The sequence below is a fragment of the Lethenteron reissneri genome, chromosome 20 (assembly GCF_015708825.2).
Source record: "Lethenteron reissneri isolate LAM-NWPU_2019-01 chromosome 20, ASM1570882v1, whole genome shotgun sequence".
NCBI classification, from domain to species: Eukaryota; Metazoa; Chordata; class Hyperoartia; order Petromyzontiformes; family Petromyzontidae; genus Lethenteron; species Lethenteron reissneri.
The window spans coordinates 15,682,822-15,811,675 of NC_083798.1; the positions used below are offsets into that span (position 1 = coordinate 15,682,822).

The 128,854-nt window shown below is 45.0% G+C and overlaps 7 protein-coding genes, 1 long non-coding RNA gene and 1 other non-coding gene across 20 annotated transcripts; 4 read left to right on the plus strand and 5 right to left on the minus strand.

The window, feature by feature from the left end:
- Nucleotides 1-12,811: 12,811 nt before the first annotated feature.
- LOC133344852 (zinc finger protein 652-B-like) lies at nt 12,812-19,161 on the minus strand. The gene is made up of 6 exons (XM_061555103.1): nt 18,992-19,161; nt 16,346-17,602; nt 16,068-16,215; nt 15,613-15,728; nt 15,315-15,465; nt 12,812-14,359 (listed from the first exon to the last, which is right to left on the minus strand). Exons 1-6 carry the CDS (start codon nt 18,992-18,994, stop codon nt 14,142-14,144), a joined length of 1,893 nt encoding a protein of 630 aa, XP_061411087.1. The 5' UTR covers nt 18,995-19,161; the 3' UTR covers nt 12,812-14,141.
- A 3,391-nt stretch (nt 19,162-22,552) lies between these two features.
- PHB1 (prohibitin 1) lies at nt 22,553-27,990 on the minus strand. The gene is made up of 6 exons (XM_061555104.1): nt 27,822-27,990; nt 25,401-25,562; nt 24,613-24,755; nt 24,368-24,484; nt 24,157-24,252; nt 22,553-23,371 (listed from the first exon to the last, which is right to left on the minus strand). Exons 1-6 carry the CDS (start codon nt 27,913-27,915, stop codon nt 23,156-23,158), a joined length of 828 nt encoding a protein of 275 aa, XP_061411088.1. The 5' UTR covers nt 27,916-27,990; the 3' UTR covers nt 22,553-23,155.
- Nucleotides 27,991-33,520: 5,530 nt separating this feature from the next.
- On the minus strand, nt 33,521-46,390 carry LOC133344855 (carboxymethylenebutenolidase homolog). Of its 6 annotated transcripts, none has more exons than XM_061555110.1 (7): nt 46,215-46,390; nt 44,854-44,946; nt 38,361-38,622; nt 35,978-36,085; nt 35,100-35,239; nt 34,708-34,799; nt 33,521-34,536 (listed from the first exon to the last, which is right to left on the minus strand). In XM_061555110.1, exons 2-7 carry the CDS (start codon nt 44,909-44,911, stop codon nt 34,357-34,359), a joined length of 840 nt encoding a protein of 279 aa, XP_061411094.1. In that variant the 5' UTR covers nt 44,912-44,946; nt 46,215-46,390; the 3' UTR covers nt 33,521-34,356. The 6 variants fall into 6 exon arrangements, 5 of the variants coding, with proteins under 5 accessions (XP_061411094.1, XP_061411096.1, XP_061411092.1 ...); XM_061555108.1 differs by lacking the exon at nt 44,854-44,946 and adding an exon at nt 39,820-40,279 and having other exon boundaries at nt 33,522-34,536; XM_061555109.1 differs by lacking the exon at nt 46,215-46,390 and adding an exon at nt 39,820-40,279 and having other exon boundaries at nt 33,522-34,536; nt 44,854-44,924.
- A 127-nt stretch (nt 46,391-46,517) lies between these two features.
- LOC133344857 (tRNA N(3)-methylcytidine methyltransferase METTL2-like) lies at nt 46,518-56,398 on the plus strand. 2 transcript variants are annotated; one of them, XM_061555113.1, is made up of 10 exons: nt 46,526-46,634; nt 49,644-49,823; nt 50,882-50,973; nt 51,156-51,466; nt 51,595-51,644; nt 51,837-51,897; nt 52,284-52,423; nt 52,558-52,664; nt 53,602-53,667; nt 53,828-56,398. In XM_061555113.1, exons 2-10 carry the CDS (start codon nt 49,657-49,659, stop codon nt 53,968-53,970), a joined length of 1,137 nt encoding a protein of 378 aa, XP_061411097.1. In that variant the 5' UTR covers nt 46,526-46,634; nt 49,644-49,656; the 3' UTR covers nt 53,971-56,398. The 2 variants fall into 2 exon arrangements, with proteins under 2 accessions (XP_061411099.1, XP_061411097.1); XM_061555115.1 differs by lacking the exon at nt 49,644-49,823 and having other exon boundaries at nt 46,518-46,634.
- Nucleotides 56,399-58,188: 1,790 nt separating this feature from the next.
- Nucleotides 58,189-84,341, plus strand: LOC133344854 (serine/threonine-protein kinase tousled-like 2). Of its 3 annotated transcripts, none has more exons than XM_061555105.1 (21): nt 58,189-58,466; nt 65,275-65,354; nt 66,278-66,352; nt 66,676-66,763; nt 66,894-66,937; nt 67,057-67,152; nt 67,756-67,857; nt 67,980-68,072; nt 68,209-68,319; nt 68,445-68,581; nt 68,868-69,053; nt 69,951-70,017; nt 70,243-70,340; nt 74,908-74,989; nt 75,079-75,170; nt 77,787-77,876; nt 77,984-78,153; nt 78,541-78,679; nt 79,833-79,944; nt 80,367-80,474; nt 80,810-84,341. In XM_061555105.1, exons 1-21 carry the CDS (start codon nt 58,412-58,414, stop codon nt 80,981-80,983), a joined length of 2,199 nt encoding a protein of 732 aa, XP_061411089.1. In that variant the 5' UTR covers nt 58,189-58,411; the 3' UTR covers nt 80,984-84,341. The 3 variants fall into 3 exon arrangements, with proteins under 3 accessions (XP_061411089.1, XP_061411091.1, XP_061411090.1); XM_061555107.1 differs by having other exon boundaries at nt 58,191-58,466; nt 66,676-66,751; XM_061555106.1 differs by lacking the exon at nt 58,189-58,466 and adding an exon at nt 62,389-63,125.
- Nucleotides 75,748-88,738, minus strand: LOC133344858 (uncharacterized). 3 transcript variants are annotated; one of them, XR_009755385.1, is made up of 5 exons: nt 88,604-88,738; nt 87,254-87,403; nt 86,031-86,133; nt 76,579-76,628; nt 75,748-76,258 (listed from the first exon to the last, which is right to left on the minus strand). It is a non-coding gene; the product is annotated as an uncharacterized LOC133344858 (long non-coding RNA). The 3 variants fall into 3 exon arrangements; XR_009755384.1 differs by having other exon boundaries at nt 75,748-76,628; XR_009755386.1 differs by having other exon boundaries at nt 75,748-76,628; nt 86,031-86,280.
- Nucleotides 88,739-89,023: 285 nt separating this feature from the next.
- On the plus strand, nt 89,024-99,308 carry PGAP3 (post-GPI attachment to proteins phospholipase 3). The gene is given in 9 exon segments (XM_061555116.1): nt 89,024-91,430; nt 92,334-92,408; nt 92,411-92,430; nt 92,758-92,910; nt 93,851-93,913; nt 94,324-94,385; nt 94,972-95,108; nt 97,444-97,648; nt 98,671-99,308. Coding segments are annotated over 9 exon segments (948 nt in total). The 5' UTR covers nt 89,024-91,258; the 3' UTR covers nt 98,732-99,308.
- A 5,588-nt stretch (nt 99,309-104,896) lies between these two features.
- On the minus strand, nt 104,897-119,853 carry LOC133344860 (melanoregulin-like). 2 transcript variants are annotated; one of them, XM_061555118.1, is made up of 5 exons: nt 118,730-119,853; nt 116,193-116,355; nt 115,256-115,346; nt 109,491-109,654; nt 104,897-107,639 (listed from the first exon to the last, which is right to left on the minus strand). In XM_061555118.1, the coding sequence occupies exons 1-5, from the start codon at nt 118,804-118,806 to the stop codon at nt 107,337-107,339; spliced, it is 798 nt and encodes a 265-aa protein (XP_061411102.1). In that variant the 5' UTR covers nt 118,807-119,853; the 3' UTR covers nt 104,897-107,336. The 2 variants fall into 2 exon arrangements, with proteins under 2 accessions (XP_061411102.1, XP_061411101.1); XM_061555117.1 differs by lacking the exon at nt 118,730-119,853 and having other exon boundaries at nt 116,193-117,049.
- Nucleotides 115,842-115,948, plus strand: LOC133344918 (U6 spliceosomal RNA). The gene has a single exon (XR_009755394.1). It is a non-coding gene; the product is annotated as a U6 spliceosomal RNA (small nuclear RNA).
- Nucleotides 119,854-128,854: the final 9,001 nt, after the last annotated feature.

Sequence of the window (128,854 nt, forward strand, 5' to 3'; positions counted from 1 at the left end):
AGCTATTTGGTTACGTATGGTGCGAAATAAGTTTAACATACATTCAACAGTTGATTTTGCCTCCAATAACGTAGCCCCGCGGCGCGATGACATCATGTTTGCGCATAGTACTTTCACTTATCCAAGCACTATCCAGACGTACATGTACCTAGATTACGGGATATGAAGGGATGGGGCACATTCCTGTTGAATTGGCCATAGACAATAATAATGCCGATTATTTACGCAGAAAAGCCTCGTTCAATCTGTAGACTAAGTTGCAGGCCAGATCCTGCTTTGGCATGTTTGTCGAATTCCGTTAATGGATGTTTAGCCTCACGTGCCCGGAGCAAAGTCGCCGCAACACGCACGGGGTGGCTGACACTCGGGCTGACACCCCCTGGCGACACCTCGCAGCTCCCCCACGTTTACAGCACCTGGCAAGCCCTGGTGGTCACTCATATAAATACTAATCGAGTTTAAAACATGCTCATCATCCAATATGCGATAAGATTAGTTGCGTTTAAGATGAGGCCTGTTGTAATCAAAATTGCGTCTATTCATCGGGCGAACGTGTCGGTAAATAACCGTTTAGCAAAGACCTGGCTGCCACCACATTGCTACAGTGGGAGCGGGGGGGGGGCAGTGGAATGTGTCTTTTAGGACCAAGAGGTTAAGCAATAGCAAACACTCGCGGTGGAAATATTGCGCCGGGCACTTCACTTCACTCAGGGGGTATAGAAAAAGAGGGCAAATAAAAGTCAACAGCGATCCATCATGTCCCGCTGAGGCGCAAAATACACGCCAGCGGTTTCATGACATCACGTGAAATAAATGGTGAACTGTCAGATCATAGCGCGGCCAGACCAGGCAGTGTCCAGGCAGGCGCGGCGCGAACTACCTGCGCGAATAGCTGCGCACATGATTTATAAATAGCGTGCAGAAGTGCAACAAATAATTTAGGCGTAATGTATTTCCGAAATTGCTCGCATTTCCTCTGGCGCAAACATTTCCCTATAGCCCACTGCATAGTGTGTGTTGGTTGTTTAATGCGGAGAATTCAACATTTATTGTGTGGCCCATTTTAGCCGCAGAGGCCTGAGTGTATAGAAAAATATATCGTTATTTATTTATTTCCTGATTTATAAATCAATTTCGTTTCCCCGAGGGTTCCAGCATCCACCACCACCATCACCCGCGCCATACGGGAGACATTGTAATACATTAGAACCGCTGACATAGTCCGAGCGTTCTCAGACTTCTTGTAATGTTTTCATTTGGTTATTTATTTCTTTACATGCTCAATTGCTCGCTCACACATTTCCAAGTCATAAGCTTGCCGGGAAACCAGGCATAAAATGCAGCGGTATCACCTGGTGAATCGTGAATCTTTTTGCCAGCGGGGAGAGGAGCAGTACCAACGCGGGCACTGATTTATGGCCGTCATTTTCTTGAAATGTTGCTGCTGGGGTCTCAGTTATAGGCAATGTTGCAATCTGTTCCTTTCATGTCCCCTTTATTTGTCTACACTTATATCCTATTGTTTACCCTTCCTTAGAGAGAAAAGCATAACTCTTCATTGCATTCTAGTTATGGTCATTATTGCAATGGCCATTCATACATTTACAACTGCAGTAGAGATAGTGGCAAAATTTTAGTTGATATATGTATCACGAATTCCTGCATGGAGGTGTATAACTTGGTTAGTCTTAACGCAACACTCGGGAGCGCGAACCACTGCACCACCGCTCTCCCTCCAACACCTTACCTACCTGATAGATCATCTATCGCTCACAAAGTTTTCCACATTAGCTGACACATCTTAGTCGCAACTTATTACTGTTATCATCGATTTGCCACGGTGTTGAAATGCAGGTTTTGTAATTTATGTCTGAGTTGGTGGATCACGTGGCTTGACATCATGTAGGTTTCTGGCATGTGTGTGCGGATCTCGTAATGTTAGCCTCTAGGCATACCGTGGGGCTTCTTAGGGGATTCTAGATTTGAAGCTTTCGTGACTGCAAGGATTCAAATTCTTAGGTTTTCGGTAAAGTTACGTAGGTAAATTTTTTTTTAATAAAAGTAAAATAAAAATAAAATAAAAATCATTTACTTGATACAGCAAGCGTGCTGTGACGGTTCCACCTGAAGACGGAAGCTTGTGTTGCCTCCGAAACGTCGTGATTTAATTTTATTTTTATTTTACTTTTATTAATTTTAATTTTAAAAATTTTTACCTACGTGACTTTACCGAAAACCTAAGAATATTTCTTAGGGGACTCCTCTTGCGTCCTAAGAAGTCAAATAATTAAACAAACGTGTCCCCAAGCAGGGGCCCTCTTGACACAGACTACTGACGAGTCTCTCCTTGGCATATATTGCAAAGGATAATAATTATCACTGCATGAAGTGAGCAGCCACTGCCTCCCCCCATTCTTGCCAGGTAATAATTGCTGCCAGCAGCAATTGCGAACACAATCGTCCCGCATGACTTCAATCCTCACCATATTAACAGTCATCGCGCGGCGGCTGCCAAGAAGGACCTCTCCAACCCTTTGGCGGCATTGCAACAAAAAAAATAGATGAGTCCAAGACGTGAACATGTTCCTGTATATAGAGTCAGGGGCGTTGTAAATAGGATATTTAAATCACCGCCAGGCGTGGATGTGGTTGTGTGAAAACGCCTTTGCGCTGCCTGCGACTGTTGTTATCGTGCAAATTGCCAAGTCGTGCATTGTCCTTTAAAACTGATCGCCTCGCTATGCGCTGCCCGCAGCCTACTACATCGCGATAAACAATACGCATGCAGGGCATATCTGTGGGTGCAATGTCACGCTCTTTAGTGTGTGTGTGTGTATATTTGCTGTGTGTGGAGCAAAGTAAATGTTACGCGTCCGTGTAACCTTATCATCATCGTCGTCTTCATCAGCCATAATAATATCATCATCAATCCATGGACACCCTAGCAAACAGGACGTTCCATTTCAAGGGAATTTCCAGGTGAAAATATTCCACTCCAAATGTCACTTCTACCCGAAGACCTGAGTACATGTGACCATCCAGTGTTGGTATCGAAATGCTAAAGATTCTAAAATATTGGCCATAATTGTTATTATCAGGCATGATCAATCCACTGCTGAATTAAGACCCCTTCTCAAGCCGAAGCAATCTCTTACGTTCCTACGATGTAAATAGTGGCCAGGAAACGGAAAATTCAAAACTATTCGTCCATTCACAAGTATGTATTTACCATGAAGTTGAAATTACAATTGTTGTGACCTTCACATGAGTAGGCATTGTGTGCCGATGTCACAGACCACCACCTAGGACCTCCACACGAGCTGAGTTCATCGCTACATCTTCCATCGGTGGATGTCTCTCTTGGGTGCATTCCCCCCTTGGTTGTCAATCTATCATTATTCTTGGCCATCAGCCATCTATCATCTCTTCTAGCGATGCTGTCCTTCCTCCACGCATGCTTATTATCCTTAACAGCTACAATGATGTATTTAACTTTCACATGTTTTTTTAAACCACGTTTCCTTCTTTCGGTCTCTCAATGTAATTCCAAGCATGCATCTTCTTATATCCATACACCGGCCAACATTTTTCTTTGTTACCATTCTGTGGGGAACTAGAAGAGGATGGAGCATAAATTGCAGTCTCAATCCTGCTACGAAGCTTATTTTTTTTAACACACGTATACGTCCAACGCTGCCAAGTCAGAAGGAGGATGTTGAATTGAAATCCATAAATTAGGCCATTCTAATTTCTAAACGTCATCCCGAATGTATATGTAGTTGCGAAAAGCGCTTCTAATCGATAAAGCGCCAAATTAGAATACGTGTTTTGGCAGTAGTTCGGTTTAATCTCACATTTGGACATCGCCCAATGTATTTAAACCTGAACTTTCACAGGGACTGCAAATTTTAAAAAAAGATCGCATTATTGGCATCGTTTTGTCAATTCACTGCTGAATGAAGACCTCACACCGTTGTGGTCATGAGGTTTGTTTGATCATACTTCACCATGCTGGTGACGAGAATGTTTGGTGGGGCGTTAGTGGTGGTGGAGGCCCCGTTAGATACCCGCCAATGATGTTAGCCGTAGTTGGGAATGGAATTCAAGCCGTCATGTTCATAGTACGTGACCTTCGCTTGGTTGCCTCTGCCTTAATGAGTACCTGGTGCGATGTGTAAATATCAGTTCGGGGGAGACAGGAGGAAGCGGGTGTGGCGCTGGCCATGTTACCACCTCGTGCGCCATTCCGGCCTTCATATGTACCCACTATCTATTCTATCGATATATTTTTATTTTACCAGGTAAGGCCCACTGAGCTATATCGCTCTTTTTAGAAGCGACTTGGCAACAAATACTCTCAACGCATGTGACTAAATGTGGACCCGGAGAAAATCCACGCGACCAGGGGGAGAACATGCAAACTACAAATATACAGGCGTCAACGTCAGAATCGAACCCACGATCTCTTGCATACCAGGCGAGAGAGTTAACATCTCTCCACCATGGCACCACTCACAGCACTTGTTCTAACAGTCAGTAGCGGCTCAAAGGGGTGGGGGGGGGGGGTCTTTGTAATTGTGTGTGCTTGTGAAAGCGTCTTAGCGTGCAATTGCATATGGGGGTGTCGCGGTTAGTGCACTGCGATACTAACCTGGCGCACCAAGTTCGATTCCCGCTCGCGCCCCACAATTATCTGAACCAGTCCTGGGCCTCCACTAGGTCGACTCAGCCTCAAATAAGTACCTGGTTGCGGCGTGTAAAACATCGCCACGAGGGAGACAAAGGCGGCTGGGCGTGGTGCTGACCACCCACCCGTTCGTGAGCCGTTCCGGCCTTCATAGGTGCTCGCTAATAGCACTTTCCCCAACAGTCTGTTACAGGCTATACGGGGGAACTTTGTCTTTGTTTTCCAGGATATCATGTTGGGCCCGTTGACTCGTATGTACGCGTCTGTCAAGTTGAGGCTGTTGGGGGCAAGGTGGGGGGGGCAAGTGCTGTTAGCGAGCATCTATTAAAGCACAGTCATGGTACACAATGTGCTCAACGGAGCATCCTTCTTTGTCTTTGTGTATGATTTGCAGAGAGCTGTGCAGAGCGTACGTTTGTGTAGGAATTTTGCAGACTTGATAGATCACAGATTTTACCCCCCGAGATTTTCGATTTGCGTTCACGGGAGCCACTGTGTGTTGTTTATGCACGAGGCTATAGTTCACGTTTACCAACGGAATGACCCCCCAGACGGGCCAGACTGCACGCGATCACGGCATGCTGTATCCTAAATTAATACACATAAATTAATACCTCTCGCCGCCTCCCCGCGGTGAGACGCTGGCAAAACTCAGCCGTAAATGGAGGGATCTGCGAGAGCCCACGCCGAGAGGGGGGATTTTCCTGTCTGGAAGAGGCGCGGGTGATCACAGGCGCGATACTGTGTTAGAGATAGCCCCGATATGCAGTGAGCAGCCAAAATGAAACATGCACGCTGATGCATACACGGAAAATACAGAGATCTCCCATGTAGCCTGCAACAGATTGTCTGGTCAAGTGCTGTTAGCTTGCACCGATTAAGCCCGAAACGGCACATAAGGGAGTGGGTGGTCGGCACCACGCCCGGCTGCCTTTGTCTTCTCAAAGCTAATATTTACTCACCCTCACAAGATATGTAATACGGTTGAGTCGATCGTGGGGGAGACCCGGGAACAGGTAAGATACTCGCCACTGATGTTGGCCGTGAGCGGGAATCGAACTCGGAACGCCAGCCAATGCGACATTACCAAGGCGCTTGTGCCAGGCTTGGTGCACTTTGAGCACACGTGAAGTGTCGAATGCTCGCTGGCACGAGATCACGGGACAGGCCCAGGTGGATGAGTTGAGTCAGAGCACCCTCCGTGCTCCCCACTTTGACACAGACAAAGATCCCCCGTATAGCCTTAACAGACTGTAGGGGCAAGTGCTGTTAGCGAGCACCTACGAAGGCCGGAACGGTACACGAGGGGGTGGGTGGCCAGCACCACGCCCGACCGCCTTTGTCTCCCTAGCGGCGATGTTTACACACCGCACCAGGTACTCATTTGAGGCTGAGTCGACCTAGGGGAGGCCCAGGACCGGTTCAGATAATCGTTACTGGTGTTTGCCGTGAGCGGGAATCGAACCCGGGTCGCCAAGTTCGTAGTGCAGCGCGCTAACCGCTACACTACCGCTCCCCACAGACGCACACAGAAACACACACATGCACACATGCACATATCGAATTATATTAATAGATAGCGTCACTAAAACTGATCTGGTTCATTTCTCACATGATGTCTCATCATTAAATAGATTTATCTACGACGCGTGAACGCTAATTCATAGTCGACTCAACACTTCATCCCTTCGGGGTCGATAAAATTAGCACTAACTTGTGGTTGTTTTATTACGTGACGGCTGTCTCCCGCCGCATGTATGTAGAATCTTCACTCACATTGACTTGGGACCGTTAACGGAGACGAGCAGTCTCTCACAAGAGCAGGGATAGCCTAATGGCCATGACTGTGAGGATGGTGGCAAAAGGCTCTGTCTGGTGGGGCTCAGGCCATTATGAACCATCAGAACGTCAATCTGTGCATCACTGATGTTACATCAGTCTGACACCATTGACAGTGACTTAGCTATCGAGTGTGCAGGCGGTGAAATTGCACCGCGGTCTATGAGCCAGAGGGCACATGCGCTGGGCTACAAGAATGTTGGACTGGGGTGGGGGCATGTCATTCATTATCATTCATTGCACCAGGGCCCATGCCAACTAGGCACGATACGCCACTGATCAGTGACCCGTCATCTATTGTGCCATTCACTGGGCTGTTTTTCACGGAGTTGATGGACCAATTCCCGCTGTCGTCGTCGTCCTATACTAATTTATAGGCGGGTAAGGGGGCAGGTGGTGGGGTGTACAGAAAGGGCTGCATTTGCTGTAAAGTCGACGCTACGGACAAAAGGGACATCAACTCGGTACCTAAAGCGTGGTTTGTTTTCCACGAGGCGTCATCAACGCGTTACGCATCAGTTAGGCCACGTTAGAGAGTTTACAGCAGTAACGCCGTGGGTGATGTGCCGCCAGCGATTACCAAAGGGCACATCTGCAGCAGATGACACGAAAGCCGTGGCTTGTAGCGCCAGGCGGATTAATCTATCGCCCAGGGCGAGACAACGCGAGGTTGAACAGCTCCGGCATTCGCGATGCTGCTGGAGGCTGGGGAGACACACGCGTGGACACGCGCACACACACGTGTCGACCCACCCTGGAGCGTCGCCTTGCTTGCAAGGGGCGAAGGGGAAATACGAGAACTAAAGGGAGGCACGACTGCCGATTTAATTTGTTTTTACTTTAAACAAATGTTAAATGCGAAACGAAATTAGTAACGATATTAGCTGCATGTGTCTCGAATGCATTCTGCTTTCAGCAGCAGGGGAGGGCTCAATCTCCCTTCAGCAGTAAAGGGGTTGGTGGGGGTGCTCAGCCCCCCTTCGTCACCTGCGACGTTACGAGGATGAGTATCACACGCGTGGATACACACGAAGCGGAGCCTGTAACACGTGTGCTGTCAAGCAGGAGTTGAGACAAAACGAGGTTAAAAAGCACGTGTGGGATCAGTCGAAAGGCAGCGGAGACGCTCTTGAACACGTACACACGCCTATGGCCAAGGCTTAAACTCTCAATGGATATTTTCAGGAACGCAGCTGCTATGGGGTCGTCCATAAATGACGTCATGCGATTTTGGACGATTTTTGACCCCCCTCCCCTCGTCATACGGCGTCACAAAAAGTCAGACCCCCCCCCCCCCAAAACATTAAAACATGCTTCAAATCGCTTTAAACTATTGTCATTGTCGTGCGTATTTAATGTGGCGCTGCACTATAATGTTGTAGGAGAAAACATTCATTAAAAAGTAGATTTAATTAAGTAGAACGTGTTGTTTATATTTATTTAAAGTTGCGCATTTTGATGTGACGTCACATTTCTCAGCCCCCCCCCCCTCATAACACATCGTCCCAAATGTCTGACCCCCCCCCCCCTAGGTGCGTGACGTCATTTATGGACAGCCCCAGCAGCCTGGTTTGAAGTATGAATAACCGGCGTAAGACACCACCACTAAAAGGACTGTGAAATGTACGCCTATCCATAATTAATTAGATACTGTTGTACCCAATATTCCGAAACTCAAAAGGATTAATTCTGTATACATATAATCTAATGAACAGGTTGAATGGACAAGATAAGGCGATATGGGTGTGCATGTCAAAATCAATTCCGGAACAGCGTTTCGGACTGTCCGGGCTTTAATTAAACACTGCCGCTCGCAACGGAGGTAACACGTGTTTTTGAAAATCGTGCATTTAGCCCGCAGGCGCTCTTTGAAGACCCCACTGCAAACACGAGCACGTGGAGAGCACGTGGCGACGGGGGACGGGGGAGGGAGACGCAAGGTCCCGGTCCGGACCCTTTAATGATTGCATGCAGTGGGGGCCCCCGCTCATTGATTGGTGGCAGCGGTGTTGACGCTCCGTTGGTTTTGATGAGGATTAACAAAGCGGAGCTGCCTGCTCATTGAATGCGCATCCATTTTCAAGAACATTGGCATGCGCCTCGAACCATGCCCGCGAACCGTGGCCCCGAGGGCAATCAATAGTTATTAGAAGGCTCATCAAAGCGACGGTTATGGGGCCATAAGTCCGCTGGGATAATGCCTGGCAAGTGGTTATGCAAGTACATGCTCGGTAGTGATCATTGCTGGAGAAATAACGCGTCTGTGTTTATGGGGGGGGGGGGCGGGGGGGTACTCGACACATTCGTCAAAAGCCCTGCCTCCGATAGGAATACAGTGTAAATGTGTACAAGCGACGTTTCGGGAAATGGTCATTTATAGCAGAAGGTTGATTGCCCGAAACGTCCAATGTGTTGAGTTTTTTGTTGGTGGGTATTTGTTCTGTTACATTGTCCAACGCAGTATTACACAGGAAATATATATTACGGGAGTGTGTGGGTGGGGCGGTTTTCCAGAGGTGTGGACTCGAGTCATGTGACTTGGACTCGAGTCAGACTCGAGTCATGAATTTGATGACTTCAGACTCGACTTGGACTTGCATAACAATGACTTTGTCCCACCTCTGAGGTGTGGACTCGAGTCATGTGACTTGGACTCGAGTCAGACTCGAGTCATGAATTTGATGACTTCAGACTCGACTTGGACTTGCATAACAATGACTTTGTCCCACCTCTACGGTTTTCTGAATCTATACATTTCATATGCAGGTTAAACAAATACATCCGACTGTTAAGATGAGTATAAGTGTGGCTTGGGCAGGGCAGGTTCAGACGAGAAGGTATGATGGTCAGGAATAATGAGGACCGCCCGTCAGAGAGATGGAGCGATTGAATCAGCTCGTGTGCAGGTCATAGGTGGATTGTTGCATCACAGGATCGTAACATATGGCGATGGTCTGGAGAGGCCTTCATCCAGTAGTGGATCGAACACGGCTATTGCTCATGATTTATTTATGACCCGAGATTGTTTTTACGTGGTAGCTGCATAATCGGATGTTGTATCCACTCTCGTGGTGCCCTTACAATCATCAAAACCCCTCTCAAATATATCACTTTTAAAATCTCAAACCTTATTGGTCACCCCGTGCCCTTATAAATCTCAACGTTCATCCTATGAAGTCCGATCACAAGGGAGAAACACAAACAAATAGACAAAACGTGTTTCCCCTTATTGAAACGGCTGTACAGCCGTATGAACCTGAAAACTAAATTTCCCTGTACAAGAATACGGGTAAACCGTATGGTATATAATCATCATCAACATCATCATCATCGCCGTCAATCACCATCATCACCACACGATTGCACGAACCGGCAATGGGACGATATGAAAGACGACTCAGACACTGCAAGGTCTCCACCTGGTGTACAAAACCAGAACTACATTTACTCTGGAGCTCTCGTCACAGGAATACATCATTGTTGGACATGCATGTGAACCAATCAGTTTCAAAGACAATGCATAAATTATCAGAGTATTGTTTTTTTGTTTGCACTTGACTGCAAGTATTGTGGTTAATGTAAGCATGATTCCTTGCAAAAGGTGTCAGATTTGTTGCCAGAAAAAGGGGAAAAACCCTATTAGTATATTTTGGTACTGGCAAAGGAGGTCCCATGATGTAGCTGCTCACCCCGAGCTCTCATTACTCTGGTAGTGCGTGGTCTTTGAATTGTGCGCCTACATCATTGTTGGACACTGCAGGAACAATCAGTTTCAAAGACAATGCATAAATTATCAGAGTATTGTTTTTTTGTTTGCACTTGACTGCAAGTATTGTGGTTAATGTAAGCATGATTCCTTGCAAAAGGTGTCAGATTTGTTGCCAGAAAAAGGGGAAAAACCCTATTAGTATATTTTGGTACTGGCAAAGGAGGTCCCATGATGTAGCTGCTCACCCCGAGCTCTCATTACTCTGGTAGTGCGTGGTCTTTGAATTGTGCGCCTTTTGGCGTCATCTGGTCGAACACCATATGAGACCAGGCTCTAAAGAAAGCTGTCTCTGGTGTGGACCAATCAGTTTCAAAGACAATGCATAAATTATCAGAGTATTGTTTTTTGTTTGCATTTGACTGCAAGTATTGTGGTTAATGTAAGCATGATTCCTTGCAAAAGGTGTCAGTTTTGTTGCCATAAAAAGGGGGAAACCCCTATTAGTATGAATGCATTTCCATTACAGGAGTTGCCATGCAGAGTAAAGTGAGAGTGAGTGCTATCAGATCTGGTCGTGACCCCCCCCCCCCCCCTTCACCAACTCGCATTGACCAGCATGGTGAATTATGGTCAAACAATGGACAAGTTTAATGTCTTGCTTCAAATGCTCATTATCACCACCCAAAATAATATTTTTGCGTGATTGTGGAGAATATAAATAATATAAACAGATTATCCTTCATATACCTGTCTCTCCACATAAAAAATACATTTTGACACAATCCATCGGCCCCACGACCTTCTGGGGATACATCATTCCAGCAGCATTGATTCAGTAACAAGCAAGCTCTGGATCAATGAACAGCGTTTCACCATCAGGCAGGCTTGCTGAACCAATGCTGTTGAGTGTTGTTTTATAGGCAAGGACCGGTTTCCGCAGTATCTCATTAACAGTCAGGCTTGTTTGAACCAATACTGGTTTAACCGCCAAATGTTAAAGGTCAGAAATCAGCTGGGCAATTCACCAGCATTTATTCAGGCAAGCCTGGCTCTGCTGATGAGACAGTCAAAACCGGTCAGGTGTTTGCTTGTGTTGAATCAATGCTGCTGAAATTACGCAACCTCAGAAAGTCGTGGTGGCCCGATGGGTTTGCGTAAAGAAAATGTGAAGGATACATTGCTTGTCGATGTAGTAATCACCGCTCATTGAGGCCGATGCTATGGACATCTAAATTATGTTTTTGGTATTTTAAATCGCTGCGGCTGACGTTATCACGACCAAGAACTCTCAATGGATAAGACTTCTACACCAAAGTTGCTCAGTCAGTATTGAAAGGAGGGCCTTTTTTATAATATAGAACTCGCTAGTTGCCCGGGCATTGCACATTTTCTGCAGTAAAGTACGTCAATGTTAGACGCGCACATACATACCCGCTCGATGCTGCAACAGTATGCATAACCCGCTGTCAACCCGTCGTTGGTGGCGGCTCTACCTGCACCGTGTGGGTTATGGGATTTATTCGAGCACACTTCACTACGTTGGAGAGTGCTGCGGGTTGAAGGCGAAGAACGTATGTGTGGGAGCGTCGAAGTACAGTACTGCAATGCATTTGCTGCACTCCACTCTTGCTTCCCACCAAGCAGTCCTGTTGCCCAATGCCAGCCAATCCGTGCATGGCGACCCTCCATCCAAGCACTTATTTATCGTCACATCTGCTGAGCTCACAAGACCGGCTGCGTTCCGGGTAATGACGTTATAGGTGCGCCACAAAAAAATTAACCCGTAAAAACCAAGTTTTTCACTATAAATCCTTTATATGCGTGGCGGCTCGAGTCCTCTCGTCCTCTGGCTTGAGATGGCTGCCACCTATGGGTCAGATGATTGTCTGCCAGCATTAAGCAATTAGTAATTAAATATTTTAAAACATTTCCCTAAACAGTGTAAAATTTAGAAAAAAAATTTTTCACGAAAATTGTCACGCACGACGAGTCTGTGTGGAAAATGTCAGCTCGATTGGATAACGGGAAGTGGGTTAAAAAACGACCGAAAGATTTGCACGGTCGTAAGCAAGCAAGCAAGCACGCAAGCAAGCAAGCAAACTTAATATAAAGGATTTAAAAAATCAAGTGTAGGTGGTTAATAACACATCAACTTACAAATGTTAATGGTCGCCTAGCGTCTTTGTACCCGCTGTGTGTAGACTTGCGTGGCATTGATTTCATCCCTGTGGGATATTCTAATTCTTTCTTCCGATTTAAAAAAATCGGCGTTTCGTAGAAATCGATTGCAGCGACGTTCGCGACACATGGGAGATACCGCACGATCTGAAACGCTTTCTGTGGCCCAGGAGCAATTAAAAAGGTGCCAATAAACAACGTGAAACATAACAAAACAGAAGCGAGACATTTCCTGTGAAAATACTCAGGACGAATCAATTCCCCTTAAAGCTTTGGATAAAAAAAACGCAGATACAATTGAAATTTACAAACTGTTAAATGTTAGGAAACGTTGTACAAACGATACACGAAGCAACTTAACGGTAAATGATTTCAAAAGGCCACAATGTTTAACCGATTTTATTTTATTGTATTTTGTGCATGAATCAATATGCTGTTTACAAAGATGATTGACATACAAAAAGTTCACAGTATCTTTATACTGTTCGATAACAAAATAAAATTAACACATTCATTACATGATTACAATAAGAAATAAAAACGGTTCTATTCCAATTACATTACATCACAGTCACATTCTCTAATGGTATAATCAGCATCTGTTGAACATCATTAAGTCATGTTTCGTGTTGTTTAAAATACCGTTTCCAATGACATTGCTTAACACGTCATTCCTGTGAGCCGGCAGTATTAAAACCGTGGCAGCATACACTAATTACAGGGTGCAATGGCAAGTAGTGCTTTACGTGGGTTAAAAATGCTCAAAGTACTTTGCAAACACCCCTGCACTGATAACCTTTAGGTACAGATTAACAGGGTGTGTTTACTTAGCAATAATAAGACATCAGTATGATACACTGATCAACCTGTTTAAAGATTTTTGTAACACTAATTTCTGTGTGGGGAAACTACAGAAATGCATGAAATGCAAATAGATGAATACATTACTGCACGAGTCGATCTGCAGCAATAATACGTCAAAGCATTAAACGGCTGTTTGAATACTGTACTGCAAATACGTAAAAAAATGAAAAAGCCATTTTGGCATATATTATGTACCTATTCTGGTACAATGCTATTAGTATATATTATTCAAGGTGTCTCAATAATAATAATCACGTTGCGTTTGAGGCACAACCAGTTGTTTTCACTCCTCAAATGGTCAAACCATTTTTTTGGAAATCCTATGACAAGGGGCTAAGTTGTATGCGCTAACAGTACAGCAAAGTACAAAGTGCCTGCAAAATCGTCTAATTAAGTTTACGTAACCTAAAAAAATATTTTTCTTAAATACGATGAAATATGATATAAATGTAACATAACAACATGTGTCCAGGTCATGAACACAAATAATAACATATGGTAAGTGCTACTGAATAAAGAACAGCAAATATGTCCTATGCAAAGTAGAAGAAAATTAAATTCATTTTAAGTAGCAGCAGTATACGAACACGTGATCTTTTATTTTTAAAAAAAGCCTGTAACTCTTATCGCTGCCAGATGGCAAAACACCATGGACCATGAATAAATTACAGATTTATTTGGAGATTCAGGCTCAATGGACTGGGGATAATAAAAGTTGGGTTTATAATATTGCATAAAAAGGAATGTCTATGAATCCTCTTTAACAAACGTGGCAATTTGTGTGTCTCTAAACAAACCTTCCTTAAAAAGAACGCAACCGCACGACCCGAGGCCACTCTGACACACTGGTGGAGTGACGGCGCGTCACAGATTTGCCGCAATGTGCACGTCCATGTTGATCTTCTCGACGGCAAGCTGGCACCTCTCGCGGTGTGCTTTCAGCATGTTGGAGAAGCGAAAGCGCTGCCCGCAGGCGTCGCACGAGTACGGCTTCTCCCCGGTGTGCGTGCGCCGATGCCGCTTCATGTTGGGCCGGCTCGTGAAACTCTTGCCGCATACCTCACAGATGTAGGGCTTCTCTCCTGTGGAGGGCAAGAGAAAGGTTTGCATTTGGAATTAGCCACTAAAGCGTAGGATTATGCCATTGAGCTGTCTAGCTCTCTTTGTGTTTAGCTGCTGCAGAATATCCCAGGGCGTGGAGTGGAACATTGGAAGCCACCCAGAACACGCAGTACAAGCTGAAAACACATTGTTGATCCACAAAATAATTAGGTCCTCCCAAGATCTAGACCCGATTAGCTAGTCCGCCTTTTCAAATTCGACTGTGATGGCTTGGTTGATGTCCTCGGGCTATGTCTTCCCCCACCCCGACTAAGCTCCCCTCCCTCTCATTTTTTCCTCCATGTTTGACACTTTTCACCTGTTAAACCGAGTGAGTGGTGATGCACTGCAATACTGGTTTAGTCATTGAGGATGGAACTCAGTGTATTTGATCCTTGATGTATATTTTAATTTAAAAGTTTAAAAAAGAAATTGTTTATGAAGGACAAAAATAAAGCAGCTGCAGATATTGAAACCACAATGTTGCACATCAATGGCGTGTTTCGTTAACGGAGTACTGACCATCTATTTGTGTGCAATTAAAACATTTTTCCATTACATGTTTACAGAAAATGCAACATGCTATTACCAAATCACTTGGAATGCACATGATTTCGTCAGATCTCATCTGAGCTCGTAAGCCAATCAGTGTAGAGCCTGAATATTGCTTGGATTGGCAAACATCTTACATAAACAGGTGCCACAGCCTGCGGAGTTATGTTTAGAGCAGCCGAGGCTAGTGCAGCAATAGCCCTTGTTTTACCGTACATGTCTGTACCTCTCCACTTTCACAAACCCATACTGACCAGTGTAGTGAAGTATGCCAAAAGAACACACCACGACTTTCACGGCATGGGGGAGGCTTTCATCCAGCACGTACATTGACAAAAGAACTGTGTACACGTCCATGTGGCAAATGCACACTCCAAAACCTACCAGTGTGTACTTTTAAGTGCTCGTCAAAATACTGCTTCATGCTGAAATCCTTTCCACACCATTGGCACATAAACTCCTTGTGGCCAAGGTGCACGCTCATGTGGTTTCTCAGCTGATATCGGTACATGAAGCACTCCGTACAGCTCTCAAACTGCATGGGTGGAAATGCACGAGGGAAAGAGAGGCACAGAAAACATTCACAAAAACACAAGCAAAGCAGAAACCATTCACACCAACTGTACGTGCTATTATAAAACACATTGTAGAATGTTATTCCACTCGAGGTACACAAACATACCTTACACTTGTACGGTCTGAGCCCAGTATGCTTCATGCTGTGAACTTTAAGAGACATGCTGCGCTTGAAAGATTTTCCGCATGTCTCACATGTGTACGGCATATCCTCACGGTGCGCTAGACAATACATTGAAAACAACTTTAACAACGGCTGCACACCCACAGACAAAGGCATTACAGAAGAACCTCATTACAACAAAGCTGGCACATTGAAGTTTCTACATTCAGCCAAACCAAAAGTCTAATTTAACTCTTTCCAATAGCGTCTTAATTTAAATTATAAAAAATGTCAAGCTTACTTCGAGTTTTTTGTTATAAGAAGGTTCTACTGTAATTAAGATTGTACATTTTCATACGCAAAATCAACACAATACACCATTGCACAACAAAAGTTAAACATTCGTTCCGACTCCAATGCGGGATTCATTCACAATTTCTAAGTGAATCCATACTCACCAACCAAGTGTTTTTTAACTTGAGCCACAGTGTAAAACTTTTTACCACAGATATCACAGGCCACACTCCTCTCTGTGAGACTGTGCACTGTCTTAATGTGTTGCTGAAGGTACCAGAGTTTCTTAAATTGCTTCTCACATGTGACACACTGAAACAAACCACAGGCAAAGGTAAATTACGCATAATATGTTTACATTGTTCAAGCCCAATTCTGATCAAGTATAATTTATAGAGTACATTATTTTTAAATGTGGGCAATATATTTTCATAATTCTCACCTGAATGCTCTTCTCACAGTCTGTTTGCTGATGGAGCCGCAACTCCTCTTCCTTCACGAACCTCTTTTCGCACCTCTCACACACGTGGCTTCTCTTGTGGCTCACAGTCAGGTGCTTCTGTAAGTAGATCTTGTTATTGAAGACCCGCTTGCACTTGCTGCAAGGGAAGCGTTCCTTTTCTTCAATCTTCTTCACCTTCCGAGGTGTCACAGGGGGCCTCTTCCTCTTGCCTCTCCTCCGCACGTCCTTGGAGGTGAGAGGAGGGCGACCGCGGCGGGGTCGGTGTTTCTTTTCATCTTCACTGCCCGGTTCCTCCTGCTTGATTTCCTCATTTAACTCTTCCTTCACCTCTTTCTTTACTTTCTTCCGCTTGCCTTTAGATCTGCTTGTGATTATATCTCCGGAGCCCTGTGAGACATGTAGAGTCTGGTTATTCAAATTCAACTCCACAATGATCTGCTTGTCGTCTGGATGCAGATAGGACCTGGTGCTGCGACGCAATCCATAGTCAAAGTTCTGCTCATCATCGTCCTCCTCCTCCTCGTCATCATCTTCATCATCCCCGCCGCTCTCCCAGTCTCTGTCGCTGTCAGAGTTTTTTGCTTTGGTCGACGCGTCCGAATCGGAGTCTTCTGCATCGCCATGATAAATGATGTCGTTGTCTTCATGGGGCTGCGCATGCTGCCCCTCCGCGGACTGCCCCGGGTTGGTCAGGCCCTCCGCGCTGGCCATGTTGGAGTCTGCCACATCAAAGGCCCGCGTGTTTAACAGCTTCTGGCAGGACTCTGCGAGCTGGTCGAGGTGCAGGGCGCGTGCTGTGCTCATCACATCCTGCACGTTGCCTTTGGTGACGTGCACTTTGGCCGTGTAGATGAAGCCCAGCACGTGCTGGAAGCCACGCGCCGACAATTCCTGCAGGCGCAGTTCCAGGCGCTGGCGGCCACGACCGACGGACGGCTTGAGGCCCTCGGTCGCAAAGAGGCCGCCGAAGAAACGGCTCCCTGCAGCCAGCACGCCCCGGTGAGCGGGGAACTTGTGCTGCCGCTGCTTCTGTTTGTTCTTGTGCTTGTGTCCAGCGCCGGTGCCCTCCACCACAACCACGTCCACGTCGCACAGGTGTGGCTGCTGCAGGCGCTGCTCGTTCAGCTGCTGCGTGAGCCGCGCCGCGTGCTGCTCCACATCCTCTCGCAGCGTGTACTCTGGCACCGGCAGATCTTCCACCCTCTCTGCCCTCAGGGTCTGATTCTCCAGTTTAATCTGAACAACAATAGCATCAGCTTTTCGATCGTACCAACATAATGGAAACTAAAATGGGTACATGTCTACAGATGTAAAATAAGAAGATTTTTTGTTTTATGAAAGAATGAAAAAATTGGTGATATGTAGTGAAAGACTTGCTTAGGAAAAAATAAGGTCCAAGTTTATGGAAGGTTGAAATGATTAGTTTGCAATATGTAAACTTGGCACTGACAGAGCCAGTGTTTTACCTATATTAAATGTTACAATTCGCTCCCCATGTCCTGGGCAGCCTCTACAGCAGTTGTGCTTCATGCCATAGTTGTGGTTCTTCTCACGCAATGGAAATAAAACAAACAAAAAACAGTAAATGAAAATAAAACAACACAACAGAATAAATGCACGATGATCAAAAAAACAATGGTTAAAAAAAGTCACGAAAAATGCTTCAAATGAAGATGTCATTTATGAATCTAAAACACAATATCCATGTAGGGTCTATGTCAATCCACTGCTGGATGAGCGCCTCGCCACTACAGGCGGGTCTTGGGGGGGGGGAGTTACGTGACCACGATGATCAGTGCACATTGGTGAAGGCGGGTTAGCATCGGCGATGGAGCTCAAGTACAATACAATGGGATTTGTCTGCACTGCCCTCTGCTGCTCACAACGCAAGGCCGCCAGATGCTTACAGCACTTAATTTATGCATTGGTGGTCGCCCATCCATCCAGGCACTATCCAGGTTCATTCTGAGATCTGATGCATTCCGGGCGATTTGGCCATATGCACACGCACAAACTACTAAGAAAATTCAACGGGTTCGTCGAGAAATCCATATAACACCTTCACCTGTACGAGTTTAAAAAAATCTGAATTTGTCACAGGTATAAGGACTTCCCGCCCACCGTGCACGCGCATACTTTTTACATATATATCTACCCATCAAGCAAATGTGACATTTCATTGCCATGTTGAGTGAACACATTTTAAACGAGGGCACACATCGGAGGCGACGCAGAAAAGCAGCGAGAATAACGCGGCCGCAGCGGATCAGCATGGGGTCCTGCTCGCAGTGCCGTCACACAAAAACGTATCTCCAATGCCAGCTTAGCTCCTCCTGTACGGGGGGGGGGAGGCAAGCGCACACAGCCCAAACAGAATGCGAGACCCGAGCGAATGAAACCCCGGTGTGTCGTCGTGGCCACGCTGCTGCTAATTAAGCGAGCAAGCCAAATAAAGACGAGGCCGCCTCGCTCCTACCGCACCGGGGTGGGTGAGTGGGGCGGGGGGGGGGGAGCGCAGGTACACGGCCAAGAAATCAGGCAAGAGTCGGGGGGCCCGAGCGCGACCAGGCCTTACGCCCAACAACAGCGCGCGGATTAAAGCCATCAGTTGCAACGGCGTGTTACCATCTTCACGGTGCCCCCGCAGTCCCCGCTAAGCGTGCAAAGTAGCGGGCGGCGAGGGTTCGTTGTTGCGCTTGAATGTGGCCCCGACGAGCCGAGTAGTAATCTGTGAGAAAGGTGAGAAGAGAGAGAAATCTCCCGGTGCGGGGAGCCCAGCTCAGAGCGAGCGCGGGGGGGGGGGGCCCGGCACATGGATGCGGGACTCGGGGCGTCTGCGTGCGGCACAAGACGGCTCACTTTGGTGCGCTGAGCAATCGGCATCAACGTGTTTTGACAGCTGTCAGCCTTGGTCACTCCACTGCTAGTTGTGGGGCAAGATGAGTCACTTGACACCAGCAGCAGCAGCGTTATTGCCATTGCCATCGTCGGTTCAAGGTCAATTCAGGTCGTGTGAGTTATTAGATCGTACTTTTGACCACGATGGTCAGTGCAGGCAACCCCTTCTGAAAAGGTCTCGAGACACTGGAGCTTTCCTGGGTCATAATAAAAAGAGCATTAAACAGTTAAAACAACGTCCTGCTCAAATGTGGTCCCAGTAAACAAAAGCCAACTTTGGCCCAACGTCTTGTGTTGACTCGGGTCCTCATCACCTGCTCACAGTCCTGGGACAGTCTTGGGTGCGAGTCTCTCCATAGGCCAGCCACTGTTGACTACCCCATGAAGTGGTACTAGATTTATCGACTCCCGAGGGATGATGCGCTGACTCGCACAATCATTTTGGCTACCTCGCCGGTTGTATTAGTATGAAACTATCCAGTCACTCTCACTAGTGTATTTGATTGAAAGTAGGCTATCTAATTCCACTCGGAGGATTCAAATAGCTTTCTATTTTAAAATTGTCATTAATACATTTTCTAATGGACTTATCAACATGGCCTGGTCTTAATGGATTTTTTTTTTACATTTGATCAGCGGTTATTTTTGGGGTTCCAAAAATATGCCCAGTCAAGACTAGGTCACGTATTTTTACATCCCAAATGTGTAAAAAAAAGATCACTCGGTAATTGAGAAATATGTATCAATTCTCTTCCTGTTAACCCATAAGGTTTCCCCGTATTCTTCTAAAGGGGCATTGAGTTTTCAGGTCCAAACGGCGCACAGCCGTTTCAATACGGGCAAAAAAATGTGTATTTGTGTTTCTCTCTTATGATGGGACTTTGTAGGATGAACGTTAAGATTTATAAGGATACGGGGTGACCAATAATGTCTAAATTGGTCTGTAATAAGGTAGCCACTGATAAGGGCTTGACAGGTGTGCAATTCTTCTTCCGACTAGAATAATGAGTTTCAGAGTGCACAATAAGCCACTGGTGTTTGCCTTAAAATTAGTGTACTGCATGCACCCAAAATTGTTGTTTTACACAGACTATGGGCAATCAGGTCAGATTTACATCCTAACATGGATGAATTCGTGTGCATCTATACCAGTTAATGCCTATAAAATTTGTCACGGTGGGTTGACTTTCAGAATTCCAAGATCGTGTCCTTTGTTGTCTTAGCAGTGGGTTAACTACATTATCATCTCAAGGGGTTCAGCAATCGGTCCAGTAGGACCCACAATATTTGATTTGCCTGGCACGGTCTCGAACATTTATCGTTGTAGGGGCGACTCCGTTTTCACAACATACAGCCATTACAGCTCCGTTCGTACCTCTTTGCAATATTACGTTACTGCTCTAATTAAATAAAAATGTGGAACACAACTAAGAGCAGTTTCATACAAGTAAATATAAACCGCATTTTCAGTAACATTTTGGTCTTTTACGCTGTTGAAAACATATCTTATGGTGGTTGTGAAGGGCCCCCCCCCCCCAACTCGTAGCTTTGGCCACCAGGGGTGCCAAGGCACCCAATGCCCCCAACGCTTGTCACGCCACGTCCTGGCTTCCATGCACACTCCGACATCCTGTTAACTTGACAAAGCCACGCAGTTGGCGTGGACTCTTCCCCCACCGCCTCTTCATAGCTCAGGACATGACCCCACCACCCACACCCTCTTGTGTTTGCAGCCGCACAGGCTGCACTCTAAAGCTCTGCGCCTCTGCCACTGCCATTGCATCACAGATTGTTGTAGTACGGAGTAAGACTGATGGCCTTAATCTAAGTTGTCTTGTGGTTGTTGTTGTTTGACTTGCATCCCACTGGGAATTTTGCACACAGCGTTGGTGTACGGTGTTTTTTCTGCAATATTTAGCTGTCGTTTCTTGGATTTTCTGTTTGCACTTAGTCACATATTCACTTTAAGATGTTTTCTTGTTCATGTTTTTGTTTTGTTTGTTGCGGTTGCACCCGATTCAAGAGCCGAATGGCTCACAGGGCTTCACCGAATAAATGAACTTGAACTTGGCTATTTGAAACTTCCTTTGCCTGCGGCCGCAGTATATCCGTGCGTCCCGGCGCATCTTGCCGCTTGCACGGTGCTGTATTCAGGTTGCGGGGTTGGTGGGGATGGCCGTGGCCGGGTTTCGTGCGCGTTTTCTTCAGTGATGCAGGAGAGTGCAGCAGACGAGGTGCCAGCACCGCCATCTTGTGAGCTGCACATGTCCAGGAAGACGGCTCTCGATGCACGACACACGTGGGGGGCCCCCACCCCCCCATGGACAAAGCCGTCTCCCCACCCCCCTTTCATGAAGTCCACCCATACCCCCCACCGCTGATGGTGCAGTCCATGCGGTGGGGTGGGGGGGGCTCCTGCCAGAGTGTTTTTACGTCACTGCGGGGCATGACGATTAATTACAGAATTCCCGGCGACGTTATCGTCAATTGTTCTGCATGCAATGTGCCCCCCCCCTCCCAACGCAGTGGGAGTGTGGTTCATTTTTTTTCGATGTTCAAGATGAACTGGTGGCACACGGTGGATTGATCTCCCTGCAAATGTATATCCACTTAAAAGTGCTACAAAATATAGTACATTGACCAAACGTAAGTTATCATAAAACAGTATCAAGGATGACCTTTTTACCCCCGGAATTAAAGGCGATTTTTTATAGAATATATTAAAAAGAAAAAAACCCGGCTTCAATGTCATTTACCGTAAAGCCTCCTCGATAAAGTGTGAATAAGGCTAGATCAAAGTAGCCCTTGAAAAAAAATCCCTTCATTCCTCAGCACAAGATCACGTATAGTATTACTCGTCCAACTACCATGGTCATAGATTCACATGTAAATAAACATCTGTGTGATACAAGGAATGAATCCAAACCAAGATAGGAATCAGTGATTTAAGTAATTATTTTTGTTCCTGTAATCAAATACATATATGCAGGTTACACCTAAATTATTGTACAAGTGGCATGTTGGGAGGTAGGAGAGATTATAGAAAATATTCCATATTGGCTGGAATTGCTTCGTCACCGTCCGTATAAAACAATGTTAATTGCCACCATACTTGTGTCTTCAATATAAGGTTATGCTTTCAAAAGATGTCAGTTTAGATTGTTTTTATTACATATCTATATTGATTATATATGCACTGTGTAGATGTGTTTACAGACCCTTAAATCTTTTTTCAAAGTTATTTGCCAATTTCCATACACGTCACAAAACAACACAAGCACATCCCACTGCACTGTACCAATCTTTAATGGGAAACAATTTAGAGTAATAAAAAAAGAATGTGCAGTTATTTAACAATGCCAACAAGACCATTAACCATTCTCATAAGACTCTTACCACCCCTATCGTGCTCCGGCCCAATGCTTGCAACTACTCACGAGATGCACGGTTCATACATGGCAACAAAATCTCATTTGTTGCCCATTACATTTGCAAAATGTAAATAACTATACCAAGGCAGTGAATAATCACACTGAATATTTCGTGCAAGCCAAGGGGCTGTTTAAACAAAATCTTCATGTTTACTGGACCTCAAGGTGGTAAAGCTATGGAAGGGTCAGCCATAAATCTCAGTATTAGCAAATGGTGACTGCAGATACTCCCTGATGCATCACAGGATCTCGAGGCATTTTGTCCGATGTCAGAGTAAAGATCTAAAATAGCTCTGCAAGATGTAATTTTTAGATTTTGGTTCAACAAAACAAGTTTCTGGTCATGGAAATAACACCAGCAAGACTCAATGCAATCATCAGATTTCAAAATGGAACAGGTTGTGACCAGATAATATTAAGCGCTCTTTCAAAAAAAAAAAACTGGATTGTCACAGTCGCTTTACTGTGCTGGGAGCTGGAGCAGCGTGTGCTGCCCCGAGGGCAGGTAGGCTACACCTCGGGACTTCGACAGCTGCATGGCGATGTCTTCTGCCGCCTCCAGCTTGCGCAGCTCAACCAGGCCTTCTCCAGCCTCGGATATCGCCGTTGCGATCAGCTGTGCAGCCTTGGCATCACCCTCGGCTGCAATGATGGCAGCCTTCTTTTGCTGCTCCGCCTGAGAGGGGTCATAATGCACCAGTTAACAGCTGTACGAATGAGGGAGTCAACTTCAATATCTGGGAAGTTACGCTGAAGATGGCAGACCCTGGGAAGGAGATTCGAGTCAGGATTGCCTTGGGGAAAAGTGAGATTAGGCAACAGAGGATACTGCCGATTAGAATGAGGAAAGTTAAAGAAACTCGGGGAGAGCCTGTTATGGAATAGAGTTGAATGTAGCAGAAACTTGGACTAGAAAGGAAGACATAGAAAACTTGGAAAGGATTGATGTATCAAATGGAGGCAATAAATCGTCATAAAAAAGGTAATTAAGCAGATTCAGGAGGACTTGTCTAATTATACCAGAAAAGGTTAAATATGTGGATTGGGTACATTCTCAAAGATAGAACCTTGATGAACAAAGTTCCGGAAGGGTTAGCTGCTTGATGAATTGAAGGCAGGGGGGGGATTTCCAATGAATTAAATAAGCCTCAGAGCAGACAAATAAAGAATCAGAGCTCAAGAGTATAATACAACGGTAAAGTCACGTATAAAGATAAAATAATAAATTAAATAATTGCATACTATTACTTAATTTATTATTTTATCTTTATACGTGACTTTACCGAAAGAACCAAAGAGTAATTCCTGCAGTCAGGAAAGCTCCAAATTAAGATATAATACAACGGTTATACATTATTTCAGTGTTCAGACATTTAGCCAACATCAGTTGTTTGGCTGATTAAACCATTGAGGATTTTAAATACCACAATTGTAAACGTGTCAATGAAGCTAAAAACTCACCCTTTCCACGACGAAGCGTGCTCTCTCCGCCTCCTGCTGTGCTACTTGCTTGGCCTCAACAGCCTGTGTGAACTCTCTACCAAAGGTCAGATGAGTCTGTAGACAGAAGCACAAGTTAGTGAGATCTCCAAAACCATAATCAAAGGATACATGTCAAATAAAAAAAAAGTGAGTGCGGGTGCTTTTTTTTGAATTCCAGTGAATGACATACCAAGGAGACATCATCCAAGATGAGCCCAAATGTGGCTGCTCTCTCCATCAAGTCATTGCTGACCTGCCTGGACACCAGCTCTCGTTGGGTGATCAGCTCTCCAGCATCAAACCGAGCCTATAATATAACGTGTGAACATATGCAAAGTCGTTGAAATATTCAACAAAAATAATTCAAGCTACTTTAAAACAGCAGCAGCTAATGGATACCACATGGTCTAGAAGTGGTTAGGGTAAGAAACTTACCACAACAGCCTTGAGGACCTCAGTGGTGATCGAAGGCAGCACACGTTCATCATAGTCCTCACCAATGCTCATGTAGATTTTGGGCAGCTGGCTAGCGATGGGCCTGAACAAGATCCTCAACGTGATGTTGACATTCTGCATATCTGAAAAGGCCAAACAAAGTTGTGTGAAATTACTGAAAATACACTCCATTCATATATATTTTTTAAGTGTTCCATATCACATGGATGTCATCCCTAACCAAGAATAAGAGCAAAGCACCATGGCACATCATGAAACGTGTGTTGATGGGTACAATCTACTCGGGATCCATTGAACAATTCCACTTACCTTATTTTAGATCAGGAGTCAAAATTGTGGCCATATTATTTGATACTACAGCAAGATGATAAACGTATACCAGTGTCTTCCTTGTTAGAAATCTTGAGTACGGTAGAGCCAACATTTCCCCTACCGCTTATTGTGCCTCAAGGAGTTTTGTGGACTATATGGATGATTTCTAACTATAGTGAAACCAATATACATGTCTAAAAGAACATGGCCACATTATCTCTTCGAGTTGGTGGTTTAAAACGGCTGTGTGCATTATATTACGGCTGTGTGCAGTATTACAATGTCATGTGACATGCAAGGCATGATGGGAGGACTGTAGCTATGGTCACAATCATGCCTTTGGTGGTCTAAAATAACATTGTGTATTATTAATTCTATTTGTTTATAACCTGCACTCAGGTTGTAAACAAATGGGTTTCATCATTTTAATAAAGTATTAGAAACGGTCCACTCACCTTTGCTACCAGTCACGACAGGCACATTGCGAGGTCGAGAACGGCAGTCAAATATGATCGGCCGCTGAACCCAGGGGATGACAAAGTGAGTGCCTTCGCCGACCACCAAATCTTGCACTCCACGGAATCGGTCGAAAATGACCGCACGATGACCTCCCTCCACTGTCAGAAAGGCAAGAAAACCAAAACACATTAATTCAAATGAATGCATGAACAAATTCCAGTAAGCATACTGTTGTTATACATCGTTCTCGGTACCTCCGTGCAAATAGCTGCAGTCTGTCCTCATTGCAACCCAACATTGAACACATCTTCTCCAAATAGACCTGAAGGACAGCAAGTAGTACCTCCACCGCAGGAGGTACAAAAGTAACAACGCTTCCCATCCAGAAGGCCAATTCTCATTGCCACCTCCCCTCATCCAATGGCAGGCGAGTTATGTTGCCGTCACAAACACATGATCACAATTCTGGACAAAATAAACCTGACCCTCAAAACAGGCACGTGTAGTCCACATGCCTCGGCCAGATGTGTTACTTGTTCAGAATTGTTGAAAGCCCGAGGTGGTTATTGAGTGCTAAAACTAGTAATTAGCACGGCTTGCTATATACGGTGCGAAAGAAGTTCACACATACATACAGGGCACGGGGCTTTAAAAAGGGATGATGGCCGGTGGTCGAGAAGATGACGAAATCGCTACCAGGGGGAACACTCCCGACAGGACGTGAACCACGGAGATGGAGCGATTAAAGCAGCTCTTTAGCAGGAGATAAATGGATTGTTGCATTACACGACCGTGAGATGACGGCCGATTGGGGAGTCGTTAATGATCACAGCGGTTGACAATGCCTGCAACTAATGGTATCATAACCTTTAGTTAATACAAGTGAAACATGTACTGTACAAGAATAACCTTGGTTTCAACTTAGCCAGGTCATCACAACCACTGACATCCTTGCACAGTGCTCATGTACTAGCCAGGGTGAGATATGACGCACACATGTGTGCCCAGCGCATTCAATTTAAGGGTTGGTGGACCACGTAGAGACATCGAATAACTTCCAAACTCGCCACACCACAGCAACGTGGGTTCATAAACCGGTCTGTGTGGTCAGAGTCGTGGCTTCCCTGCCCACGTGTGTCAGCGAACCAGGTAACCTCGACCTGCCATAGATGTCATCAGCGCTGTATGTTTAAACCTCCAGAGTTATATCCTCAAAACGTTCCGTGTCTATGATAAACAAAACATGTTGTTAGTCTTTTTGATTTAAAGCTTTCGTGACTGCAGGGATTCATATTCTTGGTTCTTTCGGTAAAGTCACGTAGAAGGGAAATAATAAAATAATAAAAAATATCACAATAAATACATTCTCACGACGTTTCGACTGCAACACAAGCAATCATCAGCAGGTGTTAAATCCACAGCAAAAAAATTAAAATGTTCTTGCTGTGGATTTCAATCTTGATGATGAAATCCACAGCAAGAAATTTTCAAAATTTCTTGCTGTGGATTTCACACCTGATGATGATTGCTTGTGTTGCAGTCGAAACGTCGTGAGAATATCTTGCTTTATATTATTATTAATTTATTATTTCCCTTCTACGTGACTTTACCGAAAGAACAAAGAATATGTTGTTAGTCCTTCAACATATTATCCAGCAACATTCGGAAAAGCAAGTAAACTCTGGAACCGGTTTCAACCTTCAGGTCACATCAGCAGCCAGGCCTGTAAAATACATTCTGCCCAGTTTTATGATCTCGATTTGAAGCTTTCGTGACTGCATAGATCCAAACTCTTTGGTTCTTTCGGTAAAGTCACGTCGGTATAAAACAATAGATCACGACGTTTCGATCGCAACACAAGCGATCGTCATCAGGGGAGACAATTACAGCAGGAAAACTGCAGAAGCAGGCGAGAGAGCTGCAGTTTTCTGACGTTATTGGGACGGGCACTCCATATACACTAACGTGTACACGATGGGGCCCTGTTCAACGCAACCGATTGCAAGACTTTTACCATGTGATAATCAGAACGATGGTGGTGGTTGTGGTGTTATAATGTGTTGCAGAGCACGAGCTCAAAACCTCAAAACTAAAAAAGTTATAATAGTCTTGAATTGAACAAGGTTATACAGACGTGGGCATAAAATAAGAGGCGACAATGGGTGGGAGAGAATAGCAGAGTTCTGACCTGCAGCAGTGTGGTGGTGTCTGGACACAGTGTGGATGAGACGAAACGACTGTCAAAGTATCTGGCGAGACTGTACGAACGAATCCTCGCCATGGGGAGGAGGTGGAATCAATGGCGATGTTAGTGGTAGTGGTGGTGGCGATGCTGCTCCCGGCCGTAAAATCATCTCCCTCTTTTTACTTTCTTTCTTTTAAAGAAACCCCCCCACGTCCACCAGAAGTCCTCTCACCGTTGTACAGAGCCGTGTTGACGATTCCTCCGGCCACCGCAAGACCGAGGCCGACTTTCCCCACCGTGTTCAGGATCCTGGCAGCGGCCGCCATGCTGACAACGCGTGGTGCAAGAGAAGAGGAGGGGAAGGTCACGGCGGGACCGCGGTGACGTCATCCCGTGTCGGAGTCGCGACGGAATTTGTGGATGGCGATGACGTCATGTAGCCGTTAATTACGACGGCCCCGCCACCGGCCATCTTACGTAGGGAGCGGTGAGCACGTGGCAATTTAAATCAAAACAAAAAATGTGTTAAATCATCAAACACGTTTCAAACGTGTGTGATGATTATCAGGCCCCCTTGGTGTAAAGTGGAATTTCTAGGTCTTATTCTATCATACCTATCAACTCCTTATCACCTTATTACAGACCAATTAAGGCCTTATTGATCAGCCCGTGCCCTATAAATCTAAACGTTCGTCCTTCAAAGTCATCACAAGAGAGAAACACAATTGTTTTTGCCAGTGTTGAAACGGTTGTACGCATGGAATTCAATTTCCCTGTGCAAAAATACTGGTAAACCGTATGGTTTGACAGGTATGATATCTGACCACTCTGTCTCCCTGGCCTATTTATGAGCTATGGAATGGGCCCATTGCCCGAAACGTCGCAAATATTGTCTTTTTTAAACCACAGGAGTGTTTTTGAAGAACGTGTTGAATTTTTTTTTATATGTGCTTGCGCACCATTGCCAACGCAGCAGCATCACCAGATAATGTCTAAACATACGTAGTAGGAGTTGGGTTTTTGTTACCCACGGGTTAGGCTCAGCGTTGTGTTTGTGCTGCACTCCTGAGGAACGCGGTTTAATGTTGCAGTGAGAGTACAGTTTTGATGATAGTTCTATTGTTGACAGAGCCCACGGCAACCCATATGGAGATGGCCGTCTTGACCTCCTATTTGGAGTAAAATATTTTGAGTTCTTACACAATTTTTGCATTACTCTCCTCCTCCAATGGGAGTCTGTGGGTCCGGTTGTGAAAACAATCGACTGCGCCCGGACCACTTTGTTACTGAATCCCAGCCAATGTCATGACTTGTCTTCCAAATGACTCAGCATTTGCAGGCAAAGTAGCACTGTAGAGACCATTTTTTTTAAGTTATGTTTGTTAACTTTTATATATTTATATTTCATTCAATTTGTATCAAAACCACAACTGCCACAATGGAAACTCAAATTATTGTTTTTTTTTTATCAATTTAACATTGCCGCTCATTGCATCACCTGTACTTTCATTGATTGCTATATACATATATATAAACAAATCTAAACCCATATGTTAATTTGCTTCATTTTCTCTCTCCCCCACGTTAGGGGCCGTCCATAAATGACGTCACGCGATTTTGGACGATTTCTGACACCCCCCCCCCCTCCATCGTCACACGGCGTCACAAAAAGTCAGACCCCCCCCCCCTCAAATATGACGTCACAAAGCTCTGCCCCCCCATTTTTTTTAAACATGCTTCAAATCGCTTTAAACTATTGCCATTGTAGTGCGTAATTAATGTGGCGCTGCACTCTGATGTTGTTGGAAAAAACATTTATTAAAGTCTACTTAATTAAGTAGAACGTGTTGTTTAAATTTATTTAAAGTTGCGCATTTTGATGTGACGTTACATTTCTCACCCCACCCCCCCATCGTCACACATCGTCAAAAATGTTTGACCCCCCCCCCCCGGTGCATGACGTCATTTATGGACGGCCCCTGATTGTATAGGGGGTGTTGCTAGACAAAGTGCAAGTCAGCGCTTAGTCTAACTCACCACTCACATTCACTGTCATCACCCACATTCACTCTCATCACTCACATCCACTCTGACCACTCACGTTCACTCTCACCACTCACATTCACTCTGACCACTCACATTCACTCTCATCACTCACATTCACTCTCACCACTCACATTCACTCTCACCACTCACATTCACTCTCACCACTCACATTCACTCTCACCACTCACATTCACTCTGACCACTCACATTCACTCTCACCACTCACTTCCACTCTCATCACTCACATTCACTCTCACCACTCACATTCACTCTCACCACTCACTTTCACTCTCACCACTCACATTCACTCTCATCACTCACATTCACTCTCACCACTCACTTTCACTCTCACCACTCACTTTCACTCTCACCACTCACATTCACTCTCATCACTCACATTCACTCTCACCACTCACTTTCACTCTCACCACTCACTTTCACTCTCACCACTCACATTCACTCTCATCACTCACATTCACTCTCACCACTCACTTTCACTCTCACCACTCACATTAACTCTCACCACTCACTTCCACTCTCATCACTCACATTCACTCTCACCACTCACATTCACTCTCACCACTCACTTTCACTCTCATCACTCACATTCACTCTCACCACTCACTTTCACTCTCACCACTCACTTTCACTCTCACCACTCACATTCACTCTCATCACTCACATTCACTCTCACCACTCACTTTCACTCTCACCACTCACTTTCACTCTCACCACTCACATTAACTCTCACCACTCACTTCCACTCTCATCACTCACATTCACTCTCACCACTCACATTCACTCTCACCACTCACATTCACTCTCACCACTCACTTTCACTCTCACCACTCACTTTCACTCTCACCACTCACATTCACTCTCATCACTCACATTCACTCTCACCACTCACTTTCACTCTCACCACTCACATTAACTCTCACCACTCACTTCCACTCTCATCACTCACATTCACTCTCACCACTCACATTCACTCTCACCACTCACTTTCACTCTCACCACTCACATTCACTCTCATCACTCACATCCACTCTGACCACTCACATTCACTCTCACCACTCACTTTCACTCTCACCACTCACTTTCACTCTCACCACTCACATTCACTCTCATCACTCACATTCACTCTCACCACTCACTTTCACTCTCACCACTCACATTAACTCTCACCACTCACTTCCACTCTCATCACTCACATTCACTCTCACCACTCACATTCACTCTCACCACTCACTTTCACTCTCACCACTCACATTCACTCTCATCACTCACATTCACTCTCACCACTCACTTTCACTCTCACCACTCACATTAACTCTCACCACTCACTTCCACTCTCATCACTCACATCCACTCTGACCACTCACATTCACTCTCACCACTCACTCTCACCACTCACATTCACTCTGACCATTCACATTCACTCTGACCACTCACATTCACTCTCACCACTCATTCTCATCACTCACATCCACTCTCACCACTCACATTCACTCTGACCACTCACATTCACTCTCATCACTCACATTCACTCTCACCACTCACGTTCACTCTCACCACTCACATCCACTCTGACCACTCACATTCACTCTCACCACTCACTTTCACTCTCACCACTCACTTTCACTCTCACCACTCACATTCACTCTCATCACTCACATTCACTCTCACCACTCACTTTCACTCTCACCAGTCACTTCCACTCTCATCACTCACATTCACTCTCACCACTCACATTCACTCTCACCACTCACTTTCACTCTCACCACTCACATTCACTCTCATCACTCACATTCACTCTCACCACTCACTTCCACTCTCATCACTCACATCCACTCTGACCACTCACATTCACTCTCACCACTCACTCTCACCACTCACATTCACTCTGACCATTCACATTCACTCTGACCACTCACATTCACTCTCACCACTCACTCTCATCACTCACATCCACTCTCACCACTCACATTCACTCTGACCACTCACATTCACTCTCATCACTCACATTCACTCTCACCACTCACGTTCACTCTCACCACTCACATCCACTCTGACCACTCACATTCACTCTCACCACTCACATTCACTCTCACCATTCACATTCACTCTCACCACTCACTCTCACCACTCACTTCCACCACTCACTTCCACTCTCAGCACTCACATTCACTCTCACCACTCACATTCACTCTCACCACTCACATTCACTCACTTCCACTCTCAGCACTCACATTCACTCTCACCACTCACATTCACTCTCACCACTCACATTCACTCCCACCACTCACTGTCACCACTCACATTCACTGTCACCACTCACATCCACTCTCACCACTCACATTCATTCTCACCACTCACATTTACTCTTACCATTCACATCCACTCTGACCACTCACATTCACTCTCACCATTCACATTCACTCTCACCACTTACATTCACTCTGACCACTCACATTCACTCTCACCACTCACATTCACTCTCACATTCACTCTCACCACTCACATTCACTCTCACCACTCACATTTACTCTTACCACTCACATTCACTCTCACCACCTACAGACATTTACTACTCGTACTCAAAATTCACTCTTCCCCCATTCGGACAACGGCAAGATCCGTCTGTTGAGAGCACGTGCTGCCCTCCAGTCCTGTATTCGCGAAGTGCAGAAGCGCGTTTTATCCAGTAAGGTGGCGCTCCACTCATTCACTCCTTACAAACAGCGGTCAGTCACGGGTGTTTGCTCAATGGTGTCGGTCAGGAGTCGGTCACCTGCGGCTCCGGTGCCGCCTCTTACTCTTTAAGGACTGCTTCATGACGATATTTATTGAGACCCGTCTCGTATTCACACGGCTCTTGACATATTGAGTTGTTTATTGGCCGTTTTTCATGTTGACAAATGTGTTGAGCTAAACATAAAATATTTACTCCCATCGCATCTGCCGCACGGCCTTCTGGGAGTGCGTATACTTCTTGGCTAAGTTCAACAGTTGCCAAGAGGCACCAATACTCACAAAAGGCCGTGTGGCTTAATTGTGTAAATCAGTCCAAATTAGATTAAAGACCATTTGTAGGCACAGGCCTGCGTTGTGTCAGTAATGGTGTTTAAATCATCAGCTGTGCACGGCTCTTCCTGACATCACAGCAGATGAGGTATGTGGCTGATCGGACGTGTAAAAAATTAACCCGTAAAAACAAAGTTTTTCACTATAAATCCTTTATATGCGTGGCGGCTAGAGTCCTCTCGTCCTCTGGCTTGAGATGGCTGCCACCTATGGGTCAGATGATTGCCTGCCACCATTAAGCAATTGGTAATTAAATATAATTGATTTTTTCCTAAAAAGTGTAAAATTTTGGAAAACATTTTTGACGAAAATAAAGTCACGCACAACGAGTCTGTGTGCAAAATGTCAGCTCGATTGGATCACGGGAAGTGGGTTAAAAAACGACCGAAAGATTTGCACGGTCGTAAGCGCACAAAGCAAGCAAGCAAACTTAATATAAAGGATTTCAAAATACTTACGTGGACAAATGTGGTCTATTTTCTGCTTATATCATGTTATATTCTCCACGATGCAAATTTTATTTTAGGTTGTATATAGGTCAAATTACATTCCTTCAGTTTCTTATATAATAGCTGCCTTATACAAGAGTCAAAGTTCTTTCCTGCTCAAATTAGCCCTGAGTCATTAGTGAAAATGGCATATTCCTATGGAAGGGGCAATTATATCCTTAGCACAACCTCGGTTTTCTCAACCCCAGACAGATACTCAGTTTAGTCAACCCCCAATGAAAACCACAACTCACAACCTTCCCATTCCGAGCAGCTAACTCTCCCACTGAGGCACCTGGTCAGCTCTACTTATACAATTTTTATTCATGTACAGTAGTGTTTAAATGCAACATCTCAGTACAGTATTTAGATAAGTTCAGCATTCATTGGACTCTATACAATGAAACGTATGTTGTTGGACAAATGTCAAGATAGACAATTAAGCTTTGCATATATGCTGTAGTATTTAATTGAAGTTAATCAGGCATGAATACAACAATAGAATATACAAAACTGTTATTCTGCACATGTATTCAAAATATGATTTTGCAAGCAATGGTTACCTTTTTAGTTTGCATTTCAAAACAATATTATGATTGCATGGGGAGACTGTTAGCCAATGCAGCTTTTTAGGAGTGGGAATATTAGAAATAGGATGTTTTATTGTTGGCACAAAGTAAACAATGTATCTATGGCACAGCAATAGCCTTGATTGGAAAGGCAATAAAATGTTATTTTGTATTAACCACTATTTTCCCAGTTCATCGATTACCTGCATTATGCACACTGGAAAATATAATCAGGCACTTGGGCTATTTCCTTGTACTAAAAAATGTTACCAACTTGGCAATAATTTATTATTTAGTACAACTGGTATCTGTGCCATTCTTATTTCACAGTTGGCGGCGATGTTGCAATGTGTAATCCCAATTTGGTCATTTGTAGGTGATTTTCACATTTGTTAAATTTGGACCATTAAACCAGCACACAATGGCCTACTCGTTTCAAATTAATGTAAAGCAGATGGTGCGTATTTTATGCTTATTACACCTGCTGGGTTAAAATCACAAACTTATGCAAATGTGCTACCGCTGAACCATGTCACCTCCATGGCTAAATCGCCACCGTTGACTTAGTGAGAGCACGTCAGACGTATTTGTTGAGCCAGGCGAGCAGATCGGCGCGTGCCTCCTTGATGTGCTGCTCGTCGGCCGGACTGATGTCCTCGTGCTTGCGGTGCACGAAGCCGTGCGTCTGTCCTGGAAACACCTTCACCTGCACGTCCACCTGGCACTCAGCCACCAGGCGTTTCTCCAGCAATTGCACCTGATAGCGCCGCACGATGGGAATACCCACACAGTTATCATAGTGCAATGCCTAAAGGTAAACAGTGCTTCGATAAAAACAAAATCTACAAATGATAATCTATAGTTTTGTACTCGGGGGTGTAGGGTTAAGATGCAAGACTGAATGCTTTGCCGAGTATGTATACTTTACCGTGTCCAGTGGAATGAGTGGGTCATTTTCTCCAAAGATGTACAATACAGGATTCTTGAGTGCGTAACGGGACTCCTCTATCTTAATGATACCTGAAGCACACGGGTGGAACCAGAATTCACCAATATCATGACATCAGTACTCAACCACAGCCATGTTTACCGCTCAATTTGTATGAACACTATAATACTGTAATTTGTATCAATGTATTGGATCTGTCTGGGTTTTGTGCCCCGTAAAAAATGTATGCATTACACACCTCGGGAACCTCCCCTTATGGCAGTGGCTCCAAGTCATGTGCCAACTCCAGTCAAAAATTAAGCCTTGGTCACAGTCATGGGCACCAAAAATAAGACAAAAGTTTGAAGTTTGGTTGCATTTGGAGACTTTACCATAGCAGGAGACACCGGCTTGCAGCTCGGAGTTTGTGAGCAGCAGGTGATGGACGGCCAGTCCTCCCCAGCAGAAGCCCAATACCCCAATCCGCTGCACCCCACACTCCTTCAAGTAATCCATGGCTGCATCAATCTCCCTAGTATAAGCACAGAGCAACAGCCACCGACACTTCTAAGTGCCATCGGTGTGACCGCATAATGTGGGAGTATTTACACAGAAGTACAAAAACACAGATCCCTCGTATAGGCGGGGGGGGGGGGGGGCAGCACCACGCCTGATTGCCTTTGTTTCCTGAGTGGCGATCTTTAAACACCGCACCGGGTGCTTATTCGCGGCCGAGTCGACCAGATAATCTTCACTGGAGTTGGCCATGAGCGGGAACTGAACTTGGGTCATCGGGTTCGAAGCCCAGCATGCTAACCACTGCACTACTACTTCCCATAGACATACAAAGACAAAGATCCCCAATATAGCCTTAACAGACTGGTGGAGAAAGTGCTATTAGCGAGCACCTATGAAGGCCGGCACGGTACACGAGGAGGTGGCTGGACAGCATCGTACCAGGCACTCATTTGGGGCTAAGTCAACCTAGGGGCGGCCCAGCACCGATTCAGATAATCGTCGCTGGTGTTGGCCATGAGGGGGAATCGAACTCAGGTCGCCGGGCTCATAGCACACCGTGCTAACCATTGCACTACCGCTTCTCCCAGACGTACACACGCATATACTCACACATGCCACATAAAGCCTCGACAGAGGTATTTTACACAGCCCTTATATACACATAATATCACAGTGTACAAAACGTACGTAAGTATGTCTCGAGCACATAAGTAGGGGTAAATTAAATAATGAAAAATAAATGTTCTCTTACGTGCCGATGTTGGTGGCCTGCTTGTCCTTGAGCCACTCTTGAAAAGTACTCCAGTCGTGGCTGGGGCTCCAAGGCTCCTTCCCCAGGAAAAAGTCTGGTACGATGCACCTACCAGAGTACATGCGGAACACCAGATGACAGTGGTAGTATTACTCATGGTTCAGGGTCCGTGCATACATTCATAGGTTTAAACCTGTTCCAGCTGCTGAACGGTCTTGTTCATAAAGGTGGGCCACGTTTGTACAAAGTGAGCCCCACCTCAAAAGTGTGTAGCTGTATTTACCATATGAATATTAAACAAATTAAATGTAGAGCTTTTCACATATAGGAAGGAAGTCTAACGTTGAAGAGGACTACCTCACAAAATTAAATTCATGCCCAATTTGGGGTGTTTATGTGGGGAAATGGAATATTAAGTATTTTAGCCAAGACCTCATTGTCATTACAACCTTTGTGCCCATGTATCTATGTGACCAGAGTTTGCGATTAAACCCAGCTCCAGCTCCAAATCGGGTATTCACAAGTGTAGTGACGTACTGTGACAGCTATTGTCACAATAGTGGAACTGTGCGTCTTGAGCCTCTCTCTGGCACCAGAGGAGGTATGGCAAGGAAGCGGGCCTTAGGGGGCATGGTTCTGGTGACGGTCAGAGAGAGAGGGTAAGTAAGGAGATGACAGTCTGGATGAACCAGAGAGGGCACGTGATCAGGACAGGGTAGCGAGGGGGCCCAAGGGTGGCTTGAGGGACACGTGATGCTCGGTCGAGAACCTTCTGGTAAGATCCAGAAGGGGCGTGGCCGAAGGCGGAGCGAGGCAATGCTCGGGAGCATAAAAGGGAAGTCGCGAGAGCAATCGCGGCTTTCTGCTGGAATAGAACCCTCGGTGCTACATCTCTTCGGTCTTCGGTCGTTACGCTCGGCATCGTGGATCAGGCAGTGTGTCGCTGACCTGACCCGTTTATGTAGTTACCCTGTTGAGGTCCAGTAACTGTGTACGTTTATGTAGTAAGTGCCTCCGTGGAATCCACTACACATGTGAAGTGGGTTCTACGGAAGCACACACTTGAACTTGGAGGCAACACGTTTATTACGCGACCCCAACAGGGTAACTACATAAAGTTAACACTGGTTAACTAGACCACAATGGGGTAACTACATAACCGGGTCAGTCAATAACACACTGCCTGACCCACGATGCCGAGTGTAAAGACCAAAGACCGAGGACCGAGGATCGAAGAGACGTAGCACCGACGGGTTCCATTCCAACAGACAGCCCGGATCGGCTCTCGGGACTTCCCTTTTATTCCTATTGAGCGTGTCCTGGCTACGCCCACGGCCCGGCCCCCTTCTAGATCCTACTAGAAGGCTCTGGGCCATATATATCACGTGTCCCTCAAGCCCCCTTCGGACCCCCCTCGCTACCCTGTCCCGGTCACGTGCCCTCTTGGATTCACCCAGACTGTCACGTCCTCACTTGCCCTCTCGCTCTGCCCATCACGAGGACCATGCCCCCTAGGGCCGCTTCCATGCCATATCTACTCTGGTGCCAGAGAGAGGCTCAAGATGCACAGTTCCACTCTTGTGACAGTAGCTAGCGCTAAACACCAGAGTGACTCCATTAACGTGACTACACATGTATTAACCAAATCATACCTTTGGTCAAAGGTGAAAATGCAGTGTTATTCTAGAGGATAAATTATAGTAGTTTAAAAGAAAATATTCCAAATATAAAATATCACGCATAACAGAACTTACAATACCCTTAATGTTTTAAACTATAATCAGTGTTATTTTTTCTACCGGGAAATAAATGTACCTAATATGTATGTAAATGCTCTAATACAGTGCTAATGCATGTGTAGTGGAGTAGAACGACACTACTGTCTTGGCTCGGTATGGGGGCTGTAGGCAGGTGTCACAGGGGTCGTGTCGGGCCGTGACACTGCGTGAACCCAACAGGACACGTGACCGGATAAAGGGGGGCCAGGGGCCCCAGAGGGGGTCACGTGGTTGGGGTTCGGGCCTTCCCGAAGGAGGGGGGCGTGTCCTGGGGCGGAGCAGGCCATGCTGGAGTGGTTATAAGCGGGGCATGGACGGAGAGCTGAGCTGTTCTGTGCTGTTCTGCTGCTGGGTCATCTCGGGGATGAAGCTCTCCGGTCTCCGCTAGTGGACCAAGCAGCGTGTTGGGCTGTCCTGGTCCAGTGATGTCATACCCCCGTGGGTTAGCTCAGTTAGGAACGGTGGCTACCACCTTATGTCGTTATGTTAAGTGTTACTTGTTGTGTTAGCTAGTAATACAGAAATGCCTTTACCATATTATTTGACATGTAAAAATACCAGTTGCTACATTAGAGGCATTGGTGTAACAGTGTATGACGACGCACGTGTATCCTTGTCCTGCCAGCCAGTCTGCGATGAAGCGAGTGTTGGGCAGCTTCCACCCATAGATGTCCTGGATGATGATGAGGCCCCGAATCGAGGCTTCCCCATTAGCACCAGGCTGAGCCGCACTTAGGTAAGAGTCCACATGTCCAGCTCGCACCTCCTGGCCCTTCCCGCTGTAGGGCATCACGTCTCCCAGCTCGCAGGGGCATGGCTTCGCCTCATTTGCCATATTTTCTCCCCTTCCCTGGGAATTCTCAGAGTCTGGAGGAGACACCATGTAGGGAGGCATTACAAGTACAGTACAGGGTGGTCCAGATATCTTGTGAGCCCCATTTAATTCTCTAAAACTAAATGTTTGCCAAAGGGTGTGTAATGTAATGTAAGTAATATAAAAATAACATGTAATAACTTTATTAAATATCATCATTATTGTAAATATTAGCAATGGGTCCAGTAAGTCTGTATGTTAAGGGTCCAGTAAGTCTGTATGAGAACCAGCATTTTATTTGCACAGGATGATTTGGCGCCATGTCCTCTGCGAAATGTTACACAAATTTCTAGGTCCACTCAGCAAATGTATTCTTCACAGCACTCTTTCAATTCATCTGTTGTCCTGTGTCTTTCTTTAAGTCACATCCTTTGATAAATCTCCAAAGTGAGTTATCACATGAGGATAGATGAGGACTTATATGGGGGTGGGGTGGCAATTAAGCGGTGCTGTCAAATTTGCTGAGCCTCTGCCTTTCCACTTATCCTGAAAAACTTAATTGAGGAATTCTTGAACAAAAATTGCAAGTGGGCAGGTGCCCCGTCCTGATGAGACCAAACATGCTTAAGGAGGTGTCTGGCGCAACATAAGCGTCCGTCATCAGGTGGGAAAGAATAGTCTGCTGCTGAGGCAGACTGTTTTAAAAGGTTTCCCACCTGATGACGGACGCTTGTGTTGCGCCTGAAACGTCGTGATTTATTTTATTTTATACCTACGTGACTTTGCCGAAAGAACCAAAGAGTATGGATTCCTGCAGTCACGAAAGAATTCAAATCAAGATGTCCAAGGAGATATAATCTTTCAAACTGCGGAACAAACCAATCCCTCAACATGGTTAGATAAGAATGCTGGTTAACAAAATCATCAAATAAATGAGGTCTAAACAAATGTTTGCTTGATCTTGCCGTCCACATCATAACATGTGGTGGATTATGTTTTAACTCTTTATAATAATGTGAATTAGTACTCTTTGGTTTTTTCGGTAAAGTCACGTAGGTAAAAAAGAAAATAAATAAATTTAATTGTCTTTTTTTTACCTACGTGACTTTACCGAAGAAACCAAAGAGTATGGACCCTTGCAGTCACGAAAACTTCAAATCTAGAATGTGAATTATCTTTACTCCAAAAATAGACATTTCTATTACGTGCACTGCGATACATTGCACATTCGTCTGAAAACAAAACCTTACCACATTGTTGGAGCGTCTCAAAAACTTCAAGAAACTGGGCACACGCTTCACTTCTGTTTTGTAAGTCACCATCACTTAGCTCGTTGACAAACACAGGCTTGAAAGATTTCAACTTAAGATCATCTCTCATGTGCTTTAACATTGTGGTATTTGGAATGCCAAGTTCAGATGATTTTTTTCTTGGTGACTTTTTGGGCGAGCTCTCAAGTGATTCACCAATTGCTGCACATTGCTCCTCTCTCTTAGGTCTCCCAGTCCTTGTTTCGTCTAAAATTGATCCTGTGAAAAACAGCTTATATTCCCATTTCAGTATTGTCCATTTTGGTGGAGCTTTTTTGTTAAATCTTTCACAGAAATCCTTTCGAATAGCTTTCATAGTTTTTCTGGTTTTTGATCTTTCATGAGCCCATACACTCACTACAAGCCGTTCTTCAATAGAATATGAACTCGTATCGGCCATCTGAAATAAATAAGGTTGATTTAAAACAGAAATGAATAAGTAAAGGAAAAATCTTAAAGGTCAATTAATTGGGGGTCACAAGACATCTGGACCACCATGTACTGTAACGATCAATAAACCAATCGTTAATTGATCCATATTCTTAGGTTTTTTCGGTAAAGTCACGTAGGTAAAAAACATTAAAAAGTAAAATAAAATAAAAATCACGACGTTTCGGAGGCAACACAAGCTTCCGTCTTCAGGTGGTACCGTCACAGCCACGACAGCTGTATCAAGTAAATGAGAGATTGCAGAAGCTACCACTCCGTTTATATAATGGTTGGAGAAGGTGGTGGGGCAAGGGCCGCATACTTTTATTAATATGGTAAGGTGAGGCTTAAGACTAAGAATAGACTGCATAACAAAGGCTGAGCCTTTGTTTTGTAAGTCAGAGAGGCTGAGCCTTTGTTATGGAGAGGTGCGGTTTGTGACTCAACCTGTAACAGGGAGTCCACCACTAGACATGGTAAAACTGTGATGGTTGTCTGTCAAATAAGATTGGCAAATAATTGATCGTTACACATGCTCGGTACATGTACAGGTTTTTCCAGTTTATTATCAGAAATGTAATGTATTTTATGATGAATCATACAGTACTGTTTATATAAAGTATTCGACCAGAACAGTACTGGTCTTTTGTGAATATGTAATTGAACTTTGATGTGTAATCACGGATTGAATCACAAAACCAGTTTCGATTTTGTTACATTTTTTTTTGAGAAAAGCTTATGACGCTGACACCATCGCGTGCTGTGGAATGTGGCTTTTAAGATGACAATGAACATTCCCATCGCTGAACCTTAAATCATTAACTCTCCAGCAAATGTTCTGCATAGCTTTTGAAATATGTATACAATACTGTACTCGGCTTATTTTCTCATGGAATATTTTACTGGACCCCTGGGCGGCGGGGGAATTTTTTTTTGAGTTCAACACCAAGCAGCTTCAGCTGAAATGAAGCCCTGACTTGTCGAATAACGTCAGCTATTAACAATTTTTATTTTATTTTACCAGGTAAAGCCCATTGAGCTAATTCTAGATTTGAAGCTTTCGTGACTGCAAGGATTTATATTCTTAGGTTTTTTCGGTAAAGTCACGTAGGTAAAACATCAAAATTAATAAAAAATAAAATAAAGATCACGACGTTTCGGAGGCAACACAAGTCTCCGTCATCAGGTGGGACCGTCACAGCCAGATTAGCTGCATCAAGTGAGGCAATGATTCAAGATGTAATCCCTTAAAAGCAAGTTGAGGGGGGAGGAGAGGGGGGGGGAGCTCATCAGAATGTGGTAGCCAATGAATGGAACGTATCGGGAGGGAGGGGGGCGGGGCTCAAAGACGGCACGGAGTGCCACGTACAACGCATCGGGATCGGGAGGGGGAGGGAGGCGGGGCCAAAAGGATGGGCGACGGCGTGGACGCGATTGTGCGCAAGCGACTACTGCTGCACACGCCAACGCATTGGACAGAGAGGGGGAGGCCTGATACACATGATAGAAAAGAACGAAAATGCCCATGTTTATACCAATGCTGGCTGAACAATGAAGAGAGTACTGTTAAACACTGGGGATGTTAACACTCGGTAAAGTAAAGTAAAATAGTGCCTGTCAGATAAGATGGTCCAAAAAAGTGTAATTAAGTCTTTTTTGCGTGGTTGATAACATCTTTCCAATGATTACTAAGTTTGTACCCATCATCACGGTTGAAATTATGTCTGTGTTTCAGTGGCGGCTCCTGCAAAATCTCTCAGGGGGGGCAAATGTCTGGATGATTAAGGTCCACCCATGCAATGAATAAATTAACAGCTTAAGCATGTAAAGGCAACTTCACTTCTTTAATATTAATGAAAAATAAAGTGACTCTTACAATACATCTTGTTTGTTTATATACTCACTATTAAAACAAACCACTCAAGTTTATTTTATTAAAGATTCCACTCGGTAGCGATAAATTATATTGTTGGATGAAACGTGCTTACGTATGATGACGTAAGCACGTATGATGACGTAAGCACGTTAGGGCTTGCCCTCCCGGAGCCATAGAGAATGCATTGCAGCGCCCCCGTTCGAAAAAAAACATCTTTCAATGTAAGTCTATGGGGCCACTCGGGGCGATTCTCAGCCGGAGTGAAATCGCCCCAAAAGAGGCGGTACTCCACAGAACGTAGCATGACGCTGATTGGACTATATCCAGAGGCTGACAGTGACGGCTAGCGTGACTGTGGTTGAATGACATTGGTGGTGCCGTCGCCCAATCGCCCTAATGAAGAAACCGCCCCTGCTGTGTTTGTATATTTGTACTAGCTGTACTACCCGGCTTCGCCCGGGACTTGTATCTACCACGGCCGGCCGCCTTTGTCTCCCCAGTGGCGATGTTAATACGCTACAGTAGTTAAGTTACTCGTTTGAGGCAGAGTCGACCTAGGGGAGGTTCAAATAATCGTCACCGGTGGTGGCCGTGAGCGGGAATCGAACTGGGTTTGCCGGGTTGGTAGCGCAGCGTAGCGTTAAGCACTACACCCACCGCTCCTCACACACCACACACGCACAGACACACACACAGACACACACACAGACACACGCAGACACACACAGACAGAAACCCACACACAGACAGCACGCTAACCACTACACTACCGCTCCCCACACACCACACACGCACACACACAGACACAAAGCAAAGATCCCCCGTATAGCCTTAACAGACTGTAGGGGCAAGTGCTGTTAGCGAGCACCTATGAAGGCCGGCACGGCACACGAGGGGGTGGGTGACCAGCACCACGCCCGACCGCCTTTGTCTCCCCAGTGGCGATGTTTACACACCGCACCAGGTACTCATTTAAGGCTGAGTCGACCTAGGGGAGGCCCAGGACCGGTTCAGATAATCGTCACTGGTGTTAGCCGTGAGCGGGAATCGAACCCGGGTCGCCAGGTTCATAGCGCAGCGCGCTAACCGCTACACTACCGCTCCCCACCACACAGACACACACACAGACACACACACACAGACACACACACACAGACACAGGCAGCACGCTAAGCACTACACTACCGTTCCCCCTACACAACACACGCGCGCGCGTCCATAGGTACACATACACGCGCTTGCTGCAGACACACACGACTTTCAGGGTGCGTAAGGCAGTAAACGACTGAAATAATAAAGCGGCAATGCTGTGCGAGGAACGCCTTAGACCAGCAACACATTTGTGTAATGCGAGCGTAAACACACAAACACATACACACACATACATACACACACATACACACAAACACATACACACAGACATACACATACACACAAACACACACATACATGCACACAAACACATACACAATACACACACACATACATGCAGACACAGACAGACACATAACACACATACACACATACACATACACACATACACACACATACATAGACACACACATACATAGACACACACATACATACACACAAACACATGCACACACGTACATACACACATACATAGAGACACGCAGACATACACATAAAGACATAAAAAAACCCACATACATACACACACACATACACACAAACACATACATACACACATACATAGAGACACACAGACATACACATAAACACAAACACACATACACATGACCCGGCTTCGCCCGGGACTTGGATCCACGATGCCCCGCCGCCTTTGTCTCCCCAGTGACGATGTTCACACACGACAGCAGATACGCTTTTGAGGCTGAGTGGACCTAGGGGAGGGCCAGGTCCGTTTCAAATAATCGTCAGCGGTGGTGGGCGTGAGTTGGAATCGAACTGGGGTCGCTCAAGCAGCTTAATGACTGTTTGTACAAAGAACATATAAAGAATCGATTATAATAACCAGGCAAGAGTCCACATTATAGACTGCCAGTACACGCACTCAGCTTCATAAGCAGGCTAGAGTGTACATGATAGAGTGGCAGTACGCTCACCGAGCTTAATAAGCAGGCTACAGTGTACATGATAGACTGGCAGTACGCTCACCCAGCTTAATGAGTATTTGTACAGTGAACATTAAAGTAATCGATTGTTGGCGCGTTGGGTTTAAAAGTAATATTAATAGCACACATTGTGGTGGGGGTGTAGTGAAGAGTAGGAAAAACTTTGATGAATTTACCTCAGAGTGGCGTGGTGGGTGTCGAGGCCTAGTAGCGTGCAAAGCCTGCGGCCTCGCCTAAAATTGTCGGCTTGGAAGAGGCAGGGTACGGGTGGCGTTCCTTCCCCCCCCCCTAGCACTCCAACAATACTGTGTAATGGCTATTATTTAATTAAATACGGAGCTTATGAAAGTGGCGAAGGCGTGGCTAGCCGTTGGCAGGGGCAACCGCCGTCCAATGAAACTGCAGCCCTTGGCGAAGGCGTGGCTAGCCGTTGCCAGGTCCAATGAAAGCGGCGAAGGCGTGGCTAGCCGTTGCCAGGGGCAACCGCCGTCCAATGAAAGTGCGTATGGGCCAAAGTCCACACACAGACAGACATGAACGATTTTATATATATAGATGGCTTCGTGTACAAACCTTTGATGGTAGCCAGGAGGTTTGCAGAGAACCTTGGTCTCGGAAAAGACAATTTCATTCCATTGAGCTACACAGCTCTTTTTCAGAAGCGACCTGGCCACAAATGATAGCTCAACGAAGCGGCTTATCGTGTGGAAATGTTTCTCAGCCAAATACTCTCAACGCATGTTTCTCAATGCGGAGGGGAAACCCGCAGGAAAATCCACACGACCACGGGGGGAGAGAGACACGCAAACTCCAAATATACAACAGCAGGGCGGCGTCAGGGTCGGGATCGAACTCACTATCCTCCTGTATACCTGGCGAGGTAGTTAACATCTCATAGCCACCGTGGCGTCAAAACCATCAGGATTCGTACAGGTGGAGGCATCGCGAGCGAGCAACTCTGAACACTGAGTTTTCCTGCACATTGCTCCTTGGCTATGGGGTTACTGAACAATTGCATGAGCCAAGCTGTGGTAAGAGAGTACTGCACTACAACAATGCAGCACAGTGGGTGCAGCCTGATCAATGCGATCATTTCATCAAGTTCATTTATTTGGTATAGACCTGTGAGCCATTCGGCTCTTGAATTGGGTGCAACCGCAACAAACAAAAACATGAACAAGAAAACATCTTAAAGTGACTTTGTGCAAACAGAAAATCCAAGAAAAGACAGCAAAATATTGCAGAAAAAGCACAAACGCTGTGCACAAATCCCAGTGAGATGCAAGTCAAACAACAACAACCACAAGACAACTTAGACTAAGGCCATCAGTCTAACTCTGTACTACAACAAACAAACAAGGCCAAACCAAAAAACTTTTCTGAAAATCCAAAATAAAGCCATAAAAGCAATGTAACAGTGATCATAGGAACTGTGACGGAATTTCACAATAAACGACATAAACAACATGTAACCACCAAGCTCTGTAGCCATAGCTGGCTGCATGAGTCACTCCACAACAGCAGCAGGAGCATCAGTAGGAGTATCACACATTTTCCAATGCACCTTTAAAGATCAGCACACTAAATCAAAACACAGATCATACTTTGCAGCGATCATCCGGAGCGAAACATTGTATTTCATTGCATCTCCATGCGGCGTGCTGCTGCCAAATGTTCGCAACGATTGTCTGAACGAACACCGCAGGACCAGTGCACATGCGCTAAACTGTGGGGCTATCAGCACCAATATCAAAGGCAACACAAAGAGCACTATACACATACACACACGCCTGGTACGGAACTCACTGTGCAGGCTTTTAACCCTTTGTCGACCTCGTTACTTTAGCAAAAGCAGCTCGGGTGAAGATGTCTGGGAGGAGGCCATTAAGAGCAAATGAAAGCGCAAGTGCAAACAGAGAGCGTAAATCAATTACCTTTGATGCAAGTAGCGCACGGTTTTTGTGTCTATATCGCTAGTTATTTTCAGTATTGTTAATATTTCAACAACAAAATGATGGATTTCACGTTAAACGTCTCCGAGCGTCTCGTACGTCATTCGTGTGAACTTGTGGCAACAACAACACGTCGAGCGCGTGACGTCATTCGAAAGGCATCCGGTGGCGAATTCCATTCGTGACGTCATGTCTACGCGTGACGTCATTCGTGTTAACGCGGGGGGCGGGGCGTGTGGTGAGGGGGGCGTGGCGCGTGGGAGGGGGGGGGAAAGACCCCCACCATTATCGACGTGACGTCACACGTGGCAGCATGGCGGAGGCCGGTCAGGATCGAAGGCCCCGCTTCGGCACGCGTCTGCTGGAGGGATCTGGAGCGCACGTGTTCGAGCACAACGCCTGGTACCCGGACCACAACCCTCGCAAAACACCCGTGACACTCTGGCGCCTCTCGCTATGGTCATCATCACGATCCACATGGTGCAGATAGCCCCGTGCGTGTACACTTTCCTCTTGTCCTGTGCCAATATGCTCAAGTCGTGGCCCACGGCTATCTGGCACCAATCGAATAAGTGTCGTCGTCGTCGTTAAGCCATTCTCTCTTAGGTCTTCCTCTTTCAAAACAACAGCACTTTTAAAATGTCCTGTTGTCCATCCTATATGTGTCCAAATAGTGCCAATGTCCTAACTGTTTTGCATCATCATGTCTTCTTCTGTGTGCAACCTTTTTCTTCTACGTTGGTCAACTCTTTGGTTCCAGCTTAGATGCAGTAATCCTTCTGTAGCAATGCATTCGAGTGCCAATATCGTATCTCTGTCAGTCTTGTTTAATGCTCAAGTCTCGCAGGCATACAAAGCTGTACTGAACACACGTGTCCGTAAGATGTTCAGTTTTGTCTTGTCGCCGATTTGCTCGCTTCTCCAGACGTTATCGAATCCTGGATTTACTCATTTTGCCTTTGCGATCCCCTCCCTGTTATGTATTTCGTGCAGTCGTTATCGCTCTAGTGCCTCGTTTTATTCCACGAGCCTCCTCCGGCGTGGCGGCGATGATTGCAGTACAGTATGTAAGTTTAATTTAAAAGGGAGCGGTGGCGCAGCGGTTGGCAATCCACCTGACAGCGAGCGACTCGAGTTGGAATCGGTGGCCAGTGACGGTGGTCTGGAACAGTTCCTCTACTTCGACAAACCCGCACTGACCAGCGTGGTGAAGTATGGTCGAACAATCCCAACGATGTCCGTCGTGACACGGCCTGGTGAGGCCTTTATTTTTAGGTTTTACTGTATCAGGGGAGATGTCTCGTGACTGCCATTTAATTCTATAAAACGTTATATTTTTTATTTTATGAAACGTTATATTTTTGTAAGTAGGGTTTATTTTAAACAGAAATTAAAATACAAAGGAAAAACGTGTTTGGGGGGTCAATTAATTGAGGATCACAAGACATCTGGACCATCCTGTAAATTGTATTCATGGCCAGTGGGCGATAAAAAACGGAGACGAGTTACAGGCACCCGAGGTAACGAGGGGAGTCCGTCTGTCGATGAGATGGAGCGATGAAATTAGCTGATCTGCAGGTGCCCAGGCTGGAGTGTTAACATCGCATCACTCGCACTGTCAGAAATGAGACCGGTTCATCCATCAGTGGCCTGACGATGGCTGATGATGAATGAACAAGTACAGCATCATGCTGATCCACTACTGGATGAGGGAGCGACCTCGCGCCGTGCTGATCGTGGGGGTTATATTTCACAATTGGTACCAAGGCAGGGACCATGGACGTTTAGTTGTTGTACAGGATCATGAATTTTGGGGAGCCTCCCATCAGCTGACAACGTCCCGCGGCAGCCCACAACACCTCTATCAGCATAGTGATGGCCCATCTAAACGCTATCCAGGCTCAACGTGATTAGCGTCCGAGATCTAATTTCGGCATGGTCCTTGTAGATACATCGTGTACTTTAAAGCTAGTTGATTGACGGAAAAATATTTTACGTTTAGTGTCGTGCGCATTGGAAGTGATGCTACCAGAGCGCTCTAATGAATGTAAAATATGTTTTCACTCTCATTAACGAAGCTCCAAACGCATGACAGACGGACAGGGTCACAGCCGAGGTATCGTGTCTACAAGACGAGACCAGTGTGTTTTGGGGGTACCGGAGTGCCTTTGAGTGGAACAAGACCGTTTTGCAGCAGGTCGGGTTTCAATGCACATTACAGGTGACCTGTCAATTCCCAAAGACATGGGGTGCTGTTGTCAAATTGATGGACTGACAGTTGTAGGATTATTGAATTTCATTTTTGTAGTTTATTCATCTCTTTCATAATATATTTTTTTTATCAATTACATCCATTTACTCTTTGGTTCTTTCGGTAAAGTCACGTAGAAATAAATTAAATAGAATACGACGTTTCGATTGCAACACAAGCAGTCCTCATCAGGTAGAACTAAATTTGTTCTCTATGGGGACCTCATTTGCCAGTAAAAATATGATAATTGGTTCTTTACCCTTCTATCTGGCAACAAAACTGACACCTTTTTGCAAGGAGTCATGTTTGCATAGACCGCAATACCTGCAGTCATAATACAAACAAAAGAACATAACTCTGATAATGTGCACTGTCCTTGAAGTTGATTGGTCCACACCCGAGACAGCTTTCCTTCGAGCCTAGTCTCATATGGGTTGGACCAGATGACGCCAAAAGGCGCACTTTTGGCGTCATCTGGTCCAACCCATATGAGACTAGGCTCGAAGGAAAGCTGTCTCGGGTGTGGACCAATCAACTTCAAGGACAGTGCACATTATCAGAGTTATGTTCTTTTGTTTGTATTATGACTGCAGGTATTGCGGTCTATGCAAACATGACTCCTTGCAAAAAGGTGTCAGTTTTGTTGCCAGATAGAAGGGTAAAGAACCAATTATCATAAATTTGTTCTCTCCGTATTGACATGTGGTCACATTTAGATGCTTTATGAATCAAATGTGTTGTACTGTAGAGTGATTAATTGTAAGTAATCTGTTTATAGACACCAAATTAATTGCATTCATAGTCCGTGTAAATATATATAAAATGGCATTAACTGTTATGTCTACTTAAGTCTAAACCAAAGTGCACCATCTACTGTGAAGTGGACGTTATCAGCTGTGGTTTGCCTACCATGTCACGACTCAAACTCAAACATATCTGGAAAACTAAATACAGTGTACTTTTTTAAATTGTGCTGTTACAGGACTTGTATCTGGCTTCCCTTGCAAAAGTCATAAACCCATGGTACACCCACTTAAATGACTAAAATTAATTGACTTATAATGAATTGCTTATTATTTGGATTGGGAGGTCACATTACTGCATCCAGTAATCGTTCCAGACACAATTCCATACGTAGCCTGCCTCCGTTGTTTTCCCAGTTAGCGGCCAACCATGAGCATAATGCGAGGGGTGGTGATACCTGGCGCGTGGAGACTAAGGTGGGACCTTGGCCTGGTTAAGCGGCAGTGCAGGCAGGTGAGCTCGTGGGAAAAGCCCAAGGCTCCCCTAGGCAGCCGCCTCCTCACCGATCCCAGCCGCGTCATGGAGCACAACATGTGGTGAGTGTGGTAGTAAAGAATCACTCTGCAATCATAGGTAACGTGCAAGTGTGGTCAAGCCTGGATTATCTGTTATGCTTGGTGCATGAATTCAGGACACATTCATGCCTTGTTTCCATGGCTAGTGGGAAGCTTCCTGGGACAGTGCTCTTACTGGGCTGGCCCAGTGGACCCACTTTCCCACAGCATCTTGGCCTGGCTGAACTAATCACAACAATTTACAGACCCGGGCCCCCAGACTCCCTCCACGCAGCCTGTGTTGCATGCAGATCAGCAGGTTCATACTTCATATCAAAATGTGCTTACCACTGTGTCAACGCTCCTTCACAGTACAGAAACATGCTTTTAAAGTATTTGGCTGCTTTACATTTCCACATGATAAGCCACTTCATTCAGCTATCATTTGTGGCCAGGTCACTTCTGAAAAAGAGCTATATAGCTCAGTGGGCCTTAATAAAATAAAATAAAATGGTTTAGTTGAATAGCTTAGTGTAACCTACCCAATGCTATATACAACCTTTATTTGAAGATGTTTTTTTGGACCCACCGTGGCCATAATGAGTGAGGAGGCTTAGAAGGTTGGGAGGGACAGAATAAGAGTGGCCGAGTCCAGGGTGCCTCGTAAAGTATGAGAATGTAAACCCATGTCATGCTACTGTACCTAGGCTGTTCTTTGGTTATTCCTGGGCTTACAGCCTCCGTCCCAGTGGTCATGCGAACCAGCTGAATAGCCTTGTTTGCATGCAGGCCTGCATACTCAGAACTATGACACATTTGGAGGAATTACTTCTTATCAGGCTGGACGAAGGACCTAGAGCAGTGAACAATGCAGACAGACGATGGCACTGCAGCCTGGTGGCTTGGCAAAGTATATACAAAGCAGAAGACTTGAGAGCTACAAAGGGCTTGAAGATTGCATATCCAAGGTCATTGGACAGTGTCTTGGATTGTGGTCCCGGGATATACGCCAGACCTTAAGTACGATATGTGATGCTGCTACGTGTGGGTCTGACTCGAACTAGAGCACAGCTGCAGGTGCCTGTTGTTTCTGTTTGCAGGGATCATGTGCAGTGGACAACTGAGCAGGAGGAGGAGGCCAGGCACAAGGTGCAGGAAAATGCAATGCAGAAAGCCTCTGAGGAGAAGCAGGGTATGATTGTTATTTTTTAAAAAATAATCGTTATCTCTCTCTCTTAACCCTTAGTGGTTATGGGGGTGCCACTGATGCCTTAGTTGTCCAATCTCTCCACCTTTGCCGTTATTAACATGCCACCAGTGTACTGTATATAACATGTATTGATAAGGACATTTCTGCATGTGTTTTATTCACAGAACAGTATGAAAAGGAAGCCAGTAATTTTTGGAATGGCTTTTACAAAATCCATGAGAATCGTTTTTTCAAAGACCGGAACTGGCTCTTTACCGAGTTCCCAGAGTTGCTGGGAAAAGAAGACTCTTTGGCTGACCCAGAAGTGACCTCCGACAGAAACATGAAGCACATAGCCTCTGCAACTGAGATTGTAGGTGACCATACTGTGTGCCAGCAAGCATCAACAGACTTGTGTAATGCAGCAGCAATGCAGATGACCCTAAATGATTGTAATACTTTTCCTGGATCACTTGCAACATTCCGAATCCTTGAGGTATGTACCTAATCCTTTCAATATGTAACGTTTAAAAGTGTGAAGCACTATAAATCAACATGTTGCTTGAATGTAACATTACCAATTTTCAGCACGGTGTCTTTGATAAAAATTGTGTTCTTTTACAGATTGGCTGTGGAGCTGGAAACACAATTTTTCCCATTCTTCAGACAAACAAGTAAGAAGCAAATATTATCATAGAAAGACTCACATACCAGCCTTTTGGTATGATTGAATGGGTTAGCTTTTGTGCATGTTTCACTGTAAGAAACTAAATCTTTTAAAGCCAGAAGTATAGTAATAAATGTGTGTGTTTAGGTTCGTACTTCCTGAGTAGAATGATGTAATATCATTGTTCTGTTTTTTGCAGTGATCCTGGTGTTTTTGTGTACGGATGTGATTTTTCGCAATCAGCGGTGGAACTTGTCAAGGTAAGCTATTAGCTTTATTGAAACAAAATATGTACCTTGTGCAAATAAAATATTTAAGATTTTAGCGGTTAGTCCAGTGTTCTGTGAAATCGGTGACCTGATTACGATTCCCGGCCATGACTTAACACCATTGATGAGTGATATCTTAAACAGTCGTTGGCCACCTCCTTCACCAACCTGCACTGACCAGCGTAGTGAAGTATGGTCAAATGTCCCCCACCACCAACACGGTGTGGACATGTGCCTTCCTCAGTGGATTGACAAAGGGGCTGTAACTTTATTGCATTTTTTTTATGTTTAATTACTTGTATAAGTACAGTTGGATGCATAAGTATTCCATATAGAAGTGATGGTTATTCTTAAAGACTGTATTGTGCTTTTTGCAGTCCCAGCAAAACTATGACGCTTCAAGATGCCACGCCTTTGTCCATGACCTCTGTGACGAAACATCCACTTTCCCATTCCCAGAAGAGAGCTTGGACATCGTAATTTCTATTTTTGTACTCTCTGCAATCCACCCAGAAAAGTATGTATGTACAAAACCAATTGTAAATTACCTGGAGGAAAATGTCATGATAATGATCTGGCTCTCTGTTAAGATCTAATTTATACCCAAGACTTACAAGTGCATGCATTCCATACATTGTTTTTTTCCTGCAGGGTTCAGGCAGCTGTGACTCGGTTGAGCCGGTTGCTCAAACCTGGAGGTGTGTTCCTCTTTCGAGACTATGGGCGATATGACATGGCCCAGCTTCGATTCAAGAAGGGTACAGTACTTTAATATTTAATGAATGGATGACTTATGTTTTTCACGTGCGAGCCCATTTCGATAAAACATTACTTTTGCATAGGAGACATTTAACTATACGAACTTGATGTTAATGGTAAAGGTGGAGCATGAAATGTATTGCTGACAAAGGGCCTCTACGAGACAGAGCTGAAGATAACCTCATTAGAGGGTATTTTAAACGTTGGCTAGACGTCTTAGAAGATGTGGACATATCCACTTTACCCCACCACACGCGACCCGCCAATCGAATTACTGTGGTGTATTGGTACTTCTGGCTGGACAGAGGCATTGGGATTTAATAAACTTGCATCATTGTTTCAACTGCCATGCCAGAAGTTGGATTGTAAAGCCAGTATGCTAACCATTTTACCATAGCAGCATCCTGGGAAAATTTTACAGCCATCTATTTCTGTGGCTCTGTTGAGAAGGTATTTTTTTCCAGAATTAAATGTTGTGCTATTTGTGCCCTTGTAATGGCTTGCCATGTTGCGGCACAATAGATATTGTCATTATTATTATTTGTCAATTTCTCACAAAAATAATGCAATTCATAACACGCAATATTTCACAGACGTAAATGACGATGACCGAGGCACGGAGCCAAGCTCAGTGTCATGCAAAAGTGGTGGGCCTTTTGTGTCTTTTAGAAGATGTATTTTAAATGTTGTGAATGTGCAGCCAGATGATATTCTAGACAGAGGGGTATGCCATGGTGAAACGACGCCTAGCAGTGATGGGCCCTGGCCCTTGGTATAGAGAAAAAGTTGTGAGTCACGCTACAAAGTTCTACCATGAGCTGTAGTGCAGGATGTAACAAGTGTAACAGAAGTCGATGTTTATATACAGTTTTGCATTTGTATTACTGTTTTTACTCTAATTGAGTAGTTTTTATTGACATGTTTTTAATCTGACAGGTCGTTGCTTAGCTGATAATTTCTACGCACGTGGTGATGGAACAAGAGTGTACTTCTTCACCCAAGGTTAGATATATTTTATGTGCACTACGTGAAATCCATAACCTCAAGCATTACTGTTCCCAAAAGTTTTGGAAAAGAAAGCGTCTTCATTTAAGTAAAGTTTGATTTCTATCGACAGTGTGTATCCATATTAACATTGTGCTTGTTTCCCACTTTGCAACAGAGGAGGTGGCAAGACTATTCTCATCTGCGGGTATGGAGGAGGTTCAGAATCTGGTGGACCGCCGTCTCCAAGTGAACCGTGGAAAGCAGATCACAATGTATCGTGTCTGGATTCAAGCCAAATATCGCAAGCCCCTGAGATGACATCATGCATTTTCATCACCCCAGTGTATTCTGTAAACAGTCGTACCAAAATCGAATTTAAAATTAGCATTGTAAAGTATAACACTTATTTGGTGTGTGATTTAAGTTAATCAGATGGTGGTATTTTCAGTGCATTAATGTAAAACCAAGTTGAAATCGGGACATTAAAGATAATTGTTATAATACATGTGTGAATTATACATTGCCAGTTAATTAAATAACTTTAGAGCGACTATTTTTCTCGAAAATGGACCTGTTTTTACAAAGTGATTATTGATGTTTTTAAACCTTGCCTTCCATACTGTGTTATAAACCGAGACAAGCTAGATTGTGACAAGATCTGGTTTTGGTCACAGTGTTTTGTCGAGTTGACTCATTTGGGATATCGTACAGTGTGTTTTGAAATTATTTATGCCATTTATAACGTGAACAAAGTATTTCTCCACATGTGACTTTGTTATTTATACAATACTTTGTTGTGAAATCTATTATTTTTACATGGTAATGGGTGTAACGTAAGGTTAACCTTCAAACCTCAGTTTTACTGCCATTTATGAGACGGTGATGATGAATTATACTTCTAGATTGGTTTTTACGGTTGTGCTGTATCACTGATGTTTTCGGGTTGTACTGTGATTGGCACAATGTCCAACATTTCAACTTGGTTCCTGAAGCTTTCAACATGTGGAGCGAAGTTTCAGACACGCTGTACAATGCGTGGTATAAACTCAAAAACATTATAGATCTGCTGGTTTGTATGTTTGCACATTGATAGCATTCACAAGGCTTTCTGGTGGTATTTTTTAAAACTTTGCTTGCAAAAACCAAGGTAGCAGGCATAAATCCCAACCATCACCTCAATGTCTCCACTTAAGACTGGAAGCTATACCCTGAAAACCCTTGTAAACGAGATTATCTATCCCAAGAGATTTTTCCAGTGAAATATAAAAAAAAGTTCACTTTTAAAGCTGTAAAAGCCAGAGGTTCTGCTTCATCAATAATGACAGAAACTCAACAAATGTATCAATAACACTGTCTGAACACATTAGTAAATTTCCCGCAACGTCCGGTATTGAACAAGTCATAACATAGGGTTATTTATTTTAACTAATGTTCAAACTAACTTCCATTAACATTAATGCATGCATTAATTCTCTTCTGATATGAATATACGACTTTTTAAAGTTTGCATGTGTAATTCTTGAACATATCAATTGTTTTGTCTCCATTCATGGTTCTTGGAAGAGTTTTGTAAATGTCATCTGAAAAAAAAGAATAAAATAGGTATGATAAATAAAATATTAACTTAAACAATAGACATTTTTTTTTATAAAAATGCTAAAATAAATGAAATCGCCCTGTGTCTTGACTTTTGGGCCACCCTCTATATCTTTTACTTTTAAGGTAGTGTTATTGACGAATGAGTTTTTGTTTGTTAATTTTGCTTGTGCACCACTGCCTACATACAATAGGTTCACCAAATCTATAACAGTGGTTTCATTATAAACTCGAGATACACTGACAAACTCAACTTTAACTCCACGACACATAGTTTGGTAGTAGTTTTTACCGCTCAAAACGTAGTTTTTCAGTAGGCAAACTTTATCCCAGCTCACCAATTACAAAATAACTTTACGAAAAAGCGACGTGCCTGTCAAATGTACTTTACTGTTACCACCCACTGCATTTTACAGACTGGATATTTATAGAGTACTGTTTATAGTATGGGTGACTTTAAGTGTAAACTAATCCAACTAGCCGTTTATGTATGGTCTGGTTATTTATCTCAAGTCTGGTATGAGGGATTGGCAGTTTTATTAATTACGAGCACGAATTAAAAATAATCCATTGTCATTGGACAAATGCATACTTTTGGAGGCACTCGGGTTCATTGAAGTTATGCATGACTACAGTACTGTGGTATTTAAAAAAAAGTTTACAAATTGAATATTTCTAAACGTTTGGACTGTTCCATAAATTGAAATGCACTTCATGTAATGATGAAACACTATCATGTAATATGTAATTGTGTTAAATTACTTTTGAAGCGTTGACCACCTGTTGAAAACTTTATAATAATCTTAAGAATGGAAAGGAGAAAACCAAGGGAATAATGAACGAAACAAATTGTTAAAAAAAAAATCGAACATGCAGTACTGTTTAGTACTCCGAAAGCCATGGCTACAAAGCAAACACAGCAACCACAACACGACAAACCACAACAAAACAAGGATTTGAGTATGATGGTGGTCCCGGCACAAATGATGCTGTGTACGTTTGTTTTCGGCGGATATGTGAACAGGGTTGATTACGTGAACATCAATAGAATGTCTGTACTGCGACGTATAAATAGGTTGCTGGACACAAATAAACGTGGGAGGCTGATGTATTTATACTTGAGAATAAAATGTATGCATTTTTAAGAATACACGACTATTAAAAAAAAGGTCCGATTTGTGAACAATATAAAACTACGAATGCAGAAACGCGGTGGTGGGGGCTTTTGTGATGGACCACGCCACGTGCTTTTCACTTTAAAACACGTGTGCCTAAGAAGCGGTGTACATGAATTAATGGCACGTTTGTCACCCAGGGTGCGCAACTTTTGCTCCGGTGTGTGCAACAGGCTTGCAACACACCGCGTCCACACACACACGTGCTTGTATGTGATGTTACACACGTGGCACAGGTGTGTGTGCGTGCACGGGTGGCAGCAGTGAAATTGTGCCGCAGGGTCGCCATTTTAGCCTTAAACAGCAGGAGGGGGAGAAGAGGAAAACAAAATGAATTTGAAATAATTTAAAAAACAGCATCTCTCCACACACGTCTCCTTATCGCAACAACAGCAGCAGTAACAACAACATACTGTACTGCCATCGTGGCAACAAACGACTGGGTGATTATTCGGATTATCTTCCTGTTGTTCGCAATGTGAGCTTAGCAATTTGTGTAAAATGAAATGCCTCTCGTGGTGCCGCACGGGTTACAGCTTTTTTTGTTTTTGCTACGTCACCTATTGCGCTGGCTTTGCCGACTTAGGATGCGAGTTACGTTTTATTTTCAGTATTTAAATTTACACGACGACTTTTGGTGGCTGGATGCGTTTGGTTGTCGCCTTTTGATTGGATGTTTTGCTTCTGGTTGTGCTTGTTTACAGAAGTTGCGGGAGCGGCGAGAATGTAGTTGGTGCCAAAGGAAGTTCTTTCTTGGGAGGGGGGGGGGCTCAGAAAATTTGACTGGTGGTGGTGATAACAGAGGGTCCCAAAGGGAATAACTTCTCTTAAGTGGGGGGGGGGGGGGGGGCTCAAGATTTGACGGTGGTGGGGTGGTGATAACAGGGGGGCTCAGAAGATGTGACTGGTGGGGGGGGGGGGGGATAACAGGGTCACAAAGGGAATAACTTCTCTTAAGTGTGGGGGGGGGGGGCTCAGAATAAGAGCGTGGAGGGCACGGGTGCTGTGTGGGAGCTCGACATAGAAGGTCGTAATTGGTGGGGCAAAGTTATTATCTTTGTTGGGGGGTGCTCAACAGAGAAGACCGAGAGGCGACAACAATGGGAGTCTTCCGTAGGGAGCACACACAGTGATTTCTGGGGCTCAGAAACAGAAGACTTGTTGGGGGGAGGGGGGGGGTGTTCAGGAAAGATTATGGGGGGCCAAAATTAGTTATCCTGAAGATTGACAGACGCCCAAAGCAATAGTATTCGAGAGTCCAGAGCTGGTGGTGGTGGTTGGGGGGGGGTAAACAACTTGTGGCAGGAGCAAGGAGTGTTGAAGGAGTGTGGCAAGGAGCTTTCGGTGTTTTGAGTGATCTTCGGGCCCCCCCCCCCCACAGACTACTTGGTTGTACCCCCGCAGGGACCGTGCTGGCATTGGCCGGGCTGTGAGTGTGGGAGGCGTCAGGACGAGAGACTCGCTGCTTGCTGCTGCTGCTGGGGCTGCCCTGGCCGGGTGGAACCCTTCCAGGGTGCCGGGCTTCGTTAAAGAAGGAGGAGGAGGATAACTTTTTGTTAGAAACGAAGAGGGCGAATTCTGCTCCGGGAAGACCTCGAGAGGAGGAGGAGGCCAAAGCCGAGTGAAGGAGGGGGAGATTGAAGCCGGTGTCGACGAGGAAAGGGGGTACACATCTGGGGGGTAGAAGCAGCCACAAAGGCGGCAGTGGATCGGGAAGAAGAGGAGGTGGTGGTGGTGGAGGAGGAGGATCGTGCCGGGTTTGTTGGGGGGGAGGGAAGTCGACACAAGCCGAACCTCGAGTGTACAGCACGGGAAGAAGGAGCTCGGCATTAGTGACTCTTGATTCGGAGGACGATCTGGGCTCGTGGTTGTGGTGTTGGTGGTGGGGTGGGGGAGAGTTTGGTGGAGAGAAGATAGGAGGAGTCAGTAGGGGAAGGGGAAGAGGAGACGAAGAAGACGACGACGAGGAAGAGGAGCCGGGTGGAGGCATGGAGATCGCAAGCCAAGTGATTCTCTCCCCCGACCGACCGCTTCAGCTGCCCGGTCGGTAACAGAGACAGACACCCCCCACACACACACACACCCTGCGGTGTCTCTCGTTCTTTGTTTAATAATAATACTAAATGGCATCTGATGGTCGTGTTTGGAACGTGACGTTACGTGTGGGGATGTTATAATGGGAGTTCTCTGCGGTGTCGCGACTGCATTCCATGGTGGGTGCCGCCTACGTCTGTGTCCGTGGTGCGGTCATGTCCGCCCCCCACCACCACCCTCCTCCCGTGCCACTTCATTATACGGTGGTGGTGGTGAGGGTGGTGGTAGTGAGGGTGGTGGTGGTGGTGAGGGTGGTGGTGGTGGTGAGGGTGGTGGTGGTGAGGGTGGTGGTGGTGGTGAGGGTGGTGGTAGTGGTGGTGAGGGTGGTGGTGGTGGTGGTGAGGGTGGTGGCTGAAGGGTGGTGGTGGTAGTGGTGGTGAGGGTGGTGGTAGTGGTGGTGGTGAGGGTGGTAGTGGTGGTGGTAGTGGTGGTGAGGGTGGTGGTGGCCGAGGGTGATGGTGGTGGTGGTGGCCGAGGGCTGCTGCGTCGGGCAGGGGGCCCGAAGTTACCCGAATAATAACGCCGCGTTCGCACAATTAGCGAGAGAGCGAGAGCAGAGAGACGTCTCGCACAACATTAACTCGGGCGATTAGAGGAGGAAGACGTGGCTGTGCCACGTCGCCCCCCCCCCCTCCTCCTTGACAAAATGCGACCTTTAAGGAATTGCAATACAGTGATGATGATGATGCTGCTGCTACTGTAGACAACACCACCACCATTAATAACCCTCGCTGTTACCACCACCGTCGCAGCCTTCATCGGAACGACCACCGTCGACTTCAGTGCAATCCCCACCATCGTCACTGATGCTACCGCAATTATAATCAGAATTACAGTGGTACTGTACCAGCATCTTCAGGACCGCCACCACTGTTACCATCTTCACCGACACCCATACACAGCATCATCACCATCTTAATGACAATCACTGCGGTCTTCACAACCACTGCGATCTTCAGAACAATCGCCACCACTGTTACCATCTTCACTGACACCCATACACAGCATCATCACCATCTTAATGACAATCACTGCGATCTTCACAACCACTGCCATCTTCAGAACAGTCGCCACCACTGTTACCATCTTCACTGACACCCATACACAGCATCATCACCATCTTAATGACAATCACTGCGGTCTTCACAACCACTGCCATCTTCAGAACAGTCGCCACCACTGTTACCATCTTCACTGACACCCATACACAGCATCATCACCATCTTAATGGGAATCACTGCGGTCTTCACAACCACTGCCATCTTCAGAACAGTCGCCACCACTGTTACCATCTTCACTGACACCCATACACAGCATCATCACCATCTTAATGACAATCACTGCGGTCTTCACAACCACTGCGATCTTCAGAACAATCGCCACCACTGTTACCATCTTCACTGACACCCATACACAGCATCATCACCATCTTAATGACAATCACTGCGGTCTTCACAACCACTGCCATCTTCAGAACAGTCGCCACCACTGTTACCATCTTCACTGACACCCATACACGGCATCATCACCATCTTAATGACAATCACTGCGGTCTTCACAACCACTGCCATCTTCAGAACAGTCGCCACCACTGTTACCATCTTCACTGACACCCATACACAGCATCATCACCATCTTAATGACAATCACTGCGGTCTTCACAACCACTGCCATCTTCAAAAGAATCGCCACCACTGTTACCATCTTCACTGACACCCATACACAGCATCATCACCATCTTAATGACAATCACTGCGATCTTCACAACCACTGCCATCTTCAGAACAGTCGCCACCACTGTTACCATCTTCACTGACACCCATACACAGCATCATCACCATCTTAATGACAATCACTGCGGTCTTCACAACCACTGCCATCTTCAAAAGAATCGCCACCACTGTTACCATCTTCACTGACACCCATACACAGCATCATCACCATCTTAATGACAATCACTGCGGTCTTCACAACCACTGCCATCTTCAGAACAGTCGCCACCACTGTTACCATCTTCACTGACACCCATACACAGCATCATCACCATCTTAATGACAATCACTGCGGTCTTCACAACCACTGCCATCTTCAAAAGAATCGCCACCACTGTTACCATCTTCACTGACACCCATACACAGCATCATCACCATCTTAATGACAATCACTGCGGTCTTCACAACCACTGCCATCTTCAGAACAATTGCCACCACTGTTACCATCTTCACTGACACCCATACACAGCATCATCACCATCTTAATGACAATCACTGCGGTCTTCACAACCACTGCCATCTTCAGAACAATCGCCACCACTGTTACCATCTTCACTGACACCCATACACAGCATCATCACCATCTTAATGACAATCACTGCGGTCTTCACAACCACTGCCATCTTCAAAAGAATCGCCACCGTTATTGGAATTGCCACTACTATCGCCATAATCACTGCACAATTATCGACCGCATTCAACACAACCACTGTCATCAGCTACAGAATCAGTCCAGTTAGAATAGCTCTTGGTACCATCAGCACCACCAGCTGAATCATGACCCACGACCATCACCTCTAGTATCAGCACCAGCATCATCAATGCCGCCACCACCACACTTAGCACCACCATATAATCCACAATCACCAAGTTCAACACAATCACCACAATCATCATCGTCATCTTTACCATTTCGGCACAGTCATCTCCCCAAGTTAACCAACCATCATTACCAACACGACAACCCGGCAGGAATAGCCACCACTACCAACAACTAACTACAGGCTGAGCCGCCACACGGGAGCGTCTTTTTAACTCGACATCATCATCGACATCATCATCATCATCGTCGTCTATTACCTGGTGCCCAGCTCCTCCTACAGACGCCGTGACCTGGCCAGGGTCTTTAACTAACATCACCAACATCATCACCAACTTGGTTGTCTTTAACTATCATCACCAACATCAACATCACCAACATCATCACCAACTTGGTTGTCTTTAACTATCATCACCAACATCATCACCAACATCATCAACATCATCACCAACTTGGTTGTCTTTAACAATCATCACCAACATCACCAACTTGGTTGTCTTTAACTATCATCACCAACATCATCATCAACATCATCACCAACTTGATTGTCTTTAACAATCATCACCAACATCATCATCAACATCACCAACATCATCACCAACTTGGTTGTCTTTAACAATCATCACCAACATCACCAACTTGGTTGTCTTTAACTATCATCACCAACATCATCATCAACATCATCACCAACTTGATTGTCTTTAACAATCATCACCAACATCATCAACAACATCACCAACATCATCACCAACTTGGTTGTCTTTAACTATCATCACCAACATCATCATCAACATCACCAACATCATCACCAACTTGGTTGTCTTTAACAATCATCACCAACATCACCAACTTGGTTGTCTTTAACTATCATCACCAACTTGATTGTCTTTAACAGTCATCACCAACATCATCAACATCATCACCAACATCATCACCAACTTGGTTGTCTCTAACTATCATCACCAACATCACCAACATCACCACCAACTTGGTTGTCTTTAACTATCATCACCAACATCATCACCAACTTGGTTGTCGTTAACTATCATCACCAACATCATCACCACCAACATCATCACCAACTTGGTTGTCGTTAACTATCATCACCACCAACATCATCGTCACCACCAACATCATCACCAACTTGGTTGTCGTTAACTATCATCACCAACATCATCACCACCAACATCATCACCAACTTGGTTGTTGTTAACCATCATCACCAACAACATCGTCACCACCCACCACCACCGCACTGACGGTTTATCATCGTTAATCGTTATCAGCACAGTTCTTCACTCTGTGCGCTGCGTGTCGCCGTCGTCGCCGCCACATTGCTGCTGTTTGATGAGTAAATGTTAAATTCTTGTTAAAGGATTATAGAGAAGGAGGTGGTGGTGGTGGTGTTAGAGGGTTGCTGGTATTATAGGGGTTGGTGGTGGGGGGAGCAGGCGGGCGGCTCCGCTACAGTCGAGCGACGGAATTTTGTAATAAAGAGAGCAAATGGTAAACATTGTGTCCCCGTCTGTCTTAGCATAACGCGGTAATTAATAATAGATTACATTAATTAGGGGGGGTCCGGGATCGGACCCGGCGGCGTGTGCGGTGGTGGTGGTGGCGCTGGGTGTTCGGGGGAGAGGGGGAGAGAAACGTAAAGACGACAGCGAGGACGGCGGAGTTTTAAGAGAAAAATGAAAAGACGATAAAAGTTAAAGATAGCGAATTAAGAGTACAGTGCGAGTACAGTTTTAGTGTTTGTTCTTCGAGGCCTAGACGATGCGAGGGCCGGCGAGACCACGGACTTGCCTGGACGAGCCCCCGGGCTTAGCGAGCGCCGCCCCGGCAGCGCCTCCACGCCGGGCTGCCCACCTCGGGGCTCGAGATAAACAAGTAAATAAAATTAATATTAATACGAAATATAACAGCAACATTACATAACAATACTGGCCTTAGTTATTGGTCAAAGTCTAAACTACAGCAAGTACCAAGGGGAGCTACAGCTGCCGGGGACTCGTGGTAAGTTTACGTTATTGTTGGTGTTTGGTGAGATGGATTTAACAAGGTTGGTGGTGGTGGTGTACATTTCACAGGGGGTAACCCGTGTTGATTGTGCTTTTAACAACACATTTATCAACACTTTCGGTGACTTAATTAATGCAGGTTGTGAGCAAGTGTGTGTTTTATTGCTTGGCCATGTAATTACATGCTGGGGTCCGTGGATTTAATTTTCTGTCGCCTAAAAAAATCCGCATCATTGGGTCAAGATGGCCAGGGATTGCCCTCCCTTACTCCCCTGCCCGTGTGTGTGAGAGTGCGTCCTGCTGCCACTCACAGCCTGGCGTGCAAAGTACACTCTGTGTGTCCTTCAATTGGGCACAGCTTAAAGAAAACTACACTCCAATTTTTTTTGTTACTGTACATTGCTATGGTTTCCCCTAAGTGTGTATGTATTTATTTCTGTGTGTGGATTGTGGATTGTGCAGGATGTCCACAAGTGTCCTGTTACAGCACTACTAAAACCACAATCCACCTCCCCTGTCTCATAATTGACACGTGAATCAATATATAAATGACAAGTAATGCAATGTGATTAAATGTAATTGGTATGCGTTGATATGAACACGCAGCTTGTGATGGATTGTTTAATACAAAGTTCACACCATCACAGCATTCGCTTGTAGCTTAATTGTCCAGAGGGTCGGTGTAGGCACTAACATTCTGACGAAAAGCTAACTATGCCATGTTCTTAAGCTCTCGGTTATTATATCTGCTGTTCTGTTACCTGAATTAACCCGACTAGCAGGTAAACCAAATACAAACTTCCAGTTCCTCAGGGTAAAAATGCATTGCCAACACCCTGTACTGTACTGTATTTAAAGTAATGGTAACCATGCTAGTGGACTTGTTTCGTATTGATAACGGAGGTCATATACTTTTAAAGTGTATTTTTCGAGAATTAAAGCAATTCAGAACTTTAGTCTGAACCCACTTATCGACCCTCAAGGCAGTAGTTTTTGGGACCAAATTTCAAATACTTTTTTGGATTGTTATGGTTACAAGTTTAAAACAAAATATAAGTTTTTTAGCCCCTTTTAGAGCATCATTAGAGTATACAGAATTGATTAAATCAGGCAACATTTTCTGTGCATAGCAAAATGCTGATTAATAATATTTACCTTAAACCAGAAAAGGCTCACTGAGTCTCAAGACATTCCTGCAGGACCCTACGTTGGAATGTTTGGTCCATTCTATTAATAAGTGTTTGGCATGTGGATGGTAACCGGAGTACACAGAGAAATCTACGCTTATGCAGTGTTAAAACACTCAAAGTGTCGCACAGACAGATTCAAGTATCCATTGCCCTACTCTTAGCCTCCTTGCAGCCCAAGCTTCAAACAGGCTCAATTTCTGCTTTGCTTCCAAGATTTGACTAGATGACATTGAAGGTGATTTGGTCATAGGCAAATGTAAATCTCCATGTGCCATATGCTCTGCAGTTAACCCACTAATATACTCATTGATGGGAGAAAATAGAGGTCATAAAACAAGTGGCCAGATTTCTTTGATTGTATTTTTCCTGTTTAGTTTTTAACTGGTTTAATGGTAAACTGCATTTCAAGAGATAACGGTGTTCAGCTTAAAAACACGTGACTTTTAATTGTTTAACTTGCTTAATCTAGCAGATTGTGCAACATGTACATGTTGCCTCCCTTAAATGAATACAGTGGTTTGTTTCAGTCAGGCAAGCAACAAGCAGATGCCAACACAGATATGGTATTTATTTTGGCTAGCACATCATTACTTTAAAGTTGGGCGATGGCTTTTAAAACATTGACCACGGTTCGTCACGCCAGTAAATAGTGCTATCTGCACAAAGTAATCGTTAACCTAAAAGCAAGTTCCACTGAGTATTATGGTTTTGGCAATTTAAAGTGTACGTTGGTCACTGTTGAAAGTACGGGTCAATTGTTTGGCGATGTAAATAAAATGAAGTTGGGAAACTGAATGCCTTCAACATTTTGTGTCAGTAATTCTCTAAAGCCTGTGCGATGCTTTCAAGCTCGGAGGTTGTAATTTGATCATCTATCACACTGAATGCTGTGCATGGCAGTAATGTCCATTGCAATTGAAATTAATCTGGTGTCTGTATTTTTTTTTTGCACAGGCACAATGGAAGAGCTGCACAGCCTGGACCCCCGACGGCAGGAGCTGCTGGAAGCCAGGTTTATGGGAGGAGCGTTTAAGGTAATAACTGTTCAGGAGCTTGCACATAATTGTACTTGATTTGGTCAGCAAATCTCAACTGTACATGTGCATTGTTATTGTTGTGATGCATTAGTGTTGTGCTGGATGAGCTGGCCTATTAACCTTGCGGTTGGTTATACAGTACAAAATGGGTGTTTCTGTTGATCCTTGCCGAGATGAGATGCCGCCATTTTGGTGCATCTACATTCTTTGTTAGATTTGCTTACCTCTGCTCAGCCTGGCGACCATTGCTTGACATGCTATTTGTCAAAAAAAAAAATCGATGTACAATATACAGCATGCTCCATGCCAAATTGTTCCGGAGGGGTTATGCATTGGCATCTGCTGGTGGCAGCGTGAACTAATTAGCTCCAAGAGATTAAAAACAAGGAGATTGACCACTCAAAATTACATCAATCATAAAGGGTGTGTGCCATAAAATGTGCTTTTTAATTCCGGCTTGCCTGTTGATCTGTACACATAGCCCAGCAATATTTTTTTGCTGAATGGGAGTGTTGTGAACAGGGGCCTTAGTGAATGTCGTCTTAGATGTCTGCATGGCTGTTTCAGCGTCTTGTCGTTTGGTACATTTTAAAATAATTTTAATCGCATAATGGATTACGTAATTCTGAAAAAAATCATAACATTCAACAATACGGATACTGACTTAAAGCTTTCGTGACTGCAGGAATACATATTCTATGGATCTTTCGGTACCATGTAGATACAACAATAATAAAATGATCACGACGTTTCGATCGCAACACAAGTAATCGTCTTCAGGTGACGATTGCTTGTGTTGCGATCGAAACGTCGTGATCTGTATTATTTTTCTATCTATGTGGCTTTACCGAAAGACCCATCGAATTTAAATACAGATACAGGATGTGGTGTTTTAATGTGCTTGAATAATATTTCTGCAGACTCCACCATCAAACAGCGAAGCATCCAACCAAAGCATTGGGAGTCATGGATCTCTTAGTGACAAAGAGACTGAGGTAAGGTGTTTGCACTTTATATGTGGCCACGAAGTTATACATTTTGACCAGTGTAGAGTTGTACCACACTGGTCCATGTTAAAGTACGAAAACAGTAGTGGTTAAACAGTTTATAGTGTACTCGTACATTATTTTCAACAGTGCTTACCCTGTCTCAGCTAAAAATAGACATTGATGGTAAATTCCAAGTTATTTTTATAAGTGTTAAGTATGCCAAATAGTCTGACATTTTAAAAGTAGCGTTCAGCATTGAGCATTATTTGTGATTTTGATCTTAAAGCTAATGCTGCCTACTTTGTGGCTTTTTCCTATCCCTTCCTTAGCAAACTCCTGAAAAAAAGGCAACAGATATCAGAGTGCGAAAACGTAAAGCAGATGGCCAGACTGATCCCAGTCAAAGTAATTGGAATGGTTGTATTGTCTGCGTGTTGCAATTAAACATACAGACAAACTATAGTACCGTGATTATAATTTTTTTTAGCTTAGTTGAGACATGTTTAAAGACATTTCACTAATTCTGTCTTGCCTACTTTGTTCCCAGTTAAAGGCTGCTCTAAAGGACCCAAAATTAGTGACTATTTTGAGGTAAGAGTCTAAAGACTTAACTTTTAAAGTTGCCTGTGTTGGTTCTAGTTTACCCATTCTCGACAGGATTAACCATTTGTAACTTTGCTTAAATTGATGTTGTGTGTTGCATTTCACAGTTTGCTGCCGGAATAGTGCCCGGCATCAGCCCAACATGGGGTGCGATTCCTTTACCTAGGACACCCTCCCAGCTTTCCCTCTCACAGCCATCATTTGTGAGTATCACCGTGACTTCCCCGTTTAATTTCGTTTGTAGAGACAACACCCTGGACAAGAATGTTGTCTTGCATGCTGGAAGCCATATGCATTCTTTTGTTTCAAATTACATTCATTTTCTAGTAGACAGAATCATGACTATTATCTTTTTTGCAAAGTGTTTCATTTCAGATTTTCATGAACAAATCATTGAGATGGCACTTTTCCATATGGTTTTGTAACAACTCATACCTAGGATGGCATTTACATTTCCCATATCAAATATTTGTTAAAATGGAAAGCTTTACTTTCTATTTGGTACACATGAAAACCACCTGCATTTATTGCCTGCTTTCTTTTATAGTTGCACGTGTGTTGTAAACAAGTGAATAAATCCACAAGCAGGATATCCATGTGACCAATTTACGTAACTGTTAAGGTTTTAACTTATTAGAATGGGCAGTCCTGTGACCACCCGCAGAAATTGGCCCAATTCCCATAACTGTCCTGCCAAAACCTTTGAATAACCGTTGTAATTCAGACAAGGCCCTGTTTGTAGAGAGATGTAGCATTCTCAGCTCAAGATACTAATAAATAATCACGACTCGACTGTGTTTTGTCAGATGACCCAAGGCAGTCCACCTTCGGCTGGTGCTTTGGGCACAGAGCATTCCCCTGTAAAGCTTGGACACTCTCCGGTCACGATGGTACACAAAAACAACCAGGTCTGCATGCACAGTGTGCACAGTTCGTCTACATTTAAATAACACTTGTGTGACTGCATTATGATGTGTCTTGTTTGTGCGATGATGTTGGTTCACACCATTTAACATTGTTTGTATCATAGACTGAAATCACCTTGGAGAAGATAAAGATGTTGGAAAATAACCAGAGCTCAGATTTGGAAAAAAAGGAGGGGAGAATCGATGACCTGCTCAGGGTATGATTTTTTTTTTTTGCAGAAGCTTATTAACATTTTCAAAATATATGTAAGGATGATCAAAACAATGGCACCATTCTAAATTATTTTTTTGAAGACTGTCGTTTGATAGTTTCTGCAATGCATTCTCTGTCAGGCGAACTGTGACTTGAGGCGGCAGATCGAAGAGCAACAGAAGCTGCTTGAAAAGTTCAAGGAGAGGCTGAACAAATGTGTGACTATGAGCAAGAAACTGCTAGTTGAAAAAGTAAGTACAGGAATGTAGGATGTATGGTTAGACCATGGTAACAAACGCACGGTCTTTTTCTGACACCAGTTGCTAGCTGATGGATGCCTGTGCAAGCTTTAATTTAACCCTGTTATTGGGTGCAGTCTGAGCAGGAGAAGCAAGCATGCAGGGAGAAAAGTATGCAGGACCGACTGAGGCTTGGCCACTTTGTCACCGTCCGACATGGGGCCACCTTCACCGAGCAGTGGACAGACGGCTCAGCCTTCCAGAACCTCATCAAGTGAGTTACTCCCTCACGTAATTTTTTACTCAATGCTGACACAACTGGTTTGTGTTGTGAAGGAAAGCAGAGAGTGTGTTGTAAAGCAATGGTTATGTTCAGACTGTACCTTCTTACTTGGGGGCAAAGGTTTCCACCACTTTCATTCCTTTTTTTCCTTGGTTGATGTGTGTTTGCAAGCATGCCATTAAAATGTCTGGAGCATCTTTCCAGATTTCCCTAATCCATACATTGATGGTGTGAGTAAAAAACACATTTGTAGAATACCATGATTGTCATTAAACAGGCAACAAGAGTGGGTGAACCAGCAGCGGGAAGACATTGAACGGCAGCGGAAGTTGCTGGCCAAGCGAAAACCGCCGATGGCTGCTCACATGACCAGCCCAGCTTCTGCTGCGGAACAGAAGCAGCGCAAGAACAAGGCAGTCAATGGTGCCGACGACAACTTCGTAAAGCCAAGCGTACCACCGACGTGAGCACCAGCAGCTTCCTTTTCGAAGGAGTCTTAAATCGCCACTTCGTATGCAACGTTTGTGTGTGTGTTCACTACATACCATATATGGTTCCATAGCAGCAAGCGAAACTGTATGTGGAGCTCGGCTGACCATTCGCAGTCCCACCATTCCAAATACAAACTCCTTCATTGTTAGATGGGCCAATGTTAACACCGCAGTCACAAGGCAGCCAGCGGGAGCAGTTGGTGTTAGCGTGTTGTAGTAGCACAGCTGTGAGTACAAACCTGCCCCTGTGTAACTGTCGGCATGGACACACCTGTTCAAGTGTGAGCACCATTTATAAAAACTACACTTGGCATGACGTTGCGTGCATAGTTGTGCATGGCATGTGGATTTTTTGTTGCTTGTGTAGTGTGCAGTCCATCGTCGTTATTCATAAAGCTGCCTTTTTTGTTTTTGTTGTTTAATCTGTGAAGTAGTATAAGTTTTGTAAGGTGGCCTTATTTGGCATGGAAAGTTATTTTAATATTTGCTGATGCTTTTAGGTATTTTCTGATAGTGTATATAAGTAATGTGTATTGTTGTAACATTCTAAAATATTTTAAGTATGCATTAATCTTTTTTTTTTCCTGGACAAGCTCATAAAGTAACATCAAGCCATTAACTTTGACAAGCAGTCTTTGAAGTATTGTTTCTGCAAAACCAAGTTTTCATGCATGGGTTGTAACGAATCCTCGAGGGCTGCATATTTGTTTTTGTTTTTCCTCTTGGGATGTTATAACTACCCCGACACTTGACATGCAATGCTGCTTGATCATATTTATATCCCTTATGATTTAAATGCATGTGCAAACAATTCTCCACTTATGCAATATACCATACATCACATATGTGACATTTCTTGTTTTTTTCAGGTTAACGGTAGCTGAGTACCATGAGCAAGAAGAAATTTTAAAGCTCAGATTAGGACATCTTAAAAAGGTTTGATTTCTATTTGAAATCCACATTACATAAACATTTCTGGAAAAAAACACCTTTGTGCAACTCATTTCCCACTCTTGCTTGTAGCTATCTCAAGTGCGTGTGCAATGCAGATGGTGGAGCTTTTGAGTGCGTGAGCACATCGGTGTTTACACACACGCAGCCCAGTTGTGTTGAGTAGTTGAGCTGGCCCTTGCGCTGTGTGTGTGTCGCTGTGTGCCGTAGGAGGAGGCCGAGATCCAGGCAGAGCTAGAAAGGCTGGAACGTACGAGGAACCTGCACATACGTGAGCTCAAGCGGATTCACAATGAGGACAACTCGCAGTGAGTTTCTCACTTAGCCATTGTTTCAAATTTGGAGTTGTGTTGTCATAACTGGTGGTGAAGCAAGTTCCTCCCTCACTATACTAGAATTAAACGTAAGGCAGTTTGATGGTCCAGTATTCCAGTTGCTGGCTCACCGTTGGTCAGTTGCCTACTTAACATTCTGTGTTTTTACTACCATGGTTACTACTGCCATAGACTTATTGATTTTTCAACCGATGCTTAATCTACCAGCACGACAGTTCCAATTTGGAAGGGTAAAGGGGACGTGGCAGAATGCTCGAATTACAGGCCAATCAGGCTCCTGTGTCATGCGATGAAGATCTTTGAGCGAGTTTTGGACACGAGGATTAGAAACATCATCACCCTATCACCCAACCAATGCGGCTTCGTCAAAGGATGTGGCACTACGGACGCCATATTCGCGAGCCTCCTCCTCTCAGATGAAGAGAGAGGAGAAGTGGAAAGACAAACGCGCCTGTGGAAGGAACGTTTGGACGAAAACGGGATGAGGTTCAACATCAAAAAGACGGAGTATATGGAGTGTGGCCCCCAAACCGACGGCACCATCAGTATTGACGGAGAAGATCTGAAGAAAGTGACGGACTTTAAGTACCTGGGCTCCACCATCAGCTCAGATGGTAGCATCACGACTGATGTGAGGTCACGAGTCAATGCGGCGTGGATGAAATGGAGGCAAGTCACCGGAGTCCTCTGTGATCGGAAAATGCCGGATAGGCTGAAGGGAAAAATATACAAGACCATCGTCCGACCGGTGGCACTCTATGGATCCGAGTGCTGGCCAGCCACAACTGTACACGAACAAGCTCTCCACACCATGGAGATGAGGATGCTCAGATGGAGCCTCGGGCTCACTCGATGGGATTGTGTCAGGAACGAAGACGTTCGGAAGCGACTTGGTGTGGCCCCCATTGCAGACAAGATGCTTGAGGCAAGGCTTCGGTGGTACGGCCATGTGATGCGAAGTGAAGAGTCATCAGTGGCCAAGACTGCCGTGCGTATTGAGCCAGAGGGCCGCCGTCCACGCGGACGTCCGAAGAAGCGATGGATGGACCGAATAAAGGAAGACATGAAGACGGTCAACGCATCCCCTGAAGATGCCCTGGACCGAGCCAAATGGAGAAGACAATGCCGAAAAGCGGACCCTGCGCCACAGCGGGAACAACGCTAGGAAGAAGAAGCTTAATCTACCAGAATGACTTGTCTAACCCATACTGTTTTCAACCACCATATTTCAGGACAAACACTTCTGTCTGCTTCATTCCTAACACTGCAAAATTTTGAATACCAGTCCCATTGTCTCTATTCCCAAGTTCATGTAACTGCTCAATTCAAGACATGCATTCACTTTATTATACCTTCAATAGTGTTATTTGTCACTTGCCATTTTGGGCCTGTGCTCAGCAACTGTGATTTTTTTATTATTATAGAAATTCTCACAGTGACTGTGCAACAGGTGTTTTTGTCCCCCTAGAAACCTGAAATTGAAATTAAAGTGTTCAAATGTGATGTAAACTCAAGTGGCTACATTTTCAAATATGGGCTCTCATAAATCACCAAAACTAGCAGGCAAGTTGTTTCATTCGTGCAGGTAAAAAAATTAGAATAGCTACTCCTAACATTTTTCCACCAGGGGGTGTATACATGAAAGGTAATGTATTTTTCTAAGTATTGTGTTCTTTCAAAAGCAGATTGAGAATTCACCATTCTTTGTAATTTAATATTTGTGTTTTAAAATTAAGTATCCATCCACTGCTGGATGAAGGTCTCCCCCATGTCTTTCGGTCATAGAGGTTCTTAGGCCATACATGTTCATGCTAGTCAGTGCGAGTGTGAAATGGGGGCCCAAGTACCATAACTTGCCAATGATATTAACCGTGGCCAGGCATAAAACTCGGGTTGCCGGATTCATAGTGAAGTGCACCAACCACGGCTGCTGCACTATCCGTCTCTGTATAATATCGGGTATAAATGTATTTTGACTGGGCATTTGAGATAGCTTCAAGAAATGGTTTGTGCAGAATGTTGCACATGTTGTCAGTCTCAATTTGGCCACTACCATAATATCTTGACTTGGCAGTAGTTTTAGTTGACAAACAGTATTTGTTTCATTGATGTATTTGAAGTCCAAATAAAAATGGCCCACGTTTATTCCTTTGACAAACTTAATCACCGCACATGTCCGATTGTGGACATTTTTCAGCGCATATTGACCATCAAAATGTGTATTGCATTTACAAGTAAACATCCGTTTTACACTTAAAAGCTGGAAACAGGGTAAAGCCTCAATTTTACAAGCAAAGAAAGTCCGATTGACAGTACTATTTGGCGATGTTGGAAGAAAAATGTGCAAAATTGTGTCCCTGGGCATTTGGTTGTCGTTTGCGAGAATATAAACATTTCTGCGGAGGGAGCTGGTAGGAACGTTGGGTTGCTCGGTCAATGGCCAGGGTCAACGGCGGCGTGGTGTATTCTGCAAATATGGCCGACTGTGAGGGCGGACACAAGCCAGCGTGAGTAGGTAAAACGTTGAGTTTTATAAGGGCACCACGGGGTGATCAGCCCCTCCCCACCCAGCCCCCACCCCTCCCACCCCCCACCCAGCCCCCACCCCTCCCACCCCCCACCCAGCCCCCACCCTCCACATCCAGCCCCTCCCCACCCTCCCCTCTTCACCCAGCCCCACCCCTCCCATTTTTGGATGCAGGACGGACGGACACAATAATCTATTGTGGGCTGGTGGAACCAGGTGGTTCCTACCAGTATAAACATTTACTTCCACATGTGTGGTTATTCCAAACAATATTGAAATGCACCAAATTTAGCTGTTCTGTTTGGAATCTGTAACGTGCATTTGCGTAAAGCATTATAAGGCAAAGCGGTAATGTAAAGGTAACTTGATTGAAATATTCATGAATGGATGTTAAATAATTAACATTGAAATTTTTATTATCTGGCTGTGTGATATGGTTTTCTTGTTGGTGTTCCATTTAGATTGTACTAAATACTTGAATGACTTGGCAGTCGTGGGTAGTGACGTAATTACTCTGCTCAATACTGTTCAAGATCTGTCTATTATAAACTAGATTGCTGCATGTGTAATGTTTTTGGATAATTACAATTGTCAGATTGTTACCCAATGTAACCATAATATCTTGTTTATTGACATACCATCACAAAAATTTAAGTAATGGTTTTGGAATCCATTCCCACCTATTAATATTAATTGCACACTTTTCTGGCAGTTCTTTTCACTGCACCCAGTGCAATGTGTTTTACATTTTCGCCAAATGAAAAGGCAATTGCGTACAACCCTCTTATTCACATCGTGGTGCAACACTCGTCATAACCTCTAAAATGTTATGTATATTAAAAAAAGACTACCTACTGGCTATCATTTATTGGAAGGTTTTTTTGGGGGGAAATGCTTTGCTTTTGCAAGTGCTTCAATGACGATATATTTTTTTTATAAAATTTAATTACTTGATCCCTATTCTTGGTTCTTTCGGTAAAGTCACGTAGAAGGGAAATAAAAAAAATATTTAAAAAATATTAAACAATAAAAATGCTCACGACTTTTCGACTGCAACACAAGCAATCATCATCAGGTGTGAAATCCACAGCAAGAAAATTTGAAAAAAGTTGCGGTTTTTCCTAACGTCAGCACCACAGACAGCGATTTGGCAGTTGATCCCCTTTAACGATTTAAGATAAATGAGATTTTGGCTTTGTGACTGCCATTGCACATGCACAATTTACACTCTTTTTTATGCTGGTTAGGCTCTGAAAGTAGTGTAGGTCAAGAGGTCACCATGGCCAGTGCCTTGATTGCACAACTGCAACCATTTTACCTTTTTCACATTTGCCTGTTCCATATATTCTGTAAAGCTACGTTCAAAACTGCTATTTATATAAATGATATTGGCATTGTATGAGAATTTTACACGGTTATCGAAAGGGTTTGAATACCTAACACTTAACTTATGATAAAATCTTCACACATTTTAATACAACCTAATTGGGTGGCTTTATTGTTGTCACCATTGCTGATGAAGATAGTTGTTTGTTTTATTTATCTGAAAACAACCTCCAGGCTTGAGATTTAAAAAGCATTATCGGTTATTCCTTTGTCATTCAATAATGCATCTTCCGGTCGCACAACCAATGCAAAGTTGTAAACATTATCTCAATGCAGGATTTCTGTCTCTAAGCAACAGGAACAGTACTTGTTTGGTTAAAGCAAAGGTCTACTTACAATAGCACACGTGCAATCAAGAGTTCCCTTACATTTTTAGTCCAGAGGAACGTGTATATGCTCGTAAAATTGTACACTTTTTATTTCAAAACTTCAGGTTTAAGAAAAAAAATGTATTTGATAACACAAAAAAGTATAAGTGTTGCGTGGATGGGTCATGTGATCAAAAGGATTACACGCAGCATTGACATATTTTCTTTGGTGTTAATTGGATGACTGTAAACCTGTTACATCCGCTGATGTCACGACCATATTTTTAACTGCCCTACTTTTTATATTTGTTTTTTTCAGGTTTAAAGATCACCCAACGTTGAATGACAGATACCTCCTGCTTCATCTATTGGGGAGGGGAGGGTTCAGTGAAGTGTACAAAGTAAGTACCTTTAATTCTAATGGATTTTTGCAACAGTTAAATATTTGTTAAAATGGAAAGAACCAATATTATTTGTTTTTAATTGCCAGGCTTTTGACTTGCAAGAACAGAGGTATGTGGCCGTGAAGATCCACCAGCTTAACAAAAACTGGAGAGATGAGAAAAAGGAGAACTACCACAAGTGAGTGGCGCATCTTATGTGATACTGCTCCCTCTGTCTGCAGTGTATTTACATTTCTATACAGTCATTGCATACAGGCAAAACAAATGAGATATCTAAAAATACTTATCTACATTGTCTTAAGCCATCTGCGTTTCCCGTCGTGTATCCTTCGATTACCCTTTGGAGGAAACCAAAGCTTGCAACAAGCGATCTAAATCCATCGGATCCCAGTAACTGGACATTAACAAGGAAAAATACATACTGTCACTGTTGACCCTTCTCTGAAGGTGCTATAGTTGAAATGTTTGTACACGTTCGTCATTGACACCCTGGCCTATTCTGATGGTAATGGCCGATGTTTCATTGGTGATGACTTCTTCTGTCACCTCATAGTCTGGAAGGCTTTACTTGATGTAAGTGGCGAGGCCATATTTCAGATGGTTGATGGCAGAAATTATGTTATATCCATCGATTTTATACTTTTTGGTTCTTTTGGTAAAGTCGCGTAGTTAAAATAAAATAACAAATCACGACGTTTCACACCCCCCCCCCTCTCCCCCCTTGCTCCTCCCCCCCCTTTCTTACCTATATAACCTCTTGCCACGTAAGCTCTCTCGTCCACTGCATTGGCATTGTTGCTGCATTGGCATTGTTGCTGCATTGGCATTGTTGCTGCATTGACATTGTTGCTGCATTGGCACTCGTGCACCGCCCATGCTCCTGGTGCTGTTGATACACTTGGGCTACGCCCATCCCCAAACCTTTATAAACAGTTTGCCTTTAGAGGCTGACTCCTTTGCCTGATGACGACCACTTGTGTTGCGATCGAAACGTCGTGATTTGTTTTATTTTATTTCTAACTATGTGACTTTACCGAAAGAACCAAAGAGTATGAATTCCTGCAGTCACGATAGCTTCAAATCATCGATTTTATAGATCGTGAGTCGCTTATCTTCGGCGTGGGTTTCCTGGAGTGCAACAACGTCGATGTGTTCTTGATGTAAACACTTGCCGAGTTCCTCACACTTTGCACGTGAGAGGCCTTCCACGTTTAGTTGATACACTCGTAATGCTGGTCCCACTCTTCTTTGGCTGATGTTTTGGCCCTGAAAATAACCATTTTTTGGACAGTATTTACAAATATACACGATTTCCAAAAAGGCTGAAGTGATGGTTTTAGTCGTGCGATGAGGCACTTAATCCGGCTTTCGACCTGCCAGAAGCTGCTGTGAGCAGGTCCTTCCCCTCACCAGCTACATCAAAGCTGGATTCCAGCGAAAGAGAAAAACCTGTATCACCATGATAGACCTCTCATCCGCCTATGACACCATCTGCAGACATGGGTTCCTACTCAAGGCAGTGCACATCATCAAGTGTCACACCTTCCCGGTAACAAGCCATGCAAAAAATGTCAACGACGGCTTACCTCAGGGATCAGTACTGGCTCTGATCCTGTTTAACATCCTCACCAGCGACCTGCAAAAGACATCATCCCACAAATTTGTCTATGTGGACGACATAGCAATGGCTACTCGGGGAACAAACCTGAAGTACATTAGTTACACACTCACAGAAGACTTGTCCGTGTTATAAGACTACTTCCAAAGGTAGAGACTATGACCAAATCCATCCAAACGACTCAATAACTGAGACATAAAGGCCCAGTTGGAAGTGACTTTCTGTGGTAACCCCATCAAAACGAGCCATATCCCAAGTATTTGGGCATAACTTTGGACAGAAGCCTCACATTAAAAAGCACATCGAAAAGGTGAGGGAAAAAACTAAAAGCAGAGGGGCTCTGATGCGCAAACTTTACGGTACAACGTGGCGAACTGCCGCCCTCGCTCTCGTGCATTCCAGTGCTGAGTATTGCGTGCCAGTCTGGGCATCAAGTGTTCACACAAAGAAATTGGACGTCTAGATCAACAGCGTCCTTGGACCGATAACGAGCACACTGAAATGCACTCCTACTGAGTGGCTACTGGTTCTAGCTAACATTACGCCAGCAAACCTCCGCCGGGATGCCGCGACGTCAAACCAACTAGGAAAAATCCAAGGAAGTGTACATCTACCGTTACACCAAGACCTGCTCGACCCTCCATGAACCCATCTTAAATCCTGAAAACCAATCTGGAATCACGCGAGACAAGTGGATGATGCGGGGTCAACTGAAGACCGCTGGCGAACACGATGGAGTTCTGCGGAGGTTCCAAATAAAATCCTCATCGACGACCCCACCATTGCTCCGCACGGCTTTGATGTGCCGAGAAAATATGGTGCTCCATCAACGGCTTCAGAACAGCAACTGGTCGCTGCACACACGCCCACAAGTGGAGAATTTAAAAAAACCCACAGTGTGACTGCTGCCACCCGAAAGAGACATTGGACCATATCGCGAATAACTGCATCCTACGGCCACTCTCCGGCGGACTGAGCAGTATTAGTCAGTGCAACTCCCGAAGCTATCGCATAGGCTCACAGACTTAAACTTGGACGTGTGATTTGCACATACTTTCCATATGCTAGAGAGAGTTGAATTTTGAGGGTCTATCAGCCGCATAGCACGTTCTGAAAAACTGTCTGCAATATTCGTGCACGTCACATTCTCTTTACTTTCTACTAATCATTTTGCAGGCACGCGTGTCGGGAGTACAGAATACACAAGGAACTGGATCATCCACGAATAGTAAAGCTCTACGATTACTTCTCTCTCGACACCGATTCGTGAGTAAACATTCTGGTATTTTGGACTTTTATTGAACTAGAATGAAAAGCAAGTGAGCGTTTGTGTGGAATTTGTACATTTAATGTCTTATCATTACCACCTCTAGGTTTTGTACAGTGCTGGAATACATCCATGGGAATGACCTGGACTTCTACTTGAAGCAGCACAAGCTGATGTCGGAGAAAGAGGCACGCTCGATCATTATGCAGATCGTGAGTGCCCTCAAGTACCTGAACGAGATCAAGCCACCCATCATACACTACGACCTCAAGCCAGGTATTGTTGCAGGATCCCATTCACCCATCCCAGTTGTCTAGACAATTTCATCAATATCCCAATTAAGGTCACATTTTATGATTGTACTGGCCACTGTTTTATATTACAGTCATAATGAAGTGTAAGTGGGCAGTTCTATTTTCAGTACCCACTGTCTGCCTTGAAAACAGAATGAGTCTTAAAAACACTACACTCCAGTTTTCATTTAATATACAATCAGGTTTGCATTTAACATCTTTCATTAGGGTTCGTAGTTTACATGCAATAAACATTTACTGTGCTGGCCTTGAAAGCCCTTAGAACAATTGCTGGTAACGTGTAATTCTCAACTTTGACCCGACATGAACCACTTACCTGCCCCACACCCCACATACCTTTTGAAATCAGGCAACATCCTGCTGGTGGATGGAAAATCTTGTGGTGAAATCAAGATCACCGACTTTGGGCTATCCAAGATCATGGATGATGAAAACTACAACGCTGTGGACGGCATGGATCTGACCTCTCAGGGGGCAGGAACCTACTGGTAAACGATATTTTTCTAATACACAAAATAAGTATTTATCTTTTACAAATATTTGTACTCGACAAAGGAAGTTATGGTCTTGAATGCCTTATCGATGGAAGAGAACATTTTATTTTTAATTGGGGCAGTGGTGCAGTGGCTATTGCACTGCGCTTTGAACCCAGTGAGCTAATATTCTTAGGTTTTTTTGGTAAAGTCACGTAGGTGAAAATTTTTATTTTACTTTTATTAATTTTAATTTTACACCTACGTTACTTTACCGAAAAAACCTAAGAATATGAATCATTGCAGTCACGAAAGCTTCAAATCTAGAACCAGTGAGCTAACTTTAATTCCTGACTACGGCTACCATCATTGGTGAGTGATTTGTGAGCCAGTCCTGGGCTCACCTTTAACCAACCCACACGAGTATGTGTCGGTGTGAATTATGAGAAGCCCTTCATCCAGCTGGGGATTGACGCTTCACATTATTAAATTGATGAACATGTTTTATTCCTTTAAGCACCTTGAAGCATTGTACTTATTCATATTTTAAATACATATATTAATTTAGTGCACGTGTAAAATGGTGTAATATATTCATAGTGCCATGTGTTTATAAATGTGCTTGTAAATATTAATCAACTGGTTTTACAGTGAGGGAAAAAAGTATTTGATCCCCTGCTGATTTTGTACATTTGCCCACTGACAGAAATGATCAGTCTATAATTTTTATGGTAGGTTTATTTGAACAGTGAGAGACAGAATAACAAAAAAATCCAGAAAAACGCATGCCAAAAATGTTATAAATTGATTTGCATTTTAATGAGGGAAATAAGTATTTGACCCCCTCTCAATCAGAAAGATTTCTGGCTCCCAGTTGTCTTTTATACAGGTAACGAGCTGAGATTAGGAGCACACTCTTAAAGGGAGTGCTTTTGTGTTTTTCTGGATTTCTTTGTTGTTATTCTGTCTCTCACTGTTCAAATAAACCTACCATTAAAATAATAGACTGATAATTTCTTTGTCAGTGGGCAAACGTACAAAATCAGCAGGGGATCAAATACTTTTTTCCCTCGCTGTAAATCTTCACTTAAAGCTGGTCTTGTCGAGAGTTGCAAATGTTGCGCATGTCTGTGTAACGTGTCGGCGTGTTTTTCTACAATTTTTCTAGGTACTTGCCTCCAGAATGTTTCGTAGTTGGGAAGGAGCCACCAAAGATCTCAAACAAGGTGGATGTGTGGTCTGTTGGCGTCATCTTCTACCAGTGCCTTTATGGGCGAAAGGTAGGTGCTTCACCTCGCATTTTTCGATGTAAAGCTTTCGTGACTGCAGGGATTCGTCTTCTTGGTTATTTCGGTAAAGTCACGTAGAATAGAAATAATAAAATATTAAAAATTAAACATAATAAAATAATTCTCACGACGTTTCGGCCACAACGCAAGCAGCCGTCCTCAGGTGGAGAACAGGTCTGTCGAGAAGACAGTCATACTCTGTCGGACGGCTGCTTGCGTTGTGGCCGAAACGTCGTGAGAATTATTTTATTATGTTTTATTTTTATTATTTTATTATTTCCATTCTACGTGACTTACCAAAAGAACCAAGAAGATAACCTCGCATTGTTTATTTTTTTAATGAATATTTATTATTATTATTATTTGTTTATTTTAAAGTTTTAATTCCACAATTTTGCATCATTTTTGTGCAGCCTTTTGGGCACAACCAGTCTCAACAAGACATCCTTCAGGAGAAAACCATCCTGAGAGCTACAGAGGTGCAGTTTCCCGTCAAGCCCGTCGCCTCAAATGAGGCCAAGGTATGTCTATATCTCGCTTGGGGTTTTTAAACATGGCCATGCTGGCATCTGGCTGCAGTGTCAGGAGGCAATAAATGCTGCTTTGAGTTTCAATTATCAGCTGAATCACTCAATGACCTTCATTTAAAACCATGCAGAAGCCTATCGAGGCATGTGAATGTAGTTAATTACATAACGAGAATGTGATGGCAGTCATTTCCTCAAAGCTGTCTCCATGAGACGGCTCAATTTAAAGGCATGCAGATCCTCGTGTGGACTGCTTGGTTTTCTATCAATAATGTTGCACACAATGTGGTTTGTTTGAGAAAAAAAGTCACAAGTTGGTGTGGTCTTAGGCATTCATTCGTCGCTGCCTGGCCTACCGCAAGGAGGACCGCATCCATGTACAGCAGCTGGCCAGCGACTTGTACCTCATGCCTCACATCCGCAAGTCTCCTGCGAACACCAATACACATACGCCCAACTCCTCTGCCTCTGCTACTGCATCGCCCAACAGCAACTCCAACTAGTCAGCTTGGTGGCACACACTGCCCACAGCAACGGGACGAAGGGGTCGGGGGGGGGGAGGTCTGTGCTCTACGGAGACCCGAAGCTTGATGGATTCAGTGGCTGTGGGCATGAGAAATAACATCTCCGTTGACTTCTTAAGAGGAGCGGTGATGCTGCGGAGGTGGACACTGACCCTACAATGTGTTTTTGGGCATTGTTTAGCCTGGTGTCCAGGCCACACGTTTTTTTAGGGCTGGGAGTCGTCGAAACCCGAAGTTCAGCCATAATGCCTCACCGTCTCCTGAACTGTTATCGAGAAAAGGGAGATGCTCAAGTGCTTGGGCGCCCGAGTTAAGGTTTACTTCACGGAGTGAAAAAAACTTACAGAGCTGCCATTCGTCTTTCGCTACCTGTCATCCATTTTTGAAACTGATCTGGGGAAGACTTGAAGCTTTACTGAGAGGATAAGTTCTTGTGTACATACATGTATAAATTTTAGAACGATGAAGGTCTTTGTTGGAAAGTTGATGGGCCGTGCAAGTTCGTGAGTGTTTGTTGAGCGATGTGAAATATAAAGTTAGAGGTCGTTGAATAATGTTGCACATGCATGACTGATTTTTTTTTGGTGCAAAAAAATGTAGTTTACTTATCTCTGTAATGAACATAAAAATTTTAAAAATAATCTAATATGACTACCACTGGCATTGGTAAAGTGAGTTGAAGTGCAGAATTAAAATTATTTTAAAAAAATACTTGAAAAGTTCAGTGAAGTTGCCCTTGTGTGGGAGTGTGATTAGGGATTGTGTAATTGTTAAAATTGTTTTGAAATTGTTATACATGTACATAATCCAATGCTTTTAGTCTGTAAAGATGATGCCACCATCTCTTTTTTTACTTATGCAGTGTATGAATGACCCCTGGGTGCTGAGCACTTTATACTCCATGTAACCTTAACTTTGGTTTATGCAGATCGGTTATTGTATGGCATTGCATTTTACACAAGAAATTATTTAACAACCTATTAGAATGGACAATTTATAATTTTCATGAGTGCCATTCCTATATCCTTTAATAAATAAAATGCCACCATATTAAGTACTGTTACATGACCATTACATTTCTATCGGGTGCTTTAAAACCTCAGTTAAGGTAGGAGTATTGAGTTGAGTGATGTGAAGTGCATGTGGGGTGAATTGCGTGGCTTTTTATAATAGTCTACTACCAACAATGCCCTAGTCTACAGTCTCTTCAGTCAATACAAGTTGAAATAAAGATTTACTGCAACGAAATTAAAATGGCAGAGCTTGGCTCTTTAGTGTGTGCTGTGTGGATTCTGACGTGTGTAGTATTGAGGTGTGGTTACAATTGATGAGTTGCCCACTTTAAAACAATGTTTTCTGTTCAAAATGTAAGCTGTCTCTTTAAACACAACTATTCACAGTAAGCATAGAACACTAATCAATGTAGGGTATTGTGTATTGTGTAAAATGTGCAAATGAAAAAAAAATGGTTTACATAAAGTATAATGATAAAGCATCAAGCAGGACAGTATTTTAGTTGTAGAGATATTTTTTTATATTGTTACTAATTCTCCACAACGACACTGATTGTTTTGTTATATTCACATCAGAGGGGTTGCTTGGGTTACTAAAAAAAACGTTTCGGTTGAATGGTTCATCTATTGCATTGGAGACTTGTTATCATACAAAGTATGTCTGCTATGTTGCTTGGATACCTTGGCAATGTGAAGTAAAAAATATATTTGTAGCATTCAACCCCCTGTTGTATTCCTACTTTTAGATTACAGTGTAAAAGTATGATCATCAATGGTTTGCTTTTGTATGTTGTCATGCGACAAAATTGAGACATTATTCCAGCAGCTAAAAATAAACAATTACAAACTCAAATCTCCAGGGTTAAATAAGTGTCCACCTCGTCATGAACTTCACGGATTCATGTTAAATTATGAATTATTTGCATCTCAATTGGGAACGCTTTATGTGGTAACTGAATGTTCATTCATATGCAGTTCTGTAGTGCTAAAGTACTTTTTTGTGGATCGGAGATCTAAACGAGTACAATAGTGGTCATCTGGTCTTGCACAGATAGCTGGCTTCATTCACTTAAAGCAGTGGTTCTTAACCTGGGATGCACGCACCTAGGGGTACAAGTTGCCCTTTCAGGGGGTGCCAGACATGCCAGATTTCTTTCGAAGGTAAATCATCAAACATGAATTCAGCATGGGCACGTATGTACAGCTTCTTTTGTTTCATTAAACATTTTTTTTTAAGTTTTAACATGTGCGAACCAAAGGGGTGCAAGGCTGCAGTAAAGGTTAAGAACCACCGGATTAAAGGATCAATCTAGGAGTAAGTTCCACCAGGAATACATCTGATAAGCACGTGCTTGCATTGCTGTCAACATTTTTAAGACGTTACTCAGCTTACGATTGCTTCCCCAATGACTTAAATTCCATTAATATGCGCCGTTGGATCATCATGTTTGTTCATTTTCATAATCGGAACTTAACGTTCACCCAAAATCTCTCCTACAATTGTTTCATTTGTGTGGCCTCGTATTCATCATTCGCCTCTTCTGTGCTGTCATTCGTATTGTTCACCTCACTTGAACTGCCTCCTGTGTCTTATCTTGTGTGGTTTGCTTAAATCATAAAATACGATTCGTGCATGTATCAAGGGCATATGAATCGATTTTAATTGATGTAAGTTGACCCCGCACCACTCTTACGGCATTGCATTCAGGCGCGTTATACCGTATTGTATTTTTATTATGTGCCAGTACGTGATAAAGAATCTCACCAAAGGATATTTTTACTTGTGTTAATTAGTAAAGGGAATTGTGAGGTTAAGTACCACTAGAATGAAAATGAACCCATTTGACGTTTTCATCCTTCCCGAGTGCCACGGTGCTAATGGAACATTTTTGCAACAGCAAAATAAACAAGTAGACATATCTCCGTCATATATCTATCTTTCCACCAAATATAAAAGTATTTAACACGTCCCATAAACTACAAGACAGGAGTGCATCACTTGTATTTTGTGTTATGTGTCGTATCATTTAGCGTTGAATTAGGACCCATATTTATAATTTATGGAAATTTACCAGCATTGGTTCAAGCAACCCATCTGGTGAGACATCCAAACCGGTCTATTTTGTTTGTAATAAACCAATGTTGCTGAAATTATGCACTCCCAGAAGCTCTTATGGTTAACGCAAAGTGTAAAATATGTTTTTATCACTCGGACGTCCTTTGGACGTGACTGTCCGTACCTCCCCCCAACCAGCCAGCAAAACTTGTTTTGTAGTACGGTCCTGTATGGGACTGAATATGAAAGTGTGACAGCGTATCCAGCGGTATACACGGCCGAGCAGAGCCGGCCCTAGACCTTTGGGGGCCCTAAGCAAAATTTGGTTGGAGGCCCCTTTGATGTATGAGTTTTTCACCCACTCGCTAGCAGTGACTCTAGGGGGCCCTCTGCTGGTCACGGGGCCCTTTGCAATTGCAAGGGTCGCTTAGTGGCTGGGCCGGCTCTGCGGCCGAGGTAGAGGGTGGGTGGGGGGTGGTGTGACGTCGGCACGCACGAACTCTTGTCAAGGCCAGCCATGAATCCAGGCATCTATGGAGCCAGCAAAATTATTTTCTAATATAGCATGATGTGGAGTAAGAGATATATGAAGGAGAAATTGTCTGCTTCACTTTTCTATTGTATGCGCATCGACGACACTGATTATTTTGACCAGTACTGTTTAAAGAGCTCGCGACAAATAGGATCACTGCCACGGCTGAAAAAGTCGATTTCCACTCTGTTATCTGCAGCGCAACGTAGTGACATTACCGCCGCATTGGCATGTGTCGATTCCGGTTAAGTGTGACTAAAACACATACACATTCGTCAATAACTACCTTAAAATGAAAAATGTATAATTGGCGACCCTTTGGACCAATGGCCCGCCCCTTCAGAGCAGAGAGAGGCCAGACAGGATAAGGGGTCTGATAAGAATGAGGTTTAAGAAATCCTAATAATTTTAAATTGACATGAACACGTACGTATTAGTAGCTGTTGAATAACTTTAAAATAATAATTTAATCTCAAAGTGTTACTAAATAAAATAATGTACAATATATTAAAAGAAGTTCCGGCACATTGCATTATGTGAATGTTTTTGTAAGGTCAATGCATAAAACGTTTGGTGTCAGTGATGCATTTCTTGGCCCAATTATCGTTTTAATTAGAGAATGAGATACTGGAGTTGCTCTACATTCCTGAACGTTGCAGGAGGGGGGTAGTAGAATGTATGGGAGGCAATTTCAAAACTAGTTTTATTTGAATGTCTTTTTGGGCCCTGCTGTCATTTTTTTTATGAGAAATTCAACGTGACACGTATATGAAACTAAAAAGGGAAAATGTCTAGCACTCGACAATAAACGTATGTTTTAAGTGAAGGTGATGTGGTCATTCAGTCCTGTCGGTTTAACAGTACCGTATTCAGTCTAAATATGTAACCGAAATCTTGACTTAAAGCTTTCGTGGCTGCAGGAGTTGAAGATCTAGATATTTTAAACAGTTTGCCTTTAGAAGCTAATCTTCTTTTCCCGATGATGACCGCTTGTGTTGCGATCGAAACGTCGTAGTTTTTTGTTATTTTCTTTGAACCTATCTACATGACTTTACCGTAAGACCCCAAGAATATGATGCAGCCTTCTGTAATTTTTGTGGTCAAATTCCCACCATAACTCAATACAAGTCCACGTACCAACAAGTCACTAGGGCTATGGTCCCAGCAACGAATGGGACTAAATATGAGATTGGGATCCACCACAACAACATTACCAGTTCCTGCATGAAAAACATACGATTGCCGCATATAGACATGTCTAGCAAGACATATCTTGAGATCGCTGGTTACATTCCACCTCCTGGCACTGCATTTGAAACGATGGGAAAGTGTACTCAATGCCCCGGCATTATCTACGCAGTTGTACAAATGGGTACACTGTCGATCCGATCGGCAGGTAGTGGGATAAAGTGTGGGTATGCCCACCTGCTCCAAGATCCGAGTATCGTGGAAGAGTATACCAGATAGCCCATACAGCTCCCTCTCGTGGAATCGCTTCCAGCAGCAGCGTCAGTGCAGCACCTGTGAACTGTAGGGCATTTATATGTCCAGTTCAGTGGCTGCACATTATTTTAGAATGAGTTTTTCAAGTGAACTCGGGGATTGACATGTATACAACGATGGACGTGAAGACTTCTCCAGGGTAGATTCCCTTTTATATTCTCCAACTCGAAATCTGCACAGAGAATGCCACGCTCAGCTCTGAGCCCACGTGTCACAACACATGTCTCGACGCCAAAGCTCCCCCCGGTACCCGCTTCACCATCGCCCCTGGTGGCCAGAGTTAACACAAAGTTACATCCCACCAAAATACAATTTGTCCATATTAGTCCCCTATTTACCTCTTATGCACTGTAAATATACGATTTTAACAGTATTAACCAATAACATCCTTCACGATGTTAACTCTCATAGCAATAACTCAACATTATAACCACCTCGGTGAACTTTAAATTGTTGAGCATGAACGATCGATTGTAATCATGTACTGTTATTGACTCATGAATTATGAATATAAACACATCCAAATAAACGATTCAAAACTCGTTTATGGGTCTGGTCACAGCTACTCATAAGGTATTTAATACAGTTACTGTGTCAATGTGAAACACTATGTCTTTTCTGTCAAAAATTTCAGCATCTATTATTTATTTACTAGGGGTTTAATAATAGGGTTTTCCCCTTTTTTCTGGCAACAAAACTGAAACCTTTTTACGAGGATTCATGTCTGCATTAACCACAATACTTGCAGTCAAAATGCAAACAAAAAACACTGATAGTTTTTTGTGTTGCCAGAAAAATAGGGAAAACCCCTATTATTATATTTTGATACTGGCAAAGGTCTAATGATGTAGTTACTCGGGGTTGTTCGGGGGTGCCTGTGGTGCCCCTCACAACCATTTACGGCCTTCGGCCAGGAAAGTCACAAACAAAATTGCACACGAATGACGCATTCACGCAAGCACCCGATGCTCCGTTTTGAAATTTTAAAATGAAACATTTTTGAATTAGATAATTTTATTTCTTAATTAAAAGCTTATACCATTTTACATCTGGAAGACTTAATTGAAAAGGACGTTTCGTGTGAATTTTCACTCGTCGTTAAGTAGATGGCCTTGCTGGGGGTTCGGTTCGATGCGGACTTTCACCTGTTTGGGATTGCGGGGTCGAGATAAGGCGACATAGAGCTGCTGGCCGTGCGAGAAGACCGCCGTCTGCAGATCGATTCCAACGTAATCGAACGTCTGTCCCTGCGCCTCCGTCGTCCATGCAGGGGGTGCGTAGGTTTGCAGCGCCCCCTGCATGAAAACAACGGAAAGTGCAGCGTTCATCACAGATAGATAAAAGTTGTGCGCTTATATATGAGTAGATCAAATACTTTAATTGGAGCATTGTACTGTTGACCATACTCACAAACGAGTCTTGAGAATAATCTAAGCTCTGCAGCTATTTTACTCTGAATTCTGAAATGTACATAACACATTCCTGCGGAGGGAGCTGGTAGGAACGTTGGGTTGCTCGGTCAATGGCCAGAGTCTAAAGGGAGTTTCCACGTATTGCCAACAGAAATCTACCCGTCAACCAAGACCTCAAACGTACCACACATCACCCTTCTGGCATCGTACTCTCACCATCCACGACTCTCACCCAGATCAGATGAAGTACCATCAATAAACACCTCATTCGAGACCCAAACATTACCATCGCACCTCCTGGCTTGCACATGCCACCTCGAAGACAACCGGTGTAATCCTCTACCGCATTAGAACATCAAAAGGCCGATGCGCACATCTCCTAAGGCACATTTTGGTGCGATTGTGGCATTACGACCCGAGGTATGGGCCATAAAGTAAACTACGGTAGTCTGTGAACCTTCTACGGAGGAAAATTAATGGTAGGAACCCACTGGTTCCACCAGCCCACAGGGGATTATTGTGTCCGTCCGTCGTGCATCAAACATGGGAGGGGTGGGGCTGGGTGGGGAGGGTGGGGCTGGGTGGGGGGTGGGAGGGGTGGGGCTGGGTAGGGAGGGGCTGATCAACCCCGTGGTGCCCTTATAAAACTCAACGTTTAACCTACTCACGCCGGCTTGTGCCCGCCCTCACAGTCGGGCATATTTGCGGAATACACCACGCCGCCGTTGACCCTGGCCATTGACCGAGCAACCCAACGTTCCTACCAGCTCCCTCCACAGGAATGTGTCTCTTAAACGATCCTTAAATGAAAACCACATTCGCCACTAAGTGGTGGTGACGTCACCACGGAACCTGTGCCAGGCCAGGTGCACTTTGAGGCTATCACATGAAGTGTGGAAGGCTCGCTGGCAGGGGGTCACGGGGACAAGACCCAGGTAAGCATAACAGTGCCTACTGCATGGACCTGAAAACTCAATTTATCTGTACAAGAAAACGGGTAAACCGTATGCGTTGACAGGTGTAGCAGGTGCCATGGGTTGACTGGCTGAGATGATTGGCAGATGCACCAGCTGTGCCCCCTACTGTGCCAACTTGCAGTAGTTTATCCGCCCGGCGCTCTCCGCGCGTTGTTGTGAGAGTCGCTCCACTTGCCCTCCGTTGTTGAAAATGAAAAGAAACACCCCACGTGGGCCCTCTTTAACACGGAAGCGAAACAAGCCACGCGAGAGAAAGAGGCGTGGGAATATGGCGCGACGCAAGACCCGCGGTGGATCTCGTAGTTGTGGATCTCGGAGCCGGGATTCACCGTCCGTTGTACATGGTGAGTGCGGAAGCGGAAGCGTTTGGCCGGCTCCGGATTCCACTTTGAAGATCCGATCCAGGTTGCGTTGCGCGCATAGGAACACGTGTGTTGAACAAGACGCGCTGCAACACGGCGTGGAGTACACAATTGAATTCGGAGCCGGCAAGAAGATGCCACTTGGAACGTGTAAAGTGACAATTAGTCAATTATAACAAATGTACGGGATATATAATGAAATCAATAACAACGCGGTATTATTATTAAATCTCAACTGTTATAACAGCACGTAGAGGGCGATGGTAACACGTGCGATTATTTAATTTACGCTCCGCTCCGGAGTTTGAATCCTACAACAACCGCGCTGGGCCGAGAGTGGCGCTCGCTAGCCGGATCCGGTGGCTTTCGCAGATCCCCGACTGTTCGGGCAGCTGGCGAACGACCGCGTATAATCGGGAACTTCTCTTGGGGGGAGCTTCCTTCCGCTCTCGTCCACCGCTCAGGGATTTCATCCACCCACATTGACTCCACTGGAACCTGTGCTCGCCATGCTCACCCTGCCCACTTAGCGATGACAACCGACTGCATCGTCACCGCGATTGAGGACTCGTTCACTGATTGTGTGACGCCTGCGGAGCTGCTGGAGACTTACGCCCGACCGCTGCTGGTAGTCGGGGTGGTGGGGGTTGACCCCCTTTTCTTCTCGGAGTTGACCCACGGCCCCACACGTAGTTGACCCGACTAAAGGTTGACTGCTTTCCGGAGTTGATCCTGCTGGAGTTGACCCCCCCCCCCCCTCTCTCGGAGTTGACTGTCTTCTTGGAGTTGACACCTGCCAAGGTTGACCTCTCTCGTTGGAGTGGACCCTCTTGTGTAGTTGACCTAGTCACGCTTGACACCTTTAGGGGTTAACACCGCTTATGGTTGACCCTTTTTTGAAGTTTACCTCTCGGGGTTGACCCCTTTCAGGTTGTGACCCCGTCTTGGAGTTGACCCCCATCATCAGGGTTGACCACTCAGGGTTGACTAATCTCTTGAGTTGACCCCTTCTTGAAGTTGACCTGTATCAGGGTTCAACCCGTCTTGGAGTTGACCCCCATAATCAAGTCTGACCACTCAGGGTTGACTAATCTCTTGAGTTGACCCCTTCTTGAAGTTGACCTGTATCAGGGTTCAACCCGTCTTGGAGTTGACCCCCATAATCAAGTCTGACCACTCAGGGTTGACTAATCTCTTGAGTTGATCCCTTCTTCAAGTTGACCTGTATCAGGGTTCAACCCGTCTTGGAGTTTACCCCCATCATCATCATCAAGTCTGACCACTCAGGGTTGACTCATCCCTTGAGTGGGCCCCCTCCTTGGAGTTGACCCCCATCATCATCATCATCAAGTCTGACCATTCAGGGTTGACTCATCGCTTGCGTGGGCCCCCTCCTTGGAGTTGACCCCCATCATCATCATCATCAAGTCTGACCACTCAGGATTGACTCATCGCTTGCGTGGGCCCCCTCCTTGGAGTTGACCCCCATCATCATCAAGTCTGACCACTCAGGATTGACTCATCGCTTGAGTGGGCCCCCTCCTTGGAGTTGACCCCCATCATCATCAAGTCTGACCACTCAGGGTTGACTCATCCCTTGAGTGGGCCCCCTCCTTGGAGTTGACCCCCATCATCATCATCATCAAGTCTGACCACTCAGGATTGACTCATCGCTTGCGTGGGCCCCCTCCTTGGAGTTGACCCCCATCATCATCATCAAGTCTGACCACTCAGGGTTGACTCATCCCTTGAGTGGGCCCCCTCCTTGGAGTTGACCCCCATCATCATCATCATCAAGTCTGACCACTCAGGATTGACTCATCGCTTGAGTGGGCCCCCTCCTTGGAGTTGACCCCCATCATCATCATCAAGTCTGACCATTCAGGATTGACTCATCGTTTGCGTGGGCCCCCTCCTTGGAGTTGACCCCCATCATCATCAAGTCTGACCACTCAGGATTGACTCATCGCTTGCGTGGGCCCCCTCCTTGGAGTTGACCCCCATCATCATCAAGTCTGACCACTCAGGATTGACTCATCGCTTGAGTGGCCCCCCCTTGGAGTTGACCCCCATCATCATCATCAAGTCTGACCATTCAGGGTTGACTCATCGCTTGCGTGGGCCCCCTCCTTGGAGTTGACCCCCATCATCATCAAGTCTGACCACTCAGGATTGACTCATCGCTTGAGTGGGCCCCCTCCTTGGAGTTGACCCCCATCATCATCATCAAGTCTGACCATTCAGGATTGACTCATCGCTTGAGTGGGCCCCCTCCTTGGAGTTGACCCCCATCATCATCATCATCAAGTCTGACCACTCAGGATTGACTCATCGCTTGCGTGGGCCCCCTCCTTGGAGTTGACCCCCATCGTCATCAGGATTGACCTCCTCCTGGAGCCATGCGCCACCACCTCCGTGCCGTGTGTCTGTGCGCGGTGGCCCTGGCTCTGTGTGTGGCCGTGGCCCAGGCGTCGCTCGGAGACCGGCAGCCCCACTATGCGCAGTGCGTGAAGCGGTGCTCGAGGAGCAACTGCACGGGCCACGTGCGGCCCTTTTACATGCCCTACACAGGTGACAGCTGCCCACAGGAGTACCGGTAACCGAATGGAGAGAGGATAAACACGGCTATCGGTTTTGCCGCACGTATATACACATGGACAACGCGTCGTATGAGCAACCACCAACACCCTCGGACATAAAAACAAAACATTGGCGGTGGTGTACAAATATAAATACAAGGTCTCGCGAAAGAGTTGTTTTGGTGTTTTGAGTAGCAACGATCCTGGAAACTCACGCGTAGCAAATGCGTGGGGAAGCTGTCACTTTGGAAGTCACAAACGATGTAACAATAATCGGTGAAAAGTGTGCTTCAGATTTGACCTGCAGCAGGCCAATTAATGAGTTGTACATGTGGGTGAGTGACTCATTTTCCACCTGTTGAATGGTGCTGAAACTGTCGTAATATTCTACATAGTGTCAGCGTCGTACCCGACTTAATGTAGTACTGCACATGCAGTTATGTTTTGCTGTAGAAAAAAAAGTAAACACTGGCATAGTTACTGTGTAGTCTATATCATCACCAGCCTTGATCCGTCTGCTGGATGAAGGCCTCCCCAAGCTGTTGCTGCCGTTCCTCGTGCTCTCGCGATCTAACAATCCATTAGCTCTGGCACGTGTGCAGATCTCATTCCTTCATCCCCGATGGGGGAATGCCCTCTTGGGCATATTTCCTCCTTTGGCTTTAATTCCAACGTAAGTCTTCATCCCATCTGGCGATGTAACATTTGCAAGCTCACTTAGTTTTTTTGTACCAGCCATTATAACAACCGATGGAAATGTGTTTCTACAGGTAACTGATCGAACTTAATAAAAATGCTGCAAAGTTGGGCTTTATATATTCACATCTCATCATTAGATAATTTGAATGGTGGATTATATGGCTGCTTTGTTTTTTAATTCTGTCTTGCCTGGCAGGCTGGCTGTGTGAGGATGAGTGCAGATACACGTGCATGTGGGACACTGTTGCATTATTCCTCAAAGAAGGTCGCAGTATCCACAGTTCCACGGAAAGGCAAGTTGAACTAATATTTCCGCGAGAAGCCACTGACGTAACCCTGAATATGAGATTTGGTGGCAATTCTTGCGTTTTTATGATAAAGTAATTGAAGCATCAGTTTCATGTCACTGTCAGTTTTATCACAACCCTTATTATTTTTCACTCGGAAATGTGATTCAGAAATTCTAAACACTTGGCTAATGAGTGTATAACAAGCAGTGCCAGTAGACGAATCATTAAGGCAGTCAAGATGTGTTGTGTACAGTGGCTCACAGGTCAGAGATTCGTGACAGCTTGATTTCACATTAACGACTGTGCCTGTGTCTTTGTCTATTCCCTTAGTGGCCATTTGTTCGGCTATTGTGTATTCAGGAGCCCCTGTCTGCATTGGCTTCACTGCTCAATGGGCTCTCGTATTACGCAGCAATGGTTATGTACCGCAAAAAAATACCGTCCACGGCACCCATCTACCAAACGGTCATCGCTTTTTCTCTGGTGAGCCCTTTTGGTCTTGAAATGTGTATGAACGTGCAGATCTTCGTGTTGGTCAAATTCGTGTTCATAATCGATCGGTGCATTTTTGTTGTTATTTCTTTTGAAATCAATTCTTGGTTTCAAAATTCATGGAATCAATAATCGAATCCAGTAAAATGTTTAGTAACGAAAGAAGCGAATAGGACCTGAGAATGTTCAAACTGAACGGCGAGTAATTGGTCAGTGGCAGCCTTCATTAGGCACCAGAGGCCAGGCTCATCAGTCATTGTGTGGTTCGTTTCAGCAGACGCAAATACACACACACGGGGCTGGATTTAACCTTTTTTTGGAATACATTTTGAAATACGTGGCAACCCGTTCATTGATTTTCATCGTTTTATTGCACATGATTATTGATAATGCAAAAAAAAATTAACGTAAGAACCTGAGGTCAAATATACACATAAGACCCTGGGGTGGAAACATTTGTAGTAAATGTCTATTTGATATAAAACACGTTCCTTCGGAGTGGGCAGGTAGGAACTTGGTTAGACAGCGCATTCGTGCGATCCGTGTCACGCGGCGCAAGCTGCGTGACACAAATCGAGGGTGTGGCTATGCACGACAGACAGACAGACAAATAATCCCTGGTGGGCAATGTGGATCTGTTGTTCCTACCTGTATTACATTTTCAGTAGCATAGTAAGTACCAGGTAATTATTTTAGCATTCTACCTGGGGTTGGTTAAACCTGAAAGGTCCTATAAGTGAATTGTGGCAGTCACTTTACTTGACTAGTTGTGCATAAAAACGTGATGAATAGAGTCACTTATTTCTGCGCATTGCATCTCGTAGGCTATACATCATTTGCAAATGCTCGGCGACCCATGGAATTAATGTCATTGAATTTTGTTAAATGAATGTGATTTCAAAAATTACAACTACGATGTGTCTTGTCTCAGATTGGAATGAACACTTGGCTTTGGTCAACAGTGTTTCACTGCAAAGATACACCTTGGACCGAGGTCAGTCTCTCTCTCTTCCTTAGTAAGGAACTTGTGTTTTACACTTTTATATGGTGAGCAGTGGCACATACAGCTAAATAATTTGGAATGGACAAATAGTTTTCAAACCAAGGGTACTATGTCAGAACTAAGTTCCCTACAGGTTTTTTTTTCATTTCTAATTAACCACCTGTGACAGAGTTTGTATCCGTTGCATTTGATAGCGTGCTCAAGTCATTCATTCTTACATTTGTGACAATTATGAGTACCTTTGACGTACAACAGCCGTCTAAACAGCGGGGGGAGAAGGAAACTGTCCCTTTAGCTCCTGCTTGGGTGCACCTTTGGAATTTGAGTGACCACATTGTGGAAATATCTACAATTTACCCAAAAAAATTGCATTAACCTGAATGTGTAAACTTCATTTCTAGAAAATGGATTACTTCTCTGCAACTTCACTCATCCTTTATTCCATCTACTTCTGCTGTATAAGGTCAGCTTGTCTTTTGCTCACTGAAATATGAATTATTAATCGGATCTCACTTTCCTGTATGGATTGCATTATTGAAAATGAATGCCTTGACATTCCAATTCATTTGCATTAAACCTCTAGCAATAAGACATCCATGCTAAGTAGCTTGGTTGGCTTGGGCTTTTGGAACGGCAATGAAATGAGGTCCCCTATGATCCGTTGCTATCTCCTCTCACCTCGCGTCTCTGCATGCCGATGGCATGCATCGCACACCCGCGCATCTCCAATGATATAGGCCATGGCGTCTTGGTGTCATGTGAATGCACCCACCAATTACAGCTCACCCAACTGCACAACTTGACATTGCCACTCCTCCCGAGTTCCAATAATCATCCGCCCTGGGCAGAGGCTTACATTGCCTACGCCTAAAGCCGGCATTGTCAGAGTTCCCGACCAGCTACCAGCGCTCGTCCCTTGCGTTCCCTCCTCCTTGTGACGAGGAAAGCACGGGCCTCTCCAGCCCTTGGGCCCCCGAGCAATTGCGACACCCTGCACGCTTGATGGCTCTGCCAGTGGGTTGCCGCCGACACTGTAGTCTGCTTTGCAGGACGGTGGGACAGCGGCATCCGGGTGCGGCGTCTGTCTTCGGAGCAGTCCTCGTGTCGTTCTTCGCCTATCACGTCTGGTACATGGGCTTCGTCCGCTTCGACTATGGCTACAACATCATCGCCAATGCTACCATAGGTGTGCCGTCGGTTTCTACACTGCCGCTAGCCAACGCCACTTGAGTTTCTGTAGTAGAAATAGACATGCGTTTGATTTATTTATTCATAAACATGTACAACCCTTTCGTCGTTCCCCCTGCTGGAGGAGAACCTATACGTGCCTGTCTGGCTCATGTTTGACCATACTTCACCACGCATGTCAGTACTGGTTAGTGAAGGTGAGGATATTGGAACAGCGTACAACAATGGATTTTGTCGCACTGCCCTCTGCTGACAATTTCGCATCACAGCAGCCTCCAACACCTGTAGAATATGCATGGTGATGGTTGCCCATTCAACCGCTATCCAGGACCTAACGCTGCTTAGCTTCCGCGATGTGATGAGATCCGGCACATTGCGGAGGATTTGGTCATAGGCAATTCAATATTGATATTCAATATTAATTATTGATGTTTTTCTAAACTTTGAGATGTGCGGGAAGAGAGGCAAGCGCTCGGGATCAATGACAACTTCATGGTTCCGAACACTCTTTGCCAGCATGCTGTTAGAGTTTAGGGAGGGTACACTCAATCTGCTGTCTTGATTGAGGGCTGGACTTTTGTGCTCAATCTGAGTGCTTTAGTTTCGGCAACAGTTGGTTGGTGGAAGTTATAACAAATCCTACCAGCAAAACAAAACCAAACGAAAGCAGTTAACCGCTGCATGTATGCTTTGTTTACTGCACGCGCAGGTCTGGTGACCCCGCTGTGGTAACGGTGTGTGTGCGCGATGGTCTGGTGAACCTGCTGTGGTGGTTTGGTCTGCATGCGCGTTCATTGTGCTGTCACATACACACAGGTCTCGTGAACCTTCCGTGGTGTTTGGGTTGATGCGTGTACACGAAGGTTTTAGTGACCTTGCTGTGGTGGTATGGTGTGCGTGCGTCTCCATTGTGCGGTCACGTACAAGCAGGTCTCGTGAACCTACTCTGTTGGTTTGGTGTGCATGCGTTGTGCGGTCAAATAACACACAGGTCTGGTGAACCTACTCTGTTGGTTTGGTGTGCATGCGTTGTGCGGTCAAATAACACACAGGTCTGGTGAACCTGCTGTGGTGGTTTGGTGTGCATGCGTTGTGCGGTCATATAACACACAGGTCTGGTGAACCTGCTCTGTTGGTTTGGTGTGCATGCGTTGTGCGGTCAAATAACACACAGGTCTGGTGAACCTACTCTGTTGGTTTGGTGTGCATGCATTGTGCGGTCAAATAACACACAGGTCTGGTGAACCTGCTGTGGTGGTTTGGTGTGCATGCGTTGTGCGGTCAAATAACACACAGGTCTGGTGAACCTACTCTGTTGGTTTGGTGTGCATGCGTTGTGCGGTCAAATAACACACAGGTCTGGTGAACCTACTCTGTTGGTTTGGTGTGCATGCGTTGTGCGGTCAAATAACACACAGGTCTGGTGAACCTGCTCTGTTGGTTTGGTGTGCATGCGTTGTGCGGTCAAATAACACACAGGTCTGGTGAACCTGCTGTGGTGGTTTGGTGTGCATGCGTTGTGCGGTCAAATAACACACAGGTCTGGTGAACCTGCTGTGGTGGTTTGGTGTGCATGCGTTGTGCGGTCAAATAACACACAGGTCTGGTGAACCTACTCTGTTGGTTTGGTGTGCATGCGTTGTACGGTCAAATAACACACAGGTCTGGTGAACCTGCTCTGTTGGTTTGGTGTGCATGCGTTGTCCGGTCAAATAACACACAGGTCTGGTGAACCTGCTCTGTTGGTTTGGTGTGCATGCGTTGTGCGGTCAAATAACACACAGGTCTGGTGAACCTGCTGTGGTGGTTTGGTGTGCATGCGTTGTGCGGTCAAATAACACACAGGTCTGGTGAACCTGCTGTGGTGGTTTGGTGTGCATGCGTTGTGCGGTCAAATAACACACAGGTCTGGTGAACCTACTCTGTTGGTTTGGTGTGCATGCGTTGTGCGGTCAAATAACACACAGGTCTGGTGAACCTGCTGTGGTGGTTTGGTGTGCATGCGTTGTGCGGTCAAATAACACGCAGGTCTGGTGAACCTACTCTGTTGGTTTGGTGTGCATGCGTTGTGCGGTCAAATAACACACAGGTCTGGTGAACCTGCTGTGGTGGTTTGGTGTGCATGCATTGTGCGGTCAAATAACACACAGGTCTGGTGAACCTGCTGTGGTGGTTTGGTGTGCATGCGTTATTCGGTCAAATAACACACAGGTCTGGTGACCCTGCTGTGGTGGTTTGGTGTGCATGCGTTGTGCGGTCAAATAACACACAGGTCTGGTGAACCTGCTGTGGTGGTTTGGTGTGCATGCGTTATGCGGTCAAATAACACACAGGTCTGGTGAACCTGCTGTGGTGGTTGGGCTGGTGCTTGCGAGGCCACCGTGAGCGGCCATACGTGTGGCGCTGCGCCGCCGTCGTGATCTGCCTGCACGGCCTGGCGCTGCTTGAGCTGCTCGACTTCCCACCGCTGCTTTGGACCTTGGATGCGCACGCGCTGTGGCACATCGGCACCATCCCCCTGCCCTTGGTCTTCTACAGGTCAGCTGGGCTTGCCACCCCAACACTTAAGAGTCCCTCTTCACCTTGGAGCACTGCAGTGCCTGTCCTCAAAATAACGTGGAAGCATATCCCACGTCCCGCATACAAACAGGGACTTTTGAGGGACCCCTGAAGATAAAATTACAAGCTGTAAATCTAATCAATCGGACTTTCATGAAAATAATGGGGTTTTGTTAAGAACGTGGATATACTGGACACCCCTTGTCTGAAATGGTCTGATATTTTGAATATACTGTATTCGCGTTGTGCAAGCTGAGAGCCCCAAGGTGTAAACAAATATCCCTAATATTTGGTCCTCTGGAGCAAATGTTTGTAACACCAGAGGAAAAAAATATTTGTTCCTATCAGTGACCATTGGTTGAGATTAGGGTTTGAGTGTGCACAGGTCCACTGCGCTTGGCCCCACCATAAAGTTACAGTCAACCACACCATTGCAGCACCCTTAGTCACAACTATTTATTCAGACCTTCACTGCTGGATGATGGTCTCCCCATGCCAAATCGATCTTGGGGGTTGTTTGACCAATACTTGACCACAATGGTCAATGTGGGTTGGTGAAGAGGGCGGCAGTGCAGGATTGCTTCAGATATGACTCGTCATTGACATTAGCCAATGTCGGGGCTCTACCCCAAGAGTTGTGAGGCAGCCCAGCCTGGATACAGCTGCAAGTCACCCCAGCTCTGACCCTTTTAAGCTATTTTGAAGATTAAGCCATACCTCCGATTAGCATGGTTGGCTACGTACGGTTCGAAAGAAGTTCAACATACATACAGAGCCAACCACTGTTCCATTGAAAAGTGTCTTTGCACACCGTGTCGGGCTTTTGCATTTATTTCACAAGGGCTTTGCAACTGGATCTTGTGACAACATTTAACAGTTGTTATTTTAAGTTACATTGTCTGGAAAATAATTTGTCTTGTGTCTTTGAAGTGTGTTTGCGCTGCCCTTGTCTGCAATGCCTTGTCATGCCAAGTTATTCACATGACTTTTTCATTTTTCAGGTTTCTTATCGAGGACAGTTTGTATCTTCTGAAGGAACAGGAGCTCAAGAAGATCTATTGATGGGTGGAGAAAAGAGAATAGGCTGCTTTATCTACTCTTAGCCGTGCCAAATAACACACACTAAGATTTCTTTGTGTGTTTTTTTTTTCTTCTGAATTTGCCACGTTATTGGGTAAGGAACTGACGAGTGTCATGCTGGTGTTTACGATCAAACTATCCGGGGTGAATCGCAGAATGTTGTCTTAAACACTGTAGCCTTTAAGCCACTGTTTTCAAAGGCAGTTGTTGTGCTCTTATGGAGAGTTTCTCGAGCTTTGTGTTAAGGACAACACTTGTACTTTTATATATGCCAATGCAGCACTGATTACGTCAGCTCTTTAAGTTTTGATAAATTCTTGATTCATGGGACATGTTAAGGAATCTCACAAAAATACAGATTCCTATTGATGTGGTGTATTTTGTAAGCTGTTTCAATGTGCCTCTATGATTCGGGGTGTCTTATGAGCAGTGTGATGTGTTTCTAACTTTTATATTGACTTGTATTTTTTGAGGCCTTTACTGCTTTGAATTATAAGGTGACTGAGGTGTACACATTTGTGGAGTTGTAGTAAAAAATGAGGAGCTATTAAGGCACATACACACTCTCGTCTGTCTAATTTGTTCCTTTAGTACGCATCAGCTATTATTTATCCACTGCTGGATGAAGCCCCCCCCCCCCCCCCCCCCCCATGTAACCATCAAGTTCCTTTCATTCCACAAGCCATCTCCTGCACTTGAACCGATTTAAGTCACTGCTCCAAGGTGGTCATCATCTCGGGTGTTTTCCGTCACCATTCTTGTCCATCGGCCATCATCCCTTCAAGCAACATATCTAGCCTAAGCCCACAATGGTCGACACAATAATTCGTTTTTTGATCCATGTGTTCCACTTTCAATATAATTCACAACATGCATCGCTTCATACTTCTTTGCTTATTTTCAGCTTTTAAATTTTTTTGTCAGAGTCCATGTTTTCGATCCATATTTCAATTATTTCCCTAGAGAGATATTTCTTTGTTGTGCCTTTCAGTTGTGCCCCTGTAACAATTATTTCCTTGGTTCACCAAGGGGCTTCCTCATGCCATGGCATCAAACAGATTATTTTACCATACTTCACGCTGACCGGTGCAGATTGGTTAATGGTGGGAAGCATCGGGCAAAGAAGCACAAGACAAGGTTCTGACCTGCCTCTACTGGACATCTGTTTAAAAGATATTCATAGGTCATCGGATTCCTGCAGGATAAATACAGATTCTGATTCTGAACATGGGATTTTTCTTTTTCTGCGATGTCCTCTGCTGCCCACGAAGTAACCCGGTGCCCGCCTATAACAAGCTGGCGTGCATGGAAGTAAACCCATTCAAGCACTATCCAGGCTCAACTTTGCTTAGCTTCCGAGATCTAGTGAGGTTGGGTGCATTCCGGTTGATTTTGATCACTAGTGAAAGAATGTGTCTAAATCACTACTGGACTTTCTCTAGGTGGCATCGGTGGAATACAGTAAAAAAAAATATAGCGAAAAAGGCACATACTCTCGTCTGTGTAATTTGTTCATAGAGGCTATTATTTATCCGCTGCTGGATGAAGGCCTGCCCATGTCACCATCAAGTTCATTTCTCATCATCAAGTTCCTCGATGGTGCAATCCAAATAACGAGAGTAGCAGCACGTATTTATGTATGGTACTGTATACATACCTGCATATATTGGCAAAAGTAACATGTAGCTTTAGCCCAATTCCATGGGAGGAAGATTGCTTAGTTAACTGATGGTAAAATACGAAACACTTTATTTTTAAAATAGTTCAGTAGGAATATGCAAATCAAGCTGTGGGTGTAATTTGTTTGGGAGGGTGGTGGGCGCATAGGTTGTCGGGTCCTAATTAAAAAATGTATTATTTATGTTTGGTGTAAGGGCCTGACTCATCTAAATTAGCGGCAACGTATAGCTTTGTATATTTTGCCAGTATTTAGATGTCAAATTACATCAAATATATGCAGATTTTAGAATATCAAGTCATCTTTAATTCAACACCCATCAAGCCCTACAGATACAAACTATCGTAGGCCGGAGTTCAAAGGGTGAACAAAACAATCTTTGCACACCTCATGTTGGGGGGGGGGGTCCAATTAAAAACATTTTCTTTCCCTCCATCATAAACATTAGCTCACTTATATTTGAGCCGAATTTCAGATGGTTAGCCCTTCTAGATTATCGTGAGAATTGTATACGTAATCCAAAATGTGCATGTATGATGTGTGCTCTAAAGGCACTAAAGGTGATATGATGTGTTTTGTTGTTATTGTATACACGGGGCGCGGGCGTGCGAGAGCACGGCCACTACTGAATGTTGGATCAAATGTTGGGGTCACGCAAGGGACAAGGGACCACGCCGAGACAAAGGAACGAAAAAATTAACCCGTAAAAACAAAGTTTTTCACTATAAATCCTTTATATGCGTGGCGACTAGAGTCCTCTCATCCTCTGGCTTGAGATGTCTGCCACCTATGGGTCAGATGATTGCCTGCCACCATTAAGCAATTGGTAATTAAATATAATTTATTTTTTCCTAAAAAGTGTAAAATTTTGGAATATTTTTTCAGGAACATTAATTGTCACGCACAACGAGTCTGTGTGCAAAATATCAGCTCGATTGGATCACGGGAAGTGGGTTAAAAAACGACCGAAAGATTTGCACGGTCGTAAGCGCGCAAGCAAGTGAACTTAATATAAAGGATTTAAAAAGGGGGCGATGGAGATGGGGGGGGGGGACCTCCAAAGATATAACGAGGAGAGAGGTTATATCAAGAGGTGTGGGACGAAGGCCAGGAGCTCTCCAGGGAAGAAAAGGCTGATGTCAACAACAAGTGTTCGTGTTGGCGTTGAACGGAATAATGATGATAGTTCCGTTGCCAGGACGGCTCGTGTGGACAAGGCCGTTTTCTCAGCTTCATTCAGATTTGGGTCAATTTTGAATACCGTGTAATCGGGTGCGTGAGCCCAATTGGCACGGGATCAGGGGAAGATTGCACGAACATATTTATAAGTGGAGAAGTTTGCTGTTTATGTTAAGCGAGGCGAGGGGTGGGGGTGCTGAACGGTACTTTATTATTGGGTGCTAAACCCCTTTTTTTGAGTTTCATTTTATTTGTGTTAGTTTCATATTTGTACCTCACATTGCATTTCTCAGACTTCTCTGTCTCAGGAATGTAGGGCAATAAATTAATGTTATATAAATGGTAATTAGACCCAGGAACAAGCATCCTCACAATTCAACAGCGTTTCCCGGCAATTATCAGTTTAGGGGGGGATCCATTTAGTGCGTATGCATGGAGGGGGGGTTAACCCAAATGCGTACGCTTGCATATGGGGGGCTCTACTTACAATGTACGTACGCATAGGGAACGGGGGGGGGGGGTGAAGCCTCGATAATTGTCTAAATTGGCCTTCAAATGAGCCACAGTTCAGTTTCTTCAGCTGTCAGACAAGTACTACCGGGAGAAGTGGGACTGTGGGAGAGGTGTCACGTGTGTGCCACCGTGCCCCTGACTGCAGCTATCACGCAGCTCAGCAGTGAGTCTGACAGAGTGTGGCGGCCTGCCCCATGGATTACACATCCTGCAATCTGGCCTCACTGCAGACTGCCGCTGACTCAAGATTTTAGCTGTCAAACGACACCAGCGCGCATTCACACGACTGAGTCTTCTGACAGCATAATCAAAAGCTGATGATGATGATCACGACAGCGACGCTGTGGATCTTGAGACGGCGGCCCAGCAGACTGCAGCTAACGCTGTTGTGCTTCAGCCTGACATTGCGTGTGTTGGCGAAACCCATATAATGCGTCACCTGTTCGACTGGGTTCAGTCGGCGTTTGAACCTAGCTGACACCAGACAAACCTTTTAAAGGTGTAGTGACGACAGGGACGGTCGAGCTTGAGACAACACCCGTTTTTTAACATTAAGCACTCCCAGGCTAGCTGCCACCCGTCCTCTCAAGGAGACGACCTGATCTGGCCCTGGCTAGGCACAGATCCCGACTACCAGCCACACGAAGTCAGCCCTTTAAAGGACATCGACCTTCGCTGCTCTGGCCGGCCCTTAGAAGGACAGCGACCAGAGAAGTTCCAGGGACGAGCTTGCTGGCCTTCGATCTTCACTGGCTCTTCATCTTGACCCGTTCCCAACGTCTGCCTCGAGCTCTCTGGCTCTCCGCCTTTTATACCCACTTGCCGCCGAGGGGCGGGGCTGTGTGGGATCACAGCATCCCCACACAGCTCCCCAGGGTGGTTTGCGGACGTGGATGTGGACACCCCCTGTGTGAACATCCTTTTCCCTCCCGTGACACCCCTACACAGGTACGCAACTTAATTATTTAATGTAGCCGGCGGTGGACTATCTGTTTGCTTAAACACGTTAATATTATTAATCCTTGATCGTTTCTGCGTGGATTAAATATCGGCCGTTCTGTAGGATTCTGGGGTGGAGGGGTGTGTCAGGCGTATGTACGCAGGTGGGGGGGGGTTAAAAGTCCGCGTGCATACAGGGAGGGGGGGAGGGGTCAAGTTTTGACAGATTTTTGCGTACCCACTAAATGGATGGCCCCTTAAGTCGTAACAGTTAGCGTCGTATCGTTTTAACGTCGTTCGCAAATAGGGGACATTGTCACTCACTATTAAGTTGTGCTTTTGTGTTGCGCTATTGCGTTAGCAAAGCGACTACAATATTAACTATTGGTAAAAAACTGTAGTAACATTTTAAATAAATAGTGCATAAAGCCTGTCTTCGCCAGGCAAACATTTCCAATACATATAATAAGTAATTTGATATGGTTACATTTGTTTAATTTACGATCAGACACGAACAACTACTCCAAAAATGTGTATTTTTCTGCAACAACTTCACAATTGAAAGATTCTGATTTTTTTATTAGAAAGAACAACATTAATTAACTTTAGTCTCTATAAGGGGAAACTTCTATCTTTTATCGTTTTCGATTTATTCAGATTTTAATATCATAAAATGCGTATTTTTTGGTTCAAAATCGCTTGAATCCGAAATATCTGAAAAACAATAAAAGATAGAACCAATGGTTATCGCTTTAATTTTATTTGATGTTTAATACTCTATCAAACGAAAGTAACCGCAATCTTATATTGTGAACGGTTTCTGAATGACACGCACAAATATGTTTATGGGGCACTTAAAATCTAGATTTGGGCGCTTTAAAATAAAAAAAAATTCGAATTTTCGTTCCTGTTGTTTGTGTCCTAAAGGCTACCTCTGCACCAATATTTCAGCTTTCTACCTTGTCGCAGAGTACCCTCGAGGTGTTTTGGATACACTAAAATCAATAAATAATAACATTGTCCATCTACAGTGCTATATAAAGAAAAACAATTATGTCGAGTGATTCGCGTCGCGATGGTGAAAATGTTTATAGTCGTTTCGACCAATCAGCGCGCGGTGCTTGGTGGGCAATTGCAACCTTATGACTGCACCGAAGACTACATTGGTAAGCGTGAATATATTTGACAATACACTTTCTTTTATTTGTGTAAACATTTTTATTTTAATGCTGTACAGTAGAAAATATTTTCAATATAAATTGTGATTTATTAAGACTTTACATATGGAGTATTGGAGTCCTGTGGAACGTACCTCCTGTATTGTAGTCCGTTTTTACAGGGAAACAGTGGATCAGTTAACGTCGTATCCGTTTAAGTAGTGTTTTCCAAGAATTGTAACCCCGAATTAAACTGATAATTCCCGGTGCTGAGTAATACTATTTATAGTTTTTTTCATGATATTGTCTCGTACTCAAACGCTTTTATGGATAAATGGCTTTCATGTGCCTATTTAAAAACGTCATCGTAATACATTAAACATTTTCAATCCTCATCAGACCGAATGGTATAAAGTGCAGTCACCCGTTACTCTATCTCTGGCCTCAATGTGCTCTGAAGAAGGGCCATTGTTAGAAACGTCACCTCTCATATATATTTTTATTTGAAGGCCACGTGCTACTGATGAATGTGTTAAATTTATTGTAACTTAAATAAGGATTATCTGTGTCGTCTCGTGTCTCGAGCGACTCGTGCCTTGGCAGACCCCACTAAGCAATGCCCGCAACAATGGGAGATATTTTCATACATTTTATTGAAAATGACAACGTTGTACAGCTTCTGTGATGTCAGAAAATTATTTCCATGATTCCCGTCGCAGCCCGCTACCCGGAAGTGTTCTAGTCTTTCTCCCCAGTTCTGTCAACTCACCACCAACCACCTCTCCACACGCCCCAGTTATTCTCTCCTATATAGAACTTGCAGAAACTCCCAGGTACCCTTTCTATCTTCCCAACATTCACATTCCTTTTATCCATAAGCCCCCACCACTCATCCCTATTGCCCATTCCAAATTATTAATTAATTCCTGATTAATCATCCTCTGATTCAGATTATAATCCGTTTAAATTGAACATTGTGTCCTTGTTAACCTTACCATGTTTACCGGACTAGTAATACCCGCATACAAACAACCTTCAGTGTGCAGGTAAGGCTGTTTCTGAGTCATCCAGATTAACCAAATCCGCATTCAAATCTCTCTGTTGCAGCACGTGTATTCAGTCACCAATAACCCACGCAACAATGTCACTTTGTCTCCGAGAAATATGCAATGGACATAGCCAAGGCAGGACGTAAATATATCATATTTGTTTTTTTGGAGGCATCAATCTACCCGAGTGCTTGAGCAGCAATATATGCGACAAAATGTTGTGATATTTATAACCGCAAAGGAAAACATTCCTGTTTCACGTTGAGACACATTTTATTTCAGAGATGCTTTAATTTGCAACAATACGCGTGGTTCTTGAAGGGCACATCGCTTATTGTATCTTCATCCTTGTGTCAGTTGTGACATTTTTTTTTGCGTAAAGATAAATTATATATCGTTGCTGAAAATCTAACAAATGAGCACTGATCCGTGGTCATCACTGTAATCATTGTTGGAAATAACAGATGCGTGATTCTAAGCAAAATAAAGTATTAAATACTGCACGTCACGCGCAAACCCAAAGCGCCACCATCTAAAGCATCAAGGGCAAAAGAGCATGAAGGACAAAAAAAACCCAGAAGAAATCTGAATACCAAGCACTCTATTCTTTATTTACCATTTAAATACATTGAACATCTGTCTCCAAGATCATTTTCTATATCTCCCGCTCTCGCAATATAGCAGCTGCTACACGATGCAACACTCTTGCCTTAGACATTTTAAATGAGCCACCAGCAAATTATAATATCACGGTGCTATATTTCATTAGACATTCTAGGTTGCAGAATAAAGCAAATTATCTGTACAGCGGCTAGAGATGCGGTTGCATTTAGATGCCACGTTAATCCAAGTTATATCCCTCTTTGTAATACTAAGAGTAAAACAAAAGCAATCATTGATGACGTTATCATTGGTTTGAGTCTGTGGTATGCATGTCGCTCTGTCGCAGTAAAGCATGTGTGACAGCTCGAGATGCGAGGAGTAGCATCCGTGCCGGATGCCGTGCGATTGGGAATGACCGGCAGCGCATTTCCAGCTTGTATCGTCTCTATTGAGGCAATTAAGCAGAAGCTTGCGCTCCAAGACCCGACGCAAAAGCCGAGTGATAATTAGTCATCGCGAACCCACTGCGAGCCGAGTACACAGCCACACGCAGCTCGCTTCGCGCAATTACATTTCTGCAAAGATAATTTTAAAAAACGTGGAATTGTGTGACACGCCAAAAAAAAAATCGCGTGTCAACAACGGGGGTTTAGGTAATTACAAAAAAAACTCATTTAATATGGAGACTGGGAATAAAAAAAATCTCTGTTAACAGCAATAACAAAATTATGAATTAGTGGCTAAAGCGGGAACGTATCAAAATTTGCCAGACGTAATTGCTCGGGTTGCACGCATGCAGTAAAATGTTGACAGGCATTTAATGTTGCGCACGTGTGACCCCTGCATGGCAGCTAGAAAGCTAATTTTAAACGGACCCCTCGCCATTTGATAAATGCTGCATTTAATACAGTTGCGAAGATTGACATTGATTTTTTTGTGCTCTACGCGTTCCCCAGAATCTGCATTCATTCCGCACACCTGTAGACTGGTGAACTTACACACATTCACTCAGAACACATGCATGCAGGTGAAGTGCATGGCCGCATATCCATCACTTGATATCTGCCTCCAGGTGGATTTCAAATCGTTTACTGGGAACATTGACAAGCAGATTATTCCATATTCTTCACTTGACACCTGCACGCAGGCAGATTGTATCATTGTTCAATCGGGTCACCTGCATGGAGGTGAATTTAATCTTTTTATTTATACACCTGTGTGCAGGTGGCTTCCACACGGTGCACTCGACACCTGCACGCAGGCAGATTGTATCATTGTTCAATCGGGGCACCTGCATGGAGGTGAATTTAATATTTTTATTTATACACCTGTGTGGCTTCCACACGGTGCACTCGACACTTTCATGCAGGTGGTGTACACATAACTCAGTGTTCAGGTTGACTCTCCGTAGCTCACTCTGCGCACCTGCACACGCGTTATTCTCTCTCTCTCTCTATGTGTATCTGTGATCACTCGGCACCGCTGTTGGTTCCTGCGGGAGGCTCCTCGCTGCTGCTCTGAGTGCCCAGCTCGTCGATGGCCATGTCCGGGGCAGTGCGGCTGATGAAGATGAGGCTGGGTCGGCGAGACCTGGCGAATGGGGGGTTCATGCCTCCAGATTCCTGCTCCTTTTTCCCAATCTCCTCTCGCTCCTTCTCTTCGTTATCATCTCGGTCGTCATCATCCTCGTCCTCATCGTCGTCGTCTTTCGGGTACAGGTGCTTTGCCCTCGCCAGAAATGCTTCTCCAATGTCGAGAGTAATCAGGCGGTCCTGTATATTCAGACAAGCAACACACAAATGCACGTGTCTTAGGAGCGTTCTATAATTCGTTGCGTGTAAAGAAATCTGAAATACCAAGCACTCTATTCTTAATTTACTATTTAAATGCATTGAACATCTGTCACCAAGATAATTTTCTATATCTCCCGCTCTCGTAATATAGCAGCTGCTACACGATGCAACAGCCCGTTGTTCATCCAACAGTGGATGAACAACGGGCATGTAAATGATCACACATTGTTACAATCATCACCGCCACGCTGGGCTGTGCGGGATTTTTTTGAAGAGTGGTGGAGGTGTCATAGCCGTTTCAGATATAAATCGTCACTCGTCAGGTTAGCCGTGGCCATGGAATCAAACTCATGTTGCCAGGATCCGATTGCACTCTATTGCTGCACCATTATAATTATTTTTACATTTAAGACGACGCAGCAGAGGTGATCACAGGGCACCAATAACCCTTGGTGACACCATTTCACAGTCTCTCGTCGCAAAAAGCTTTACTTTCCAAAAAACATTTCCAGTCGTATATCTCAATTCCGTCTGTGCCGTTAGGAGATTGTGCAGAGGTGTAAATTTAAAAAAATGCACGGGTGAGGGAATGAGGACAGAGGTTTAACCCTCAACATCCTCTCTGGATGTGCTCTCCTGGTTCCACACCGCGACGTGTAGACATTTGTTTTTCTGTAACGTGTTAGGAGCGCATCGTTTACCGTGGCTCATTGACCTCTATGCAAGGCGCCTAATTTGTCACTGATAATTGTCCGGGTCGCTGGTAATGCTGGAGTAGACACGTGACTGGTAGCCACGGCCAAAGCGAGAGGCACGCTGATGGCGTTGTGTTCCCGGGTGTGAGAAGAGAACTCTGTCTTTTCCAGGTTGCCCACCCGGAAGGAAACCCGGCTAAAATGTAGTCCTGATTATAGGGAGGTATGATCTGTCACTAAATCTAATGATACAACCCGCATTTGTCTCGCCAGAAATCCAGTTATTGCTCGTTAAAATGAGTTTCACTGCGGATAGCATTTTGATTTAGGTACGTGTACTGCCCAATTCACACTCTTAGTTCTTTCGGTAAAGTCACGTAGGTAAAAAATGAAATTAAAATTAATAAAAATAAAACAATAATTTAAATTTAATTTTTTTACCTACGTGACTTTACCGAAAGAACTAAGAGTATGAATCCTTGCAGTCACGAAAGCTTCAAATCTAGAATTACTGCCCAATTGTCAATCCACTGCTGGATGAGGGCCTCCCCATGCCGTGTGATTCATCGGGGGTTGTTTGATCATAATTCCCCATGCTGGTCAGTGCAGGTTGGTGAAGGCAGAGGAGCATAAACGTGGGAGCATAGTACACTGCATTGTATGTATGTTGAACAACATTGCATGTTGCCGCACTGTAACAAATAAGATGAACATTCGCCTACTAAGAGGTATATTTGTGGGGCTATTTTGGTTGGGAGGGAGTGGGAGTGTAGAAAGCTGCAAGGGTAGAGAGGAAAATGAGACAGTAGTGTGGTTAAGATGGAAACAAACATTACTCATGACTCAAAGTTATTCAAATGTAGCGGAGATCACAAAAGTCCGAAGGCTAGCCTTGTACAGGGATAGGGTCTCCGCAGTGCAATGAACCAAAAAGGAAGAATTTGAGGCCACACTTTGTGGGAAATTGAATGGTCATTTTACTCATAGACTATCCTTTACCATAGGAATGTGAAATTCCTACCACTTGGCTCAGGACCGCAAAACGAGATGAACTCGAAATCGATTGCTTGTTTTAACAGGGACATACTCTGACTCTCCGTGCATGGGGTGTGTATGTGTTTGTCGCTCAACTCACCAGAACGAATATATATCTCTCAGGAGGGCCCGAGATATCCTTGAAGATGCTGGTGTCATCAGCCAGAAGCTGCAGAATCTCCTTGGCTCTGGTGACATTCTTCATGTTGTTGAGTGAGCTGGAGCCTGTGACGGACAGGAGGGTGTCTGCCTCCTTCTCGAATCCTGTGGGAGGATGAGCCGTGGTGTCCTTTGTTTACACGGGGGTGACGATGCTGCAGCGTGGTGAAGTATGGTCAAATCGATCACCCACACAGTGGATTGGCAATACATGCTGAGAGCAGGTTGGGGTGCCTTTGGAAATATGAACTTGAGAATGAAAATGGAAGAACGTGTTTAATTGGTGCGTACTACCTGCTATGACATTTATTCAGAAACTTATCGATTCACAAAACAATAGAGCGAAAACTGAGCGCCTTCTTAATCTAAATGCCTTATTATTATTAAAGGTGTGCAGAGAAGCATGTGGAGATGAGTGCTTGGAATTACATTGTATCTGTACCTGAGAATTATGAGGTGGATTGTGGCAAAATCTCTAAGGAATGGGAGGCGGAATGAGGAAGTTTGAGCCGAAGCAGGGGCAAGGCGCCACGGTGGCGAGATATCAACTCCCTCGCCTGGTATGGAGCAGGCCATGGGTTCGATCCAGACCCTGACGCCTGTATATTTGGAGTTTGTGTGTCTCTCTCTCCGTGGTCGCCTGGGTTTTTCTCCGGGTTCTCCGGGTTTCCCTCCACATTTGGAAACATGCGTTTAAAGTATTCGGCTGCTATACATTTCCACATGATAAGCCACTTCGTTGAGCTATCATTTGTAGCCAAGTCGCTTCTGAAAATAAGCTATATAGATCAGTGGGCCTTACCTGGTGAAATACAAAGTTTAGTTTAGCTAATATTGTTGAGGTCAGGAAGGCGAGACTGAATATGTTTGGGCACATGTTGAGAAGAAACAAAAACATGAAATTTGAAGAACTATGGATATTAGAGACTCAGACTCACATAGAGACCCACCGTCTCACTTAAGAGACCCATAGACTCATATAGAGGTATATATTCATACAGAAACTCATGCAGAGACCCACCGACTCACACTGATACACATAGACACACACAGAGACCCATGGACTCGCATAGAGACCCATATATTAGAAGGGCTCTAGGAGATGCCACTGGTCCAGGGGAAGGAGTAGAGGGAGACTGAAGGTGAGAGGGAAGGATGTTGTGAAAAGAGGTGTGAAGAGAGTGAATGTGACGAGAGAATTGGCACAGAATAGAAGCTCATGGGGAAAGAAAATACGAGCAGCCCACCGTAGACAGTAATGGGATTTCTGGCTTAGAAGAGGAGGAGGTGAGACTTATGCAGTTTTCACAATCGGAGATGTCCTTCTTTGAGGAGGCTTTTGAGATGTTCTGCACACACAAGGTGTGATTATAGGTGGTGTGTGTTGAGAACGTTATCCGCATTAAGCCTTAGAAGTAATCCAGCATCGTTATAATATACACTATAGTGGATCTTGTGCAAGTATATCAGCCTTGTGTGATTAAATTTCTCCAGATTAGCTTTTTGGGCCCTATGTAATTCTATGGGCCCTCTGTAGGCTGATGGATCCTATGGGAGTTTATGGGCCCTATGTAAGTCTATAGACCATACGGGAGTCTATGGGCCCTTAGGTAAGTCTATAGGCCATATGAGTGTGCATGCGTCCTATGTAAGTGTAGTGACGTAAATGGAGTCACTATAGCGTATAGCGCCAGCTACTGTCACAAGAGTGGAACTGTGCGTCTTGAGCCTCTCTCTGGCACCAGAGTAGGCATGACATGGAAGCGGGCCTTAGGGGCCATAGTTCTGGTGACGGTCAGAGAGAGAGGGCAAGTATGGACGTGACAGTCTGGGTAAACCCGAGAGGGCACATGACCAGAACACGGTAGCGAGAGGGCCCAAAGTGTGGTTTGAGGGACACGTGATGCTCGGTCGAGAACCTTCTGGTGAGATCCAGAAGGAGGCGTGGCTGAAGGCGGAGCGAGGCCACACCTCTCGGGAGCATAAAAGGGAAGGTCCCGAGAGCAATCGCGGCTGTCTGCTGGATGGAACCATCGGTGCTACGTCTCTTCGGTCTTTGGTCGTTACACTCGGCATTGCGGATCAGGCAGTGTGTCGCTGACCTGACCCGTTTATGTAGTTACCCTGTTGGGGTCTAGTAACTGTGTGCGTTCATGTAGAAACGCTGTTGGAGTGTTATAATAAACGTGTTGCCTCCAGGTCAAGTGTTTACCTCCGTAGAACCCACTACATAAGTACATGGGTCCTGATAATTGATTCTTTACCCTTCTATCTGGCAACAAAACTGACACCTTTTTGCAAGGAGTCATGTTTGCATAGACCGCAATACCTGCAGTCATAATACAAACAAAAGAAACATAACTCTGATAATGTGCACTGTCCTTGAAGTTGATTGGTCCACACCCGAGACAGCTTTCCTTCGAGCCTAGTCTCATATGGGTTGGACCAGATGACGCCAAAAGGCGCACAACTCAAGGACAATGCACCATCAGAGTATGAGAGCTCGGGGCAAGCATCTACACTATGGGGACCTCATTTGCCAGTAAAAATATGATAATTGATTCTTTACCCTTCTATCTGGCAACAAAACTGACACCTTTTTGCAAGGAGTCATGTTTTCATAGACCGCAATACCTGCAGTCATAATACAAACAAAAGAAACGTAACTCTGATAATGTGCACTGTCCTTGAAGTTGATTGGTCCACACCCGAGACAGCTTTCCTTCGAGCCTAGTCTCATATGGGTTGGACCAGATGACGCCAAAAGGCGCACAACTCAAGGACAATGCACCATCAGAGTATGAGAGCTCGGGGCAAGCATCTACACTATGGGGACCTCATTTGCCAGTAAAAATATGATAATTGATTCTTTACCCTTCTATCTGGCAACAAAACTGACACCTTTTTGCAAGGAGTCATGTTTTCATAGACCGCAATACCTGCAGTCATAATACAAACAAAAGAAACATAACTCTGATAATGTGCACTGTCCTTGAAGTTGATTGGTCCACACCCGAGACAGCTTTCCTTCGAGCCTAGTCTCATATGGGTTGGACCAGATGACGCCAAAAGGCGCACAACTCAAGGACAATGCACCATCAGAGTATGAGAGCTCGGGGCAAGCATCTACACTATGGGGACCTCATTTGCCAGTAAAAATATGATAATTGATTCTTTACCCTTCTATCTGGCAACAAAACTGACACCTTTTTGCAAGGAGTCATGTTTTCATAGACCGCAATACCTGCAGTCATAATACAAACAAAAGAAACATAACTCTGATAATGTGCACTGTCCTTGAAGTTGATTGGTCCACACCCGAGACAGCTTTCCTTCGAGCCTAGTCTCATATGGGTTGGACCAGATGACGCCAAAAGGCGCACAACTCAAGGACAATGCACCATCAGAGTATGAGAGCTCGGGGCAAGCATCTACACTATGGGGACCTCATTTGCCAGTAAAAATATGATAATTGATTCTTTACCCTTCTATCTGGCAACAAAACTGACACCTTTTTGCAAGGAGTCAGTTTTGTTGCCAGATAGAAGGGTAACAATGGCACATTATATGACAATAGTCTCCTCCAATAGCTGCAATGTTCACATAGCTCACGATCTTATTTCCTGATTATCGGGGATTCAGAACGGGCGTCCACTTAGGGTGGCTCGACCTTTTCTCACGTCTCATTTTTAAACCTCATTACACCATGACCTGTCAACTTGTTACTGAATACACACGATGGCAGTAGCAGAGTCGACTGACGCCAAAGCTAGATCGTTAATAGCACGGCTTTATTGGCACCCCTCTGTCGTTGTGGCTGCTGCCAGTAGAGGCAATAACGGCACGTCTAAACATAACCTACTTTCACCCGGGCTGCATATGAATATTTGCCAGCATTTTTTAAAATTATAAACTGATGCTGCACGGCTGGATGATGACGGTGTTAATACTGAGAGATGTTGTTACAACACCCTATGATGCTGGCCGTCTGCCATCGATCAATTTAAGGCACCCCATAAACAGTATGAAGGGATTTATTGTTTTATATTGTATCTCGAGTGGGGTTTTCAAGCTCGTTGTTTTCCTGGGTGCCTGGAGACGAAGACGATACAAGCAGCTGATCCTCTCCTTGTTCGTGGGAGTTGGTGGGAGGGGGGGGGGGTTGCACGGACCGGGGTTAAAGGTGCAGCCCTGCAATTGCTATCTCTCGCCATTGCTGGTGGAAGGGCCTCTCCGCTCGTAGAGAGTCCCTAATGGAATGTGTTTTGACCTACTGCTCACATTGGCCAAGTGCGGTGTGAGTACTCACACTTTACCCCACCACGGGTAAATTGGACAGGATGGGTGGGGTCATTCCCTAGGCAAACCAGCTGTTGGCACTGGCTTTAGAATAACAGTCAACTGTGCAGCCCATTTTTCGATTTAAAGCTTTCGTGACTGCAGGGATTCATCTTCTTGGTTCTTTCGGTAAAGTCACGTAGAAGGGAACTAATAAAAGTAATAAAAAAATAATAATTATATTATTATATTATTTTATATAATTATATAATATTATTTCATTATTTTATTTAATATTATATTATTTTATTATGCTTTCTTTTTATTATTGTATTACTTCCCTTCTACGTGACTTAACTGAAAGAATCAAGAAGATGTGCAGCCCATTTTATGGTAAAGCATGTTGAAATTATTTCAAAACCACAAAACGTCTAAACATTTATATTTTTTTAATTGTAAATATCTGGCATCCCTCTTGCAATAAATGTCTGTTTCCTCTAAATTGACCATTCATGATAAACGGGATGCATTGTTTGGCAAATCTGAGTGCAAATGCTTCTAATAACAGTTTTTTATCGAATATGTTAAATTATTTTCAGAATTCTTGGTTCTTTCGGTAAAGTCACGTAGAAGGGAAGTGACTTTACCGAAAGAACCAAGAAGATGAATCCCTGCAGTCACGAAAGCTTTACATCGAAATTTATTTTCAGAAGTTAAGATTTTCTTATGCAAATCTCTTTTTTAAGCGTGCAAGTTTTTGCTCGCAGATATTCACGTTGTGCAGTTCTTCAAAGGGTGGCTATTCTAACCAGGAGGTCGAAGAGCAATGTTTGGTCTCCGGGGTGGCATTAGTTTCCACACCAAGTAATCGTTGACCACAATTGGCAGAGCACGCTTCACAGGGAGAACCACATATGCGGCTGCCACCATCCATGATCCATCCATATTGATGATGGATGGTGCATTTGTCTTCAATCTAGTTTTTTGTTTGCAACCCAGAACCCCTTTTGAAAACAAAGACTGTAAAATTGGAACATATCGTGACCTAATTTAAAACAACGGCTCTGTTTGTTACCACGGCAAGAGGTCTGTGTTTTTCAATTCCCGACTCTGGTTGCTTTCTGTGTGGCGTTTGTATATTCTCCCCCTGTTCTGCATGGCTTTCGTCTATGCTGCCATAGCTAAACAATGCGACTGGTATTAGTCAAACATCCCTGTGCTGGCAAAAATGTTCTCAATTAGGATTACACATAGCAACATCACCCCTTACTGTAAAAACTTACTTCAAAAAGAGACCTAATGACACTTTTATGGGTAAACAAGCGTAAAAATAATAATTTGAGAGTACCTGTATTGGACCCTCTACAGTTCGATGTTTTTGGGCCCCTAATTGAGAAACACCGAACTTAAGGACACCGCCGCACCCACCAAGATAGGAGAGTATCATCCTCCAACGATCTTTGGCGTCACGCCGCACCTGACGCAGCATGCCGATGTCCACACTCAGCTTCCGCCAGCCCTGCCAACGTGGGAAAGACAGAGAGGGGAGGGACTCCGGTCACTTGCAGTCCCAATAATTCCAATTTGTATTCTGAACAGGTGTAGAATGACGCATCGATTCATAGAATCGTACCGAGCTCGAAGTGTGCGATACAAGTATTGCGTTGCGTGTGCGAAGAATTGATGTTAGATTCGCAAATGCTGTACGAAATGGGTTTCGTGACACCCCTACAACCGAACAGGTGAGTCATTGGAAATATTATTTCACTGCAACCAGGGTCCTAGCCAACCCGGGTTCGATTCCTGATAATGTAACGCCAGTGATGGATGTCATCTCCAGAACGGATCTGGCAGTTCCCTAAATCACCTTCAAATGGTGCATCGTGATCAATAATTAGCACACAGCGGTGGGAGTGGGCCATACCACCATGTATTTCATTCCAGTCAGTGCCGTATTGACCTCCAAACTCTTTCATTCGTCTGACTGCCATTTCTTGCGTTGTCTCTCTTTCTGATCCTCCTTTCTTTCGCTCTCTACTAAAATTGGAACGATACAGAGAAGATTAGCATGGCCCCTGCGCAAGGATGACACGCAATTCTTTCGCTCTCCACTCCCACGTTCATTTTGTCTCTCATCTCTCGTCAGTTGTTCTCATCACGTATCCTGCCACATTTCCACTCGATTTATTTCGCCTTAACAGCATCATTGGCGAGCGCTGTTACTTTGCTTATTCATTCATTCCTCCTGAACCTATTTTCTTCGAATTACAGTCCCCCCGAAAATACTTCTCTCGGCAGATCACCAGCAAGGATCCGGGGAAACACTGAACCCTGGTGGGAACGTCACTGACAGCTGGTCACCTACCTCGGAGCCACGACGGGTGTGCTCCAGGCGCTGGAGTTTGTTGAAGAGCTCCCGGTCCTCGTCAGTGGCCGTGTGGGACCGGTCGTGGGGCTCGTGCCAGAGGTTTGCCAGGTCCTCGCGCTGTCGCTGCGACTCCATGCCATAGTAGAGTGGCAGCACCTCCCTGCGTCCGTGGCGGTGTTGGTTGGTGGTTGTGGTGGGCACGTGGTCCGTCGTTGACGATTGTGTGTGGTTGTGGTGGTTCGATTGGGTGATTGTGTGGTTGTCGATGGTTATGGTGGTGGTTGTGGTCGTAGTGTGTGGTCGTGGTGGTGGTAACGGTGTGTTGATTATATTGATAGTCATGGTCGTGTGTTTGTGGTAGTTTGGTTGGGGTAATTGTGGTGGTGGTTATTTTTGCGGTGGTCATGGTTGTATGATTGTCGTGATGTATTTATGGTGGTGATGGCAGTGGTGTGTGTGGTGGTGTGTGATGGCAGCAATTGTAGCAGCAGTTGTGTGGGTGGTGATGGGGTCATATTCTCCATTATACTATACATCTCCGCACAGTCCCCAACACAGTATCGGCACAAACGTAGACTCACATGTCCACACGTTAACATGCACAGACAAAAGCCTATTGCGACTCGGAGCCTGTTAACACATTGGATGGTCACCTCTTTTTCAAGGAAGACTTGCGGCAACCACATGTTAATGGAACAAGGGTTTTCAAATATGTCCCGCTGTACGCATGCTTGGTATGGCCAGTCCCACTGCAGTGTGTCAATCCACTGCTGGATGAGGGCCTCTTCACGCTGTGCTGGTCATGGGGGATATTTGACCATATTTCACCACACCAGTCAGTGGGGGTTGGTGAAGGTGTGTGTGGGGGGGCAGGACAGGTAGAGCCGCTCTCGCGCTCAAACGAACCTGCTGCCGTGCATGGTGATAACCCAATTCCAATCCCATTGCCAAGGCTCCAAGTCTGCTTGGCTTTGAACATCGAACGAGATTGGGCACATCGCTGGGTGAGTTCTCGAAAATATCTGGGACGTCCTCTCTGACGCAGTCGTTTCACGCGGTCACCGCGACCACGTCACAGCAGGTGGCGCACTTGTAACTAAAATACAGGGTGTTTTAAAAAGATAGACCCAATTTCAAAGCAGTATATTTCACGACGGCAACATGTTAGAATTACACAAAAAGTTACAAACGTTTTATAATGAGTTGTCAAATTTTACTAACCATTTTATAAATGCTCTATGTGCCCTCCGCGTGCTGTACGGACAACATCGAGACGATAGTTGAATTCGTCCCAAACGGCTCTCAAAGTGTCTTCTTCCACTGAAGTCACCGCTGCCGTGATTCTGTTTTTGAGGTCATCCAGATTAGTCGCTAATGGTGGCACAAAATCACGGTCTTTTGTGCCACCATGCTCTTTGACATTGGCGGATCAATGCCAAAACGCCGTTGAAACGCACGCTGCACCGCAATTACGGATTCAGTCTTGCTGAACTGCAGGACGCAAAACGCCCCGTTGTGTTGCGGGGTCAGCATCTTGCGAATGACTGAGGCTAGTGGCTGTTTGTGCGCTGGGAGAGGCATCGAGCGGTAATCATTTGAAACTCTATGCCCCGCCCATTCAAGTGGTAAGAGTTTCATTCATGGGCGATATCGTGGTTGCAGAGATATATCGATTTCAAATCGGGTCCATCTTTTTAAACACCTTGAGATTTCAGATCGTGCGCCTTTTGGCGTCATCTGGTCCAACCCATGTGAGACTAGGCTCTAAGGAAAGCTGTCTCGGGTGTGGACCAATCAACTTCAAGGACAGTGCACATTATCAGAGTTATGTCTTTTGTTTGTATTATGACTGCAGGTATTGCGGTCTATGCAAACATGACTCCTTGTAAAAAGGTGTCAGTTTTGTTGCCAGATAGAAGGGTAAAAAAACCAATTACCCTGTATATTTGTCAGGCAGTGACCAGAACCGAACTGTTGTCTGCTTGCATAGTGGTCTAGCGGCCAGTGGCTCTTAATCAAGCTATGCTATATATACGACACCGTATCCTGTCAAAAAAGTCGTGTGGGTATTTATAATATGTGGCTTGAGTGTCATTGTCTTGATACAAGATGACACAACATTGTGGGTAATTTCCTACCTTCATACAAAAACTATATTTGAGCATTCGTCGTGATCCGTGTAGATATAATTTTGAAAGTCTCCACTTTTAGGGTTCACACCTCCCACCAGAAGCCCAGCGCCCCGTACCCAGCCAGCCACCCACCCACTGATCCCATCTCCTCAATCCCTGATGGGTCCAGCAGAGGCAGGCAGTGTGGGTTGGTGCGAACTGTCATTGCTGACATTCAAAGTCAGGTTAGCGTGGAGTAAGTATCGGCATCAACCCCGCTGGTTTTTGCACGTCGCCTATATTTAGAAAACTGTAATGCTGTAGTCGCCCACTGTTACATAAGACAGAGTAGGTTTAAAAAATGAAACATATGTTTACATCGCAAACCGATGGAAGCTTGCAAGAGATTGTTGAATTTGTTACCTGATGAGCGGCTCTTTCTTGCGTAGGTCATTCCTGTCCTCGCAGTTGAAGCAGCACAGAAGCGAGAACGTCCCCATGGGTGGGATATTAATTTATGAGAGGCTTGCGGGCACAAAAAGCAGCTGTCCTCACGGACTCGCTCACTCACTGACTCGCCTCCAATTAGCACGGCTGGCCACGTACGGTGCTAAAGAAGTTCAAAATACGTGCAGCTCACAAAGTAACTGACTGGCTCACTAACTCGCTCACTCGCAATCTCACAACCCAACTCACTGACTCATTAATTCACTAACTAGTTCTACTCGCTCACCCAGTCACTACTTACTCTTGCGTGCGATGCACTTTCAAACGCTACGAGTTACCCAGGAATAACGAATGGACTTGTGATTAAGACACTGCGCGCACACAAGCTGGGAAATGCCCTCTACGCTGGCCTGCAAGGCTCGTGGTTGTATTCTCTCACGCTTTATCTTCGTCGCTCAGGCTCGCACACTTCTGATGATTTTTGGTCACCGTCTAAAATACAACCTCGGGTGTTTGTACTGCTCCCGACTGATCTGTGCAATATTGAATTGCATTAAAAACCCATGATGCTCTATAAAACTAATAATAACAATAGTACGTATACAGCGAGAAAGAAACGCCCGCAAGCAATAGTGCGAGATCTGAAATTGATCGCAAAAAGCCCAGCAGCGGTGTTGTGGGAGGACGCCAGTGGCCTCAGCCAAACAGAAGTAATAGGTTTCCCCACCAACAGAATACTTCAAAAAAAAAGCACACAACCACGGTTCTATTTGCTTGTGTAATTTGATTTTAGCCTTTCCCCTGCCACTCCGCGAGACACGCTCTCTGCAGCTGCAGCCTAGGGTGAGAATGATAACGGTGTGGGTGGGTAGCTACGCGCAGCTGAGTGGATTTTTATATCCACCTTAGCATGGGCGGTGCCCTTTTCTCACGAGGACGTCGGCTCCGTCAATGGGGCCTTTGTCGTTTAGTCGCCGCCAGGCACCGCGGAACGTAATGTCCAGGCTGCGTGATCCTCGTTCCAGTCTCTAATCATAAACACCGCTCACATGGACATCGCGTCCGAACGCCAAACATACATGTATTTCATTACCCAGGAAAGCCACTCTTCGGTGTCGATGTTCATCCGCGTGAGGGTCACGCTTTAGGTTGTTTGTCCCGACGATTCCGTTTTCATATCTATGATGTGTCATTGCGCTGCTGCTGTTTTAAATCTTCTTCTTTCGTACGGCTGCTGATGTCGATCCACAGCAACGGCTACAATTCCACACGCAGGTGGTCGAGTCAGACAACCGCGTCAGGAGCGGTAGCGGATTGTGTCTCATCGCCACGATGTCTCCTTCGTATTTTTTGTGGATTGGGGGCATTGCGTCGTGAAATGTCGTACGGTCTGTTTTGGATGACCACAGTCGCACATTGGAAAGTTGTTCATTTTACATTTGGACGTATCGGCGGTTCACCGGTGTGCGATATATAACAAAAAACAGAAAAGCACATTTTTCGCAGTAACTTTTTGTGAGTTTGTTTATTTTCCCGCGATTTGCAACGCCGGTCAGAAATTCTTGCGGGGTGTTCGTCAGAATCAGTTCTCGTGACGTCGAGGCGGTCGCAAGGCGAATGTGGCGAGCGGCTGAACACGAAGAAGCTTCACGGTCTGTTGCCCTATCGCAGCACCCAGCCTGATGACGATGGGCCGCTCTGTGTTTTGGATCGTGCCCTAGACCTGGTTGGAGGGTTAGGGTGAGGTTATGGTTCGAGTAATACGAGCACTGAGCTTTCATGAAGAATTCTGCATATATTGGAAAACCTTGTCCTTAAATAGCATTTGGTTGTTCACGAGAGATGTACATGTTGACCTCATTTATTGATGCCATGACAATAACTCTAAACCAACCCTAACGAGCCTAATGCCCTACTTGCCGTACTATCCATCGGCGGTTCAAGACGATGACGAAGATGATGATGCGTGCCCCCGACAGAAATCAGCGGTCAATATTGACCCTTCTTTAGCAAGTTTCAGTAGACCGAATAAACCTTCGAATCGAGTCCAACTTGGCGACAGGGTCTATTAAAGACTGATTTACAGATTTGCTGGTTTGAGTTTTGCTTTCAGACTGAGGACCGGTGTGTTTTGCTGCACCGGTGTGTCGCTAATACGCCCATGTGTGCATCAGGTATCCGCATCTGCCATGGCTTGTGCGGATGCGGTTTAGGGTGGACCACGAACTTCGTAGAGTATTATTTTGTTTGTTATATATATACTTTCCCTGTGTAGAGTGTTTCTAAGCTTGATGTATTTGGATGCTACGCAAATTCCAAATACGCATTATTATTATTACAGGTCATCCACCTTGCCTGTCTCTTGCAGGCACATCGGCTGCCCGTGCAGGTGGGAGCTCTCATCCGCACGATCTCTGCACGAGTCAACAACCCTGGCTCCAAGCCGTTGCTATTGCAGGCGCGCGCCTCCACAGCGAATGTTGTGGTCGAGAGGCCACGCCGACGAATGTTGTGGTGCGGCTGTTCGTCTCAAACTCTCATAAGGGGGGGGAGGGGGGAAAATGTGATTACACATCTGCACATTGATTTTTGTTTGGTTTTGTTCACAAAGACAAACAATGTTGGGACGCATCAATTGGGTGACAGTTGTGTACACACCGGAGGTGTAAAGGGTGGCAACAAAAACTGAAAGGGTCGTACATTTTGATAGAAATGAGCGACACGCAGTTTGTGGGCGAAAGACACTAAACCAGCCCCGAGTACTCGCCGTCCATGAGTACTAACTAGCCTTGCAGTAGAAGATATCAGCTTTCTCTGTCGAGTGAGACATAACGACCGATGCCATCATGGACCCGGCGAACGAACATCGATCTCCAGAGCAACCACTCGGCACGAGCCCTCGTAAGCCGACCCCAGAAACCCTTAGCTGCATCGTTCGTGCATGACCAGAGGCCGCTTGTTTTAAAATTTGTCGTTCGGATCACAGATGGTCCATCCGAGGGTCCCCCCCGCAGAGCTTTTCTCGCCATCACCTTCAGAAAGACCGACTCGCAATGTCGCCCATCTCCCATGGCGAGGACGGGGGTGCGAGGGAGTATCCTGATGGTGGATGTGTGTGTGTGTAGTGACATAGAACGGTCACTACTGTGTCGGCCCGTACGAGGGCTGGGGGCCCCAAGCGGGTGCCTGGGGGGTCACGTGGTGGAGGGATCCGGACCTTCCCAGAGGTGGGGGAAGGGAGGCGTGGCCTGGGAAGGGAGGCGTGGCCTGGACAGAGCCAGCCACGCCGGGGCGGAGCCGGCCACGCCAAAGCAGATATAAGCGTGGTGTGAACGCAGAGCGAGGCTGTTGTACTGTACTCCGAAGTGAAGACATCATCGGTCGTCAAGTCCCGAGTCGTTGTCCTGGGCCAGGCAGGCCGTTGCCTGCCTGGTCCAGTCTGTGTCGCATTCCAGAGTGTTAGTGAGTTGAGGAAGGTGGTCACCACCTCATGTACAGTGTTATATTACTTACCGTTTAATAAATAGTGTTGCCTCCAAGCTGCGTGTGTGTGCACCTAATTCGAACCCACTACATGTGTATCCCGATGTGTATGTATGTTGAATTTTTTTCACACCGTACGTCGCTAACCGTGCTACTCAGAGGTGCGGGGGAAGGACAGCAAACCAAACATAAAAATGTAGTTCGAAAGAAATTATTTTTTTCGATCTAGATTTTTAAAAGTGCATGGTTCCAGTGGCTTCCTGATATCGTGAGGAAGAGCGTTCCAGACGGCCCTAGAAGTGCATCTGAAAGCGCGCGAATGTGGTGACCACCGCCTTTGTTCGATGGCCATCCAAAAGCCGTGACGGTCTGTGCTCCTTGACGAGATCACAAAGGTTTTGTTGTTCTTGATTCTTTCAGTAAAGTCACGTAGAAGGGAAATAATAAAATAAAAATATAAAACAATAAAAATATTCTTGCTGTGGATCTTGCTGTGGATTTCACACCTGATGATGATTGCTTGTGTTGCAATCGAAACGTCGTGAGAATTTTTATTGTTTTATATTTAGATTTTATTATTATTTCCCTTCCACGTGACTTTACCGAAAGAACCAAGAATATGAATCCCTGCAGTCACGAAAGCTTTAAATCAAAATTTAAAGGTTTTGTTGTTCATTTGTGGCAAACGCTTTGTGTGTAATGAGTGCGATCTTTATGAAATGTGTTCGTTCGGCAACCAGAAGCCAATGCAGCTCGACGAACACTGGACGGACACGGTCGGACCTTGCAGTGCCCGTCACGACACGTGCCAGAGAATGTTGTATACGCTGCAGCTTGGTGATGTTTTTTGCCAGACGTCGGTGTTTATGTTGTGAATTCATCATAAAATTTGTTGAAAACGTTTTGTTTGTTTCATTTTGTCATTAAAATCCCCTCTACCCCGAATGTTATGCCGTTTGTACTTTCGGCGTCATGTCATGAGATGGAGTATCAATTCGGATTTCCCGCAGAGTAGTACATCCCTTCGTGTTCTAGAACAGTCCACTAAAGTAGGCATCACAGAGCTACCGCTGAGATCTATACAGTAGAAGGAAGCACTTGGGAGTCATTATCATCGCACGATAGTTAAGCCAATATCAATCCTCGGAGCCAATATCAATCCTCGGAGCTGGAATTTGCCAAATCAAGTACAGAACCAAATTTAACGTGATGGTTTTTTTTCATTGGTAACCAGGCTGGGACCATCACTTCGCTACACTTGAGAAGCTGGCTTAACCACAAGCGACTGCCTGAAATCGAAGCCAGGATCACAGTGGTACCATCTCAGTGCTCTAAACTCTGAGCCATCCAGCCAGTTTATATATATATGTGGAATTATTAAAAGTGGTTAAACTCGCAAAATCCCACTTATTTATAGGATATATCAATATTTAATATATTTGACTCCCGACCTCGATGCATTTATTCTGCTGTTGTGTGGCTTCAAGATAAATCTTAACACTGGGCGTTTGTGTCTTATATTTAGCATCATTCCAAATGCTGTGTGACTCGTCTTGCTGCGTATGTCTTTATACAATGGGGCACGCTCATATCACATTCCCCCATGCGGCTTTCCTCCACTTTTATGGGATGGTTTGATAACATTTCACTAGTTTTTTAAATAGTATTTTATCATAACTTCAACAGTCCGCCACCCAATGGACTTGTATGCTTGACCTACGCTCTGCTGTGCGTGATGAATGCAGATTAAGCGACTTCTTTGTAGATTCAAAATGCAGTACTTTTTATGCGTGTTCATAAATAGCCTGGTTTTTATGGGTGGTTTTTTCCATCTTTGAAATGTTGGGGCAGGATTTATTTGTTTCTGTGCATTATGCGATGTGACTTGATGACCCTTTTATGGGGCGAGGCAGCTGATCTGACCGGCGCCGGCTGAAAACAGTGCACGTCCTTGTGTCGAAAGAGCTCTCAAGTTATGGGACTACGGATTGAAGACCTAATTTCCAGCAACAAATGAGCCTGCCAGCCCTAAATTCTTAAGAGACATCACAGCAGCTGTGATACACACACTCTCTCCAAACACAACAACGTGTACTCGATGCCCAGGTGCATTCGGCACTAAAGAGTAGGTCACCATGTTCCGGTTTTGGTTAAATTCAAGCGCCATTAGTCATCACTCATCACTTTCCTTGTGCCTATGTTTAGGATGGCGGGATTAGTGCAGAAACTATGCAAAATGACAATGCAGCATGTTTTATTTTGGAGGCTGAGTGAAGAGCAAACTGGTCCAGAGTCTCCGGTATTCACCCACGCACCACGTGGAAGATTTCCCATGAAGCCTGCTTAAACTGCTGGGCCAGTGCTGTTAGCCATCGACCGTGACAGGCAGCCCCGCGCACGGGGGGCTGTGTTGGCAGCACCTTCGTCTCCCCAGGGCTGATGTTTGCACTGCTCAACAGGTCCACGTTTAAGGCTGAGTCGCCCTAGGGGAGGCCCAGGACCGGTCTAGATATCTCTCTGCCGTTGATGTTAAAGCCATGGCCGAGAATCGAACCCCAGTCCAGATTCATTCTGAATGTTCTGATCCGCCCCGACTGGACATTCTGTGAAAACTAGCTTTATACTTCACCCGATTCCTCCAGTATAAATACATATTCTGATACTGTGCGCTAACCGCTGTGCCACCGCTCCGTATTCAACCTACCCTAAATTCGGTCGCTTTGTCAAGCTACTGCTGGAGGCATCCCCGCACCACGTGGGTCATGTTTTTATATCTTCACCACACGTGTGAGTGCCGGTTTGGTTTTAGGGGGGGGGGGTCGATGAGCGGTTCAGATGTCACTCGCCACCGTTACGAGCCGTCGCGAGGATTTGAACCAAGGTCGCCGGGTTCGTGGTGCAGTGCGCTAACCACTGCGCCACCCTGCCACCCACCATGCTAACATAAACGAATGTAATCAAGTGATGATTTTAGTCCACGCGTGTCCCCCCCCCTCCCCGCTATTGTCTACTATTATATACATGTGATGTCCTTGGCTGTGATGTTTCACCGACTAGTTTTGGGGTTGCTGGTAGACTGGAGTAGCTGGCACGTGGCTCGTAATGTCAGGCTGAGCGAGGTGTAGACTGGATGTGGTGAGCCGGGCGGGGGAATATTTGTCGGGTTGCTGACACGGAGAGGCAAGGATGAAATGACGTCGCGGTAATGCTTCGTGGAGTGGTGGTGCAGTGGTTAGCGCACAGCGCTACGGACCTGACGACCTGAGTTCGAGGCCTGGCTACAAATGAACGTCGGCGGCAAGCGATATCCGACCAGATCCTGTGTCCACTTCCCCTTAGCATTTTCCCACCAATCCGCAATGATGAAGTAAGGTCAAACAATCCCCATGATCAACACTGCGTGATGGGGAAGTGTTCATCCAGCGGTGGATATGAGCTGTGAAATCAGTCAATTTAATACGTAAATGTGTGGGTTTAAAAAAAAATACATTTACAAGTGACACATCCTTGAACTGTGCAGGCTCGTGTTTAACAGAGTATAGGTCCATTTGTCTCTTGATAATAAAAAAGAATCCCACCTCAACGTATACACAATGGATGTGCGAATGACAGTGAATGGAGCGAATCTCTCCATTTAGCGTCACACAAAAGAGGGGACCGCGTGCGTAGGCCACGTGCCACACACATCACTCCGGTTTTTTATCGGCTCGCGGTTTGGAAGGAGTCTATTATTTCACTGGAACATGGGAATCAGTGTGCACTTGTATTCTGTCGCGTTGAGTCTACAGCACACACACACACGGGCACGGCCGTGAGAAAGCAGTCACGCGCGTGTTTTCGTCGCGTGCGCGTTGAAGTCGCCTTTGAATGGCAATGCACTGCGAGAAGAGGTTGTATGAGATTACAAAAGAAGGCTGTAAAATGTGGATATGAAATCAAGAGTCAGAGATAGAGAAAGAGGGGACACGGATTTCAGACAATACGCAGATGTAACACATGCACTACTGTATGTCAAATCGGTAAGAAAACAGGGAATGGGCAGGACACGTCACTAGAGTGGACGCTAATAATAACGTAACGTTATGTATGATATCAATTTTGCGTCAAACCAGGATCCGTATCATTGCCTATAAACATCTGGCAGTTCACCAGCAGTGTTTCAAGCAAGCCAGACTCCGCTGAGGAGACACGCACCTCCGATCAGCATACGGTATGTCGAAAAGGGTCCTAAGTTCGCTTGGACATATTGGAGCAAGACTTTTGAAGTTATACACGCCCAGAAGGCCGTGTACGTATGTTGAACTTCTTTCGCACCGTACGTAGCCAACCATGCCCATCGGAGGTGCGATTTGTGGTTGACGAGAAGTCTACTAGAATGGATGTTTGCCCATGTTCTAGAATAGCGATGGAGTGATAGCCAAGGGATGGAACGCGTCCGAGAATACGTCCACCGAGAAGATGGATTGATGAAATCAGCTCGTGTGCTGCTGCTGCTGCTGCCAGGTGGATTACTCACATCGCGGGAGCGCCCAAGATAGCTGAGGCTTTGTGAAACCTTCATCCAGCAGTGGATTAGAGTGCACGTGTTGCGAGGTGGAGGGGGGTGGGGGTGGCACTCGTTGTGGCACAGCCCCCAGGATGCGGCTCCAACACTACAACAGCAGCCAGGCCACGTGGATGTCAATAAGGCCGACATCGTGGGTGACACGTGCGCACACGAGGGGCCGCGACATCACGCGCAGAGAGAGAGAGCCCTTCACTGCACCACGCCCGGGCTCGATCGATTTCGACGTGGGGCATTCACTTACTGGTGCCCGTGTCTGTGCAGGTTGCGCGTGTGGAGAGAGCGCGCAGACTTCACTTGACACCGGCTGCACGTGCATATACATTGCATTGCCGCCACTGCTGCGTGAACTGCGGAGAGTGTAAATGCTGACATCCCAATCCGGCCTCCCTGCGGCTCCCCGTGCTGTCTTCCCGTTATCTCTCATCCTCCTCCTCCACGTCCCCTGCTCGCTCGCACGAACGGACGGACGCAAGCAAAGCATCCGCGCGTGAACCCAGAGAGCGAGAGAGGTGGTGGGGGGAGCGATGCTGAGCGAGTGATGTCGGCAGGGCCAGACGCCCCCGCGTAATGAGCAGGGAGCGACAATCAAGCGGGCTCTGCATGCGCGACCAAGAGATCCGGGGTCGCGCTGCGCGCACGGGAAGGTGGGAGAAGTAAGGCGACGAAGCAGGGCTTCCCCGGAGTGTGGAGGGCGTTTGGAAAGGGGGGGGGTAGATTCAAGCTAACGGCCAACACCAGTGATGATGATTTGAATCGATCCTGGGCCTCCCCTAGGTCGACTCAGCCTCGTATGAGCACTGTGCCTTGCGCGGTGTGCTAAACATCGCCTCTTGGGAGATAACGGCGGTACGGGCGCGGTGCTGGCCACCCACCCCCTCGTGTGCCGTGCCCACCTCTATAGGTGCTCGCAAACAGCACTTAGCCCAAAAAGTATCTTAAGGCTATTCGGGTGATATTTGTCTTTGTTGGGGTTTACACGGGTGATGTTGGTACGGAGGGGTGGGGAGGGGTGTTATTGAAAGCGTCCCCCTTCGAGCACACGGGAGGCGTGGGCAGCCCCGTTGCACGAGCGAGAGAGTGAGTGTGCAACATGCACGAAATGCGCATCTCCTGCACTTGCGTAAGCATAATGATAATTGCGCCTCGACGCACGTGCGCGCGCGCGCTCTCCGCGAGGCGCAGTGGCTGCACGAACACGCCGACTCGAGGCACCGCTGGGAAGATGCGGCTATGCACGCGTGCAGCGTGAGCAGTTTACATTTGCTCTGCTACTGCTCTCGTTCCTAGCTGCGGCTGCTACAGCTCATGCTGCTGCTGCTGCTACGACTGCTGCCACTACTCATCGTGCTCCTGCTGCTTCTGCTGCTATTGCTTCTGCTGTTTGCTCCTAGCTGCGGCCAGGACTGCTGCTGCTACTGTTGCGGCTGCTGCTGCTGACCCTGCTACTACTCCTGCAGCTCTTGCTGCTGATGCACTACGCATGCTATTTTAAATACACACGCACGCGTTGTGTTACTGGAAGGACACGTATGCATGTAAACACTGCAAATGTCCGCCCTGCTGTTCCTGTTTGATGTTCATCGGGCGCACACACGCGCAAGCTCTCTCGTAAGACAAATCGCGAAGGACAGAGTCGCTCCACTGCAGCCGTCGACCGATATCGTAATCGTCGCGTGATGCAGGTCGCGCTATTAGACAGGCGGGCGGCGTAATTCATTTTGCGGTGAGCGGTGCATCATTGACTATCGGGGGCTCACGTGAGTTACGAGCCTCGGTTCCTGCCCTTTAAAGCACCCCCAGGGTGAGGTTACGCGATGCTACGGTGATTCTATGGAAGATGCAATGGCAGAAGCTAATCGGGATGCTATGGAAGATGGCAGTGAGTTGCTGTGGGAGATGTCATGAGAGGTGATAAGGAGTTGCTATGGGGATTACGATGAAGGACACTATTGTCACTGATACGGGGAATGCTAGGAAGATGCGATGGGGATTTTGTGGAGGACGAAATGCGAGATGCTATGGGATATGTTTTTAGAGATGCTATGAGATAT

Excerpts from the sequence above, each read along its gene's own strand:
- LOC133344852 (XM_061555103.1), bottom strand. Across the intron at positions 15,729-16,067 it reads AGTTAAAAAACACTTGGTTG|CGCACCGTGAGGATATGCCG; the intron begins GTGAGTATGGAT and ends TGTATTGTCTAG. Across the intron at positions 14,360-15,314 it reads GCACTTAAAAGTACACACTG|GAGAGAAGCCCTACATCTGT; the intron begins GTAGGTTTTGGA and ends TGCCCTCCACAG.
- PHB1 (XM_061555104.1), bottom strand. The coding sequence starts at position 27,915 with ATGGCGGCCGCTGCCAGGATCCTGAACACGGTGGGGAAAGTCGGCCTC. Across the intron at positions 25,563-27,821 it reads CAACACGGCTCTGTACAACG|TGGAGGGAGGTCATCGTGCG; the intron begins GTGAGAGGACTT and ends CCTTTCTGACAG. Across the intron at positions 24,756-25,400 it reads TGTCGTGACTGGTAGCAAAG|ATATGCAGAATGTCAACATC; the intron begins GTGAGTGGACCG and ends TGGCCTTTTCAG.
- LOC133344855 (XM_061555108.1), bottom strand. The coding sequence starts at position 40,279 with ATGGCCGATACGAGTTCATATTCTATTGAAGAACGGCTTGTAGTGAGT. Across the intron at positions 36,086-38,360 it reads CTGGCAGGACAAGGATACAC|GTGCATCGTACCAGACTTTT; the intron begins GTGCGTCGTCAT and ends GTACTCTGGTAG. Across the intron at positions 34,800-35,099 it reads AGCCGGTGTCTCCTGCTATG|GTATCATTAAGATAGAGGAG; the intron begins GTAAAGTCTCCA and ends CGTGTGCTTCAG.
- LOC133344857 (XM_061555113.1), top strand. The coding sequence starts at position 49,657 with ATGAGCATAATGCGAGGGGTGGTGATACCTGGCGCGTGGAGACTAAGG. Across the intron at positions 50,974-51,155 it reads AGCCTCTGAGGAGAAGCAGG|AACAGTATGAAAAGGAAGCC; the intron begins GTATGATTGTTA and ends TTTTATTCACAG. Across the intron at positions 53,668-53,827 it reads AGTGTACTTCTTCACCCAAG|AGGAGGTGGCAAGACTATTC; the intron begins GTTAGATATATT and ends ACTTTGCAACAG.
- LOC133344854 (XM_061555105.1), top strand. The coding sequence starts at position 58,412 with ATGGAGATCGCAAGCCAAGTGATTCTCTCCCCCGACCGACCGCTTCAG. Across the intron at positions 66,353-66,675 it reads TTAGTGACAAAGAGACTGAG|CAAACTCCTGAAAAAAAGGC; the intron begins GTAAGGTGTTTG and ends TCCCTTCCTTAG. Across the intron at positions 79,945-80,366 it reads AGTGCCTTTATGGGCGAAAG|CCTTTTGGGCACAACCAGTC; the intron begins GTAGGTGCTTCA and ends ATTTTTGTGCAG.
- LOC133344860 (XM_061555117.1), bottom strand. The coding sequence starts at position 116,537 with ATGACTATCAATATAATCAACACACCGTTACCACCACCACGACCACAC. Across the intron at positions 115,347-116,192 it reads ACACCCGTCGTGGCTCCGAG|GGCTGGCGGAAGCTGAGTGT; the intron begins GTAGGTGACCAG and ends CCACGTTGGCAG. Across the intron at positions 109,655-115,255 it reads GATGATACTCTCCTATCTTG|GATTCGAGAAGGAGGCAGAC; the intron begins GTGGGTGCGGCG and ends ATCCTCCCACAG.